The 144,179-nt window shown below is 46.6% G+C and overlaps 1 protein-coding gene and 1 long non-coding RNA gene across 6 annotated transcripts; both read left to right on the top strand.

The window, feature by feature from the left end:
- Positions 1-51,841: 51,841 nt before the first annotated feature.
- LOC144144710 (monocarboxylate transporter 14-like) lies at positions 51,842-78,708 on the top strand. Of its 4 annotated transcripts, none has more exons than XM_077676241.1 (5): positions 51,842-52,100; positions 66,539-66,775; positions 68,123-68,266; positions 69,593-70,585; positions 78,414-78,670. In XM_077676241.1, the coding sequence occupies exons 2-5, from the start codon at positions 66,547-66,549 to the stop codon at positions 78,548-78,550; spliced, it is 1,503 nt and encodes a 500-aa protein (XP_077532367.1). In that variant the 5' UTR covers positions 51,842-52,100; positions 66,539-66,546; the 3' UTR covers positions 78,551-78,670. The 4 variants fall into 4 exon arrangements, with proteins under 4 accessions (XP_077532367.1, XP_077532368.1, XP_077532365.1 ...); XM_077676239.1 differs by lacking the exon at positions 51,842-52,100 and adding an exon at positions 62,135-62,433 and having other exon boundaries at positions 78,414-78,671; XM_077676240.1 differs by lacking the exon at positions 51,842-52,100 and adding an exon at positions 62,137-62,462.
- A 5,418-nt stretch (positions 78,709-84,126) lies between these two features.
- Positions 84,127-120,830, top strand: LOC144144711 (uncharacterized). Of its 2 annotated transcripts, none has more exons than XR_013317317.1 (5): positions 84,127-84,245; positions 103,440-103,676; positions 109,408-109,551; positions 112,100-113,098; positions 118,125-120,830. It is a non-coding gene; the product is annotated as an uncharacterized LOC144144711 (long non-coding RNA). The 2 variants fall into 2 exon arrangements; XR_013317316.1 differs by lacking the exon at positions 84,127-84,245 and adding an exon at positions 101,334-101,437.
- The last annotated feature ends 23,349 nt before the right edge of the window (positions 120,831-144,179 follow it).

Consider the following 144,179-nt stretch of genomic DNA (forward strand, 5'->3'; position numbering starts at 1 on the left):
TAACTCAGCGTTTTCTACAGTTGCAATCACTCAAGGGGTCGCGAAAATAACTTTTAACGTGTCCTTACTAAGCTACTGATTAATCATTTTCAGAATGATATTAGTATTAGCGCGAACGTTTAAAACATTCAAATGTTAGGGAAAAATGATGAATTGGTGCCGCAGTAGCGGCCTTTTCGCCATATGAATTGGACCGAACGTCTGGCTGTGTGATACCAGTTCGGCCATTCGGACCGTAGTAATTTATTGCTTATTTGCAGTCACAACAGTCATCGTTCCACTTGTGACTACTGTCTAGCTTTATGTTGTGTCGCAGGAATTTGAAATGTTTTATTATTTTTTTACATTGGGTGATTTAAAAATCTTTTTGATACTTTATTAGAAAGTAATTTTATTTAATACAACATGGTGGGGTTTTGTATTCATAGCCGTTTTAATTCGACCGAGCGGAGCAATCATAAAAGATCTCTGAATAACTGTTTGTTTTAACTGAAAGATTCTAGGTTTCGTGCCTCTGATGACTTTATTTTGAAAGTAAACAGACCCTTCTTCCTTCAGAAATAACTCAATAAATTTGACATTTCTCTTTTTTTCTGTGTTTTAAATTTGCATGACAAAATTTGCAATGAAAAGCTAGTGGCAAATTTCTGAATCCGTTTTGGCGCTCCTAGCTGAGGGCTTTTGTTCTTGGATTTCACTTTCGTCTCTAAGACTGGTAGCCTATCCAAAAACTGCATTTGCACTATCTTCGTGCATAGCCACGGTGAAAAGTTTGGTAATCATGCCCCACCCTTCTACCGAATCTCCTGCGAAGCTTTCATGAAAAGTACGTATAGCAGTAATAACCCCTGATTAGATAGAACTGTTGCATACCTATGCACTATGGGTAAGTAGGGACGCTAGGCTCTCACTAGGGCCCAATTCTCTAAAGCGACGAGCCTTGCTTTGATGTAACGCGGTGTTGACCAGAAAATGTATGTATCCTTCGAGCGGGGCGTCCTTAGGTCAGGCGGTAAATCGTACGAAACACATGCCCCCCTGGTGCATGCCTTGCCCCTCGTCCAAAACGACGCATAAGACAGGAAGCTTTGCTTTGCGCGTCGTTATGGACGGGGACACGGCGTCCGTCATGGGGCCACACCCTGTATATTCTGCAGTTTCTACCCCACAAAATGCCCCCCCCCCCCCACACCCACAAGAATACATGCATCTCAATGCGAACACCGCGTCGCTTCAAAACAACGCGTGTCGCATTTGGGAATGGAGCTCCCGTGTTTCGTTTATGTGTGTGCTTGAACCTAGGTTGAAACCTTTCAACAAGCTTGGGAACAAAACAACGGCTACACCTGTGTGAAAGCATAATATCACGTATTCTTTGCTGGAGAAATTCCGCGTCTTTTAAAAACATATGATTTTGCAAATGTTCCGGCACGCAACCATTTTGCATGTAAAAGCCTCCGCCTGAGTATTCGCTTTGAAAAAACGAGAAGGTCAGCGCCACCTTTTGCGCGCTCTCCCGGCTTTGACGTTTTTTTTTTCTTTAATGAGCAACTCCTGGTGACATGGGTGCTTTACTTGTAGTCACGACACTTTAATGTACCGATATTGGCCACCTTGCTTATTGGTATTATAAACAGAGATTGGAAAAAAAACTACGACACAAATAAGGCAGACGCCTAAAAACTCGAATAAAGACAATGCACATCCGTTGCGTCATGAATTAAACGCAGCCATTTGGGATGTGTATTCCTCGTCTTGTAATTATATGGCTTTCTTCTAAGCGTCTCAGCCAAACAGTTCAGCACGTCTTTCCTTTTCTCAAATAGTACACTTGAAATACCGCAACTGTATCCGCGTCAAATGCATGTCGCCAGATGCTAAGTTTGAATGATATGCAAAACGACCGATTTTCCTCTTTCTTTCCAGGATTTTCGCTGGGTATACTTCAGATAGAAACGTCTGTCTACATGGTGTCTTACTTCAATGAGTATAGGAGCATAGCAATGGGCATCAAATACGTCGGAATCGGTATGGCCGGCGTCGTGGGTCCTTCTCTTTTGATGCATTTTAAATCGGTGTACAGTTTCGAAGGCACGCTTCTCTTGACTGGTGGCCTCACACTAAACCTAATACCTCTGATCTTGATGCTCCGAAAGCCACAGCCTACTAATTGGATTGTATGCGGCCGTACTAGTATATTAAAGCCAGACGCAAAGCAAAACACTGCTGTTTCCTACGGGGCAACAGCACAGCCGGCTGCCCACATTATGTTGAATGCTGCATGCCGGGATAACGAAGGTGGAAAACTGAACGGAGCAGTGCACATGGACGAACAAAACAAAGTAACTAAAGGCCAAAATATCAGAACATTTGTTTCGGCGGTTGGTTCACGACTGTGTGATTCTTCACACGAGCCGAAGATTTCGTCACAAGACATAAATAATTCAAGCATGCTTCAGCAAACCACTCAGCTACTTCGGAAGCCCTGCTTCTACGTCCTCCTAGTTTCTATGGTGTCTGCAGACTTTACTCTTCCAGTGCTGAGCTCTACTATTGTGGACTACGCCAGAGACAAGGGTGTGCCAGCCTACGATGCCGCAGAAGTTTTTACTGTGTTGTGTTTAGGAAGAATTTGCGGACACGTGCTGATTCCTTTCATTTCCGATAAAGTTGTACGCACTCGCTGCTCTGTGGCAGCGGTGACCTTCATGCTCCTCGCCCTGTGCTTCATTGTGATGCCACATGCTTCCGGCTTCGCTAGTGTCAGTGCAGTAGCATTTGTCAGTGGGGTGCAGCTTGGGTATCTGCTGACTATCAAGCCTGTGCTGGTCGCCGATTACCTGGGCGCAGACAACGTCGCATTGTGTTGGGGACTGATAGGTGTCGTCGACCTGCCGTTTCTCTTCGGTGAGCCAACAATCGTCGGTGAGTTTTAATGATACTACCTCCTGTTTTCTGAGGTGTTCTCAGGGTGGCCAACTGTGTTGAATTACTCCATTGCCCTGCTTCTCATTTCGTTAAGGATCACTAGTATATTGCCCAGAAATGTTTCCCCTGCTCATTTAGGTGTACAATGGTTGTAAACGGCTCTTAGAAAAAATTAAGCAAGTAAATTTCGATTACTTTAGCGTGCTTTCATTGCAGTATCCTTCAGGAAAGTATTCATCCCTCTCAGTTTCTTCCAGAACTATTTCTGGTCGTATAGATGACTATGTATGCAATATAATAAATTATGAAAAGAGTTCTTAGTAGCTACAGCAAAGGCAATTACTAGAATTTGTCAAAGCCACCTACAGCAAAACCACAATAGCGAAAAAACCTACGCTTGTGCGCACACTGCCGAAGCTCAATATTCTCTCAGTATCAGTAACATTTATATTGGCTTATTTGCCTAAAACGTAGTGTTAAAAACCGTGGTGTGTTGATTATTTTATGCTAGACTGGTTATATTGCAATTAAAAATCCTTTTCTCAGTAAGACATCTCAATGCAGTGACAAGACTGACCTTAGAGGGGAGTGGGTTTTAGCACTCAGCAAATTTGCATGAGGCCCTATGTTATTTTCAAAACGTGCTATCGTATTCCTGCATTGCTACCAGGCCATTTACAACGTCTACATAAAACTTTGTCCCCCACCACGGCGGCTCAGTGGCTAAGGCGTTGAAGTGCTAAGCACGAGGACACGGCTCGGTTCTCGGCCGCGGCGGCCACTTTTCTGATCCCAAATTAATTTGCCTTGCTTCAACGCAGGTGCCTTTCGCGACAGAGGTGGGAGTTACGACAACTTCTACCGCACGTGTGCGGCAATAGACATCCTCGCTGCACTTCTACTCGCTGCACAAGCTGGATTCGATACGAAGAAAAAAACTTGAAGTTGTGTTCGTCTGTTCGTCTTGAAACATAGACTTCATTTTGGGCATGTATCTTCATAAGGGGTGCGGCCGCCACCTGCGCCCTTTATGAGATACGCTTACGTCGGCCATCTTGTTGCCCTTCAGTGCCGAGCCGAAGCCATCATCACTCTCTAGCCTTTTGTGGAAACGCCAGCAGAGAGAAACGGCTCAGAAATATTCTTGCAGATACAACAGGCACCACTTACGTAAACCCTAAACCGTCTTGCCTAACGTCTAGGTAGCTCGCCTTGTAGTTACAGCTGTGGTTTTTATCTTAAAACTATCTTGAACATTTTGAACATTTTAGCAGCAAAACACGTGCTTTTGACGTTTGGAAACAATAGATTTATCAATTAAATTACAGTGTACAACTACTTTATATTTGAACGTGTTATAGGTAATAACCGCGGTGAACAATTCCTTTCCAAGTGGAATTATCTAAGCTTGAAAGTGATCCCAAACACGCGAAAGGTAGAAATATAAAATGTTGGTATAGTTGGTACGCGTTCATGCTTGAAAAAAAAACAGCAAACGAAGAACTGAGTTTGGAAAGAAGGCACACACGGCGCTTCATGCGCAGCTGTCGTATTTGTTGAAAAAACAAACATATACAGGAATACTGGGCAGGAAAACTGACTTCTGCTCCGGAAAAGGGCAGGGCTCAATCTTGTGAAGTGCGACGCTCTGCAAGATACGCAACTTCTTTTTGCTGTCCTAAACTTTCGTGCGCTGTGTGTTAAATAGATGGAAGACCTGTGCTCAAAGTCAATTGCGGTATCGTCATTGAGGCTATGTTTCTACCTAACAGCAAATACTGCAATTTCTGAAAGTAGCCTAGGTATACGAAGAACGCAAAGATCCTTGAGAGCAAATAACTTCATGTGGTGCTCTTAAACTTCTGTCCTGAGCAGTCAAAAAGCGACTTCGAATACCCATCAGTTTGCTTCCAAAAATTGGGTACTATTTTGATTCCCTTCTCGATTTTCCCGTATACCATACCATCGCGAATCATCAGAGTGTTAAAACAAACACTTCAACACTCCATTTTTTGTTACCGGTACTTGCTGATAGCTTGTAAAAAGATCAATCGCTTTCACCCTATCATCAGAAGCAAATAATGCCCCCCAATTCATCATCGCGTTACCCAATTTTTATTAAAAGGCAAACCTGAAAATTTGGGCTAAAACATACGGTATGTTGCACTGGCTACGAGACACATTAAATCAGTGGGCGACAGTTGCCTCTTCTCGGCGGCAATTGATAGCGCGTTTTGGGAAAGGGCTATTCGGACAAGGGTTTTAAATGCAGCAGTTTTACTTCATTCTTCACTTACCTTTATCGTTAGTTTGCACAGGTATAAATATCTGCTTGTTGCCAGGGGTACTGACACAAACTTTTCAAAGCGAGACAACTTCGGAGATTGATTGGTGTGAACACAAATGCATCCACTGAAAAATATCAGCGGTAAACAGAGCCTAGAACGTATTTAAAACCAATTCAAAAGTGTGCGAAACGCAACTGAGCAGCCAGCGGAGGACCTCGCCCAATCGATGTTCCCTGGATATTTTGTAAATAAACAACATCCAACGCTGCATGAGTTTTTGTTGCCCGCTTCCACACTGCCGGCTTTTTCGCCGGCTCGTCGCTCCAATCGGTTGTCGGAGCTTCTGCTTTTGCGGCGAAAACGCCGGGATTTCGTTTGTTCATCGCGCAGCTTCCCGTGACCTATCTTTTACAGCGATTCCAGACGCTCTATTTTTATTGCTTTTTATAAGACTGGCCGCGAAAACGCACCGGTGACAAGAAAATCGCACTGAGTGAGCCACACGGTCGCTGCACATGTGGCGGCCATGGCCACGAAGTGGCGCAGCCCGGCGCAGGTAGCTCGAGCGATAGCTTGTTACTGCGGCACGAAACGGGGTTCAAATCCCAAATAAGGCTACGCATATGAGAAAGGAGTTAAGGATGCGATGGCGGTTTACATTAAAAATTGCCATCTGCACCGCTTACTAGAGCCGCAATTGAATATCCGCCGCAGTGTGATCCGGAACACATCTGTAGGCGGACGAACACATCTGTAGGCGGACCTGTAGGCAGACCGGCCGGCTGCTCCCACCCACTGTCTCGAGCGTCGCGCGTCGCTCTCTAGCCGCGGCACCAATTTGCACACACAGTGTCTGCGTCATGTCCATGGTCGCTTTTTAATTAAGCGGCTGACGAGGTCAGTACGTACGGGCACTCACAAAACTGCCGGCGACGCGGATTGGAGAGTGCTACAGCAGCTCGGCTCTGTTATATCCCTTCGACGGTCACGTGGACAGCTTTGTTTATACAAAACTCGCACTTCGCGGCACCCGCTGAAACCGAAACTGTGACTGGCGCAATTAAAACGTCTGTAATTATTCCACCCTCACACACTGAAGGTTTTTCCGCGTGATGAGCAGGTCATTAGCTACTTAGCGCAACAGAAAAAACCAAGATGCAAAATTTTTGTGTCACTGCCCCTTTATCTGAGCGATATTCTCTATTCAAAAAGTAGGCCTTAGGTGGTGACGGTAAGAGCATTGCACTTGGCAGAAATCTAGAAAAAGGAAAACTCCCAAAGATCGCGTATAAATAGTATGAGTAAAAGGACGGACACAAGGCACAAGCCAAAAGAAGGGTCTGTAATTACGTAGAGGCAAACGAATTTGCCTTCATCACAGTGAGGTTTATCAATGCCCTCGTCACGCTATGGTATTCTCAATGACATTGCGAACTATGAAGCAGGGTACGTATCCTTCCACCGAGTGTTTCGCAATTTGGCGTTGCTGGAAAGACGTTATCCCCTTACAGACCGTAAGCGCTGTACTGTTGAAGTATATTACGAAGGCGAAAAAAGTTCTTTAAAGGAATATTTTGTAATTCTATCCTCTCGATTGAGTTGCACATGACCTTGCCACTGTTCTCGTGACGTCGTGGTCTGTAGTTGGGAATCCCTAGAATTTACAGTACCTAACCGCTGCGTGCTCTTCCCATCTACCCCGCTGTTGTTTCATTGTCTGGCAAGTGCTGAAGTGCACAGCACACAATTCATCTCAGTCCTGTAAGCGCTAGAAAGTGTCCATTAAATTGGTGTGGAATGTTCTTACTTTCCCTTTAAGTAAGAGAATTACTGGTAAAATGAAGTAAGCCAGACGGTAGAAATCCTGCATTGGACCCATAGCGTATGCTACGGTAGCGGCGCTTGTGACATTTTATTGGAAGAAATCGCGTTAAAATATGAGGGATGCTCACACTTTGAGTGTGTACGTGGTGCTTTGTGTTGGCTAGGCTCGAATTGATTTGGTCCCTCTGTTCAGCCATCCATGTATAAAACAATGCCCCTTGCGGTCCCGATTACCTGGCTTAGTTACAGGAACAAGTATCCTCCAGACGGTGTATATGCCAGGAGTTATGAAAAGTTCACATCTACGCTGATGCTGAAGGAGGTCACCTAACCATTTCAGACAAGACCCCCATCTGCACGTTATTACACCATAAAGAGGCAATATTGCCCCAAAAGTAACACGTTTATTCCTCCTTGTACATACATCGTTTCACGATAGTTTTGCCAACATCTGTGTCACGTACTGCTGAACGCAAGGTGTCACTCGCTTGCCGTATGTTAGGCTAAGCACCAGAGAGAAAAACTTAACGCTGAACGATAGGTGGCATGCAAGTTCTGGTGTTCACATATTGGAATAATATATGTATAGGTATTTTAAAGATGATAGTCTTTCTTGGGATACCTAAACCCAGAAATTTTGGTCTGTCTGTCTGTGTGTTTTTGACTCAATTCAGCCACCCGGCAAAAATAAAATAGATATTGCTCGATAGTCTTATATACTCACAACCAAAGGTAAACGTCTAAGCCCGGTTATATGTTCACACTTGTCAACTTTGTTGAACAAGAACAAAACATTACGCAAACATAAGACAGGAAATTAGTGCACAAGGGATATTTACAGATTAACTTTTTTTAAAAATTTATGGATGCTTGGTTTTGCGATAGCAAATGATATTCTACATCTACTGCAGAAAACCGCTGCCTGCTGTTGCCCGCGCCACCTCCTGGCGGCATATGAAATATCATGCGGCAACAGCAACGAAAGGTTCCACTAGCTATAGGTTCCACGTTCTGCTTGGAACACACGTGGAGAACGGCCACGTTGTTCAATAAACATTGTAGTCGGCCGCCTCGATTCACGCGCGTCTCCGCGGTACTGCAGCGCTGGCATCGAGGAACCCGCTCTGTAGCAGTGGAACGCGGTAAATTCAAATCGCCTTGAGCAAACTTTAGTGTGTTTACCTTGGAATGAGAGCGACGGTACAGGAACTGCATGAGAGGTGAGCGGGAAAGCAAAGAGGGGAATTTCCTTGGCAAATGTTTACAAAGACTTACGTCTTTTGACGACATTTGCAACGAAAGGAGCGGATACGCGGCAGTGAAAGTGGGTTGAAGACTACATTAAAAAGACGTTTCAACAAGAGCTGATACCCCTCCACCACGTGTGTACTGTCGTGTTACGAACAAGTGCGAATAGGCTGACGGTGTGTACACTTTTTAAAAAAACCCTTCATTATACCACGTTTCCGTAAGTATAATTACGGAAAATTGAAAACTGAGTGTTGGAAAACGTCAGAATAATTCATCGTTTTTCGTAGGTAATGTTTGTCTCACTTAATACAGCATGTGCGGTCAGTGTGCTAGGTTCTTGATTCTATAAAGCAAATTTGTATGTGACTTCGTATCCTCAGACAACACACCAGCGGCGAGGTGGTTTTTGTCGCCACCGCGGTGTTTGTACGCAGTACCTGCAACATCTGAAACTTTTGTAAGCAGTTGCTAGTTTAGCGTTGCTGTTTTGTTGGCCACAGATAGAGCTCATGATTCTTTCGGCATCACGATAAATGTGGGTTCCGTGATAAGGGAACCGCACCCTCTTTGTGAGAGACGAGGGGTGTATCTGTATTTCCGAACGACGCTACACTTTGGACTAGATGAATAAACGATGGGCTTCGAGAAGACTGGTACTCAGAAACCCGAGGTTGAGGCATTTAGAAGTTACCTACATCCTGTCACAAGCTATGTTTGTTGTTGACCTGAGACAACTAAAAAAGTCACGTACAATAATGTCCATACCAAAACTGACAAAGTGCACGCTTCATCTATGTCTACCAAAAAGTCTTGGAGTAAGGATTCTGAACACGTGGAAGAAAACAAAGTGGTGACTACAAATCGTAAATTCAAATGCTAAAAATAAAACTCTCGGCATGAGACGCTCTTCGTGGAATTAAGTACGGTATCTCACCCCGACAGACAAACAAGATATTTTCCATTCAACGACTCCTTGCAACGCAAACACAGAGCCGGGTCTATCCACGAGACCAATCATCACATCTGGCCAGTTGGCCTTACCGGGGCTTCCACCTAAAGGGGTCAACACGCACATGCAGAAACTGCGGTAAACATGCAAGCGCGGAGATCGCCCAGATTACTGCTCACACCGACGATATTACCACGCCAAAGAAAAAGCTGTAGCCCTATCCGTAAGGGGCGGAAGAGAACCAATCCCCGTCATTACCGGCACTCGCACGCTTTTCGGCGAAATTGCTTTAAGGGCAGTGTATCTCAAGTAATCTTGCGTATACTCCGACATATCAAAACTTACACATGTTGAGGCATCCATTCTGCAAGTATTCTAATTGAATGGAGTGGCTTCTGCCACTACTAGCGCTAATTTTTAGCGGGCTGTTACTAAAAGGACCATTTCCCAACTGATGGTGGCTTTCTTTAAATCTACACATCTGCAAAAGCACAGAGAAACAATTGCTCAGTAAAGATACAAACACTGTAGTTTCTCACCACCAAACCGACATATCGTGCAACGTGTCGTACCCATGTTTAGCTGCTAACAGACGTCCTTATGTCTTTATTACTTTCATCTGAATGAATGTGTCCCCTGGTATTTCTCTTTGTGAAAGCTATTTTCCTCTATTGAAACCTTATACCATTCATTATACGAATGGCAACAAAACACACTTTTGCCGAATCGCTAACCTCCCACACGAACAGCGGGTTGCACACCTCCTGACCAGCTCCACCATCGTCAACCATGGAAACCTCAAGGAGGCAGCCAAAGCAACTAACCAAGGCATGCCTGGTGGAGCACGTAGGGCCTACTTCCAACGCCGCGCTCACGGTTCAGTAAATTATTTACCATTAAATCAAGCTTAGTGTCAAGCATAGGATAGCAGAAAAACCGGATTGGATATTCTGTAACGTCTCCTCAAGACACGCGGCATGTTTCGGTAGCACAAACAAATGAGTGCCTCTTTTTACACGGGACACAAAGCATGCAACTACCGATACGAGAGTGTACTAAGGTGTAGAATCAACATCTGCCGCCGAACGAAGAACGCACAGAGTGAAAAGGATTGCACATGCCGGGTGGTAGACTTGGGCAGATAGATTTTATATAGCGATGATCAAATAGAACCCCTTCAGGTGTACACACTCCAGCTCGATTGGGTTGGGTAGACTGGGTTTATGCGATGTGTTAACGAAAACGGTACAGGTTTTATGGCAAGTATGTACATTGAAGTATGTCATAATCACGTGGCAGCAGCTGCTGCAGGAAATTTTAAGCACGTGCGGTGGAAGGAAATGCTTGCAGGTGTTCTGCCGCACCCAACGAAATAAAGCTGGCGACGGCAGAGAAAAATTGCAAGTAAGCGAGCGCCAATTTTTTTAGGGGCGAATCACCTTAGGACTTCGCTTTGTCCGGGGCTTGGCGTCCATGTACACAGTGTTATGAATGCGCGAGGAGCACTGGATTGAATTGAATTGCATTGGATTGGATTGAAATGCATTGGATTGGATTGGACTAAATTGAATTGTATTGGATTGGACTGAATTGAGATTGCATACACAGTACACAAGCGTTGTCACTCATTTACATGCGCGAGTGGGCAATGCCACGGGTGATTTACGGTAAGAACAATCCCCAGTGCTTCGCCGACTCAGCATGATCAACTTCGTAGAGATGCGTGAATTTTTTCGGCCGCTGCTGAACATGCTTCTCTACCAATCAGACATAAAGGGAATCTTCATTACTCGTACTTCGTCGCACTTTGATTTGAAGATAACGCCGAATGTTTTATTATAAAACACGTGATTTATTGTGCTGACATTCGTGAATTTTTATAAATCCATCTCCTGAATTGTCAGTCTTTTTTGTTGATTAGTGCTATGGTATTTGATTATTTGGAAGCTAAATGGGCCAAACTCATAGATTGTAGGCTGACTACTCGATTGTTAGGCTGTGTGGCAAGCTAACATAACGCCATTTTGCCATTTCAAGGTATTGCATACCCGCGGACTCTTAATCCACTGGTGATCCCCGAACTCTCTCGCTCACTTTACATTACTTCATGATATCATGCTCCAAAACAGTTCTTGGGCCTTTCATTTGATGCTCTTCTAGAGCGTCAGCTCCACCGCGGTCGAACATGCTGTAGTGCTACCATTGTCACGTCTCGTAGGCTTGCACCACAGCAAAACAGGTTACTTAGTAAAACTCTCGGTAGGACCTTCTGGCAACAAAAAGGCTACTGACCAAACGCCATCGCAAAAGCCATGCGACAGGACCAAAAAAAGTCTGGGGATTTGTCCTATCACAACTTTTAATAGCGAAAAAAGCAAATGCCCCATCGTCTAACGACCAACTGTTCATCGTGACTTTTTACTCATGGAAACCTGTTCAAAGCCAAGTCTAGAAACTCCACAATCAAAGTACAAGCCTCAAAGGTCGCAGTGCAAACAAGCAAAAACCAAACTCACTCGCAGAGAAAGCGGAGCGCGTGTCCCCGTTTCATTTCATTGATTATAATCAGCAAAGAACGCTTCCATGCGAATGTGGCTTCAATCGCTCTACTTAAACACAAATATCCATTATAAACATCAAGTAGTTTAAATCCAAAATCCAACATTATTCCACCGTGTCGGAATGACGGTATTGGTTAGACGTCGGCTTCATAATACGAGGACCACAGGTTCGATTGTGGCCACGAAAACGGTTTTGATGTGCCCTGGCGTGCTTTTGTGAAAACATACCATCATCCTGTTCCATTAATGTTTCTAAAGTTGACTTTCCCGCAGTGCGTTTTAAGGTACGCTTGCCAGTATATTAGTAGCAAAGATCTCTTTCTCTCTAATGCATGAATTCTAAAATGGAAGTTCCTCTTCGGGCCACATTGATTGCTTTAGTTCCATACGCAAGACATGACGTAATCGAAAAAAAATATCTGTACCGCATGCATCTGCAGCGCTTTATACGAAAACGCCGCAGGAGAGTCATTTAAAGACTCTGGCCGTATTTTCGCGATATTCTCAGCAGCCTTTGTTGGTGCCCGTGGCTGTATACGCGTTTGAGGGTCTATAGAGGCGTCAAAAAGCTCTGCGAATGCGTGACAGTTACACTCATCTAACACTGTTCTGCCAAAAAGTTTATTTGGAACGAACGCTCCATCGTTTTCTTCGTTGGCGGTCCTGTTGCCTATTTTTGCACTTATCTATGTGCTTATTTCAACCAGTACAAGAAATTGATTCATAAATTATTTTGCTGTTAGGATATGTGCAGTTGCTAAAACACTATTACGCATTCCCACTATCGCAGTGGTTTAAGCGTGATGGGCGCTCCAAAAATGGTTTCATGAACACTCCAGGATCGCTTCTACTCTCCACATCTTTAATTATCCTCTTCATAGTACTTTCCAGCAGATCACATTAAAATTTATGTGCACCAACTACCCCTACTAGAGTGTTACAAAGTTTTCTGAAGCCTTGCAAGAGGCTTTTAAGAGGCCCCTTGTAGGCCTTGTTCGAGGCCTTGCCAGAGGCTCAAAAGCCTTGCTACATTCTTGTGAAATCTCGTTGCATTGCTTTCACAAAACGGTGCCACACAGCACCACCAGAACATATGGGTTCGTGAAAAGAACCAGCGCTGATGTCAAAGCTCCGCATCTGCGCTGAAACTCGGGTCGGATTGTGCAAGCTTCCCTCACTGCTACAGCGCAGCTGTTAATGTCTCATTACCCTGCAGCCTGCCGCCGAGCGAGAATATTTCTCAACGTATCTCAGTAGAGCTCGACTACTCACATAAATTTCGAAATATTCGCCCATCATGCACTGCGGGACGCGCCGAGTCATCATCACGCTGACACTGAGGACAGCTATGACTATCTGATCTCACTATCGGATAAGCCTTCGAGGCACAAGGTGCAGAAACCAGCTGAGTTAAAACGAGAAGCGGTTGCATGCCGCTAATTTGGGGAAACGCGGCATTTTCGGATTTTTAGGAGCAGTATCCTAGACGTTTCATAATTTTTCCGGGAGAAGTTATCAAAAAAATACCAAAGTGTGCGTGACCGTTTCTGGTCCTGTGACGATACAAAGCCGTTGCTCGTGCGTTTGCACATATGTTTCAGGCAGCTTTTTGTGATGCGATGTGAACACAGTTCACGTACGTAGAGTACAGTTTACTTCATTTGCTGATCACTCGACTGCCCTTCCGGTCGACGCCTTACAATACCCATACGCACCACAACGTCCGGGACGACGCCGTTGAAGTTGGTGAGTGAGCGCTGATAGGCCCATCATTTGGGTGACCGAAATGAGTATCGTGTATAAGGTACGTGGGGTAAAGCGGATGGAAATGGACGAAAGAGTAGATATAAGATTGTTGCGTCCTTTGCTCGCTGTCCTTATGATATTCACGCCATCATGGTATGGCTAAGCCACATTCTTAACGGTGCAAAAAATCCCCGCCGGGCAGACATTCGTTTGAAGCAAACTTACTTCATAGCGTCTTAACCTGTTCTAAACCGCGCGCTTTACCTCATCTACCACATTACTGTGAATTAGTGCAAGCTCGGTGCGCCTGAAGACGATAAAAACTTAGGTGCCAACTAAAAAAATCCAGTAAGGCGCTATGCCTTTTAAGACATGTTACCCCAGTTGCAACGCTGATCCGGTCATAAAATCCCAAATCCATTGATAGTTTTGAAAGCAAACATCAAGCATTGGCTTTGTTAGGAGTAACACATCTGTGCAACAGGAGTGCAACTGTTGCAACTGTGCAACTGAATAGCCACATGCATATGCGAGTTCAAGCGTCCCCGCGCTTGTCGCCCCTCTCTTTCAGGGGTCAGCTTTCGCAGTTCACTCCGCAAACCAGGTGTGTCTCTAGGAAAACCGGGCCGATGCATGGGGAAACACTCGGGAAATGTGGTTCTGCTGTACGTGCAGGGACATGGGGTACTCCCTATCACTTGATGACAGGGGCTTGAAACCACTTGAGTCCAGTACGCCTATTTCGCAACATGATGTTTGTGTGATATCCATTTCTAGAAGGGTGTTTTCAGCTAGGAGTAGTCTGTTCTTTCTACTTTTGGGTGACAAACTTCATAGTACCTAAACGCCAAGACAAAAGTGACCAGGGTAATAGTGGTACAAGCCCTAGTGACGTTCTGCTCCCTAGCGGCGTCACACATAAAGAATCAATTTTAGCGTACAATCTTTCTGCATTGCTGCCAAATTCCTGTGCTCTTGAACTATCTCCTATGTAAACACATGCTCACAGCGGCTGGTAGGAACGCAAATGTTGCGCGTGATTGAACTGATATACCGTTATTTTTGTTGTTGCCTCCGTGGAAGTTTTCTATCAATAATTATTTAAACATCTGCTATATTTATGAGTATCCATTTGTAGGAGAAAGATATTTTATAAGACATATTCGCTTGAACTCCAGACCTATGGGCTGTTTCTGGCAGCTGTGCAGCACTCAAACGACGACGATAAACTTCACCGTTTCCCTGTACATTTAGGAAAGGGTTTTTTGGTACTTTGTAGACGGGAACAAAAAAGGGTAATAGCTGTAGGGGCATTTTCACAATAACGACCTTAAAGTTCATCAATAAAAAGTTCACACACATTAGGCTGGCATCAAGGGAAAAGCAGATTAGTATCCTTGAAGGGTCTCAGGCTTTCCTTACTAGCGCAGATACAACGAAGATCTGTTGCATTTTATGTGTCATGACCTTCAAAAAGAATAGAATATTTTATTCCTTGTTGTTTATGAGTTATACGCCAATTTTTAAAACAATGCTCCCATCTACAGCACTAGTAATGTTTCAGAACCGGTGTTCCTTCACCGGCACTTGTGGCTGACCATACTGAAAACGAAAACAAAAACTACTGCTTCCCTTTATCACCACGTTTGAATAATTTTATCAGTACCAAAGCCATCTTCATGTATTGAAAAACCAACCGTATGGGTGGATTTAGACACTTTTACTTAGTTTGAAAAAAAAAAAATTGAAAGGCTGCACTTTAGCTAAACGCGGGAACTGTGTGCTGCTCCTTCTTTTTCCTCAATTACTATTTACAAAGCTTTATTCTGTTGAATGCAGGTATGCATAAACAATTCAGCAAATACGTTTACCTAGGACACAGTTTTAAGGAGATTCCATAGACATACTGTGCTATTGCGACACTATATATGTCCCACTGATTGCTACCACTTTACATGGTGGAATAACGTTTTTTGCAGTGTTAAGCGAGATTGTAGGGGGATCCTCAAGGCGATGCAAGGCCCCGACTCTGTTATACTGCCACCGCGTTTCTACAATAGAAGATTCAGCACTGTCCAGTTGTTTCTGTCATCGTTTTGCCTGCGGCTGTCATGATGTGGCTAATTTCTCCGCAAAAATAGGCTGAAAACACACACCACCAGGAGCTGGGGTGCTTGCGATGCCGTTGGTCAAATTGGTTTCCGCTGCATGAGACATGTCACCCAAGAAGGATCGTCTATTAGGCGTCGGCCTACTGCATGAAACTATTCCCAGTGTCCAACATGTACCATGTGGAGAGAGAGAGAGAGAGAGAGAGAGAGAGAGAGAGAGAGAGAGAGAGAGAGAAACAACTTTATATATCAACGAGCACGGACCTCAGCTTTCGTACCCCCTTTCTTGCTTCCCCCGCCTGCACAACATGCGCCCCGATGTGTACTCCTAACCCCCCTGCACCGCTCGTGGGGCGCTTCAAACCATGGATCACCTCCTGTGGCAATGCCCCCCCCCAACATATTCCCCGGTGAGCCCTGGGTGAGAGCGTTGGGCAGCTCAGATTCAGTGCTAAAGAGAGAAGCCATCGTCACTCACAATGCAAAGTCACCGGGGACCTTCCTCCCTCGGTCACCACCCATCCCTTCAAATAGCCCTTTGTGAAATAAAATTTTTCGCTCTCTCTTTCTTTCTCCCCGTATCTCAAGGAGCCACGATGCTAGAGGAGGAAGACGATGCGTGCGGATAAAATGAAGAGTAATTGGAGCAAAGGAAAAATACATGCACACGATTTAAAAACAAAAAGCAAGATTTCCTGCTTGCAGACGCTAATGAACCAAATGGGGCATGCCTGTGCCCGTAGAACTATTCTTCGCCAAATCCCCACATCATTTTGTAAAGCCAAGTACATAAGGCAATGTGACATGTGTAACGTTAATACAATGGTTATTGTGTCGCATATCCCTTTACGGCCCAGCCCACACAAACGTGTGGGTCAACAAATTCGTTTACTAAGTGGCACTTGTTTCGGTTTCGGTTTCAGGGCCCTGGGTAGTCACTGCGAACGCTTCAGAGGCTTTATTGGTTTCGGTAGTTCACTCATTTCGCCACCAGGGGGCGAGAAATCGCATATTAAAAACGGCGCCCAAGCCGTCGCAATCACGCTAGCCGCCTTCACGATGGAAGCTGGTATTTCTTCTTGCTATTCTCGTATTTTCCAAATAACAAGCGTAAGACGCGATTTTCAGGACTTGGGAAAACACGATCGGCTAAAAAACACTCCCGTTCCCTTCGTGTGCGCACCGTCATCACGCTTGAAAAATGCACCCACACAATGTGTGGGCTGGGCTTTCGTCGTCACGAAAATTTTGCTGGGCGGCACACGGTAGCGGGCTCGTGCACTGCAGCGCTAGCGATAAATAATTTGTTCTTGCTTTCTTGGTGTCTCATTTATTCGCGGATTTGTTCTCGTTCATTGGTAATGATTTCTTGCGCCTTAACCTTCAACTCGTTGCGTAATTACTTGTGATAATAGTATTAATTACAATTATTAATTATGTTAATTAAAACTTCATTATTATTTATTTTCACAAAACCCTATTTATAATTTAAATACTCTTGAAAACAATATAAAACTTATAAATGATACGTAAAAATGTAGTTTTTCTGCGCCTGATGCCGTTTTTAAGGTATTCTTACGACCCGCAGATCATACAAATAGAAGCCAAGCCCACACATATGTGTGGGTTTGTTTTCTGTGTGAAATACTCTGGGCTTTCCATTCTAACTTGTCGAAGCATCAATGGGAAGGGGTAAATACACAAAATTTAATTACTTGTGGCCATTTTTTCTAAAATCTTTATGTTGTGCAGGAAAGGGCTATATGTTGCTGTGAGTATTTTAATTAACCCGTTTGAGTAGACGTGACACCCAGAAGACTGGGCATTCAAAAGGGAAAGTGCAATTCAAAAGTAAAAAAAAAACTTTTATGTTGCGCGACTGTGACAAGAAAGAAAAAGCAGACGCTTTCCTTTTTCTGTTGTAAGAAAGGTAGTTGAACGAAGGCTAGAAATGCCGTTGAAATAAAAGATTGCAGCATGGGCTGCTGATTCCAACTTCGGAAATTTTTATCTATGTAACGAGCGTGGTGACCGGTGGCGAGTATACGTACCCGTAATTTTCTGCAGCTAAAACTCCTAATGATATGAAAAGGTTCATGCTGACCTGTCTAAACGGTTTATTGTTGGCTTTAACAAGGTGCTGTGGGGCTGCTGGTTGTATTGGTGGTGCGTTGCTCAGTGAATATCGTGGGGCGATGTAATGTAATTTTCTTTTGCCGGACACAGCTTGTGCCAGAGTTGGGATTGCAGTGTAGTAGTAAGAGCGTGTAGCCGGTGCGGCCTACTGATGGCCGATCCTGACAAGCTTTCCCAACTTTGTCTCAGATGTTCTGAGAAGAGCAAACAAGTGGCTTCAACCACAGCGGAAAATATAGAGAGAACATCACGAAGACCGATTGAAATGAGTCCTGGAATTGGGAGCCACCTGATTTACGAAATGCATGAGCACACATAATTCCGGGTCTGGTTGCTATTACTCGGGCATGGCGGATGCGTTCGGATTTCGAGTAACTGAGGCGCCATCCCCTCAGGTCTTCCAGACACTGAAATAGGCAGTGCTCACGACAGGCTGTATACTTCATCGTGTAGCTGGCTGGACCTAACCAGGATGGTAGCGTCAACTTTTTGAGGACAAAGGCTTCAATGTGCTCTCAATTTAGACAAACGTCTCTCTCATCAGCTAGCGAAGTTACTGCCGGTCGTAGACCACTCTAGATGGACGCCCGTATGCGTACAGTCGAAAATTCAGTCGCTCCACGTGGCGGAAGAGTATTTGGCTTGTTAAAGAACAAGGTGATGTGAGCGTGCAGTAGTAGTAGTAGTAGTAAGTATTGTTGAATAAGGCGGACTTAGCCTTGCATAGCTGCCGGCAATTGCTCCGCCTAATCATCCCCAATACCATATCAAATCTCTCAGTCATAACACATCACTTAGTCCTAAAATAACAGACACGCAATGTCACCACACCTCACTAAGTCCTGTGGACTGCAAGAATCCGATGAGGAGATGAGACACATCTCTTCGCACAATCCAGTGGTCCCTAGGAAAAATAATGTCCTCCGATGTAGCATTAGATCACTTACAGCATTGTGCCGCCATTGCCGAAGAAACAGTCTGACTGCAACGAGACTGCTGTCGGTATTTTGTAGTGGAGAATTTATCATCGGCCCGGGCCAAGAATGGTCGTGTTACAGCTCCTGTCAAGCACTCGGCGTTGTTGCCTAGTCCAGAGAAACAAGACCTTCTTCTATTTGAGGTTTGCCAGCGGGACTGCGATGGGGATGTAGTTCTCAATAAATCAGCGGTAATAGGGGTGCAACCCAGCAAGGCGTAACATATTGTTGAAAACGTGGAACTATAGTGGCCACTGAAAATAAGGAAAGCTTCCTGCGCTGTTAACGTCATGGCCAAGTCAGAAAGTTTTCTCATACGCACAATAACCGGCTCACGTTCGCCTTTTCGCCTCGGAATATTTTTGTTATATTTCGGCATTTTCCTGGTGGCACCTTATGAACATCTCGCTTATACAAATACCTGCCTTCGTACTGTCACACTAAGTGAGCTCCATGAGCTTTTGTGGCGGCAAATTGGCGTGGACGTTCATTGTCCGTCAAGTGCTTGGAAATGTGGTGCAGTTTACAGCGGGACATCGCTTTTTAAAGGGCGGATACCTTCGAAGAAGGCTAATTAGCGATGTGTCGGTGATCATTGGTAAAATTCTTGACCACAAGATTGCAGCGGCAGCCACAGTCCTGCATTAGAAAAGGAATGATCGGTTTTAACTGGTATGTGCAGCTATGCAGCCTCTTCGATGGTGAAATAATCTGCTCATGATACCAGGACAGAGCGCAGTATCGTCGTGGTACGCTTACGGCGCGCGAATCACGGTACGCACAGGCACTCATTACTGCTCGGTAGGGTTTTCGAAAGGCTGCTTCCTTGATATGAGATAGTTTACAACAGCGTCATATTTTTGCAAGAAGTTCATCCACAAGATTGCCTTTATACAAGGTAAAAAACAATTTATAATGCCAACTAAGTCAGCGTACGGAGCATGAATTATGCCCCTGTATTGTGCAAATGATGTACTGAAATTGCTTTCGCCTGATCGAAATTGCAGCCAATCACAGCGAGACATTTCTGACTGCAAAGGTGTGGTGCCTGGTTGAACGGAAAAAAATTCTGTGCCAAGTCTACTTGAGCAGGTATCGCCGGCCAGTCGAAATTACCAGAGAGGCCAGCACTAGGGTCTTCGTCAGTGATAATTGTTGCCGCAGTTTTATGTTTTGACTCCATCGTACTCCACTGGTGTTGTGCAGGCACTTTGCATACTTGTGGGTTGGTGTCGTCAGCACAAGAATATGTTTAGAAGCTCCACCTTATGCCTTCTTGCTTTGGCATATGACCGGGGTTGGGGAACACCCTGTAAGGGTCGTTTGGATTGTTGTGCCGGGCCGGCGGGAAGTCGCTTATGGGTTATGACGAGCTTCAACATCATTGGGGCAAGTAGCGTTGCAAGCGGTATTGCAGTATGTTTCACGTAAGGACGAAGAGAAAGGGAGGCAACGCCTTAGGGACAGAATTGGAGCGAATACCACCTGCCTATATGACAAGGCACCGCCATGGTAGCACAGTGGCGTCAATAAGCCGTGTGCTCAAGCCTTTCTTTGCCATCATGTAATGCAGTACAGGTTCTGCGAAGGATCACGTGTGCACATTATGGCGTAGCTTTCAAGGAGATGGAGTGGACAGAGTTAAGGTTTACTGAGAGCCTGCTGGAAAGGAATATGTTGCGGGGCTGCGTTGCGTCGGTAGATTTGGCAGTAAAAATAGGAAATGAGACTTTTTAAACACAATTCAGGCGCCCGATGGCGCTGAATGCTGGGGCTAAATTACGATATTCACGAATTCCCGTACTGTTCTGACCATTCCGGAAGAAGATGCTACCACCATCAAAATGGCGGTATTGCTGAGAGCCCTGCTTTGAGGTTATTTTCTCTGACGGTTGAACCCCTACAGAGCCCATGTGACATTATTAGCTGCTGTGATAAAATCTTGCAGGTTAATTTTCATATTTCGAACACGAATGTCAAATATCTCATATGTTAAGTCATATATGGGACATAAAAGTTTCTTTAGCTCAGATGCCACGTCAGAACAGAGAAAGATATCGAGTTCCATGTTTAATTTATAAACTCCAATTGACTTTCTGTATGCACAATCCAGCAAATATGGCACCAAGCCTCCCAGGTCTGATTTCTAAGCTGCTGATGGAAGTCGTTGTAGCTTTCTAATGAAGATTGCTTGCGGCTTCTTGTTGAGCACAGAGGCTGTATCTTCCAAAGACGAAGTGAACTAGCGTAGGTTCAAGCACCATCCTATTAGTCGCCATTGCTGACGCAGTCAACAAGCTGGCTCTAGTATTCTATGCTTTGAAGATATCCCTGAAAAAAAGTACTTGTGGCGCGAGTCTGAACAATTGGTTGCTGTGAATTATCGTTTACTTGTGGTTGATAAGTGGAACGTCTGAGTAGTTATCTGTGAAAGAGCGGAAATTCGGTCTCCCACCAAGCCCGATTCTTGTGCACGTGTGTGTGCCTTCTAAAACAGACAGGTAAAGTAAAATTAAACAGAGCACGGGCTATAAATTTTCGTTTGATTTGTCCGGCATATGCCTAGCCAGCAACCTGGATATGACTTTTCAGAAAGTCATTCTGAAATAAAATCCGACCGCACATACTCTCTTTATGCTGGAAGCCACTAACTCGGCTTCCTTTGTATTTCACGGAGGCGTGCTCCGTTTAATTTATGTAGCATCTACGTGTCCACGACACCAGGGCGCATGGGGCTGGTGCCAGGCGACGACGCAGACGTTAGAAAACTGTAGCACTTTTGTTTGTATTATGTACCCATATACGCCGACGTGAATTCCTAGCCAATAAGAAGCACCTGAAGCTAATTTACTGAGAGGCGCCTAGTACTGAAGACAGAGCATCTCCTTTAACGGCGGCCTCAAAAATGACTGACATTTGCAAGCCTCGAAGCACATGATACGCACTAAACGCCCTCCTGTAGGCGGGCTGCGGAGTTTGCAGATATATTACGCGCACGCTTTATGGTATGATTGCGTAATGTGGCTATTCTAGACACGTGGAACGTACCTCAATTGAATGGTAGTATAAACCCGGTATAAAGGCGACACTATCGATGTTGAACAGCCAGATGGCTTCATTCTACCGCTACATACTGTGCGGCCATGCAAAGACTACACGTTTCCGTGAGATTTTTATGAACGCTCCACCGACAAACAGGTGGTTTTGTTCGCGAGAAAGTTTTAATGGTGTCCGACATAATGACAGCAAAACCGTTTAACTGTAAATATCATGGGCACTCCGCCTGTAAATTATACCATAAGTGATTCCCCGCTGTGTACACGCACGGTGTTAGAAATAGTTTAGGTTTTGACACTGCGCCCAGTCAGGGGACCCGACCATGTTCGACAACCCGGCGCTTTCGGTTCGCGCCGATAGATAGCGCTAGTGTTTAACGCCCAAACCAACCATGCACCCAACCAACCAGTCACTCAACCACACAACTGTATTGACTTTAGCTTATTATCTTGCCTCTACGTTGAAAATATACGCGTCGCTCTAAGCGCAGTTACCCCAAATGATGGGCCGGGCTACCATAGATGTGTGGCTTTAAGATCAAGTTCCCTGTCACTAAGTTCGGCTACCCTTGTAATTGTTTATTTGCTGGTCGTAAGCGTCTCGGAGACATTCTCATCGCAAGACCTGCGAGCGCACGGCCGGTTCCAAAGCGGTTAGGACTAATGGGCGCTGCGGGGTCGACATCATAATAGCGGTACCCCCCCCCACAAATGTATCTCTTTAAAGAGGCCTTTTTAATTCTGCTTAACGTAGGCCTTTATTTGGTGCGAAGTGAGCACTTTTTATTGTAGAGGTTTTCAACGAATTGCATACTGAAACGATTCGGAAAAGCCCACAGTGATAATTTGTGAGCAGGGAAGAGAACTACCATTCGGAAAAACAATTTTTTCTCGTGTTGATTGATATTATATATATATATATATATATATATATATATATATATATATATATATATATATATATATATATATATATATATATATATATAATATCAAGCAACACGAAACAAATTTGTTTGCCACACAATACATTTTCGTATATTCACGGAGACTGTAATATTAACGGTCTTATTGGGCGTACTAAGGGGCGCACGCTAGGGACGTAAATTTGAAGCTACATTTTGTTACACGAAATCTACAGGGGAGTTTATTTGTGATCCGGGCTGTGCCCTTCACTGCAACCGCACTCATTTTTTAATTGCAGAAGACCGCAGCGAATTGTGGGCAGTCTAGGAATAAACAAACGCAGCACTAGCATGCTCTCCCAAGCGGTGAGGCTCTTCCAGTCGCTGCTGGCAGAGAGAACACCTCCCTCTTTGTACTTCAACTGCGCAAGAAGCTTGCTGGTGCAATATGCTTAGTTCAGAATGTCACCGCTCTTTCGCCTTTTTGGGCTTTCGGCTACTGCGAGGCAAATGTGTAAGGTTGATGCGGTCACTACGTTTGCAAAGTAAAGGATGCCTACGATATCCTACATTTTTGCAAGCGATTTGCGTGTTTCAGTTCTGCTTTTTGCATGATTGGAACCATCTATGTGGTTTTATTTTTCTCACCAGGCCTATTGATGCCTCCATCGGACACTTCGTTGTCGACCATGGGCACCCTTCACGCTGTTGGCCTCGTGGATAACTGCTGGAGAGTGCCGATCGTAACTGCACTGGCAGCCTTTTTGTTTTTATTTCCACAAGTCAACCACGGCGTTTTCTACATTCTTTTTATAGAAGAAATGGGCGCGAGGCGCGAAATGGCGTTATGGCCCAAGAGCATCAATCTGGCCATGACACATCTAACAGGTAGGAGTACGCAATACGAATTTCATTGTCTGCGTTCTTCTCTCCGTCAGCACTACTACAGGCAAACTGCACCGGTCAGAGGCGGCTATGAACCCAGCACTTTTCCTGACAATGCTGCCTGTAGCTCACAATATAGAACCCATAAAGGAGTGCCGTGGCAACAGCGTACGGGGCTGACACGGAGACATCGATTAAAGAAAGACACCCGTGATGAATGCATCTGTTCGTCCGTCCCTATACAGCTCGAATATGTATTTTTATAGTCCCTGAGGTCCTCGCGGTGGTGTTGACGCTAACTGAGCAACGTGTGTTTAGTGTTTAGAACAGCTGACAGAAACAAAGAAAGCGGTCTCAGGTGATGGCGTGATAGACCTAGTAATCACAAGCGAAAGCAAAAGCTTATACACACAGTGTTACATGAAATTGTGCCTTTACTTGAGATTTGTAATCCTACCGAATGATTGAATTTCTGTTTTGGATTTCGTGGAACGGTCCGCAGACACCGCAAAACCAGCGCGCCGTGAATTCTGACACCTAGGAACACTGCGCCACAAAGCAGTACTTCCGTGGGCGAGCATCGTGTTTATCCAGTCCTCGTTCCGGTAGCTTCATTCATTGCAGTGTTTTCATACATCCCTCGTCCAGCCCTCGCCTAGTCACGTCATTCGCTGGCGCTGCACCGAACGCACAGACTGCTGTTACGACTGAGCCCGTCGCTGGGCTTCGTCTCATCATCCCTCGGCTGTGCGGCGAAGCCACTACGTGCGCCTTTCAAACAAGCCCCACCGTGTCGGTGACTCATGTTTTCACGTCTCTACAAAGCCCGGGTCAGACACTTCGCTTTCGGGCGTTTCAAACTTCGACAGTTGACGGCCTGGCGAAGCACGTCTCAACGCGCTTCAAGGACACAGAGGCCCCGCGGTCGCACCGGAGTCCTCCGCTCTCCCCTCTCTCACACTCAGCGTGCGCCGCTACTACCTACTGCTCACGAACTCTGGATAGAGTGGCGTGTGTGTGTTTGTGACGTTCGTGCACAATCTAGAGGGAACGCTGTTTCGACTGTTAGCGCTTTGGGTATAAATAGACCCCGCTCAAGCGCTATAACCCCTTCCTGTTTGAGCAGTGAATCCATGCTGTCACTCTGCTCGAGTCCTGTACTGTTACTTCGCCTGCTGGGGCATTGTTCTTTGGCTTCGGCTCACCTTTCGCTATGAAGTAAACAGTTACCTTAGCCTACGGCTTCCAAACTTCTTCACGGCTGCAACAGCCGCTAGCCACTGGCTTTACACCACGCCACCACACGTATGTCGGAGGCGACGGAGCTCGGCTCGGGTGCGCCTTCACGGTCGCAACACGGCCCAGCCATCGTTGGGCGAAAACGAGCAGGCGAACCAGCCGTATTGCCCTTGCCTAGTCTTATAGTACAGGGAAATCTCGTTGCTTAACAAATTTTCCAAATTTTGGAATATTTTAATAATCCCCGCAAGATTGCCTATATTGTTAAGGTAAAAATATTTCAGAACTACGAATTTTAATATAGCGCATATTTCAGTATACCGCACGTAATTTATTTCCCTCATTAAAATCGAGGAACATTAGTATTTTGAATTCAGCTAAAAGTAACAGCGTTGCAACTCTGGCGTGAAACAGCAACCACCATTTCTCTGTGCATTCCCTCAGTGCCGTAAGAACCATCATCCCCATGTCGAGTGCCAATATCTAGCGCCACCACAAAGCTGTGGTTTAATGTGCAGTATCCTAGCAGGCCTAGCCGTGTTTGCCTCTTTTCTCTCTCTTTGTATTGAGTGACGGTGGCCGGTCGGTCGTTCTTCACGCCAACCATGTGTGCCATGACGTATTTTTTGTTGTAGGTGATTTTGCTGCGAAGTTCGTGCGAGATATAAAGAGGAACGCAGCTAGCTACAAAGAAATGAACAAGCGAGAATAGTTATATGTACTGATGACGACGACGCGAAGAAAGCAGACTGTGGTTCACCGAACGCAGAAAAAGAGGGAATCGTGTCCAAAAGTGATGTTTTCGTGCACATGAACAATTTCCGCCCTTTCAATTGTTTGGGGCAATGGCGTAACGGATGAGATGTTGTGCAAGATCAAATGTGTAGAGGCATCCCTAATCGGTCACGCGTGCTGCACAGGCGAGAGGAGATAACTGATTTATTCAAATAAAGTAGCTTTGAAGTGAGTGCAACATTTTATTGTGACAGTACCTGTCTGCTCACGCCTCTATTGCGAACGCACGTCATTTTCACTCTCAGGTTTGAGCACTGGCTTATAACCGCTGGTTTTTCATTGCAACAATATTTCGAAATAACCAACAATTTTTGGTGGTCCCGCGTGTTTCGTTATATGGAGATTTGAATGTACCACAGGGAGAAGCTCCGAGCAAGCAAAGCGATACGAAAGGCGCAGAGTGTGCGCTAGCAGCTGAACGTCATTGCGAGGCGGTGAATGATCTTGAAAGGTGCAGGGTAGTAGAGCTTTTACTTAGTACTGAAAAATGGTCCTGAGAAATATCTTCACATCAATGTGAAAGCGTTGGGAGGAGAAGCCTGCTTTAAACAGGTGGGTGCAAGCGTCGTCTTTGTAAGCTGGTGGTCCACATTGTGTGTCGTGCAGTAAACGTGGCCATATACGGAGGAAGTATGGTTACAGCACCACAATGTAATCCTCTTCACTGTTGCCGGCTCTTTTCGGTGTCATGTGTACTGGTAGCCATGCGAGATGTCTATCTCTCCGTGCTATTTTGCAATGCCGCGCGTTTAGCGGCGGCCGCCTGTGTGACGCACTAGAACCAGCGCTGTGACTGAAGTATCATCTGGCTGATAAAACGTAATGGTGTCTACCCGAAAATTATGTTCTTCCTTAGTTTGTGACGTAGAGAGGGGGCCGCTGTTTTTATAATTCAGTATAGCAAATCCGCAATACAGTACATCCTAGCAGGCCCTTAGCTCTGCTGGACTTCCCTTTCCACGGGATGGAATGACTCTGATAATTTTATTATCGGCACACGCGTTCGTAGGCTACAGTATCAGCAACTGATTCGTGTATTGTTTTGTTATTGTGACGTCACTCTTTTGGTTTCTCGAATAGGGCGCGCAGACACACGGAGCTCAAAAGTTACGAACAGAGGCTGACAGGGGCATGCCATCTTTCACAGTAGAAATGCCGCGCCAATCCACCAGCACATATATAACGGCGCTACTACGTCGGTAACAAACATAAACGCAAATTATATTTTGTCATAAAATGGCTTGGAGGTAAAGTCCGGCGGTTATTAGATGACAGAGAACTTTCTCCTTGCCTTCCTAGGTGAGGATGCTGTATACCGCCTCACCGAAACTTCATATATTGTTGCAGGCGGCCACTTAAACAAAGTATGCTGTGCATTATAGATTCCGAGCAGGAATTTGTAGCTTAGAGGTCTACACGATAACTATATGTCAAGGTTGTTTCTTTAACGCAATATACTCTACCGTAAAGCCCGCTTATACCGAACAGCGCCAGGATTGTAAAATAGTTTGATATAGCAAAAATTTAAGCAAAAAGTGAAGCACAAAAAACTTATATGAGAGCAATCTTGCCGACGGAGTCACGAGCTAACGCTGAGCTCTCACCACCCTGCAGTTCACTATTCATACGACACTTTCTCGGAAAGAAAACATTAATTTATTGGGGTGGAAGAACTGCGTGAGTGTAGCCTGCTTCTTGGAGCACAACGCGTTGCTGGTGACTGCTTGCTCCACGGTATCCAAACAGTCGGCGAGCACAAGACCGCTGCCCTTAATGGCACTGCAGCATTGCCGTAGCAGGGCCACTGCAGCGACGGCCTCGCTCGTGCTCGGAAGCGCTACGGAGTCCTCCGCGTCTTCGACAGAGCGGAGACAAGCATGGATACAAGCAAACAATGGCGAAACCAGCGAACCGAGCAAGTGCGGGTAGCGCGTGGCGCGGACTTGAAGTTCGGTGACACCACCGCCCGCAGCGCCCAATGTGGCGCTTTCGGCGCCAACGGCATGTATGCATGGAGCTGGTGCACTTTGCCACGGCCGGTTTGGACGCACCCGAGCCCGCACGGGAGTCCCAAGCGACACCCGCGCCACCACTGCGCGCCAATATATTGCGGGAAAGCCCACCGCATACCTAAGGAGAGCGAAAAATTCCGCGCGGGGAGTTGATATATCCATTGTGAGCAAAATCGCGTTCGATATAAAAAGTTTTATTGCATGTATTTTTACCACAATTATACAAGTGCTCGATATAGGCAATAATTCGATATAACCGTGTTCGATATAAGCGGGCTTTACTGTATGTGCTTGCCCTTTCTCTCGTAGGTTCAAAAAAGTAACTTCGAGTCGCTTGTGGTTTTCTGTAATCTGAAAACCAAACATGCACGCGTGCTTGCATCATTCGTAGGAATTCCCTCACACTGGTATGCCTCTAGTATTGCGCTGGCGGATCTGGGGCACCTTTTGGTTTCTTTACACGACCTTGAGACCCGACTCTTCAGTTCAATGAAATTTCTCATTCAATTTACGACTGCGTCCCATCAATGTGCCCTATGTATGTCCACGTACGTAGGGCATTTGTGAAAGTTCCGTCCCGCTATTTGACTTTCCATTTATTGTAGTAAAAAATGTCGGTTTCGTTCACACTGCTCTTAACTTTTTTTTGAAGTCAAGTGAAACGAAGTTTATTTTCTTTTAATAGAAAAGAGGGGACCGAGGCAAAAGGCGGTTAAGCGTGACGAGGCCTCGGTGCCCTAAGCCTGTAAGCAGTACAGATATAAACGAAGCCCACACGTCATATTGAATTGTTCTCCGCCAACTCGACTTCATAGTTCCCCCCTAAAAACGTGTTGCCTAAATTCCGAAATGAAAATATTAGCACACCTATATTGTTTGGACTAGTCATTCTCATTCAAGGGAGGAGTACGTAGAGGATGAGTGTTGTCTGGTTTATTTCAAGAGCAGGTAACGGCCTGTATCGAACTTCACAATAGCACTGTCGTGGTTACACACAAATGACAGCGAACTTTAAGTTTGACTGATGTAGGGGGCTCTTTAAAATATTGGCTCTGATATTGCCGAAACAACTATGTGTAGTTAATCATGATGCACCAGTCTAAACTAGTCTGTTCCCTAACTTATCAACCTCGGTTTCTGCCTGTAAAATCGGTAATCTCCCTCCCTACAACTGTCATTAGCACAGAACCCAACTTTCTTTCGAGGTGCAGAACGCGTTAGGCTATGTTCGTACTTTCAACGCAGTAGGCATATCGTGACCAATGGAACCAAAAACTGGCGTGTGACGCAGTTAAGTTGGCTGAGACATGAAATCGAGTTATTTTTTGAAGTTATTACGACAGTTGAGGCAGCAGTATAAACCCGACCTTAGGCTGCTGAACCTTTACGCAGCACCGGAGGCATACATGAGTGGCATATCAGTTTCTCAAGTGACGGAGTAACGCCGTGTTATTTACGATACACACCTTACCGAACATACCGGCCGATATTATTTACACGTTTTATTTATCTGTGCCTAATATCAAGAGCAGCTTTGGAGAAGCGAATATCTGTGCTCTCGCCAATCCTATGGCATTTTATCACGGGAGCGTGCGGCACGCTCATCACTTTAATATTTGTCACGGGTTGATTGCTGTGGTTTGCTCCACCAGAATCGGTAGTCTATAGTCATCCGTAGTCATCTATAGTCTACCAAAAGAAATGCTTTTATTTGATTATACCTCGTCCTCCCACGTATGCCTCATTATTATTATCCAACTGATATTGTAAAACTTCTTGAGACACAATTCTCCTCCACTAAAGCCCTACCTCATACGGAACCTTTCACCCTTTGTACGGATGATTATCGCGCCGGCTAACCGCCGCATTACAACAAGACGTATCCCAAACCTTATGCGGTCGCAACGTTTTTATATATTAGCTGAGTTTTGTGATCACCTCAAATTCGAGACTAGCATGAAAATGCAAAAATAAAATGATTGGGCAACAAATAACCGCGCAATTGTTCAGCCGGCTCTTTGGTTAATACAAATTCTGTGCTTAATGTTAAATTAAATGTAGCTAATGCCTAAAGTAGTTGAAAATTGAGTTGACAGGCCCTGACACATTCCCAAACGCCTTTGTACCTTTTGTCTAAATTTGCACTGAGAACAAAACCACTTGCCTGGTGAATTCGAACCAGCAGTGTTGTGAGAGTAATAGTGCAGGCCTTTTTTGTGACCCTTCAATCTATATCAGAATTATATATTTTTTGCCGCGTACTACCGCTTCAGTTATTTCAAAGCCTTTTCTTGCACTGTTTATAGTCGTTGTTTAAAGCTCCTCTATAATATTTATTCCTTCCAGGATAGTTATCTGGTTTACCCTGCTATCCTCAAATTCACATACATTGTATCCACTTGTTTGACTATACTACTGCCGTTGCCTGTAAGTCTCCCGATTAATCGTAGAGGGCTTAATGGTCTCTTAAAATAAAATACTGGGCCGATGATTGTGCTGCTTTGTAATTAGCTTGAACTGTCCTAATTGCTACCATTGTTTGACTTATTCTAATTGACTTACTTAAACCACCAATCTCTCAAGTACTCACTTTGTATCCACTCTGCCCTCCTGTTACATTGAGTCTATACGCTGAAGTTACCTGAGTAATGACGCTATACAAGAACCTTATCGTGGTATGTCGCGCACTTACTGAACGTGAAATGCGAAATCTCATTGCACATAATCGACATTATAAATTGATTTGCAAAGAACAGGGTTGCTAGTGTATTTCCGCGGATTACATTTTGTAAACGGCAGGCTGAGTAGTAAGGGAATACGCATTAGAAATCTAGAGTGTTCCCGTAAAGAAAAACCTTTTGTCATTACTAATAAGACGAGGAATAGTTGAGAATACTCCTAACATTTAACCTGCGTTGTTTCTGATAGTAACACATTACCCACCTGCAGTAGTATGTTGCGCTATTCTGCATCTGGAATATACAATCCCTTCAAGCTCCTATTTCCGGAACGGAATACACGCAGGAAGAGCAGGCTGAATTGTTTATATCACTCGTATTGCATATAGAAAACTCAGTATTATTAAGTTTTTTTTTTCGATTTGAGCCCCGCATGATACACCGGTTTAGGCCGACTCAAATCTGCCCGGAGTAGATACAAAACCACGAACGAGCGTGAGCACGTGCCTCGCGGCGACCCACCTGGGGTCGTCCAAGGTTGCGCATGGGCTTACGCCACATGAAGAGCTTCCGCCTTCGTTGTCGTCGTCGTAGTGTAGCAATCTGTGCGCCACAGTTCCACCACGCCGAAGATGATGACGACGGATCGGTCAAACCACCCCTTGAGAATCCAAACGTGGAGACGGCCACCATACCAGTTGACAAAGAAATCGATGTCTACCGAGGCTACGGCGCTCTACAAGAGCGCCGTAGCCTCGGTGGCGTAGCCTCGTAGCCTCGTAGCGGCTGAACCATCAGAAAACGATGTCGATAGGGATGGCAAAGATTGCTACTGAATAAAACAATGTACTATATACTTCTATGGTATTTGCTTTAGGGTGCCGTCCAAAGTGGCTTTGCTGTGCTGGGGTCCGGCTGCTCCCTCTATCCCGGGATCCGCTGTCGGTGTGCGGAGAGGCTAGTTCGAACCCCAGCTCCGCTGTTTCTCCAGCCTTGTACCACTCGTGCAAGCTGCGCCAATTTTTTGTCCGCAAATTTTAGAGCGGTAAATGTCAAAGCGGTAAACACCTAAAAACCATTTCACTGCGCAAGAGGTGACGACACCTTTTTTGATTGATTGTAGGGTTCAACGCGCCGACGCAACGCAGGCGATGAGGCGCGCCGTAGTGGAGGGCTCCGGATTAATTTTGACCACCTGGGGATCTTTAACGTGCGCCGAAATCTCGTACACACGGGCGTTTTTGCTTTTCGCCTCCATCAGAAAAGCGGCCGCCGCGGCCGGGAATCGAACTCGCGACCTCGCGCTCAGCAGCGCAACGCCTTAGCCACTGAGCCACCGCGGCGGGTTCGTACCGTTTTTTGCCCGACGGAGTACTTGGCCATTCACAAATACTGCATTGTTAAACTTTCGGTCTCTGAATAGTCAATGCAGCATATACTTTCTAATGGCTCAGCTGAACACAGCAAGCGTTTTAGCGAATTTAAAGGGTGCTAAGTTTACAGCAGAGCAATAGCTTCAGCCCGCTGCTTTGACGAACAGACGGTCGCCGGAATGAGAATTTCTTACTGAAAAAGAAAGCACAAATCATAGCCGCCCTATTTAACCAGTGACACTGCAGAATATTGCCTACGTATTTGTTGTCGCGACTGTCAGTCAGTTTTCATGGAGGAGCTGTGCTAATGTATACTCACGTGTTTCTCCCAATTCCCCGGGGAAGAGGGGGGGTGGGTGGTCTTTACTGTTACCCCATTTTTTGGTACGAATCTACTAAAATCTTCCGATGAAATATTATTTTCAACTGATGTTTATAAGGTACCGAACGTTACATCAGCATGACCTCCTTTGCAAAATAATATGTTTTGGTGCTTTTTTTATGATTGTTTAATCCTGTGCGCGTTCTCCTATTTTTAAGGTCTCTTCGTCGGAGCGATTCAACAGAAGGTGTCAATCCAAACTCTGCTTCTCGTTAGTGCTTGCCTGTGCCCACTGTCAGTCATCGCCTCTGCGTTCGTTCCAAACATGGTTTGGATGGCTGTTACGCTGGGATTTTTCTACGGTAAGTACTCAGCCCACAGTAGTGGACGTGTGTAAAATCGCTACGTAGACGTTGGTTTATACCGCACAAGAAATGGTACCCAATTTAAAAAAACACAGTTCCTACTATCTTACTCTACGATAGCTGCGGTGCTATTTACACTTCGGTAATTATCATTGTCGGAATATTGAACAAACAGCTACAAGATCAAAGTTCACATTCGCACCACTTATCGCTATACTTTTGCGACAGGGTGTTGCGGGTCGTGCTATAAGCGCATTAAGGAAGGCTGGTGAAAGCTGTGACTTGATTAAATCAGAAAAGTCACGAGTGGGCAAGCGAAGACATTCTTGGAGAGTAGCAGGACATCTGAAACAATGTATGATTAAATGTAACGCAAGCGATTTGCAGTTCGGCCACCACCTAAGAAGCAAATTGATATGTGCCACCCGATGTCTCGCGATCGTCTGAGAGGGATAGGGCTCGCGCCACGCAAGCACGTCTCACTTATCAATCTTTCTCCTCAGGAGGTTAACCTCGAATCCCCCCGTCGTAAAAACAAATGAAGAAAAAGTCAATTGAACCAAGAAAAGGCATAAATTAACCTAATCACGCCAGTCGTCTCGAGAAGATTAATAAGGATTACCAATCTAATAACACTTGCCTAGTGTTTCCTAGTGTTTGCCTAGCCAGGTGGAAATTAGGAATGGTGTATTGGTGATTGATAGGATTGGTTCATACGGTGAGATTAACGTGCATTCCGATGAAACCAAGGTTTGCATACATTCAAACAGACTACCGTTACTTGCATGTGAATTAGGTTTTATTTATGTGGGAATTAGTGTGGAGGAATGCATTCAGCTAACCTAAGGTAATAATAGCACTTTACCCCACCGAAGAGAATTTGAAGTAACGTGCACTAACATGGGATAGTACCTAATAAAGTGAACGAATAATAAGGTGAATCAGTATAGATTAAGGTGAATATACTGAAATAAAGCGAATAAAAGGGCCTAAGGGCAGTGTAATTGCATGGCTGCTATGGGTACGAGCAAACGTGTATATAAACGGTACTTGTCACAGTACTACCCGAGACTTTTGCCTGTAAAGCACTTAAGACCAAAGTTCACCAAGAATATTTTGCCTTTCTTGTCTTATATTACACTTTCCTTATCATCTGCTGTTTTGCCGGTAGAGGTCGCAAAGAACGTACTGCTGCGTTTGCGGGTACGATGAGTCAGAGGACAGTAAGAATGGCAAAGTCCTTCCTGCCGCTCATCGTAGTAATCCCGTCCGTAAACACCTACTCGAAAACAGTAGTGCGTGCGGACGCAAGGTTACACGTCCAAGACTCTTGCAGGCGCGCCGCAGAGTGGCATCGTCGTTATATTAGGGCAAGACTGCTCATATTACATTGACCTAGGATGGTACCTTGGGTGTCGAAGAATCTGCGCGTGGCATTTGCAAGGGACACATGGCTTTGGAATGGTCCTGTTCATGGCTCACAATGGCTGGCGCGAGAAAACGCGATGCTCCAGACTCGATGTGACTGTCGTAAGAGCCGAGACGATAGCTACGATGTCATGGTACACACCAAAGCCTCTATGAAATATGTTACATGGAATATAGACGAGTGAAGTGAGCTATGACTAAATGTGATGCGACAATTTCACTGTTCGGCCTTGACCGTCGGTGAGATAGTACCGCACTCTGCTTCGTTGTCGTCGGAGCAGAATGTTCCTGGCGCTATGCAACATTGTCCAATTTGTTTGCACCTCGCTTCAATGGAATCACCATGGCGGTATACATAGTTTTGTCAATAGATCTTTGAACTTGTTCAAAGTTTTATATTTTCGTTGGAACTTCTTTTACAATGTTTGACTGAGCCCTATAAAGGATCACACGGTTTAAAAGCGTAAGAAAAACACGGACATTAGAAGAAAAAACGAGCAAGACTAAGGGAGCGTTTTTTCTTCTAGTGTCCGCGTTTTTCTTGCGTCTTTATACGCTGCGATCATGTCGAACCAACTCGCCCACATCAAGCTGTTGCTATCCCTAAATAGACCCGCCGCGGTGGCTCAGTGGCTAAGGCGTTACGCTGCTGAGCACGAGGTCGCGGGTTCGATTCCCGGCCGCGGCGGCCGCTTTTCTGATGGAGGCGAAAAGCAAAAACGCCCGTGTGTTCGCTATTTCGACGCACGTTAAAGATCCCCAGGTGGCCAAAATTAATCCGCAGCCCTCCACTACGGCGCGCCTCATCGTCTGCGTTGCGTCGGCGCGTTAAACCCCACAATCAATCAATCGATGCCTAAAAAGGAGTACAATACTATCGATACAAGTTTATCCCGTGAATGTCAATTTATTATGATACTTATTTACGCACGGAAAAAAATTTAAAAATGCGCACCCGAAATAATGCCTGCAAACTTAGGTTCCATTTTCGAAACATGAAATAAGTCGCTTCCCTTTCAACTACGCTTTACTTTTGTCCTGTCTCGATTTAAACTTTTGTTTCGGCCTTTCCTCAAAATTCCTTAATTTTCACCGACCAGTCACTGGAGTCATCTCAATGGAATGACTGGTTGCTGCTTCACCTTCGATGAAGTCACGAAAATGTTACATCGTGCAGCGTATTCCTTGGTTAGGGTCACAAGTTTGTAGAAGGGAACCTTGAAAATGAAAACAAGCCCTAAGAAACCGCACATCAGCGCAATCTTTACTGCGCCGGATTGAAACTCCCCTAAAATTTCTCTTTGTGCGACGTTTCATTGGTAGCATTGAAGCCTGATGACATAAAGCATTGAAAGCGCCATTTAGTTGACGAATTACGCCCAAGTGATGCGCAAGGGTATGATTAATGATGGCGACGTACCAAACTTTTTTTTTGTGGCTTTGACATTCCAGCTGCACCGAGGCTTTGCGGCGCGCTTTAGTGAAGGTGTACGAAATAACTCAGGCTACCCAGGAATCCCTAACAGGTTAGAAATATTGACATACAAGTGTTTTCTTTTTTCACATCATCAGAAAACGACCGCGGTTTCCTGGATCGCACCCCTAGTTTTCGACGCACCAGCACAACGCCTCAACCATTGAACTACCGCCGCGGGTGACCGGCTTATGCAAAATAACGCGAAAGAACGCTCCAAACTATTAAAAGTACTTACATGGTTGACCTACCACCAAATTATTCAGCCGAAAAAAACTAGCGCTACTTGAGGCAGAATAATATCTACGACTCAGAGAGAGAAAAAAGACAGACAGACAGACAGACAGACAGACAGACAGACAGACAGACAGACAGACAGACAGACAGACAGATAGATAGATAGATAGATAGATAGATAGATAGATAGATAGATAGATAGATAGATAGATAGATAGATAGATAGATAGATAGACAGACAGACAGACAGACAGACAGACAAGTAGATAGATAGATAGATAGATAGATAGATAGATAGATAGATAGATAGATAGATAGATAGATAGATAGATAGATAGATAGATAGATAGATAGATAGATAGATAGATAGATAGATAGATAGATAGATAGATAGATAGATAGATAGATAGACAGACAGACAGACAGACAGACAAGTAGATAGATAGATAGATAGATAGATAGATAGATAGATAGATAGATAGATAGATAGATAGATAGATAGATAGATAGATAGATAGATAGATAGATAGATAGATAGATAGATAGATAGATAGAAAGAGGAAGTGAGGGAATGAGGGACGGAGAGAGGGAGCTTTTAGAGACATCGCACGATCAGTCTGACTACCCGTCTGACTTGATACCGTACCAGCATTGTTTTAGAAAGTACTTTGGAAAGTACTTTGAAAAGTTCAAGAGTTTCGAAAGTATGGAAAGTTTGGAAAGTACAAGTAAGTACTTTGGAAAAATACCCACTGATTTCTACGTGCTATTAAGGAGGGGCAAGGGCGTGAAGGCGGCATTGGAAACAAGGCTTGAAGTTGCGTTGCAGCGCGGCTGAAGATTGTCGCTTAAGGTTACATTTGCAGCCAATAAAGCCGATACGCGGAAATTTCTTCCCAAGCCTCTCGTAAAGCGATGATGGTATATGAGGAGTTCCGCGATCACTCACCATTTCTGCCCTTTTTTTGGGGGGGAATGGTACTTCAGGTGCATCGACAGCCTACGGAGGTGCCTCCTGTAGAACTCCTGACGATGACAACAAAATACCGAGAAAAAAACGAGATAAATTGAGAGCTAAAGTAAATGAGATGAAAAACGAAAGCAAATGGGCTTTATCGGCTCTGCTCCCAGGACTTCAACTTTTTTTTATTCGAAAGTGTGCCCTGCGGTATAATGGCAAATGATTCACAGGTACACGAACAAGTTTGCTTCGTATTTAAATTCCTGAAGTTGCCGATGAAATGGTCCATGAATACGGACTGTGCGAGCCTCAAAGAACTAGATGTGGTGCCAGCTTTACCTTCAAACGCATTCCACCCTCACCTTCTTCATACCCCAGCGACACATGGCCATAAGTTTTAAATTTTCATCTTATATGGGGAGCATGTGCTCCAGAAGTGGCAAAAAACGTGTAATAATGGCTGTGGTCGTAATATAGAAGTTATGGTTCGTGGGCTATTAAAAAGTCATTCTTGCAATGTCTCCGTCTACAACTCAGCTGACCAAAAAAGTTATAATAAACATGGTCCAGAAACCTTTGATTAGGCAGAAGTGGGAATCGGACCTATGTTACTGCCTTCGAAACGAAAGCAGTAGAGATTAAGCTACACAGCAAGCGAGACTAAGTTGCTTAAGGGAATAACAGGTGCTAACTTTCATCTTGATTGTCCCGTATGCGGCGGTTTTACTGGCGCATTATTGGGCCGTTGTACCAGTCATTATTATCCGCGCTGAAGGAGACGAGTAGGAACAACTCAAACATAGGTAGAACGATCCGGCGGATCCAGATTCGAAAGTACTGTGCACAGTTGGTCTCCCTTGGAAATTTAAAGAGGTTTTGATGTCAACTAAGGAAGGATGTTGCGGAACGATCAGCTCTCTTTTACTATAAATATGACATGGGAGGTTACTATACAGCGACAAAAATGTGTGTTGTCTAAGGAATTTGCAAACAGTAAGCACACAAACTGTAAAGTTTTCTTGATATCATTGGAGTATTCTCCTGACGTATTCTCCTGTCAGCAACAGCCGTTGTTTGGGACGTCGTGAGGAGGAGCGCGCGGCTGCGTACATTTAGATAGTGAGCGCATGTTATTGACGGCTGGTAAAAGCGTAAAAGCGCATTTGAATTGTGATTTCATGTCCAACTATTTGCCCTGAGGAGCTAAAACTAGGTATTCAAGTGTGCCAGTGCAATAAATAGTAAATAGGTCCCCAGCTTTTTTGGTTTGGCTTGCCCCTGAAATCTGTAAATACTGCACATTGTCCTAAAGTTTTCTTTGACGTTCATTGTTTCTACGTACGTTTTGAACAGGTAGTGAGAGAATATTGATAGTTAATGCAATTTTAACGCATGTTGCCACGTACGAGTTGTGAATCCTCACTCAAAGAAATCTCGTCGTTCGACCTCTTGTGCTTTCAGGGGCGTGCCGAGGTGTTCTTCAGATATCCATATCCGTCTACTTGCTCTCCTACTTTTACCGGTACAGAAGCGTCGCATTAGGAATCACAGTCGCCGCAGGATGTTTGGCGGGCGTCGCAGGACCTTCGCTTCTTATATGGTCATCGTCTGCGTACGGGCTCAAAGGAACGCTCTTCATCACCGGTGGCGTCATGCTTAACCTGATACCATTGATCCTCATGCTTCGGAATCCTCGTCCTGTCGTCTGGTCTGCATTCAGACGCTGCAAGAGCAAAAAGCACCAGGAAAAGGCTACAAACGTATTTGCTCAAAGTGTGAGAGTTGAACCCGCTGACCGGAGTCTTCGGGACAACTCTACTCAGAGTTGTGAATGTCAAGAAAGAGACGTTGCCGCTGAACACGGCGGGCAAAAAGAAGGTGGGAACGGAAGAAAACCGTCGTGTGCGCTTGGTCTCCAAAAGCAGCCTTCGTCACCCCGCTCAGAAAGCATTTGCTCAAATGTGGGCACCCGTAACGAGGACGTACGACTGCAAGCGGTTTCTTTGTTCCGCAACCCTTGTTTTTACGTTCTTCTGGTTGTTGCGCTGGCTACAGACTTCACGTTTCCAATACTCAGTTCTACGATTGCGGACTATGGCGAAGATAAGGGAGTGACACCCGAAGAAGCGGCACAATTGATAACCCTGTTATGTTTGGGGGCAGTCTGCGGAAGCGTGGTAATTCCATTTGTTGCGGACAAACTACAATGTGCACGTTCTGCACTGGCTGCTTTGGCATGCGGGGTTCTCGCCCAGTGTTTTGTTATCATACCTCACGTCGACGCCTTGTCCAGCATGTGCGTAATAACTTTTGTGGGTGGTCTTCAATTTGGCTTCTTGATCACGATACAGCCAGTCCTGGTGGGTGACTATATGGGTGTTCGCAGTCTGGCGCTTTCTTTAGGACTCATGGGTGTCGTGTCGCTGCCACTCGTCTTCTCAGAGCCTTCAATTTTAGGTGAGTTGCTTACACAAACGCGCCTCATTTATATGCCATGCCGTAAAAACGTTCAGGTCGCTTTACAATCTTAGTGTCACCTTACATGCTTATCAATTTTAGTGGGGTCCACAACTGTCGTTGACGAACCGCATTGATAATTATTATCCACGTTGAACTCGTAAATTTATAAACAGTTTTCGAGATCACATATTACTCAGCGCAATTTAAAAATGCCGGGATACTATACTAAACAAAAGCCGTCGAACTACACAGGTTCTTGATTAAATAACGTGGGAAACGCTCTTTATTTCTGCACGCGTGGCATAGGAATATCTAAACATAAGTCTCGAAAACACAATATGATGCAGAATTTAAAATTCAGAACAAAGAAAAAGATACGAGCACAACGTCATAGTGCCGTTCAGTCTAATTCGTGCGAAAAGGGAAACAAACGAAAGCGAACAAAAATACGCAAAAAATCCGGCCGCTTTCGCAGTTGAGATGCAAAAACTGAGGAAACAGCAGAGCTGGTGGTCTTCACTGGCTTTACCTTGGCTTTTCTTATGTCTGCCCCCTTTATTAAAGGAGATGCATAAAAATTGAAGCTTTTTTCATGCTTACTGAGTTATATCAAAGTCAAAAATACACCCTCCTATAGTGCAAAAAAACAATCTCCCAATATCCAACGTCAAAGTCTACTGCAACTCTGCAGAAGTGCAAAGCCAGCTCTCGCGCTACGAACCCGAAGCAAACGCTGCGTGCTCGAACAAGAAACACGATAGCCCAATCGACTAGACGACGGATTCATAACGTGAGAGACCCGCGTTCGATTCCTACCACGAGAATCGTTTTGAGCGTAGAGCTATTTAGGGGTTCGCCTTGTCGTCGTAGCTTGCTGTAGCGCTCGGTGTCATGTGACTACCGAAATCAGGTGGCGCAGCGAGATAACAGACCTAAGTAGAGCCTGCCGTACCGTCGTAGGGCTTCACGCAGGGGCTTCGAAAACCAAGTGGTTTATACAGTAAGAATCGTTCGAAACTCCTGAACCACTGACGCTTGTCATACATCTCACCTTGTTTAGCTAAAACTGCAAGTACATATGAGGTATATGTAATTACCCGCAGCACCCTCAGTCATTTAGTTCAAAACGCTAGTTGGGTTGGTTTTTACCATTGTAAGAGAAAAAAAAGGGGTAGTGCAATGGCGGCCCTTGCGGGCGGAAAAGTGGCGCCACTCTTTCAGCACCCGGGAAAATTACCTTAGTGCTCATCGAGGAAGAGAGCACCTTTTTGGATTGAAAAGTAGAGCGAAACAAAATTATGCGTTCTTATGTCTTCTCAGAGATTTTCCATGCATGTGTCAATATTTTTGCGCTATGGCGCCACAGAATCATGATGCTTCTAAAATTACATTAACGTCTGGAATTGCATAAATCCCACACCGGCGCTTTCAATTGGCATAAAGTTACGCGGTTATCTTTATACATATTGTGCCATCCCACCTGCATTGAGTTTAATTATAACTTATGTTTTGTGAGTCGTGCGTAACATGTTATATAATGCAAATTGTAATCAAGGCCCCGTGGTTTGTTTTACAGAGCGTTGTACAAGGTTTAGCCCTACTACGTTACGTTGCGGATGATTTGATGAAAAACCTGCAAATTGCCTCACAGTACTGTAGCCACAATTATAACGAACTCTCAGCCTTCATTTTGTGAATAATCTTTCCGCTGTCATTGGTTGCAGTGACACTACTTTTTTTGAACGCAGGTATTTTTCGGGACTATGGAGGCTCGTATGAAAACCTGTACCGCACGTGTGGAGGAATCAATCTCCTCGCGGCACTCCTGCTTTCGGCCCAAGCTTGTTTCGACGCGAGAAAGACAAGAAGCTTGAAGATATCGCCCAAAGTTTTGGTGCAGGCTTAGGTGGGATGTTTTAGACACGGGTATGTGTGTGGGTGCACACGACGAAGTCAAAGTATCAAAGGCTCTAGTCTCGCTTCACTAATAAAGTGCACGTTAAAATTCTGTTCAATTATGCGAATTTCGCGGCAGTTTTTGTGACTACCAAAATATGCATGCACGACGGAACAAATGTCTTCAACAACTAGGAAACTAGGATACAAAACTCTACAGCATATGCGTGGACAACCACCACAGTGTGGGCCATGATGACGCAACAGACCTAAACTTTGTTTCAAAAAGCCCTCTCATTGGAAGAATCTGACAAGAAAGAATGGCTTGGTGAAGGAAAGAACTCAGTGAAGGAAAGAAATAAGGAAATTCGGAGGCACAGAAGGGACTGTAGCAGTGCTGAACAGGGGCGATTGGAGTTCCATAGGAGAGGCCTTCATCCTGCGGTTGACCTAGTAGGCAGTTGGTGATGCCTTTTACATATCACGCGTTTTTTCTTCAGTAATAAGTGAGCCAGATCCCGAAACCAAAACTGAGTGGGATAAAACTGCAGTGACAAGAAAAACTCGGCAACTTTACACCATGTTCCCACAACAATATCAAGACACATGCCCCTTCTGTCGCCAAGAAAAAGGCACCTTGCGACACGTCATCGCAGAGTGTACGTCACTCAAAGCCCCCATCCCACAAATCCCATTCCCAACCACCACCCCCCTACCCCCTTCCCCCAAAGAGCGATGGGAGATGCTACGGTCTAGCCCCACCGCAACGACCCACGCGGCCCTAGTGGCCCGGGGCCTGGAGGTGTTGGCCGTTTATGGGCCCTGTGAATAAGGGACCACCCCGTCGGAGGCCGCCTCAACGGTGACCTCAAGGGCTCAAATAAAGTTCTATCTATCTATCTATCTCCTAAAAAGAGGTGGCTAGAGAATAGTTGAGATCACGCCCTGAAAACGTGTACACAGATCATATATCGTATCGAAAATGAGGTGGATCCTGCTGTTTCACGGATCAAAATGAGCCAAATGCAATTGACCAATGGGAGTTTGCTATTGGCTTGTGTGTTCAGACAATTTCGTGGGTGTTCTGGGAAGGTTTTTTGGTTTTCAGAGCTGGCTTATTATGAATTCAGACGGCAATTAGCAGATGGGCGAAAGATCTGTCCCCACATATCAACGACAAAGTGAACGGAAGAAAAAGTGAGCGAAAAGAAACACAGATGTGAAACAATCATTGCGTTTCGTCTCAACCGTCTCTACGAAAGAACTCCGGTTATATTCAATTTCTCTCTCATATTTACTACTTTAATACTTACCTAAATGGTAAAAATTTAGTACTTAACAAACAGGGCGCCGCTTAAAAGCTCTGGTAAATCCCCCCCCCCCCCTCCCTTGCTGTGGGAGTACGAACCACTTCAATAATGTGAATAAAATATGAGCAGCCTTCTTGTGAAGCGTTTTGGAAATTCCTGGCAAAGAGAAGAGCTTGATTACTTCATGAGTGCCTCGAGTGGTGCCCAAGACAACTATACTAGGAAAAAATTCGAAAAGGTCAGCTAATGGTGCCAAGAGGACTCACCGGTCCTTTATGTATACTTCTACTGTTCTTGAGGCCCCGTTGCATATTTGTAATGCCTTTTACACCAAAAGTCAATCGCACATTTCTTGAAAGTCAATTTAGATAAAGTTTTCATAAGAATGCAACAAGAACTTGAGTGTTCCAATTCACTATGAGCCAAATCTAAAATTATCTCCAAAATATTGCACAAATTCACGGCATAATTTTTACTTACTTGTGGCCATACACTTCACCTGGCTGACAACATATGTATAATAGCTTTGACGGCGCTGGATTTAAGTCCGGAAACAAACTTCGCTTATTTCACAAATTCAGGTAAGGTGGATCTGGCTCATTTCCAAAACCAAACGCCTCATATACAAGTTTATCTTGTGGTCTGATAAAAAGCTTTGAATTTTTACTACACCTCATGACAGGACAGTCAGGCACTTGCGGACACAAACAACGAAGCAACAGAGTGGTGGGTGAAAAGTATTAGGGCCCCACTTTCTGTCTCAGCACCTTGCTGTCAAGATAGCTAAATGCGCATGCGCATCTTTTGCTAGTCAGTGAATGCATGTCAATTTTCTTACCGGCTCCCAAATTTGAAAAAAAAGTAGCTCCAGCCAAAATCGAGAAAATTGGCATCCACTTACTGGCCAGCAAAGGGTGACCACATCTTGCCCCAGTTTGTCGCACTACGTTGCGGCTCCCGCACGTACTCCTCTCTACACTTCGTCCTCTGTAACCAATTGGCTCGGTTCCGGGTCGACACCTATCTGTCCGACTCCCACCCCGTCGCCCGAAGGAGTCCCCCGTGGTGCTGTTCTTTTTTTGTACCACCCTTTTAAACATTCCTATGACCCGTCTCGCTTCCCAGCGAACTAAAATTCCTTATCTTCATTACATCTTTTACGCCAACAACATTGCACTCTGGTGTCAGCCTGGCTCTCCGGGTCACGTGTTGGATGGGCTGCAGCGTGGATTGGACATCAATGACTCGTTTCTCACCGCTGTTGGTCCCTCTTCTGATCCGGAAAAGTACCAGCTTCTCCTTCCCACCCATTCATCGTAATCAGCGAACCCACAACCCCTCATTTCCTTCAATATTTCTGCCTCTATCGTTTCTGTCGTCACCAAATGTAAGTTATTGTCTTTTTTTTCGTACATCCAGGAACGTACAAACGATACACAGCACCGTCGCGACCTGTCACTCGGTAACCTACCGCCTGCTTCGTCTGGTCACTCATCAAGTGCGTCTCGATGAAGATAATACTTTCCGGTTAGCCCACGCTCTCGCCCTCAAAACGTTGTTGTACTTTGTCTTCCTTCTCCCTCCCGAACACGAAACTTGATACCCTTGAAACCGACCCGGTGAAACTCTTCAAGGAAACACTCAAGCTTCCCACCACCAACGGTGCTTATAAGCACTTTCCCACAGGCCTCTTTCATTCTCTCGTGGTGTCTTCAACCTCCACCGTGATTTCCAGCTATCTAAGATCTCCCTTTCCCGTAAGGTTCAGTGGCTACTGACTTAGGTGGGTATGTCTCCGAGTTTCGTCTCCCTGTTACCCCTCGCGATGAAATTTCGGCGCCCATCCTTTGTTCCTTTGTATCATCCCTCCCCGTGGAATGTGTCTCCTGTCCTTCATGCAGGGCATCGTCATGCGGTGGCCCAGCATCATTTTCCTCTCTTCGCAACCCAGGCCGTTGCTCATAAATGCCTCCTATCTGGCACCTCCCGGCTCTTGCGGCCGTGACCTGTACCACTCTAACCCTGCTGAAGCCGAAACACAGAGCCAAAACCAGCGGGCCGCACCTTCCTCCTTCGAAAGCAATATTCCTTGAGGTTCTCCCCATTTCCCAAACTCTCCTGCCCTTTCCTTTCCTTCCCCCTTTCCCTTAGTACACAGTCCTTTTTGACACTCCCGCCTCCCTTATACGCATAGACAACCACTCCCTACCTTGTATACATCAACATGAGATCTAACGAGCGGTCACCGCTCTAGCCATCCATCGTTTCCTTCCAATTGTTCCCTGGACATTCCGGGATTGACTGCAATGACTTGGCCCATAAGCAACCTGTGATACTCTTTCTCGGGCACCCTTGATACCCTGGCCGGAGCTCTCAAAAGACAGTGGGAGACTCTCTGTGCCCCACAGCTTCAAAATGTCTACCTCCCGCTCCATGTGGATTAACGCCTCTACACTCGTCCTCATCTATCCCTAACCCTGACGGAGGCTCGACTTCTCCGGCCCATTCATATGAACGCTCCGATTACTCCCTCTCGCCTATTTTACTATCGTTAGCGATCTGACCTCTATTTTCCCGATTGTCCCACAGCCTATGCTGACTTATCTCATTGCCTACTTTACTGCCCGGCGGCTGAGCTATACATGACGTAACCACCTGACCAACATGCTTAGCTCTGAAGAGAAGAACAGCGCAGATTGGTCGCCCAGGCGGACGCCATGCTCGTGCTGTACTTTGTGCCGAATATAAATTCTTTACTACTAATATTACACGTATCCGTTCGTCGGTATCTCGACAGCAAGGCTTTTGGCCAGGAAGTTCTTCCAACATACTTTTAGCGCGCCTCTCGCTTGCTTTGTTTTAGTTTGTAGCCACCTGGGGGTTATTCCACAGTGAATGCTAAACAACTCGCAGCTTTGTTGGCCCTTTGCCCACTTTTATCGCACGCGTGACTCGAAAATGTTAAGTTAGGCCATATATCGGCAAAAAATCGATAAATGAGGGCCGTCAGAATATTTCCTGTGCAAATCCCATCATCGTTGATGCTCAAACGTTGCGAAAAGGTCGCATTCGGGGCTGTATTGTGTTTCACGCGCAGGGAAAGAGGCAGTACTCACATTCCTATTATCTCAACCGAAAAACAATTACAGACCTTCCACTCTGTGAAAACGGATGACCTGCGAATCCCCGCCCTCCACGGAGTGCATGAAACAAAACACATTTGTTTGTAATTCACGACCGACCATACTTCCTAGCCAATTACCAGAATAAAATTTAAGAAGACCCGAGCCTTTACCTCGCGGACAAGCAAGGAGTTGTCTCTTGCCCTCCCGCATTGTAGGCACCTTATTGTTTGTGTTGCACGCCAATACAATCCACTCTGCCACTGAGGACCCCGGACCGGTAACACTGGGCTGATTGACGTCAACGCTTAAGGCTCACAGCAACACAACGGACATGTTATCAGTAAGGACATAATATCTGTAGGTGCGCGTGCCTCCCTCCTCATTTTTCAACCTGTGCAAGCATAAAACGGAAACCGCTCATGAGCGGGTGATAAAAGAGCAAGAAACTGTCGAATATGTTGCTCTTAATGCCCTTTAACCTGAACAAATGGTATTGGCCCACACCGGCATTCGAAGCGGGCCAGTTGCGGTCCATCCGGGAGGGATTCGCAATTACTCGGCCAACTGAAACTTGAGGCGGCAACGGTGGCGGCAGCAAGTTTCAATTCTTTTCGCGCCCATTCGCGCTTCTGTTCGGGCTGCCGCTTCTTTAGTTTCCGCTCTTTTTTCTTGAAGCGAATGACATGCGTCCGTCCCATAGCGAAATAACACCTCGAAGGCCTTGACCTTTAATCTAGAGGACCCACATGTCCCTTTCGCTGCCGAGGCGTAAGCATGTTATTGTCTGTCCAACACAGCAAACCGGACCCAAACCGCTCGATGGCGGAGGGCAGTTCACAGGATGCATTCAGCCATGAGACACCCACGATTAAATCCCCCACCGCCACTATGGGTATGTGACAAGTAGCGGCATTAAGCCCTGTTGTTCGTGCATGCTCCCTCCTTCTACACCCACACCATGTACGCCTAAACCAGCAAACGGGGATGGGCGCATAATAGGGCGTCAAATACACCGGCGAAAAGAGAAAGACTTTATATGCGGCCAGACTAAGATTTATTATTAATATTTCGACAGAAAACTTTGGCCAGCTGGTCAGCACGGGCTGTCGACGCGACCATGTTGCTCGGAATGGCTTTCAAGCTAATGAACAATTATGTGCTTACGCTGGCGTCCCAACGGGGCAAGTCGCTTTCAACCGGCAGAGAACTGCAGCTATAGTGGGCGAGGTGGAATTTATGGTGGCAACGACCGGGGCAACATTCTCAGCGGCGGCGGTTTTGGCGGATTTCGGGTGTTTTTACACCCATTCGCGCTGCTGTTCATTCTTCGCAATCATCTGATAACGGCGCTACGGCCGCTGTCCGCCGACTGCCCAACTTGTGAAAGAGGCAGCGGTGGTAGCGAGGGGAATGACCGTAGTGATAACCGTCGTGAAATAGTGGTTGGCGGCGACGAGAAGGAGCCTCGGATCGGCGGTGGGTAAATCGGTGTCACCACAACGAAAAGGGGCGGGGAGGGGGGGGGGAGTTTAGGTGGGACATATACACCATTACCAGCTTTTAATAATATCACTCCCAGTTTGAGTTGCATCATCAGCTTTCCTGAGCATCGATACGTTAGGTCAAAAAACTATTTTATTCTCTCTAATCCGCTTTGCATTTCTTAACTCAAATTTTAAACCGCCATTGCAAAACAAACTTGCTCGCCATCCCACCCTGGCAAGTGGACGTGCAGTTTCTAGCCACTACTAATGTTGATGGAGGAGAGTATGAAGTGTTTCTCGTCTTTTCAGCGGGCTTGTCTGTTGCGCTCGGCTAGTGTCTTAAAAATAAAATAGGGTGCAAAACTTCGGCAGTCTATTCTCCTATTGTTCCGTTCTGCCGGAATGATCATTGGTCAGTTTACATTACGTGGCATTTGGTTACTGTGAGACTGTTAATGGGCACCTCCATGTTGTTGTTTATGCGCTTTTGTCGGCCAATTGTGGTAGCTTCCCGTCCCTGCAGTTGCACTTGACTTAGGTCGTTCCGAATGCGCATCAAAGATAACGCGTGTTACAGCACTTCAGCAGGAGAAGTGGCTCGGCTTCTCTTGCGGCAAATTCTGGGTCCTGACTATCGTGGAGCATGTGTTCGGTGTCTTGTGCAAGAACTGCCAATTTTAGTGACACTAGTCCTGCCTAGCTTTCAAAGCTAATCTCCAAATATCATTTTTACCAGGAACATATGGTGGGGGGGAGGCGGGGTTGTATTGTTCACAGGCCCCTCATCACCCATATTGTGGTGTCGATGCTTGCTTTGTGGTTTTCTTAAACGAATTATGAGCTCCAGGCTGTATGCCTGATTAGACTGATTCATGCGTTCAGTCTCTTAGGCCTTGGCGTTTCTGCCCACGGAGATCGTTTTTTTCCCACCACGATGGAACCATTCGGGGAACAAGTATACAGCTTTGCCGTAAAGAGACGACCCGTTTTATGGCACTGAGTCTGGGAATCTAGGTTCTTCCAATGTAGTTACACTATGTTAGCTTAATAAATTTCTGGGAGCAGCTGCACAAAGTTCGCATCAATACTCACTTCCTCTGCAATGCATTACAGCCATTCAGGTATGTCGTGAGCTCCATTTGTGTCTTGACATGTTATCTGATTGGATTGTCCTCGGTTACCAAAATTCCATTTCATTGAGTTTCAACAAACAAATTCTGTTTTTTCCGGCCCCACCTCTCCGGAATTTTCCCATAACTTTTCTCTGCTCAGTCCTGTCCACCTAACGGGCATTATGGTCTCCATAGCAAGTTTTTAAGGCACTGACGCCTGGGTAACCAGCTGGCGTGGCGTCGTTGTGTTCTTCTGTCCCTTGCCTTTTATTTAAACTCGCCTAGCTTTATCGCGATTGGGTTCGGGTTAACTTAAAATTTATTGTTTGTTCGATTGTGATAGAGAAGTGCGGCAGCCCGCTTGGATCAACTGGTTGATATCCTACATAGGAATTCTGTGTGGTCCCGTTGCCGAGTTTTTAGGAGACTCTGTTCCCACTTTTGACAGCCAGGAAATTTATCTCTGTACTTTACATCTATGGGGACAGAAACGACGGCTGCGGCACCGTTCCAAAGAACATTGCTAGAAATAAAAACTATGCAGCATCGATTATCATCATTTATAGGAATTTATCCTACGAAGTAGGGAGTAAAATTTCAAGGATTTTGGTAGATAACAGCGAAAACAGGGCCGAAATGTTTAATGCGACCTTTCAAGTTGTTTCTCGAGGATTTTGCGAGATGCAGTAGGCGGGAACGGAACTGTATATGTTTTTTGCCCAGGGTTACAGTTACACAACAACAAAGTAACTTTTATGACGGTGGCAATACTTTCTTCTTTTAGGCAGCGCCCCTTCATCAAAATATCGAAGTAACCTAAATAATGGGGGGTTCTGTTGTTAATTTGAAAATAATTACCAAGGGCTAGATATGTGTCCCCGTGCTCTAACTCCAAAACGGAGACTACCGACCGCGCAACAAAACGCACATCTTCTTCACAGCAGTCATCCAGTTGCGGAAGTGCACAAGACAGGCAGTTATTGTAGCATGTTTCATGCCTGTTGGAATAATTGAAGTGGAATTCGTGGGGTGAACTTTTCGAAGTCGAGGTCTCCTTCGCATTGAAGCTTCGATTTAACGCGAGGGCATCCGTGCGCACCACAAAACGCACTGTAGAGAATTCAACATTTCTTACACTCGCGTTTTGAAGAGGACGTATGTACGGTTGTGCAATTTTGACCCATTCGAAGCACTTTGAACTTTCAGAGAGGTACACGGACACCCAAAATTAGACACAAAAATGAAGGAAGCTGACACTAACGCGTAAGACTTGAAGGTATCGAAGTAGCACGCAACTTTGACTACCTTTACAGTGGTTTAACTCCACAATTGCCGCCAATTTGTTTCTTCTTCGCGGCCGGAACGACCTTTACTCGACCATTGTTTCTCTTCCTCCATTTTGGTTTTGAAGTGATAATCAATGGAAATCACCTCGGAGGGGCGTGCGCTATGACCTTTATTTCTCATTCCGAGCAAGTTTTGCCATGATTACGGCGAACGCTAGAAATCTTTGCTTTGGTCAGCCTTGGCCAATCTCCCTAAGTGGGTATGCCTTGCTTAATAAACGTGCGCCAGGGTCGTTGGGCGGTTGCCCCGGGGCAAGCCACACGAGGGCCCGGCACTTTCTTGTCTGTTACTGCCGGACGGTCACCGCGAGGCACGTTCGCTCAGATATTCCTTGATATCTTTAACTGAGGACACCGACATTTACAAAATTGCCTAAAAGGTTTCGCTTTTAAAAGACCCCATCGTTTAATGACGGCCGACGATGGTTGAACGCAAAGCTTTCTGAGTGCAAAATCAAATGACGAAGAGGCAAAGTCAAAACCGCCGCTATCAGAAGTCGAAACTGCGCTTGAGTCAAAGTCAAAGCTAAACGGCTCAAAGTCCTAACCGTTTGCGAGTCAAAATCCGAACGCAGACTTTAACCTGGGGTCTCTCACGAGAAAAGTTCATACTCAACCATCGTCGTCGTTAGACGGAGGGCTGCATAATTTTCTATTAATCTTTCAGAGGAGTCTTTACGTATCTCCAGCGTTCAAAGTGATGGTATATCTAACAACTGAAGATGGATGAAGTTACATGAACCGATCTTTATATAGTGCAGGCCGGAATTTTATGTATGTCTGCCATATAAACATAGACAAAGCGACACCAGACACTCCCTTTCGCTTTTTCTGTATTTAAGTACAGAAAGGGTCAAAGTTGGGCCGGGGCACTCTATATACGTTTCCCCGCAGTTTCGCTTTACCACAAGAAGTGCTGCACGGCGCACGTGCCTTAAGTTACAAAGTCTGGTGGCTGCGTTTTAGAAGAAAGCTTCAGAGACTCAGACGTGTTTTGAGCTGTTGCTGCTACGCGAAGAATGCCCTGTTGTGCTCATGTGCGCTAAGAGCACAAGCGCATCTCTTACAAGGTATGATTAGGGGACTACACCGCAGCTTGCACACGGACAAAAGGGAGGAGAACTGGAGTTCTGGGACCAAAGGTTTATTGAAAGAAATACACACAAATATATTTCCACAGTACCCACACTATACTGCTTGTTTATCAGCGGTGCATGCGTAGGAAGTTTAATTCCTTCTTTGACAGTGCCACGGACGGTGAGCTGACACACGCCAGTCCCAACCGGTTAATGAGTTCAGCTTCTATGACCTCTCTTGCGATATAATCAGAGCATTTTTTTACCACAGCTGTTTTGTCGAAGCAAGGCACACATCGACACGTGGAGCAGTGCTGGGCTAGAAACCCATCGCTCGTATTCCTTTTTAGTGTGTTATTACTTTGTTCCCATGTTCCCTGAACCTATCATTTAAACATCTTCCGGTCTGGCCAACGTAAACTTTATTGCAACGAAGTGGAATTTTATAGACAACCAATTCTACGGATTCAACATAGGCCGTCCTGTGCTTCGTGCCTCAGCTTTTTTCCCAAATGACCTCTGGGTCACTCATTCTGCACTGCTCCAAAAGCTTGTTTGGGACAGAAAACACGACTCTCACGTCTGAGAGTTGGGCCACTTCCTTCAACTTGCGGGATAGCCGGTGCATGTAAGGGATTACCGCTACCTTTTGCCTGCTCGTCATAGACTCTGCGCAAGGCTGAGCCTTCGCACGCAGTCTTCCAAGTACGCCCTCCGCAACAGAGGTGAGCAGAGAAGCAGGGCATACAGCGCTCTGCAGGCGTTCCACCGGGCCGTAAAAGCCTGTGGCGGTAAGGTGCAGGCAGGATTTCTGCACGCCTGCAGAGCGCTGGCTACCCTGCTTCTCCGCTCACCTCCGTTGAGGAGGGAGTACTTGGAAGACTGCGTGCGAAGGCTCAGCCTTGCGCACAGTCTATGACGAGCAGGCAAAAGGTAGCGGTAATCCCTACATGCACCGGCTATCCCGCAACTTGAAAAAAAGTGGCCGAACGCGCAGACGTGAGAGTCATGTTCTCTGCCGCAAACAAGCTTTTGAAGCTGTGCAGAATGAGTGACCCAGAGGTCATTTGGGAAAAGAGCTGCGGCACGAAGCACAGGACGGCCTATGTTGAATCCGTAGAATTGGTTGTCTATAAAATTCCACTTCGTTGCAATAAAGTTTACGTTGGCCAGACCGGAAGATGTTTAAATGATAGGTTCAGGGAACATGGGAACAAAGTTAATAACACACTAAAAAGGAATACGAGCGATGGGTTTCTAGCCCAGCACTGCTCCACGTGCGGATGTGTGTCTGTATTCGACAAAACAGTTGTGGCAAAAAATTCTCTTACCGTATCGTACGAGGGATCATAGAAGCAAAACTGATTGACACGTTGGGACTGGCATGTGTCAGCTCACCATCCGTAGCACTGTCAAAGAAGGAATTAAACTTCCCACGCATGCGCTGCTGATAATCAAGCAGTATAGTTTGGCGGTTGCGCATATATATGTGTGTGTATTTCTTTCAATCAACTGTTGGTCCCACCGCTAGTGTCTGTCTAGTTCTCTTCCCTTCTGTCCGTGTGAAGCTACTCGGTAGTCTCCTAATTATGTCCAATCAACAAGTCCAAACAGCCACTTTAGTCTTAGAAAGCAAGTCAGCCCAAATGAAATGAGGCCAAACTTGTAAAAAAGTTGCCAGTAATGTGGACATTATAGGACATTACTCGATGTCCCACAAATAAGTGGACGTTTCGCCAAACGTGGGGTCCAACGTTTCTGTTGAGAACCCGAAGAATTCAACTTGTAGGGTAAGTTCCCTTTCCGGCAAAGCTGATATCATGGCAAGGAATCAGCACTTCTTCATTTCCGAAAAGACACTTTGGTGTATTTGTTTACGTCTGGCAGTGTGTACTGCCGAGAAGACAGCCGTTAGCCGTTCGAGATGTTCGCAAAATTTGCAAAAAATGCCGTCACGTCAATTTGATGTGTCGTCGAACGGGTGAGGCGTGTTTGGTACTTCAACCCTTCAGCATGGTGTGGACGAATCTTTCAAATGTTACAGACGCTCGCCACAAGTAGAAAATAATAACTTTCATGCTGAAAAGTTGATAGCATTCACAAAATGATTGACTCGTAGCCCTTCTCTGTCCCATCTATCCGCCACAATCCCTTTTTAACGTTTATGAACAAAACGTAGTGGCGTGGCCTAGTATATTGTGATGGTTGTTCGTGGAGACAATAAACATCATTTTCGGTTATTTGGTGTAGCCGTTGTGGTGAACCCTAAGCTATATATACGAACTTTTTTGTTGAACCAAAACCATCAGATAACTCTATCAGGCTCTTTTTAGTGCGTTCACTCGGTCTAATTGATGTGCAATTTTTGCCGCCGCATTCCAGAGAGTTTTTTATGGGCACAGCGGTACGAGTTCTGATTGCTTGGCCTTCATTATGCTTTTTCGGTAATTATTCGGTAAATTGTTGGCTATATGTCTGAAGAATAATTGACGTGTACAAAAGGCGACCTCCGCATTTTGGTCGAAGATTATTTAGCGCTCTTGGGACGACATGTTTGATTTGGCAGTTATCCTAAGTGTTTAAAGCTAGTAGGTGGTGGGGTGCCTGCTGGAAGCAAGGAAATTTCTTGTGTGCTTTATAACGTCGAAGAAACTGACTGTGCTATTTTCACGTTTTAAAGATAGTTTCTTCAGGTCTTAAAAAGCTAGTCTTTTCACATCTTCAAGCTAGTAAACCTTAAAGCTGGTCGTTGTTGGGGTACCAGTTGAAACCAAGGGAAACTCTTTTTGTGTAAATTATACCATTGAAGAAAGCAACTGTGGCATTTTTTGGGATTTAGCGGTGTTCATTCATGAAACTGCTAGGCAAGAGATGGCGTAGCCTCCCTCCCACTACTGCAACCTTGAACTCAAATATTTGGTGCATGCAGCTAAATAACCACATCGGCTGTGAAATAGGAATTGTGTTAGATCTGTAAATATCGCGCGGGATTGTCGCGCTAATATAATGACATATTCGGCAATAGGAAAAGCACATGTCGCTGGTCTGTACGTGCACGTTATTGCACAGGGTCTGCAGTGTAATGAATGGGCCCAGGATTGCCTTGAATGTCACTAATCAGTGACCGACGTGTTAACGGGTAAATATTGTTTTATGGATGACGGGTGAGAAGAAAAGGCAGATCGGCAACAAATACCGCCGAGAAACAGAATAAGCGTGTCAGCGTTAAATATTTCAAAAGGCTAACCGGAAAGCGTCTGCAATGAGGAAACAAAAACGTCCTACGGAGTTCCGTTCGTAGTCTGACGGGGTGTCGTCTCGACGACTCCCGTTGTTGCGTTTGGTAGCGTTCGCAGTCTACAGTAGTGAGGCCGGTCGTCATCGATCCATCCGGGACCGGACTAGGGGAGTTCTTAGAGTGAACCTTCAACGGGTTTATAAACATTTTTGCAGTGATGCAGACGGAATAAATGAGCGAGTCTTGCATTGATAGATTGCAGGGTTTAACGCGCCAGCGAATAGGTACGGCATAGTGGATGTCTCCGGATTAATTTTGTCCACCTGGGGATCTTTAGCGCGTACCGAAATCTCGTACACGCGGGCGTTGTTTATTTTCGCCTCCATCAGAAGAGCTGCCGCCGAGGCGGGGAATCTAACCCGCGTCGTCGTGCTCAGCAGCACAACAACTTAGACACTGAGCCACCGCGGCGGGTAATCAGCGAGTCACGGCGCGCCGTGCTTATAGATGCTCGCTCCCTAGGTCCCTGCGTTTGGGATCCCTCGGTTGGGGATCCGAAGCAATACTGTCCAATGTTGATGCGCAGTTTCTCGTCCAGTCGAAACAGTCACGTTAGCGCTCGAACACACACACACACACACACACACACACACACACACACACACACACACACACACACACACACACACACACACACACACACACACACACACACACACACACACACACACACACACACACACACACCCACGCACGCACGCACGCACGCACGCACGCGCACGCGCACACACACACACACACACACCCTTGCCACTTGACGGAGAAGAACGGAAAGTTGCGCTAGTTGGTAGGTGTTCATCCTGGTGGAAAACAAAAGCGCGCGAAAAACAGGGACGAAGCAAGACGTAGATAGCACGGTGCTTTACAAGGCTTACAGTCACGGCGCAATACAAGGTTGTCTACGTCTTTCTTCGTCCCTGTTTTTTGAGCGCTTTTGTTTTCCACCAAGATGAACACCTGACATAGACCAGAATAAAGAAGGGTGAGGGGGGGGGGGGGTCATTCGGGCCACTAACGCCGGTCTCTAAAGTGCGTGAGACCTTCAATTCCCTGCACTCTGCTAAAGGCTGATCGGTCGTCTTTAACCAAGAAGTCGTCGTGCCACCGCCGCCACCTCCGAGGTTCAAATCCCCTGGCCGTCGGTCTGCAGCGGGGAGCCCGCGGGAGTGTTACCGAGTAATTAAGGTCGGTGGCTCTTTACTTGCAGTGCGTAGTAGTACTCCCCTGCGCCAATCCGTAGAAGGCTTTTCGTCTGCTGTCCGATCGGTGGTGGCTCATCCTAACATATGCTCAACGGGTAGCCACCTCGCCGTCGCCGAGTGTGCAGCGATGAGTGATAACAGCTGTAGTCGCCGCGTGTGCATCGATGAGTCACAACACCGGGTCGACTGCGATGTCAAAGCGCGGCTGGCTCGATGAATGGCTCCACGGCCTATCGGTGCAGTCACGGAGGATCGGGCAAGCATCGGACACCCGGCACACGGTGAACGGCTTGATGGTGCAGCAGCGAGTGCGAGCCGGGGGTTCCACTTCCAGGCGAACAAAAAACCGCGCTCTCTCACCCAGCGTGTCACCCGCTCCACGGATGAACGAATTGTCGCGATCGGCTCTCGATATGCTCCTAAGCACACCAATGATTGCGCGCCGCGTTTCTACAGCAAATCTATCACACGGCCGCGCTCTCCAGCCCAGTGCGCCACAGGCGCTCACTGATTGACATCCCTATTCGATTTTGATGATGATGACGATGTCCTCAAAGATTGTGGCGCGTACCCACAAGGGGGGATCGGCCAGGCCTAATCCGGTTGTTAAATACGTGGTGACTTCAAAATAATAAATTGTTTCCGGAAAGAGGCTGTAAAAGGTAACTAAGATGTGAATAAACACGAATTACCCATTAATTTGCACCCTTCAGCAATTCAAACGACCAGAAGCAGAAAGGAAATTCTGTATGAAATTATATATATATCCCTTTTCGTAAACCCCAAATTTCATACTCCAATATATAATATAGGTGGAATCGAAAAAGCAAGCCTCATACGCTCAATTGGGCCCTTCAAAAGCAGTTGTCTAGCTGTGGAGAAATGGCGGCAGGGGAGAAAAAATGTTAGATTGTTTCAGGGACCTGGCACCGCACACGTAGTTCCGTAGGTGAAAGTCCTGATCTGAACAGATAGAAACTAATCCTTGGAATCCTGCAGCGCAGATCGTTGAAGGTCACCTAGCATTGCCGAGAACCACAAAAATGAACATTCCACCCGAACTTGAAATGTTGGTACTCTTCAAATGAAAAAAGTGAGTCTGAGCGAGTAGCGTCTAAGTGCCAATATCGTCTTAACCTTGAAGATGCTAATAGAGCCAGATTAGTAATTCCAAATTGAATGGGAGCTCTGACAGCGAGATTATCTAAATGGTCCGCTAGCTCGTTGCCCTGATGTCCGTTGCCCCTGATGACCCAAGACACGCGTACCTCCTTCACGTGCATAGGAACAAAATATTATAGTGCGCGGTACAAACGACAGTCGGAAAATGAAGTTATGCAAGCTCTAGCTGCAGCTGGCATTCCGGTGTCTTTTTTTCATCGTCCACTAGCACCTGATCACAGTGACCTCGGGTTTAAAAAACTTGCTAGGGAGAAAAAATTATACTAAGGATGGAAGAGGTATGGGCAACTGAGGGGAAGTTCTGCGTGCTCACGGAAGAGATCTCGCGCACAGCGAACATCAGCACAATCAGTTACTCTTGCACCATTAACGCAAAGCATACACGTGAAGTTAAATAAGAAATAATACACTATAATAAGACAAAGAACAAATGACCTTAAAACGATAAAAATGCACTATATGCTGATTGATTGATTTATTGTGGGGTTTAACGCGCCGACGCAAGGCAGGCGATGCGGCGCGCCGTAGTGGAGGGCTCCGGATTAATTTAAATGCACTATATGCAAACGTGAGGGTGACTCGAAAATTAAGCTGTACTCATGTAGTCAGCTCCTACATTGTCAGTTGCCTTGATGTATTCCACAGTAAGAGTATTCCTCGAGCATGAGGGTCCAGTGCAATACACGGGTGCAGGCGTGTTTGGCTGACTGCAAGTATTTCTAGGGCTGGTGATCACGCTGTATGACAAAATCCTTTCCATACAGATAAATAAGGAATTTGGTTGCCGCTCAAAGCAGACCCAAACACTCGCGCTCAATGGTTGAGTAGTGTGTCTCTCTCGGTAACAGGTTGCGACGTGCGTAAGCGATAGCATGCAAGACAACCTCGCTGCCCATTTTCAAGAGAGGTGTGCCTAGGTTCAAGCTTTAGGCGTCCGCGCAACGTATGAAGGCATTGGTGGGATGATGACCTTATAAAATAGGTCCGGATGCAAGTAAAGTTTAAATGCAGAGCATTTCAGTAACTCACGATGTCACCCGCGTTGACGTCCGTCGTAGTCCGCACCGTCGTTGTCCGCACCCCTCCCTACACTATATAAAAAAAAAATTCCCCGCATTACCCCGAAGGGAAGAATGTGAAAGTGCGAATGCACGAGTTGAATTTGCGTGGTTCGGTAATGTTCGCGAAAGAGAGATCACACACACACACACAACTACAAAGAAAGAAAGATGCATTTATTCATAGACACCTATTTGTGTTGTCGTTGTACTTGATTGCTAGAGCGGATCTCAGCTTTGAAATTTCGTGTCAGTACTCCTTTAAGCGGGTGCATTAGCCCTTCTCACGCCCCATTCCTGGCCAATCCCCCACGTGGGTATGTGCCATGTCAGCGGCCAGGCAGCGCGCGCCCATCTCCCCCCGTTGCTAAGGAAGACGAGGAGCACGCGCACCCGCAGCTGTTGCTATGCGGACTACGGCGGCGGACGATTCAGGCTCGCTTAAGAAGTGCATTCGCACTTAAAATACTATCCGGCGTCTGGTTTCGATCCCTCGACCCTGCGGGCGGAACACAATGTACATGGTGCTGTACCCACTGCTCCACAAAGCCGACACAGAATGGGAGGCTACGAACGCGCCTTATATCCTTGACTAATTCAAACTACGTCAAGAAGCTGCTGATACAACGCATTCACTACCACCAACTCCCCAAACACGGAACGTTAACGCAATACACCCACCCCCTATGCGACACATTTACTCGAGTCCCCCTCGCGGGGAGATGGGCCGCCAAAAACAACGCGTTGTGGACTGCGCAGTAAGGTGCCGGCACGTGCGAGAACCGCTCGCGCTGTTCGTTCAAGGCAGGTGGCGCGCGAGCACGGCGAAGGCGGGAAATTTGAACTGCTTTGGACAAACCTCCGTTCAATTCATCAAGAGAGAAGTGAGACAGGGAGGCGAAGAGCGTGATGGGTAGTAGCAGTAAGCGGATAACGGTGCCACAGGCCGTTATGGCGAATCACTGCTCTGCATTTACGACAGCTTTCACGTTGAGTGGAACGGCTTTAATTTTTTTTAAGCCATGAAAGCATGCTGTTGTTCTTCGCCAAAGCACGCAGTGTTGTTTTTCTAATTCTTACTAACGTCTGTAAGTGGTTTTGTGAGAGCAAGGTAGCTGGGGAAGACTTTCCGCTAGTTCCCGGTTAAAGGGACACTGAAGTGAATTTGTCAAGCTCCCGTTTTTGCTTGCACTGCGTAGACTGGCTCAAATTAGCACACTTTTCATCGTTTATCCGGTTGACAAATCGGTAATTATTTTACAAAGCGCGAAAGAAGAAAAACTACCATGCGCGGTTTGCGGCGGCCGCACCAACTAAGGCTGTGACGTTGAGAGGAGGGGCGCCGTGATTGGACGATGCCCAAGGTTAGCAATCACACAAGTTTCGGTTTCTGTTTCGGTTCTGTAAAACATAACCAATGGCGTTGTTGGATGGGCATTTTCAATATCTCAGTAATCATCGTACCGCGCTTCTGCCATGTTGTCGGCTGTAAAATGCACAAGATAAGCCTCCCAGGACGGCTTGTAGTCGTAGCATTCACTAGCCGAGACCTACTCAGTGCATGAACGCCCTCCGCGTACCCGCAGACGCCCAAATGTCATGCGCTTTTCCCCCATATTTGGAGCTTGCCTCCCTCATGCCTGTATCGTAAAAAGCGTGCTCGCACCAGGCCAAGGGTCTGTTCATTCTGGCCTGTGCCCACTGCCTGCAAGCAGTCGGTGCTTATGGCAACAGCACGCCAACGAGAACTCGCTAGCGCGCCAGTGCCAGCCTGCGCGCGTTTTGTGAACTAGTTCGTGTAGCCATGAACGTTGCGGCCCCAAAAAAGGTGAACTCAATATAGAAAACATCGGCGGAAAACAAAAAAGTTAACTTACAAAAAAAAAAAGCACGTACCCGCGGGGATTCGAACTCGTTACTCGCAAAACATTTACGGTGAAGTCCTAGCGCCCCAGACTGCTAGGCTACGGAGCGGGACGCGAAAGCCTTGCTAATATAGGGTATATATTGTACAACCGGTTTACACTTTTATTTAGTTTTGGCATTTCAAGCCGCTTAGGTGACTGTTTGTTGTACTGCGATTGTGCACTAAGCGTCGCCCGAGTTTCCACAGTAGCTCACGTCTAGCAATTGCATTTCGTAGACGGAAAAGCGTTCGCAGATGCGTGGTCGTGCTGCTGACCGCTGTGCTTGTTCGCCCTGCGCAAAAAAGTGCTTCCCGCGCCCTAGTTTTACGCTGTACGGTAAAAATATCAGTTGATTTTATTTGCTTAGTACCTATATTGACTTTGCTGACTCTTCTCATGCCTTCAAGAGGCCTTATATTTTCCTACTGGCGTACCAGTCAGCGAAGCGTCGCATGTGCAGCGCTTGTGTGAAGCGACCTTGACTTGGAGCTAGATACAGTGTACAAACAAACCAAGTAAAGAAAGGCACATTCTTCCATTCACAAACGTGTCCTGGCTTCGTTTCAACTAAGCGAACGAATTGCGACCAAGCAATTTTTTTTTAACCTCCTTGATTGCGACGACCCGCCGGCGGCCGGCGGACGAAACGCTGGGCCGACTGACTCTGTCGGCCGGGGAGCCGTGCAGTAGCGCAGCCGTGGCGCAGCCAATTGCCAGCTCATCCCCTCCTGACGTCACACGAAAACGCCACAGAAAATGGGCGAGCGTAAAGAGAGGAGGACAGCGTTTTCGAATTAGTTTTTCTACTAAATAAAATCGCGTAAACGCGCCTAGAGTGGTCGAAACGTGGCCTGGGGACTCCGGACTACAATTTGCGCTAGTAATCCCGCAATGTTTAGATATCACTTCAGTGTCCCTTTAATCCCTTGTTCGCTTAGAGCCCAGGGTCTTATGCAAGGTCTTGAAAAAGGTCGGAGGGGATCCTAGGTGGTTGTCTGTGTTTAAGGCCTCGTAATATTTGTTCAAGAATTTCAGCTGCCAAAAAACATCCTTGCAGCATTTAGGAAGTAGGAGAAGAGCACTATCAGTCTTACTGCTTCACAAACAAGTACTAGCCGTGCACTTCTCTACTGCGGTTACAGGGTCACCTCCGGTGGATCTAAACTGCACACTGTCAGACAAAATCTTTACCTACGGCAGATGGTCCACAAACGTTTTGTGATCTGTACTAGGTTTATCAATCTTAGTGCTTCCTGAATAAGTAGAAGTCCTCTATTTCCCTACTGGTATTGCAGCGTGGCATGCCGCGGAGCCGAACTGCCGCCTGTCACAGTCTTTAACTTCCGCACTTTGTCCACAAAATGTTTATCAGCTGCCTTAGGTTCTCAGTAAGCGCTTACCTCATGACCACCTATAGTTACCGGGGGGTCAACACTGGTGACGTTGCCAGTACTAACTATTGCGTATTTGCGTGTTTGTGTTGAGGTGGTACTCTACAGGCCTCTTCGATTATTCGTCATTGTTTTGTGGGACGGTGTCCGCGGCGCCCACAGGTCTGCAGAACGTTTGCCTTCAGCAGCCTAGTCAGTTGTCTTCCCTAATACCCCTGTCACACGGGCACTTTCAATAGCGATTGAGTCGATCCGGATCGAGCTCAATCCGGATCGGGTACCTGCTACACGGCAGTTTCAATCGCGATCGAGTTCGATCCCGCTCGAACTCAATCCTGGTTTCTCAAGCGCGATCGAGGCTTCCGAGCGCGATCGAACGAAAGCGGTGATACTCTCGTCCCCGCTGAGTAATGGCACAGAATGTGATAACTTCAACTAACGCCACAAATTGTGTCAAATAACTTGACCCAAATAAGCGTGAGGTAATATTTACATAGTTAGTATAGCTACGACCGCGCGAAGTTACCAGACGCCGGCCGCAAGTACATTGTTAGCGCCATCTGGCGTACACAAGTGCAACCCGTGCAACTTCTCGATCGCGATTGAAACGTGCCGTGTAGCAGCGGCAGTACGTCGAGCGCGCTCGAAAACTCGATCGCGATTCACTTCAATCGCGATTGAAAGTGCCCGTGTGACAGGGGTATAACAAGGACGGATTCTGTCCCGCAGGGAGTTGTACTGGCGTGATGAAGTAGAGCATTTCTACGACTTTTAGCCGTCTTTCGAACAAAGTGCAAGCTGCACTCGTGCAGAGCCCGCTCAAAATCCGTAGCTTACTTGGTAGAATGTTGCACAGCACATACCAGAGTTCATACGTAATAGGCAAACGCTTGCTTTTCGACGCCATGCGTAAGGCAGTGAAGATAATTTTGACGGGGATATTGTTGTCTAAAGGGAAAAAAGGCGTGCAATGTACTCAGAAAGCATACCCGTACAGTTGTTCGACTTCTGTCACCATGACTCCAACAAAAGCAGCGCTTTTTTTCAAAGAATGCTCTTTAAAAACGTTTTCCCTCACATCCTGAGTGTAGCATTTCTACGCAGTCAAGCTTGCCTCGTGATTTTGGTACCACGTAGAGGCGCCATTTTCTGACGGCCGGTAGGGGTGCGTAGCGTCAGAAAGTGATCTGATGTATTTATACCACGCGCACGCTCGACCTGTGTGGTCGATTGTTTCACGTTTTCCAAGACATCATCTCTAAAAGCACTTGGAGCGCGAGGTTCATTATACACTTTATTGGGTGTTGCGTGGACGTAGAGCTGGTGCCCCGGATTGTTCGAAATACCTTAGGGAAAATCATGAATTTGGGGAGCTGGCGGAGGCTGCACCGACTGGCCCGATCAAGAAGGGAACTTACAAGGCGAAGCCTTATTTTGTATGGAGGCCTGAAACATCCCGAATAGGATGCTTTAGTGCGTTGGCTGGTGTTACGTCTTGATATTCGCTTACTTAAACTACTTAGAGACAAATTGTGGGCTGAATCTGACTGTTGAGTGGGTAGCGCAATTGGAGAGCCCAGGCTGCACGAGTAGTTGGAGGGTGGCTCTGAAACACTACATTCATACACAAGCAACCTTGTGCGGATATTTCATTTTGACGCCGTCATCAAGGGTGTAAGGAGCTCTCCATGATGATGATGGCACGTACTCCCTAGAATTCTACAATAGAAATTTCGCGACATTCGGGACACGGAGAATATAGCTCAAAACAAGATTTTATGGTGTAGCCGGTCCTCGCGGGCAAATATCATTGTAAAAAAGCCAGTTGTTTTCATTCAACCTCTACATTCAACCTCTACAGTTGTTTTCATTCAACCTCTACGGCGACCCAGCCAAGCACGCACATGTGTCTGTGAGCATCCGTTTGCTATCGTGTGCTCATCCGCTGCGGGCCTGACATAAGAAAAAAATGTTGGATCGGTTCGCAAGCTTTCCTGGATGGTGGCCGACAGAGTGAAAGCAGACATGCTATTTTTCTTTTTGGACCCAACCTGCAAATTCATATGCCAGTGACGAACCGGTGCGGTAAGCAACACAAAAGATCAATTCTGCCTGTAAGTTTTAAGAATATCGTCGCCCCTAATAATCTGATTCTTCTCAGTATCACATCGTTTATGTTCAGGTACACCCTTTACTAGGTATCTTAACATTATGTGCATCCTGCCATGATCTTGCTTACAGAACTTTCTTGCCCACATTTTTAGCCTTGCACTGTCATGTCACATTGTTGTAGACCTATTTTGTGAAAAAATATTTTGTGTTATGTTTGCGTGGTTTCAGCTTGGCTATCGGTAGCAAGCGAACATTCGTTCTTTAGGCTGTGGAAGCTTTATTCTCTATTTTTCGCTTCCGAAGCCAAATGACATAGAAAATACTACCGCAAGATTATGTGCGCAACAATAACAGACAGAAACCACGCCGAACAAACGCTGCTAAGCTACACGTATGTTCACTTTTGTTTCACTAGTAACCATTAAGGTTGACTTCATTATGACGCCGGCACAGAAAGTCACTTTGGAGGTCTTGGCTCTAAACGATTGCTTTTCTAGTAATATTAAGGTTATACTAATAAAAGCAACATTTTTCACTGTAACAAGCGGGCTGTCTTCGCGTGCAGGAAAGCTTTGCCTGCAATGGGGCCTATATAAGATAACGCATAACTTGTTACGAGCAATCAGAACGGAAGAAATTATTACAGGCGATAGACTTTCTTGGGCTACTCTAACGTAAAAATTTCGGTCTGTCTTTATGTCTGTCTGTCTCTCCGTGACTGGATTCAGCCACCCGGCTGAAGTTACAGAGGAGCTGCGCAATAGTCATATACCCACAGCCAAATCTGAACGTCTAAGTATGGTATCAATGTTCATACTTTTAAACCTTGTTGAAGAACAGGACATTACTCAAATATAAGGCAGAGAATCAATACATAAGAAATATTTGCAGGGAATTTTTATTATAAATATTCATGGATGATTGTTTTTTGCGACAGTGAATAAAATACAACATCAACTGCAGAAAATCCCCGCCTGCTGATGCCCGCGCTCCTGGCGCATTTAAGAAATTACACGGCAACAGCAAAGAAAGGTTCCACTAGATAGGTTCCCCTCTCCGCTCAGAACGCTCGTAGAGTACAGCTATGTGGTTCTGTAGACGTTGTAGTACGGTGCCTCGATTCACGCTCGTCTCCGCCGTACGGCAGCACTGGAATCGTGGCACCCGACATGGAGCGGTGGAATGCGGTAAATTTAAATTGACTTGAGCAAACGTCTAGCGTGTTATCTTAGAAGGGATGAGACGGGAGAGGAACAGAATGAGAGGTGAGCGGGAAAGAGAAGGTAGCAATTTACTTGGCAGGGGCGCCAGTCGACTATCGTCTTTCGCCCGCAGTTCCAACGAAAGGAGGAGATACGCGGCCATTTTTGTTCCGTGGATGTTTCAAAGTAGAATTAGTCTTTTATATTGTCATTTTTTTTCTCATTATTGCAGAATTGTTTTCTGACCGCCGATATCCTAGCGCGGTACTTTGCAGAGGTTAGGAAACACGTCTGTCTTTTGTTACACCAAACGTGATCGACGAGTTTCTCATTCATACAAAGATTCATACTCATTCATACTCTGTTATGTGCAGCTTAGCTCCCAGACACTGGCGGTTATCAATATATTGGGGCAGAAGTAAAGCAGGTACACATCGTAATGATCTTCACGGACACGTCGCAGTTGAGTTTTCTCACGAACACATAGTGCAGCGGGGATTCATTAACACAAAATACAGAGTAAAAAAAACTTTACGGGGTAAACAGCAATTCAACAAATTTTATAATTGGGAGATTTTATGTCCTCGTCTAGCTGCGAATAGACACACTTTATACACGGAATATCGGAAATCCACAAAGCATGAAGCAATCAAAAGCACCAAGGAAATTAGGATGGATGACTTTACACGTAAGTTGAAAGCCATCCTAGGATGGCGGAATTTTTGGGCAGTGTATGTTGATATATAAATGTTAACAGCATGACTTGACGACAAGTTTTGTCAGGACGGCTTTATGTAGCACAGATTTCGCAAAGGCACGGAATGAGGTCTACAGGGAACAAAATTGCCCGCTTAACAAAACTTAAGCGGCTGCTAAAAATTTTCAGTAACGTGCAGACGCAAGGCACTTGAGGTGACGTGGAACGTACTGTTGAACTTTCCGGCCCTGTACATTGCCACTTGGCCAGCGCCTAGAAAAGCAACCTCCACATTTCGTTCCTCTCATTTTCCACAGCCAGAAGCCTCCATTTCGCCTCAGTCGGTGCCTTCCACTCCGCCTAGGCGGCTCGTACCACGAGCGCGCAGCGACTCCGCTGTTTTAAATGCGAATGCATTTATTAGTCGGGGGTTGTCGTGCTCCGTCGGCGTGCGCCCGCAGGTGTTATCTCTCCGCGCTCAATGCCGAACGCATACGCTTGAAGCGAGCTGTACTAGTTTGCTCGAAGCGGCAAGGACGGCGAGTACTGCGGTGTTAGTCTCGTGTCTAACGTGTATGAGAACTTGATATCGCACGCCGTTGCCACGTCTCCCGTTCTAGACACGTCTCGTACAAGGACTTGTACACCCTTGCCTACACCGGAGACGGAGTCTGTGTGGTGACCGTGTACCTCGCGCCCAACCTCACTCGAGACGCCGTTGCCGCGCAGCTGGACGCGGCTATGGAAAGTGTGCGCGTGCACTCCAAACCCTCTGACCCCATAGTCTTGGTTGGCGACTTCAACGTTGACGTGCGCAAGAAGAGTGGCGAGTGGCTGGTCGAGTAAATGCAGACCAGGCACTCTATGCATTGTCTCTCTGCCGGCTTCGACACGTGCCCCACTACCGTTCACGGGAGGTGCATTGATCTGGTCTTTAGGCGAAACTGTGACGCGCGTATGCTTCTCAAAGACCCTTTGACCGTGCACTTTAGCGATCACAAGGCAGTGATTGTGGCCGTCAGGTACAACGATAACACAAACAGGTGCTGATGAATAAATGATTACGTTCACACTCTCGTCATTAATTACGCCATTACTCGCAACACACTCATCGGTGCACCCAATGCATTCGCATTTCTGCACGATTCCCTTCGGGGAGGTGCGGGGGAATTTTTCAAGCAGCGAGGGGTCAAAGCAACGGTCTCTCCTGAGGCGGGAGAGATTCCTTTCTCTCGCGCGAGGCGATCAACAAAAGGGGGGGAGTGCTCCGTGCGCCCCCGCATTGTTCTCAAGGTCGTGCCTTCTCCGGGAGGACCGGCTGTGAAAGCCTTCGGGTCACTCACTTCGGCAAACGACCCGCATCCAAAAATACAACAAAATAAAACGGACCAAACGAAAGAAAGCCGGAACGTGCCCGTACGTGCAGCCTTGAGGAGACATCTGCATTTTTCGCATCTGTTTCCCTTTCCTAGCGCGTGCGGTGTCGTGCTTTCTCGGCACCCTCCTGTGACCTTCCTTCCTCGTTACTGTTTCAATTTCTGGGCACGCCACCTCTTTGTCGTGCACCTTGGCTTCGCATTCAGTCCGACCCCAATTTTAACTTGTTTCGCACTACCTATTATGTGTACTTGACAAGGCGTGTGCTTGAACCATGTAGACATAAACCTTAACTATGTAGAAAACCACACGTTTGTTTCACGTATTTTAGCGCAGGCTGTGAAGGAAATTGATTTTTAGAATGTAATGTGGCACCCCACGCTCACAACCATCTTGTCCAGTTCTCTTTCACAAAACCCGTGGGCTGTGTTTTTTTCAGTCGGCGCGGCGCTCTTTACCGCAACTCCGCCCAATACAAATCACGGTAAAACTAGGGACAGTACGGACAATATGCATCCAAATGCGCGATGCACAGAAATGCTCCACTACAAGCACTGACGGACGCGTTTCTCTTTCGCGCTGATGCAAGCAACATGCTTGGAGGAGGCTGCAAGCAATTTAATCCACATAATCGATGTAGCCTAGCGTATGATTAGCAGCGACTACCTCCTAGGCGGGAAACGGCTGATTTTATTGCAACCGCTTGTTGATGCAAAACAAAATCCCTAGACATGAACTTTATTGTGAGATTTCTATATATTCAGACTTCAACCTGCTTTCTTTTTTGTCTTTTTCCCACCAGGTTTAATCATGGCTCCAGCAGTCAACTTGTTAGCGGCAATGGGCCCTCTGCAGAACGCGGTCCATGTCGATGCCTGCTGGGGGCTTCCAGTCGTGACAGCGTTGTCGAGCTTCTTGTTGTCTATTCCCCAACTCAACAGTGGCATTTTCTTCGTTCTCTACATCGACGAAATGGGCGCCACTCGTGAAGCAGCTTCCTGGCCCAAGAGCATCATTCTCGGCGTGACACAGCTAACAGGTACGAATAGATAACTCAGGGCATTACGGCTCTTTACCTGTGCCTTAGTTGCCACGTATATTTGTAGCTATAAATTACGGTAGCTAAACACTGGTAGCCGTTACGTGCTGCAAGTTATTTTTACGAGGGTGCTATTCGTGTCTGCTGGAAAACTGCGTAGTATAATTTAGGTTATGGGACTGCTTGACGGGAATATTCAGCATCATCTTCACCATGAACAGCCCACTAGGTCTACTGCAGGACCAAGGTTTTCCCATTGATCTCCATCCACTCCTTCGCTCCGCTGTTTGAGTCACTTTTTGCCTCTGAAATTCCTTATTTCGTCTCTCCATCGAGTTATTGGCCTTAGTTTCTTCTAGACCTAGCTCTCGGTATTTAGTCTGTAGCGCTGGTGATCCACAGGTCGTCGTTTCGCCTAACTACGGGCCCAGCCCAACTCCATTGCCTTTTCTTTATTGGAACCATGATATCCTCTACTCTAGTTTTTTTCTCTGATACAGGGAGCTCGTTTCCTGTCTCCTAACGTAACTCCAAGCATTCTTCTTTCCCTGGCCCTCTGAGCCGACCTCAGTTTGCTTTAAAGTTCCTCACTAACTTGCCAAGTTTTTGCTCCGTATGTCATCACCGGCAGGACACATTGATTGTATATTCTTCTTTTAAGTGACAAAGGCCAGTCACTTTTCATTAACTGTGAGTGTTTGCCGGGTGCACCCTATCCCGTACCTATTCTTAAACACATTTCTTTCTCATGGTTGGGATCAGCACCGGTAACCTGACTAAGGTAGTTATATTCTCTGTTACTTGTTCTTCTACTAGTTACAATCTTGCTCTTGTGTAGTTATTATTCAACTTATTAATGCCCGTATCTCGGTATGACAAAGCAACACACCAAACGGATAATGAGCCAAGCTACGTTTTGTTGGTGCTTGGTTATTTTCAAGAGCTCCTTTCTACAAACCGATACGGGGTATTTTTTTGCATTTCGAAGAAATAACGCCTGTCGCACCACTCAACACCTAGTGATATTCATTGCAGCATACACCTGCATATTTGTGAGTTGCAGCATTTCCTCACATACATGTAAGCTCAATTCCCATTGCTGACTTATGTATATATTCGTTAAACTCTTTCACAAAAGAGAAGCCGTGAGGAATCTTTGATGCCACAAAGTATGCCGCTTATCTCTAGCAGGTTTTAGAGAAATAACCTGATTTCCTCAACGGTCGTCCTTTCGGTTGGCAACAGCGACACCTGAGAATATTGCCCTTGTTTTCTAGAAGTGTCGTTTTTGATGCTGCTCTTAAATCTTTGTACTTTAGTACGTGTGCATGTTGCTTTATTTTGAAGGACTCTTGGTCGGAGCAATTCAACACAAGGTACCGATCCTCACTCTTCAACTCGTTGGTGCTTCCTTGGCCCCGCTATCTATCATCGTTTCTGCATTCTCTCCCAACATGTTATGGATGTCAGTGACGTTTGGATTTTTCTATGGTAAGTACGCAATCGGTGGTACTAAATAGCTGTAGGGTAATTTTACTAACGTTGTTTGCACCACTCTATAATTGTTGAATCATATATATGTATAACCTGACAATACTGTCGTTTTCACAAACGAGTGGTATTTTTGAGCCTTAATTACTGCAACCAGCTCTTTCTTGAACGTTGTACAAAAAACTGTATAAAACCATGTCAGCGAAGCTCGCCTTGGATTGTCTCCTATTACTATCGGCACGCCTGAACGACGTGCGGCGAATCGTTTGCGTGTTTACATAACAGGGTTTAAGAAGAGAAGTGAATGAACAACTTTTGTATCAAACGCGCCAGCAAGTGTAGAAATACCTCGGCTCCAGCTTCTAGAAAAAGCAACGGCGATTTCGTCACTATTTTTCAGTTCCTTCGATTAGCATTTGTAACGTTTAATGAGTGTAAACTCATACCAAGTGCAATCAAATTGACCTTAGGCCTCAGAGTTCTTTTAATTAGAAAATTTTCACGACCCTCATGAGAAAAAAGTGAATGTGAGGACTTGTACAAACCTGCAGTGTAATATTTCTCGTTCACAGCGGTAAATCTAGCTTTGAGAAATCGGAAAAGTGCGTTTCGCTTTTTTGTGTGTGTTTAAATGGTACGCTCAATTTAGTCTGAAAGGCCTTGCTCATCTCCACTAGGTGCCCTGAATCCTCCTGTGCACATCAATTTTTTCGGCATGTCCTATGACACCGCCAAGGACATTCGACATTTCCTTTATTTTTTTTGCGGTCACAGCCATACGATGGGTAGAAGAAAACCTACGATTAACCAATCATTAGACATAGCGGAGCCATAATTCCAAGCATATTCATAATTCCAGTTTTGCGAGAAACCGTACACAAAATCTTTTTTTCTTCGTTTACTGGTGTTTCTAAAGCAAAGACGGCAAGTGCAGTTGGCTAATTATGCAGTTGGCAAGTGCAGTTGGCAAGTGCAGTTGTCTAGGTACCGTAATCGCCAGTCAAATGTGCTACTCTATGCCTACCGCCTTTGGGAAAGCAGTAATTGATTTGCATTTTATGATGAAACGAGTTGCTGTAGTGATTGAAACATGCGTGAAGAAGCCTAGTCATTTTAGCTGCGTAGATATTTTGTACCCTCTTTATTGGCTAGCCTCTTTCGTATTTGAAATCTGAAACTTTGTTGAAATGGTGTACTTGAAGTTCAATTTGTCGTCTTCGTTTTTAAAAAAGAGAGTAAATCAACACTCTGGGCCACCTAACGGGTCACGCTAAATAGTAGGCGTGAATATTTAAGTTTGTCTTTCTTCTTCTTTTACTTATGCAGGAATGTTCCGGGGGCTTCTACAGATAGCGACGTCCGTTTACTTAGTGTTGTACTTCAACCGGTATAGAAGCGTCGCACTAGGTTTTACATCTGCCGTAGGTACATTGGCAGGCGTTGCGGGTCCTGCGCTCCTTATGAGTTTGGATTCGGCATACGGCCTAAAAGGAACGCTTCTTGTCACGGGTGGCGTCATGCTTAACCTTATACCATTGACAGTGATGCTGCGAAGTCCTCGTCCAATTAACTGGCCGTCTTGCAGGTGGTGCAGCAACGTAAAAGAGCGGCAAAAGATAACAACCGCATTGCCTGAAGTGCGGGCCGAAGAGCCCGCAAGCCGCAGTCTTAGTAACACCTTTCCTCAAAGTAGTAAATACGAAGAAAGAGGTGCTGCCGCGCGGCTGGGTGCTCTAGAAGACGTTAGAACAGGAAAAGTTGCTTCAGAGCTTTCTACACGGCCAGAACCTCAGTCGTCACGCTCGGACGATATATCCCAAGAGATGTTGGGAAATAACAAAGCCGTACTGTTGCAAACAGTATCGTTGCTCGGCGAACCAAGTTTCTACGTTCTCCTGGTTGCAGCACTGGCGGCAGACTTCACGTTTCCAGTTCTCGGTAGTACGATTGCCGACTATGGTAGGGATAAGGGAATGAAATCTGAAGAAGCGGAGCACATAATAACCCTTCTATCTGCAGGCGGTGTTTGCGGGCACGTGATAATTCCTTTTATTGGCGATAAACTACAATGTGAACGCTCAGTCTTAGCTGCTTTGGCGTGTGCTCTTATCGGCCTGTGCTTCCTTATCACACCTCACGTTGGAAGCTTCGCGAGTATGGGCGCGGTTACATTTGTTGGTGGGGTCCAATTTGGCTACCTGGTCACCATCAAGTTAGTCCTGATCGCTGACTACCTGGGAGTGCGCCGCATGGCCCTCTCTTCGGGCCTGATGGGTGCTGCATCGCTACCACTAATCTTCGCCGAGCCTTCAATTTTGGGTGAGCTGCCTTGACCAATGTTATTCTGCTATAACCTACGGTGGGAATATTCTGTGCCGGAGTACAATCTCTAACGGTCCCCTAGATATTTTCCCCTGTTATCGGCGCTTGCTAGCTCCGTTTTCTAAGCCCCTTGATCATCGTTCTCATTTGCTGTTGAGCAGCAAAGAATGTTGAGCACTGAATGTGAAGTTTCCAAAGATCACATATTTTTCTCAACTATAACAAAGACACCCCGAAAATCATTGTCGACAGATAATGTCGAATTATTTTGGGTAAAGATTAAAATATGCATGCCGTTCCATGGTGTCTTCTTTGACCGATTAACATTCGCTATTTATAATACGAGCTTTCAAAGGAGTCGTTTTCCTTGAACAAAGCGCGCGCATTTGGTAGCCTCACGAGTAAAAATACACACGCAGCTTAAAAATGGATGATTGAACGAACTGTGCCCCGTTAATTTTCGGACAGGTTTCACTTGCAAAGGCAGCAGTGTGCGGTTACAAATAAACACATCAATAATGTTTTCTTAAGTTGTAGGAGTAAGACACTGCATTACTGGCCAGTGTGACGCCTTTTTCGTAGTTGGTATTGCCACTGTAAATGGAATATACTAGATGATTTTCTTCCGATACTTTCCAAATACACCTCAAGCCTGTACTTGCCATTATTTGGGAAGTAATGTCCTACCTGACTAAAAGAACAGCTTTTACCAGCAAATACTAGTGCGGAATGGTTAAGAGCCAAATTAGTTTAATGATTTGTACTTACTTGGAGTTTAGTTATTCCGCATTTTCAGTACAATACTGTGCACACCAGGTCTTAAATGATCAGCATGTTAAACCATCGATAGGTAAAGTACAACGATGGGGAAAGGTATGCAGGAAAGCCAAACACACCATCTTTTAAAAAGCACTAAAACTACTTTGGTCTAAAGGGACACATAAGTAGGGTGGGATAAAAACTTTGGTTACGGTACAAAATTAATTCTGAAGAGCGTGCCCAGCAATTGAGTTTTTTTTTTGTCGATCAGCATTATCTTAGTGACCAAATACTGTACGGCTAAAACGTTTTTACACACAACCTCTCCGCCGATCTAGTTTCGCCGGCATTACGGGCAAAGTGTCATCAAAAATGCTCAATTTTGCGGACTGCATCCCTCTCCTGTCAGTGCAACCACTGTGGGTAAACAAAACAGTTCTATTAGCAGTGGCTTAGCTCGGCTATGCCAGGATATACGTGGCGTGAATTAAGATTCAGCTGGTTATTCTTAGCTTTCCGTGTTGTCTAGGATTAGCTTCATTATCATTCTTACTGCTGCTTCAATAACACACACACGGTATACGCATTATGTGACACGTACATTTATCAAGCAGCTCCGGCGCAGCGTCACCAATCGCCCCAGAGCTAAGCTGGTCCCACAGGCGCACGCCGCTGTTGCTGCGACGCACGAGCCATCGGTTCCACGCCCGGCCACCCCTCGTATGATCATCAAGTGGACCGGGCCACCACTTGCGGAACCGAGGTCGTCGAAGACGCTAGACGCGTGGGGTGTGGTTCCACAGGCGCACGCCGGTGTTGCTGCGACGCACTAGCCATCAGTTCCACACCCGGCCGCCCCTCGCATGATGATCAAATGGACCGGGCCGCCACGTGCCGCGCTTGTGCAGCACGGCTCCCCAGGATCCACGAGAAACTGCTCAACCTCGGACAGTGTAGCTCACGCTACATAAAATTGCATACCTCCACTAGTTGATTGGTCACCTCAAAGGGCGCGCGGCGTTCTCTCATCCCCAACAAACTGAAGTTGAGCAAACGCCCTAGATTTCTGCTCGATTCCCGGTTCGATTCCCGGCAGCAGCGGCCGCTGTTCTGATGGAGGCGAAAACCAAAAACTCCCGTGTGTATGAGATTTCGGCACACGTTAAAGATCCCTAGGTGGTCAAAATTAATCCGGAGGCCTCCACTACGGCGCGCCTCATCGCCTGCATTGCGTCGGCGCGTTAAACCCTACAACCAATCATGGACAAGACGATGTTGGTCAGATTTTGCCCTCTGGTATGAAAAAAACGAGGCGAAAAGGGGCCTACATATGATGGAATGTGCAAAACAATTTAAGCCGTTCCACTCAATGAAGAAACTGTCGGAAGTGCACAGCAGGGATTCGCCATAATGGGCTGTAGCGCCGTTATCCGCTCACTGGTAACACCCAATGCAATTCAAATTTCGCGCCTTCGCGGTGCTCGTGCGCCCCCTGCCTGAAACTGCGCCAGCGGGACTTCAGTTCTTTTTGTGCTTGCTTTTCCTCCCGCACGTGCCGGCGTTTCACTGCCACTCTTTTCGCTTACTTTCGCAAAACGAACCCAACGAGTGTTCCTACTAAAATGAACGCGGGCGCTGCCAGTCAGTTACGTAGATTTTACGTCAAATGTCCCTACAGTTTTCTTCGCACTAATCAACGGGGAGATATATGACAAGAGCCACCGGTTCACGAGTTTGGAATGCTTATGAAGCGTCTGTGTTAAAGGAGCACTGACACGAAAATTTTATGTTACACTTTTATTGCTTTTATCGATGCTTAATGGTCTGGCGAACCTGAAACAGCACTTCAAATACTTCAGTTCGCGATAGTTAATTACATTGAACGGCTTGAAAATCGTTTGTTTCAAATTCCCGCGCTTTCCTCCCGAACGGCGCATATGACAGCCTCCCGGTTTGACGCCACCGCTTTGTGCGGACGTCACCGGCGCCCGCTTGAGAGGGTGTTGCGCCCGCTCGCCGCTCGTGGGGCCGCGCGCGTGAAGGGACGTCACGAGTTTTTGGCGAGCGCTGTCGCGTCACTTCTTTTTCCTCTCCTGGACTGATGTCACGCTGATGTCCATTTGCTGAGTGCCGCTCCGCGCGCTGCTCCGTCGGCGTGATAAATGCGATCCAATTGAACTATGTTCTTCGCGTCGCAGGCCGCTCATATTTCAGCCAGGGTATTCTGTTGAGTGAAGGAAGCGAACTGTGCAATAATATTAACGCTGAAAATTTGTGTCAGTGCTCCTTTAAGCCGCTACGACTGAACGCCATGTGGCTGTACTTGGGTCCAGCGAGATAGGTACGACGACAAAGGGACCCCTAAAGTGCTCTGCACTTGAAAGGGTGGCACCGTTGAGTCTCCGGTGGGGTCGAAATTTCACGACGCCAGCGAAGACACTGCAGAGATTTCTTCCCTCTATAGATTTTGCGCATGCGAGTATCATGACTCATTTAGACTCTGCTAACAGGAGCACAACTGCCGGTGCAAAGAAAACTATGAATCAAATTCAGGTTTCGAACTTTAATAAAACGCGCCGACACCGAATTCGTGCCTGCTAGCCTGCATGCCTCGGCATTTTCCTCCCAGGGTAGTTGGTACTACAGGGCAATATGTATACCCTGCAGGACCAACCATTTAGCGCTCAACACTGCTGTTTACGTACCTATTTTCTAGCCTAGGTGCGCCTCAGATGCCCGCAGTCACGCATTAATTTGTGCACTGACTTCCCAACCCCTTTTCCCGCCTGTTTTTGAGTTTTTCAGGAAACGAGCTACCAGAAACCCCTCGAATGCGCGCCTTCTCCCAGGCGGCGGCGGACTAATCTCAGTTCCTGACCCACTCAATTTTTGTCTCTACAGTCACCTGCGTATGGCCATAACGGCTGCCATTTTTACAGTTTTGGTTTAACAAAGAGCAATTATCAATCTTAGTTTTCCCTGGAGTGACGCATATTTCCGCCTTCACATTTTACAGAGAGAGAGAGAGAGAGAGACTTACCACCTTTTAAATCAATACTACCAGGAAACAGTGTATTTAAGGGCCCCAAGAGTATTTGCAGTTGGCCTTTTATCTACCCAAGAGCTGAATGGCGTTAATAGCATACCCCATAAACAGTGCTAGTATGCAACATCAAGCATCAACAGCTGTACGCGCTTGCAGAAGCATTTGAAGAATGTTTTACGGCACGCTTGTTCTGGGGTGCCTGTGGAACGCAAAAAACAGTCAGGAAGGAAGCAACGCGGTTCATCGCAACTGTGCTAGAACCGTATTCCTCAAGCTTAAACCAAAGTGATGACGAAGCGCGTCCGCTGCTTTTTCTAGGGATCAAACTCCCGCGCCTGTAGTCACTACGGCTGTGACACCAGCGTCTCGAAAACGCGATGCTCATTGTTGCGAAGAAATCCAGTACTATTTCTTCAGTACACATTACTGCGCAACCATAAAAAGGGCCGCCGTCCTACACTTCGAAAACATGATTTCTTACGAAGCTTGACTCGTGTGAGTATTTTAGGTCGATTTCCCGTAGCATGGTTCGGAAGATACAGCTTACCTTTACTTGTACACATGCCAACGTGCGAAAAGGTGCAGAAAACGAATATACTTGCCGCATGAGGAGTAGCAATGACGAAAAGCCGTAAATACCAGGAGTTACTGGTTTTTTTCTCAGCGCGCGTTCCTAACAGACTGCTCATTTATTATAGGAGTAGTTTTTCACTCTACCAGGGAATAATAATTGTTGGGGGCACTAAACGGGGAAAGTAGAATCAAAAGACTTTTTGCGCGGGAGCAGTGGGAGCAACATTCAAAACACAGCAAAGCAACGGAGAACTTCATGGCTTTGCACAGCAACAAGAAATTTCGAACAGTTTGCAAATAATGATAGTGCAAGAACCAATTGCGGCGCTGTCTATACCTGACAACGTACAGCCGGTAAAACGCTTGTCTATAACAGCGATTTCAACTTCAACCAGCTACATCCGAAAACTGGCCAAACATACTCGTTCCAAACATGTCGGAGGCAAAAGCGAAGGGCTAAGACTTCAGAATTCCGCAGTAGTTTTATTCAAATCCCGCTCCGGCGGGGCAGGATAGGGCTGAGAGTACGAACGCTGTGTTATAGACAAGCCTTTTACCGGCTGTACATTTTTTTACAGCACAGATGCTAGTGTGACATCCGTAATTTTTTAAAGGCGATATAATAATATACTGGGCCAGTGGAGTAAAACGAAATGCAGGAACGACTCCGCGTAAGCTGCGCACAAACTGAAAAAAATATATCCTAGTAGTACTAGACGAACGACAGGACCCGTGACTTCGTACGTGCATGGCGTGCTCCTTCACCTTGGCCGCCATCGCACGACGTGTGAGGGCGATCGAGCATCCCGTTTATTTGATCCAGGGATCTCCCCATGCCGAACGCGGGTTGCAACATGGTGAAAGTTACCGGAGGTATAGAGGCCAAGTGCCCAGTACGCACCATTACGATCGCCATGTAGGACATTTTTATTGGTTGCATCAACAAAAGCCACATAGTTGCTCATGTTTACATTATAGCATTCCCATCAGGAGTCGGCAAACTCGGTTGTTTGAGCCCTGTGACTCGAGCAACAAAATCAGATTTTTTCCTCGAGCCAGGAACATTAAATATATTCGCCTCCACCCATACGGGTAACATCGTGCAAGTATGTGGGGTTCTGAGGGTGCAACGTCAACTTGAGATTGATAATTAAAAAGGAACATCAAACATTCAGCTTCTTGTCCATTAACGATAACAGGCATTCACGATAAAGAGGAGTGATGCTGCAGAACCTTCGTCCATCATCCGCAAACATTGTTTTCGCGGCATTAGCATTACCTACCGTATGCCGCTATTTGTAAGTACCTATTTGCCACAAGAGAGGAGCAAGTTAGCCGTAAACGTCCTTGGATTGTTTGCAATGTATGTGCGTAACGCGCAATTGAGAGTTCTCTGAACAAGCTAACCAACGTGAGGGAGTGGATGGTGTTGCGGTAAGCATCAGACAAACTTAAGGCGACTGAAGTGTAGATGGCTCAGGCACGCTATAAAGGAACGAGTCGTCAGCAGTAAAAACGTTAGAAGATATTTTGGGGAATATTGCGAACGGTAATGCAGCAATTCTTTTCCGCGAAATGACATGACTGTCACCTGACCAGTACGCACATTTAAAGGGAGAGCGAGCTCCCTCTGGTAACCAAAGCCATTATATGCATACAAGACGTGAAACAGGTTTGGTTTCAAAAGCTGAATCTCTCCATTTCTGGCACTAAATGAATAATAGCACGTAATCAAAAAAGAACAAAACCGAAAACCTGGACACCACTTTCGGTTGAACAGTAGAATAATAAGTTCTCACCCAGTAAATCACGTATTTGACGCCTATTTATTTCTCCAGATAGCTCCGCTAGCCTTGGCCGTCAGTTTTATTCTGCCCAAGATCAAAGAGGGATATTTTGGCTGTTGTGTTTACTGGCACTAACGACAGCTTTGGTGTCGCTTTCTTGATGAGCAAGCGCCTTGTCGAAAATGAAATCATTCGCAGTCGTTGGTTTCCCCCGGTGGTATGAATATTTTAAGCACCACCAGTCCGAGTCAAGCTGCAAGCAAAAGGTTGGAAGCAATTGTTGAACTGGAATTGCAAGACAACAGGTATTTGGAAACCTGCTAGTCGCGCAAAAAAAAGCAAATTAAAAAACCTTGGTACTCTAAAGTCTGCCTATGGGATTTGAATGTGAAAGCCTGCGGTATAACTGTTGCGGCCACTTTTTGTATACTTCCGTGCCGACACACACAGCAGCCGCGCCATATAGTAACTTCTTTTATACATTCTATCTCATCTTAATCCACCCGAATCAAGATAATGCCCTGTGATAAAAGTAATCGACACTAATCTCTAATAAATCGCCATAATTATTCTGAATCCATCTTATTCCAATTTGAATTCCATATTTATCTTAATCCACCCACATTTAAAATAATTCACCTCAATTTATTCTAATTCACCTTGATACAAGCTTACTAATCATAAGTATAAATCACTAATTGAGAACTCAAGTTATTTTATCGTGACTCACCGTTATTAGTGCACCTTAATCTCACCTTACTACCATTTCCTAACAATCATTCTTTTATTTGGTAATAAATTCATCTCTCATACGCGGCTGCAATGCTGTTCTTGCTTATCCCATTGCATGAAGTTCCCGTCGTTGAAGAAAAATGAGTTTGGTAGACTTCGTGTTGACGGCGCCAACAGCGGTAGTCACTTTTAGCGTATAAGGATTTTAGCCTTTATGGCTCACGCATGAAATGTATAACTGCCAAAATACATTGGAGGTTGGGCGTCTTTTTAAAAAACAAATAAAAATAAACTGTAGAAAATGTGTACTGAAGAAATTTGGGTTAAGTATATAGGACTTTGACCTTCTGTTCTCTGGGAGTCAAACGACCTCGCTGTGCGGCTGGTTTACAACGTTTGCCTACGAGGCCCCGCTTGATACCGAGCGAAGGTTATTAACCATGAAAAGGCGGTCCTCGCCTTCCCTATTCCGTTTGCGCGAAGTAGGGTTCATGAGCGGCAGAGCAAGGAAAATGGCAAGTGTCCGTGAGTTAGCATGTCTGTGTGTCACCGATATGACGCGATGATACGAAATGAACTTCACCTTTTTACACTCACTATATTATTGCCTAACTATCACCAAATTTGCACTGCCAATTCACATCGCGCTACTTGCTCGTCTTATTCCTTTCGATAGCATCTCGCATTTAGTGAAGTAAAATATTATAGCTCTTTTCTTGGACGTGTGTAACTTTTTTTTAATATATTACAGATCAGTCAACAATGGTTTAACATAATGGGATTTATTGATTCTTGAGCACTACCAATCTGCATCAAAAATAGTTATTGAAGCACAAAATGGCTTAGTTCAAGCAAACCTAATTAGACTATTGCGTGCAAGAGCCTTTTCACTGGCTTTGTTTTCAATATCTGTGTTTGTTTGGCGCAGGTATTTTTCGAGACGCAGGAGGCTCGTACGACAACTTGTACCGCATTTGTGGAGGAATAAATCTCTTCGCCACGATTCTACTGTCGGCACAAGCTTGTTTCGACGTGAGAAAGGCAAGAACCTTGAAGATGACGTGAAACGTGGCGCTGAAAATATAGGTTGCAGGCTTTGGACTTGGGTGTATATGCTTCGAATGCGTTTGTAACCCTGCTTTGTAAGGCAAATTATTAAAATTTCTAAACTCATTTTGCAAGCGAAGTGTGTGTAGTAACGTTTGAAAGCATGCAAAATGTGCAGCACTTCGGATGATATAATAAGAGATGTGTGAGCAACAGCACAAATTCGAGCGCAAGTAACTAACAAGACAGACATAGCTATTCAGATATTTGATATAGCATCGCAGCAGTGCTGCTAAAGGAGACGCAATAAATAGATGCATAAAAAATAAATAGAAATCGACAAATTATTAAAAACAAATTGGTCGCGTATTAGCGCCTTTCGTTGCAAATGTCCATAAAATACGAAAGTCTTTGTCGACATTTGCCAAGCAAATGCCTCTTTTCGCTTCCCCGCTTACCCCTGACGTTGTTCCTCTTGTGTTGCGCTCCTCCCAAGGTAAACATGCTAAAGGTTTGCTCAAGTCAATTTAAATTTACCGCGTTCCACTGCTCCAGGCCGAGTCCCTCTATGCCAGCGCTGCCGTACGGCGGAGACGATCGTGAATCGAGGCGCCCTACTTCAAAGTTTATAGACCCGCGTGGCCCTAGTCCACGTGCGTTCCAAGCCGATCGTGGAACCTATCTAGTGGAACCTTTAGTAACTGTAGCCGCTTGATTTCGTATTATGCCGCCAGAAGCTATCGTGGCTCGGGCGACAGCAGGCGACAGTGTGATTCTTTTTCTGTAGTGGATGTAATATTTGATTTCGCAAGTATCAAGCATCTATGAATTTTTTTTTATAAATGAGCACTGTAAATATTCCTTGTGTATTAATTTTCTCTCTTATATTTGCGTAATGTCTTGTTCTTGTTCAGTAATATTCACAAGTATGAATGTAACAACCGGACATAGACGTTTAGATTTGGCTGTATGTAAAACTAATATCGCAGACTTCGTTTCACTCTGTCCGGCTGGCTGAATCGAGTCACAGACAGACAGACAGACAGACAGACAGACAGACAGACAGACAGACAGACAGACAGACAGACAGACATACAGACAGACAGACCAAAATTTATGGATTTAAGTAGCCCAAGAAAGACTATCGTGTTTAACAAATAAACCTTGGATGCAGTGGACGTATTGCGGCGTCGGCAGGGCTGAGGTGTGAACTTGCCAGATTAGCGGAGATGCAGCGCGATAAAATGAGGAGAATCAAGTTGTGTGAGTGCAGCACATGTCTCACAAAGCACGCATCTGAACCTTCTGACAGGTGTGCTTTGCACCTCGGTCAACACGAGCGTTGCATTTGCCTGGCCATAAGCAGGCGGCTGTTCTCCCACGGAGCAGTGGGCGGAGCATGCAGCTGAGTTCTGACCGGACATGCAAGTCCATTTTTCCCGGATGGCTGAAGCCCTGCCATCTTCTAAGGACTCAATTATGCTGCGTAGAAGAAAAACCAGGGCTCCTCCCAGGCTCTTCTCTTCATCCATTGACCTCATCATTATCATCACCATGATTATCTTCAGCCTACTCCGGTGCAGCGCAGGATGAAGGCCTCTTCCATTGACCTCATCCTGGGCAAAATAAGGCTTTTCGCTTCTACAACTCTAAATATGCTTCACTGGTGTTGGTGATTGTTTATTGCATAATGTACTGTTTCTCGTACTTTTGTCCTACATAGCGCAAGCAGGATGCCGTACAATAATATGCGGTCATCGCAGCCCCGTGGACCTTATGCTAGTCACCTTGGCAACTTTTATCGCTGGGACTCGTACACTCGCGTATAGCGAGTATTTCAGGGTAGGGCATGTACACTAACACGTTAAATTGAAATCGTTTGGCCACTGTGAATGTGACTGGTTGGCCCAGGGAGGGCGAAGCTCCCCTTAAGTATGCACCGTAGCAGTTTACGCGCTTCTCTCACACCGAATGTCGTCGGCAATTTCGTGTGCCATGGGCGCTGAATTTTCGCCGAAGGAGTTCTCTTTTCTTTTCGCATAAAAAAGCAGCCGTTTTTACCTCGTCAAACAATTACGAATGCATGGTAGCTGGCAGAACAAAAGAAACAGCTGGCACAATCTTCCTACTTCTGTATATTATACACGATCAAGCGAATGGTTTGCGGTAGATCTGGTACGATTAAGTCTCAAAATACACATAGTTCCGTCCTCGATTGCACCACTTGGGACACTGCCGAAGATACAGCGAACACTTTGGCATCAAATTTTGAATGCGTATCTAGCTCCTCCAGCCACACAGACACATTCACGCACTGTAAACTGTCAGCCGAACGAAACTATCTTGGGTATAGCAAGCTCTCTAAGAACTCATGCAACTCCCAAGTCTTCCAGACGTTGATGGTTACTATGAGCGTATAAATGACTTAAGCCACGGCGACGCGCCAATCAGTTACCCTATGTTAACGAACTCTATACGCATACTTCTTCAAAGATAATTTTCACTGGTTTTTTTTTTTATAAAAAATGGGCATCACCGGAGACATAGTCAAGCCCAAAAAAGATGCCCGTTTTCCTCAATGGTATTTGTCCATAGGTGCAATCACTGGCCAGGGTAAGCTGATTAAAAAAATTACAAACAGAAGACTCGTATCCTACCTACAATAGGCTCACCCTATACGGCTGTGCAGCCGGTTTTCCGTCACGACGATCACAAACCGAGGGACTTAGAATGTAGATGTTAGGGCGTATGCATTTGTGGCTGAACGGCCACGTTTTTTACATGTGCACACTTTTGCACATAAGCTGTCTACACTGACCATCCACCCGTTTACAGCCATTTGTTTACGGCCACGGTTTCGTCGTTTGTTTTAAATTTAACGTCGATTTGCACTACCTTAACATGATTTTATGCGTTTAACAACAATGTAGGCCGGTGCTTGGAATTAGCACTGTTTATTTTATAGTGTCCGCTCAACACACAACCTTAATAATTAAAATCAAGTTGATTCCACACTCGAAACTAACCCATGTATTTTACTCATTATTCTCTCCTCTATAGCACAAGACTGGCAACATATATAGCACAACCTCCTCCCGAATATTCTACAACATTCTGTCACCTGGTGATATACCAGCCGTAGCTATTCCATCTCAGTCTCTTCGTTTTACCTGTGCTCTTTTCCGCGTTTTTCAATCACCAAATACACAGCCCAACACAAAAACCACCCTGTACTATCCCTTCCCCCTTTAATCAATGAAACAAAACACACACCTTCCACATACGCCTCTAGTAAACGGCACCGTACCCATACCATTCGTATCCCAATACGACGCCGCTGTCTTGAAGAAAATTAGCAGCATCTACACTCCGTGCATGATGGCGAGGGTGCGGAGTACGGGGACTCGAAATGACATTCATGTTGCGCCCCGAGTGACATACGATTTGCGCCCAGACCATCGTTCGATTTCAGCCATGGATTGCACCTTTCCAAGCGAAATCACATTTCGCTTGGTTTTTGCTTGATGGTGGTGTGCGCACGGATGAACGCGGATGAATAGAGGACATGTTCACGCTATCGTCCTTCGAAGTGAAAATTTTAGCATATGCCGATGATGTCGCTTTATTTTGTACTGACAAGGCCAGCGTGGAGAACGCTCTTGCCATTACACAAGAATTTTGCGAGGTTTCAGGTGCGGCCCTGAATTTCGAGAAAAGCTGCGGATTTTGGTTAGGAGAATGGGGAACCACTCCCGATTGTTTCGCCGGAATCAATTGGAATAGAGACCTAACTTATTTAGGAGTACCCCTCTCGCAGTTTCGCAATACTGACTCGCATTGGTCGGAGCAGGCGGTTAAGCTACAGCGCCAAGTGAATGACTGGCGGGGACGGCAGCTGTCCATCTTTTCTCGTCCTCGGGCGTGTAACACGTTCCTTGTGACCCGACTTCTTTATGTCCTGCAGGTGTTACATTGCTCACGACTGAGGATACAGGCTTTTCACCGGATTTTTGCAACCTTCATTTGGTGTTCGCGTAGTGAGCCAATGCGTCGAGATAACCTTTTTCTTCCGGTTGTGCGAGGGGGACTTGGGCTTGTTCATCTGTTTCTTTGGCAGCTTCTTTCTCGTTTATTCTACTTTCGAGATGTTCAACATCCTTTTTTGAAAGCTGTACTGCAAATACGTCTTGCACATTTTCTCCCTGATATTGTGGTGTCTTCGCTGTCTGTGGACGCAGCCCGAAGCCCGCGAGGTTTCCTCAAAGAAGTGGTTGACACAATTCGCTTCTTACAGGCTCGGTTTAGCCTTGAGTACATATTTACTGCTACGCGCGATTCTATTTCTGATGCCCTGGTTTCTGGGCTTTTTCCCACACCTTTATATCGTGTTCTGTACCTACAGTGTCCGTACCAGGATGTCCTCAATAGAGTGTGTAAAATGTGTGTTCCGCCAGGTGTTAAAACATTTTTCTTTAAATTACCCACTGGCACGCTCCCTGTTAAAACTTGGATGAAAGATCGGGGTCTGTTTATAGATTGGTCGACAGACTGTCGGCTCTGTACTCGACCAGAGACAATTGATCACTGCTTTGTAGACTGCAGAGATGCTGTCTTTTTCTGGGACATTCTACAGCGAACGCTCAAAAAAGACATGGATATTACGCCTTACTGTATCCGATTTTCGCCATTCGACTATCCTGTTGAGCCACCTTATGACATGTTCGTGTTGATTGGTTTGTACAGACTGTGGCGATGCCGCTTATGTGATAGACATGCTGAGCCACCAAGATCAATTAAGTCTTATTTCAGAGAAACTGTGGCATTTGTACATAGTGTGTATAGTTCGCTTGACCAACCACCTGACTGGTTCCCTCTTTTGAACGCTTGTGTGTGTTTGCCTGAACTTTGATGTATATTTGCTTGTCATAACTTCAGGGTATTCTTTTGTTTGCTTGTATTCCTCGTACTGCAACGTCTGAGCGTATTTTCCCATGTAATATAGAAAAAAAATGTCGTAGCCCAATGGGTAAGACGACTGACACTAACACTGTCTGGTCTACCAGACACAGGCTCGAATCCTGCTGGTGCCTGTTTAATTTTTTGTGAATATAAATGCTATGCGCACGGACGCCGACGGACATTGTGCGGTCCTAAGGTACACCGGACCTAAAGGCAGTTTATTGGAGCGAACTCGTGCTGGCCTAACAACTCAATGAATGCACACGCGAAGAAACATCCAACAAAATGACGCGCGTAGGCGAGTGTCGGCGAATCGAATGCCCTGGCGTTCGCTCTGCGGAAATGTATTTTGTCGGTGGGAGTGTTTTTCGAACCGTTGAATTACATCGAGAACACTGTAGACCAAAGAAGATTATTCTAGGCTGGTGATGTTAGGGCGAAACACTCTTCCCATCAAACGAGATGACCCGTGCGGCATAAAAATAAAGAACGGGACGCGTGCTTCACTTGGCACAAAGATAAAGCCCGGCGCGGCAGAGCGATAAAAGTAAAGCCAATGCTAGGTTCGCACCATCACACCACCCCCACCCTCTAAGTGTGCATCGTCCCGATGCTACAAAAAGGACAGTCCGAACAAACAGAAAAAGGTTTCCGTCATCTTGCGTAATAAACGTTTAGGTGAACCACGTGGACTACTTAGTGTCGGGTGCGTTGTCATGATGATCTGGAATCACCTTCTTGGATCACCTTGTAGGTAAGTTAGACAACACATCGTGCAACCCGGTAGACTACGAAATATTGTCGCAGAAGCTTCTCACTGAGTCCGCGTCATCGGATGGGAGTGCAAACCGACACACGATCACCTGGGTGGTACTCGGTGTCTCGGCGTCGGAGGTTGTAGCGGCCGGCATCCACCAGCTGCTGGTCCGTTGTACGAACTCGAGCGAGCTGGGAGGCCTCCTCCGCACGCTAAAGGTATCCTTGGACGTCGGTGTTGAGGTTTGTCGTCTTCTACGTGCGGAAGCATGGCGTCTTGCATCGTAGTCGGCCGCCTTCCGTAGACAAGCTCGAACGGTGTCATCTGCGTAGTTTCTTGGATAGCCGTGTTGTACGCAAACGTGACATATGGGAGCACTTCGTCCCAGGTCTTATGATCAACATCGACGTATATGGACAGCATATCCGCAATCGTCTTCTTCAAACGTTCCGTTAGTCTGTTCGTTTGGGGGTGGTAGGCCGTCGTTCTTCGGTGATTCGTGTTGCTGCGTAAGATTTCCTGCATCAGCTCGGCAGTAAAGGCCGTACCACGATCCGTAATTAGAACTTCAGGGGCTCTATGTCACAGCACAACTTGACTTATGAAGAACTTTGCGACTTCTTGGGCAGTCCCCCTCGGAAGAGCGGCGGTCTCTGCGTAGCGCATAATGTAGTCTGTCGCTACGACAATCCACTTGTTCTCAGATCGTGACGTAGGGAACTGGCCCAAAAGGTCCATTCCAATCTGCTGGAAAGGCCTCGATGGGACGGCGATCGGCTGCAGAAGTCCGACGGGTCTCGTCGGCGGCGTTTTTGTCGCTGACAGTCACAGCAGCTCCGGACATAGTGGGTGACGTCGGAAGTAAGGCGGGGCCAGTAGTACCTCGCCTTGATTTTTCTAGTTGTGCGAGCTGTGCCGAGATGTCCGGAAGACGGGTCGTCGTGGCTTGCTTCCAAAATTTCGTCACAAACATCTGCCGGGATGACAGGAAGATAATTCATTCTCGTTGCGGGGCTGAACTTTTTCTTCACGTGGACAGAGTTTTTGAGGCTGAATGCTGGTAAGTTTCGTTTGAACGCCCTAGGCACGGCGACGTTGCGTCCTTCGAGATAGTCGATCATGACACGCACGTCGTGGTCGGCACACTGCGGGGCGGCTAGGTCGGTCTCCGTAACGGCCCCGATGAACGCGCTATCTTTATTCGATTCTTGTAGTGGTGGGTCGACGGGGGCACGGGACAGGCAGTCGGCTTCGGAGCATTTCCTGCCGGATTTGTAGACGATTGTAACGCCGAATTCCTGCAGGCGCAAGCTCCTTCGCCAAAGGCGGCCAGAGGGGTCCTTTAAATTGGCGAGCCAACACAGGGCATGGTGGTCTGTCACACCCTTAAACGGTCTACCATACACGTATGGGCGAAATTATGAAATGGTCCATATGATAGGCAGGCACTCTTTCTCGGAGGCAGAGTAGTTTTTCCCCTCCGACAGACCACGGCTGGCATAGGCGATTACCTTTTCGCAACCGCTATGCTTTTAGACGAGGACGGCACCCAAACCTATATCACTAGCATCCATGTGCATTTCCGTTTCGGCGTTTTCGTCGAAATGAGCAAGCACGGGCGGGCTTTTCAGGCGTTTTTGCTGCTGGCAGAATGCTTTTTCTTGATCGTTTTCCCAGATAAAAGGCGCGCTATCTTTTGTCAAGCGTGTGAGTGGCTCGGCAATGCGTGCGAAGTTTTGACGAAGCGCCGGTAGTATGCGCACAGTCGTTCTTGTCTGTCGGCCTTCGGAAGTTCGCAATGGCCGAAGTTTTTGCCGGGTCAGGTAGGACCCCAGCGGCGTTGACGCCGTGGCCCAAAAACTTGAGCTCCTCGTACGCGAAACGGCACTTTTCAGGCTTCAGCGTTAACCCCAACGTACGAATGGCCTCAAGTACACACTCCAACCTTGCAAGGTGTTCGTCGAAAGTCCGGGCGAATACCACAACGTCGTCGAGGTATACGAGGCAAGTGTGCCACTTCAGGCCAACTAGCACAGTGTCCGTGACTTGTTGAAACGTTGGTGGCGCCGTGCACAGCCCAAAAGGCATCACCTTGAACTCGTATAGGCGTCCGGTGTTATAAATGCAGTTTTCTCTCGGTCTCTCCCGTCCACTTCAATTTCCCAGTAGCAGGTCTTCAGATCCATCGATGAGAAGTACTTCGCATGGCAGAGGTAGTCGAGGGCGTCGACGATTCGGGGCAAGGGGTACACATCATTTTGGTGATTTTGTTCAGTCGCCGGTAGTCAACGCGAAACCTTAATGTGCCGTCTTTTTTCTTCACCATTACGACCGACGCAGCCCAGGGGCTTTTTGATGGCAGTATAATGCCGTCGCTGAGCATGTCGTCGACGTGGGTCCGGATGGCTTGCAGCTTATGTGAAGGGGCGCGGTACGGTGACTGTCGGGTAGGTCGGGCTCCATTTTCGGTAATAATTCGGTGCTTCGCGACGGGTGTCTGGCGTAATTCTGAGTTTGACGGAGAAAATTAGCCCCATCTTCCCGAAGGTAACGCTGAGTAGATGCGGAGCATCTCGGGGTTCCGTTGGGTTTCTGTTGTGTTCGTAGAACTTCATCGGAAGAACGGAGTGAAGTGGAGTCAACCGCAGCAAGCTCTGAACTGAACGCGCGCAGCGCGCTACCAGATTTACATTCAAGGTTGACGAAGAGGAGACGAGAGGAGGAGAGATGCGCAAGCGCCGAGCATTCGCGCCGACGAAGCTCAGGGTCCAACGCTCGCTTCAAGCGTTTGCGCTCCGCGTCGCGTGCCCTTCGCTGCGCACCTTTGTCTTCAGTGGACGTAGGGTTTCTGTTAGTTTGTGGGGTGGTGCGGACGGTTGCTTGCGAAAACTCACTAACTAACGGGACAGTTACTTCCATCACACTTTATCGGAAAAATGGAGTGAAGTGGAGTCAGCCGCAGGAAGCGCTGAACTAAACGCGCGCAGAGCGCTACCCGATTTACATCGAGGTTGAAGGAGAGGAGACGAAAGGAGGAGAGATGCGCAAGCGCCGAGCATGCGCCGCGGAAGCAGAATCGAGAACGCGGGAGAAGCGAAAGCGAAATGCACGCAGCTGGTACGAGAGAAGAAGTGGCGGGAGTATCGCGCAGCTGTGGGAGAGAGGGAAGGAGGAGAGTTGCGCATGCGCAGTGTGAGTGCGGACGCCGACGCGGGACATGCCCAGGCTATAAGATACTCCGCATCTAAAACACTCGCTGTAGCGAAGCAGCAAATCCAGTAATCTGCCCCGATTTTCTTGCGGCAGCGCCGGGTTCATGTCAAAAGGTTGCAGCAGCCTGGAAGCATCTACGCGTGCGCGTTCAAAGTTAAACGACCGCGATCACTTGATTTTCTTCTTGCGTTTCTTCAAGGAACGCAATTGCAGGGCCCTTGTTCAGATGCTGGTACTCCTCGGTGAAATTGGTAACCAAAACGGGGGACTGGCATTGCTTAAAGCACGCAATGTCTCTTGCGACAGAGACACCGCGGTTGAGAAACAATTTTTGGTCACTCTCTCCGATAGCATCGATGTCAGGAGCAGAATCCTCGCAGAAGACGGCGATCATCAAGCTTCCGCGGGGTAGCAGGGTGACGTGATCGTCGGCGATCCTTACAGCAGCACGGTGATCAAGCTTCGGTTACGGCGTCGTGGTGCGATCTGAGGAAAATGTTACCGACTTTGCAGATCAATTATTGCGCCGTTGTCTGTCAAAAAGTGTAGTACGAGAATTATGTCACGGGAGCTGTTAGGCAAAATGACGAGCTCAGCAGGATACCTGGTGCCGTCTATGGTGACGCGTGATGTGCACGTTCCACTTGGCGTTACGAGATGGCCTCCTGCTGTGCGTATGTGCGGACCATCCCATCTAGTCGTACATTTTTTCAGCTTGGACGCGAATGACCCGCTCATTACCCAGTAGTCGGCTCCCGTGTCGATGAAGGCGACTACGTCAAAGCCGTCGATGGACAAGTGAACGTCGGATGCCGCCTTCCTCGAGTTCCGGGTTGGTCGGGGCATCGCATCTCGGCTTGTGCATGTTGACGGTCGGGCACTGTGCATCGTCGTTGTCGTCATGTACTCGGCGGCCGTCTCTGTCATGTTGGGTACGCGTCGCACCGTTTAGCTGTGGTCGTCTTTGGGAGTCTCGTCAGGGTTCCGTCGGGTGGTAGGGATGAGGGCATGTCGCGAATTACGGTCTTCGGTGCGCCCTTGCGTCTTTGGAAGGTTTCCGGTTTTTCGCCGTAGAGCATCTTCACCTCCAGAAGTTGCTGCCTTTATTTTCCCCTGCGTGGGCCGGGGGACCTTCGACGTGCGAAGTCAGCATTGGTAAGGCGGTTCGGCGACTTGTATGGGTACGGCGACGGCGAACGGTTGAAACGGGCTTCGTCACGGCTTGTTGGAGATAGGTAGTCGTCGATCTCACGTGGTTGTTGGCGAGGGAGAGGGCGAGGTGCGCCGACGGAGAAACCACACAGTCCGAGTCTACTGTACGGGCAGCAACGCTAGCGATGCAGCGATGTGGTCGGCCTCTCCGCAGTGGTAGCACAGAGGACGATTATCGGGAGTTCGCCATACTTCTGTCTTCCTCTGTCTTTGGTTTCGGTCTACAGGGGGTCGGGCGGGCGACAGTGGGCGGCGGTATGGAGCCTGGGACAATAGGGGGCAGGCGAGCAAGGTCGACGGACAGCATCCGCGTAGGCCATGGCTTGCGGCTCGCGGGGTGCTTCTGGCGTCGTTGAAGTTCCAAGCGCTAGCTGCAATTCTCCCCTGATCACGTCGGTAAGGAAAGCGAGTTGGGTTGCGGTGGCGTTGGGAGCAGTTTCCGCACCTCCTCTCTCACTATTGCGCGGATAGTCTCGCGTAGGCTGTCGGCCGGAATCCGCGTGCTGTCGAAATAGTTCGCATTGGCCGCGCTAACAAAGTTGCGATCATACTGCTTAGCCCGCATTTCGAGGACCTCCTCATTGTGCTGGCTTCGGTCACAAATTCGGCGACGTGTTTGGGTGGATTGCGGACAAGTCCAGCAAACAGTTCCTCCTTCACACCGTGCATCAAGAAGCGTAACTTCTTGTCTTCCGCCGTGGAAGGTCAGCACACCTGAAAAGCCTCTTCATCTCCTCGACGAACACAACAATGCTTTTGTTAGGTTGTTGTATCCGCGTCTGCAGCAATACTTCGGCCCGCTCTTCCCTCACAACCGTGGTTAACGTCGTTAAAAATTGCGTTCTGCAATTGTCTCTAGAGAGCTTTCGTGGTTTTCAAACCAGATCCGTGCTGAATCCTCAACGTAGAAGAACACTTGCCTCAGTGTCTCTGCGTCGTCCAATCGGTTAAACAGCCTGACCCGTTCGACTTGCTCCATCCAGTCTTCGGGGTCCTCCAAAGGTGACCCATGGAATGATGGGGGCTCCCTGGGTTGCTGAAGAACGAGGACAGGATTGGTAGCGCTAGTCATGGTGCCTGCGTTGATCATGGTGGTAGTCACGACGTCTTCTTTCTTCACTTTATCCGGAAGCAGTCCAAACTCCGGCTGAAGACCTTGCTGTCATAGGCTGACACGAGTGGGGCTTCCTTGTCGGCTTGACGATGGCTTAGGGTTCACGTACCCCTCACCTTACCAGATGTCACGAAGTCAAAGATGAGGCAGTTGTCTTGAAGGAAAAGCACGTTCATTGGAGTGAACTTGTGCCCCCCTAACAACCCAAAAAGTACACAGGCGGCGAAGCAGCAGTCAACAATTTGACGTGCGTCGGCGAGCGTCGGAGAGTGTAATGGAATGCCGCGGCGTCTGCCCTGCAGGCTTTTAAATGCGAATGCATTTCTTAGTCGGGGGTTGTCGTGCTCCCTCGGCGTGCACCCGAAGGTGTTATCTCTCCGCGCTCCTCCTCGCCCCTAGCAACAGCTGTGGCGCGCCTAGCAACCGGAGCATGTGGTAGCTTCGGGTGCTACCACATGCTCCGGTTGCTAGGCGCGCCACTTAACAACTCGTAACACAGACTAGAGTTAAAAAAACGTTTTTCAACATTGAATCGCATTCATTCCACCAATTCCACCAAAAACGTTTTTTTAACTCCATCCTGTGTTACGAGTTGTTAAAAATGTAGGCGGTTCCTTATGCCAATAACTATAACCTTTGTAATTAGTATGTATAAACCGACAGTTGGTTGATTGGTGAGAATATCATCGCTCTTCATATTAAAAACTGTGATTGCGCACTTCTAGCTTCAAATCCATGAACTTTTTGAAAATACTCTTGTAAGCTTCTCTATAGAATACCTCCTCATTTGTTGAAAATTTACGGCTATGTCATCATACCTGCCCTTTTTAGATGCGAACGCATCTCATTCACTCGCCTTGTCCCTGCATCCATCGGGCGTTGTCGGCGTTGTCGGCGTCCACCTGCCCCCCATTCTCCTCGCCGCGCCAGCTGTGCTCTCCGCCGCTCACCCCCTCTCCTCTCCGATAGCGAACACTCTCTCGCGAGGGGCATTGGATTGGATTCTATTGGATTGGCTTGGCTTGGCTTGGCTTAGATTGAATTAGATTTGGATTGAATTGGATTAAAGTTGGTTGTGTTGGATGGTGTTGCGTCATAGCCGCGGCAGGCGCACTGGCGCCGGTGCGTCCCCTCACCGTTATGCACGCTATAAAACGCGGTGCCTGCGCCGCTCCGCTCCATCGTTCCAGCGCCGTTCCTCCGCTGTCCAACGCTGCAACATGAACCCCCTATGCGTCGCATCTACGCAGGGACTACCGCGAAGGGAGGTGGGAGTTTTTTTATTTTGGATTCACTTGAGTGTCTTTTATATTTCCGTTTTCTTATTAGTTTTTTCCCCATACTTAGCTTCCATACTCAGCAATGTTGCCTGGCCTAGCATTTCTATCGTACCCGCTGGTACAGTCTCGGCTACTGAAGTTGCCTCATCTGTGCAGTGGAGAATATTTCGGGGCACGTCTCTGGCGTCGATATTCTAGCATTGTCATTACCAAGGCCCACTTTAGTTGCTTTTTGGCTTCCTCCTCTCTTAACCTTAAAAGAGTGCAGTGTTATACATACGAACATTATTAGCTTTGCTTGTGATGATAACTTTCTAATGCTCCCCTATTTTACTTGATCCACCATCCCCTGGTGTTTTATGTTCCCAAGCTACCCGATCAATGCTTCATGTTCTGGCTTCGTATACCAGTTTCTTCCCTGCATTATGTTTATCCTACGGCTACTGCTCCCTCTCCGACTACCGGAGTCAGGTTGTAATTAGCTGCTCAAAACAGTTACTCTGTAAACGTACTTGAAACTTAAGTACGCTGTATAGTGTAGCTAGGGACTGGTCGGTGTGAGAATCTAAGGCTTTGCCTAAGGCTTAAAGTAGACAAAAATGGGAGAAGCGAATGAGCAGAACTGCTTGTGCTCGTTCAAATCTCTTCTGTTAATCTAATGTTTGCGCCAGACGTGGCTATGAGTCATTAACGCTTAGTGCCTACAAGCGATGTGTCCAATAAATCTTTGTGAAGTTACGGTGGTGAGAACGACCGCAGGGGGCGAAAACCTCATGTCTTAAATGTGATCAGGTGTCAGAAAAGCGGATGCCTCGAAATGAAGTTTATTGTGGTCTTTCAACCATTTTCCAATTTTGATTGTTATGGTCAAAAAGTACCGGTTGCGCCGTTGCCAATTATTTCAATCGCCCATAGACAAACACATTTTAATATTGTTACGGGACTAAGGTGGAAAATGCCTGACAGCTCCTTGAAACAACGACGATGACGACGACGACGACGACGAAGTGCCTGTGCGAACCTTGTGCGAGCTCTGTCATGGCCGCACTGTACATAATGTGAATAGATCGCTTCACTCCATCGCATCGTTCGTCTCATCTGTGTCCTGCCGCCACGTAACATTTTGGTGGAGTGTGCGATATCATCCCCATCCTGGCCTCCACATCGCATCGTCTCGGCCCGGGCGGAATCGTCGAGGAAACATCGGCCGTGTCGGGCAGCCCCAGCCCACTGCGACGAGCATTCGACCACGTCCCCTGCCCCGTGACCCCAGCCCGTGACCAGCCGATGAAGACGAGCCGCTACATGCCGAAACCAAAAGAACAGAAGCCGCGTCCCCAGCCCTCTCGTCCGACGTGGTTCGAGTTCCTCCGACGGTCCGCGCTGTCTTCAAGACATCGCTTTTGCGGGGCCAGGCATCATCACGAGCATCGTCATCAATGGCGGCAGGCACATCTTCACTGTACCTTGTCATCGCATCGCTCATCCTCACCGCAATCCTCGCGTTGCCTCGGCCACGACCGGGTCGGTCGTCCTCGAACCGGGGGGTGGTGTTACGGGACTAAGGTGGAAAATGCCTGACAGCTCCTTGAAACAACGACGATGACGACGACGACGACGACGAAGTGCCTGTGCGAACCTTGCGCGAGCTCTGTCATGGCCGCACTGTACATAATGTGAATAGATCGCTTCACTCCATCGCATCGTTCGTCTCATCTGTGTCCTGCCGCCACGTAACAATATTATCATTAGGTTGGATTTTATAGGCGCAGGAGTAAGCTCTGGCTATAAAGCGCCAAACTGGAGGTTAAATCTAATTGCTCTAGGCTAGAATGCTCACGTAAAAACGGGGTACAATAATAACAGCAAATTTTCTGTAAAAGTTTCATCGGAGTTAAAAAATTAAAAACATCATCAAAGGAAACCAGGGGTTCACTTAGCAGTAAACATACCCAGCTTTCTCGCTCAAAATTCCAACCTCTCAGGAACCTAGCAAGACAACTATAGGAAAGGGGTAATTGGCATAAAGCCAGAAGTCAACGTGAAGACGAAAACACCAAAAGAATTTTCCAGGTTTCTGAATATTGTATGTGTAATTCGCTGTCAAATCTTACTCCCCATGCATTTCTATGGAATAGTTTCCATGGCTCAGAAACCTAGTCACGCAACGTGCGCGACTTGAAACTGAGCACAAAGCAAGTATTCACCCCAAATATTAGCTGTGCAAAAGAAGATTTCATTTCGCTAAAATTTGCAGAGTAATCACTGTTGAAAGGACTGCCATGAGCAGGAAAGCTGCACATGCAAGGGTGGAATGGGTTGTAAAATTTATAAAAGAGAAACGAATTCACGAGGCTTGCTTTCATAACTAGGACACTCAACAAGTACGTCTATCACTGTTAGGCGCTTCTGGCATTGCTCACATTCTAGAGCGTCTTCTCGTAGCAGAAGGGAGTTGTGGGTCAAGTGCGTGGGCCCACTGCTGGGCCGACATAACACCACCTCCTCTAATCTTTATGCTGCAGATCTACCACTCTCTCAGGTAGGGCTTTACAAGGTGGTGCTTGTTTTAATTCAGTTTGGTCCATTCGGATCGCCACATTTTTGTTAGTGATAATTTTGCCATTTTTTCTGTAATCCTGGTAAGTTAAACAGATTTCCGTCACCTTGAGCCTCTTGTCCAAGCTGCAAGAGCATCCTCCCTTTCATTTCCGTCTGTTCCTACATAATTCGGTACCCTACACAACATAGTTTAAGTGATTTTTGCAAAGTCCATCAGTTCGTTAAGCACTTGTTGAAGAAGCGGAGTGCTGGTTTTGTTTCCGGAACACAAGGCAGCTAGTACGCTTAGAGAGTCAGAGATCATTGACAGCGGTGGACTTCCAGTGCGTACTTTGCTTAAAACAAGCCGCAGGACTAAGCCGTCTGCCTTCTTCCCCATACGACCACTGGACATCAGCTGCTCCCCCACGTTTTTTTCCTTTAGAATCATCTGTGAAGTAGGTAGCACGTCCGGCCTACCTAAACTGGAGATCTCAAAACTGTCGCGGCAGTAGTTCATTTAGAGCGTTGTTTAGAGCAAGGAAAAAGTTGCGCTGTGGGTTACTGTATTGTCATAGAGCTAACCAGGTTTCTGGGTTACCAGAGGGGTGTCGTCAACGTTAGAGTCAAGAGATTTGTTACGAGTTCGGTACCTAAAAAAATATGTTCGGAATAGTACGGGTCTTGTGGGTATAGAGAGTTTCATATACAAGTTCAGAAAACAGCAGTCGACAAGAGTGAGTGGCGCAGGAAAGGATTTTCATTATGTATATGTTTGGATAGAGTATTCTCTGGTTTATATAGTTAAGCTTGGGTAGAGAACACAAACCCTTGCGTCACATAGCTTTGTCACCAAACCAATGGGAAAAGACCAGGGGCTCTACAAATATCGAGTACGCGGTATTCCTGTATCTGCTATAGTTGCTGCCGTATTGCAGAGCGCTTCGTACGGCGCACGGTAGGAATTGTGAGAGATAGACCTCGTGCTTCTAAGGTATTTATTCTCTGTTGTGTTAGTTGCGCCTCATAAACACCTGAAGTGGACGAAAAGCACTTTTGGTACTCACACAAAGGTCAGGGAACATTAAACATGTTCGGACGACATCTCGTAGTAGACGTCTATTGCAAGTTTCAAGATCAGCGTTAAAAGAGTGCCAGCTTGCAGAAAATACCAGAATAAAAGAAATAGAACTTACTTACTTGTTTGAAATATTGCCAGTCTTTCTGAGTCCAGAACAGGTGGGCATACATGAATAAACATGGACAATACAGTAACATGTCGGCGTTAACATGATGGCAGACCTCTCTGCTCTCCTCTAATAAAGAGCTTTATAAGTCTCTCTCTCTAATTTTGTAGAAACATAACGGTGGTGAATGATAAAAAGATGAATAACCAAAACCTCGCGAATGCGAAAAATTTGATAAAAAGGATATAGGGGGTTTTGTCCGAACAACCGTGGGTTCTGTGTCGACAAACAAAATTAAAGTGTGCGACTCATATTTAAACAATACTTTAGCGGCACAGGACTAGGATGGTTACTTGTGTGAATGTGGCGTTTCAGTTCCATTCAAGTAACAAAGATCGACCTTGCGTGTAGAACAAGGTTTACAAAATCAAAAAGGCAATAGTAAAAATATAATTTTACAGTAATCAGGAATAACTTAAAAATAAACAGTGAACAGCCACAGCAGAACCATAATTTGCAACACGCGATAAAGGCATACAAAAGTGCGAGGTCCTGGAGACTGTGAAGCGTACCCCAGCGTAACTTTAATGCCGAGTGGTTGAAAAACGTTCCAACTCTGTGTTAGTTTCCTATTGGGGGCTAATAATCGCGATTCTTGACAAAATATCAAGCAATGCATCTGTGTTAGGAATGGACGGGAATAAGCGGTTTCACTTGCGAATGGCTAGTGGAAATAAATGAATACTTAAAGGCATCGCTATGACATTAATATTCCATTTAATTCGGCGGGTGCTTTTTCCTTGCTTACAGGGTTTGAGAAAGGAGGATGCACTTAAGTGTGTTCAGTTTTATTGATTTAGCAAGAGTTGGTACAGGTACTTTAGTGGACCTTGTTGAGCTTTAAATAAAAGTGCGGAAAAGCCACAATCAGATAACGCAATAGTTGGTGAGCCCGTAAGTATATACTTATGGCGGATAAACTGACGTCTCTCCCGTTAATCCTTTCCAGAGTTTTAATGTTAGTGGCCGTATATGGGAATCATACGAACTTTTGCGCATTCGAGTACTTTCCTTATGTATGTGTGCATGCCAGAAGTTTAGTTGACTTGAGCGCAAGCCGTAAACATCATCTTCGAATATAAAACAACTCGCGAAAGGGAGCGAATGTGATGTTTTCGATGTGCAAGTCTCACTTGAGATGAGATATAAGGATTACCCTTCAATACTTGTGTTCATTTAGTTTGACCAGTTGCGCGCAATTGATGTGGTAGGAGAAATTAATGGATTCTTTTTGCCTAGTTATTGTCATACACACTTTTTGTTTAGATCAATACTCATCTGCCGTTTGTTGTACCAGATGGCACGCTGGTTTCAACAATGTGTTTGTGCGAGATTGCCTCTACGACATCTGATTTTCTGGTGGACAATACAATCGTTAGCGAAAAGTTTCATGCTACTTAAAAATTTTGACATTATGTCAATAACAGTTATAAGGAAAAAAGTGGAAAAAGAAAAGAACACTCGGGAACCCGGGATGTGACTCGTTTTCTCTTTATGGCACGTATTCATATGTCGCAAACTGCGAACGGTAATAGCGGAACTCTTCAATCCAATGCGTTATATTTCCGTATTCGATTATACTTTTTTTACTTTTGCTAATAATGTGATATGACATACCAAACCCTCTAGAAAAGTCGAGCAGCATTAGGACTATTTGTGCGGCTGTTAGGAAAAACTGGATAATGTAAAACTTCTCTGAGCTGCGTAGTTGTTGGCAGTCCACTTCTCAAGGCGTCGTGGCTAGGTGATAAGGTGCCTATAGCCTAAAGAAACAGTTATATGCTTTATGCTTCATTCTAGTATTTTACATGATGTACCAGGGTCCGAGATGGGGTTGTCATATCAAGGGTCTGTACTGACGCCTGGTTTAGGTAATTGTGTTATCTTTGATTTTTCTCCAGTCACCGGGCAACTTTGATGAAGAAATGTATCTGCAGTAAACGTGCCCGAAATACCTGCTCCGCCATTCGGCGCACTGTCTGGGAAAAAAGTTTGAAATTTCGTCTGGCACGCAAGCTTCTTTAGAGTAAACGTTCAACTAAAGGTTAAGAACTCTCTAATTTAGGAATAATTTAATTCGCCCATTGTAAGGCTGTCAATAAATAGGATGTTGGGACTTTTGTTACGGTTATGTTCTGTTCTAGTGAAAATTCATAGGTGTCAGTTTTTATGGGGCAGATGTTTTGCTAGAATATACATGGGTTACTTTTATGAAGGTAGGAAGAGTTTCTTTTAGGCTGAATTGTTTTGCTTCTTGCGATTTGGATTTGGAGCTTGCTATTACACTCGTTAGGGTATACGAGTTAGAAGTGTTTGTGCCATGTTTCTTTAATCATATACGTACCATTTTGACTACTCGTTTGGTATGTATGACTTGTGTAATCCATAGATTTCTGTCGTACCTGCCAGCCAAGTACGAGAACTGGGGGAATTCATGCTCCGGGTATGTTAATATAAAATCATTATCCGCTAGAATAAAGTCTGCTACTGGGGTTCCAATAGATCGAATACGAAAGCGATGTTAAGCGCAAAAGCGCAAACCAGAAAATTGACAGTTTGTTGTCCGAAATCCCCTTACGACGTGAATTTGGTCTTCTTCGGTTTCAAATTGACGGCGGAAGAGTGTTAGATCCAGGGTATTTGCTTTTCGTTGCACACGCGTAGATTGTTGTATGCCCTTACCAAAGTAAAGATTTAGAATTATTTCAATGAGTTCACTTCATTGAGATGATGTGTAACAAATGATACTCACATTTATATGTGGGCGGGTAAAATCACCCTAAGGATTATAATACAGCCACGGGTGGGATGTCGGAAATCCTGAATAGTTGCTACGCACTCGCTGTCAAATAGGCTCTTCGACAGGCACGACCGGCGACTAGTGTCATGCTGTTGGAAATTATCTTGCTAGTAATTGCCTATGTATTAGTAACTGCGAACAAAGAGTGTCAAAATAGGTCATCATATCTTCAATGCCACGCCTCCCCCATGGGGTCGTCTACATTTTCTAATAACCGCGTAGCTTGTGGCATTATGTCGTGATTGTGGGCAGTTGATGATAGCTAAGTTTCGGTTATAGCTATGATGTCTGGTTCGTGAAGATGCAAAGCATTATCTTGAGGTTGTACGCTGTTTAGAACACGTCATGTAGTCAGGTTCAGTAGAGTTACTTTTTGGCTGGGTGCGATGCTGCGCGTTACTGGCCGCCTTCCAGTTTCGTCGTGTTTTATTTCTAATGGTTCCCTCTCTCCCTTTTCATCACTCCAGACAAAGGAGTGGTTATTCATGTACTATTTGTCAAAGGCCAATGACATCTTTTTTTTTCCTGGTTTTCCTTTGCGCTCTCCCAAACCTTTTACATTCCTTAATTCCGTTCCAGAAATCCCCTACCATACAGTACCTGATGTCTTACGCGTATTACATTGCTTTAAATTGAACTTTTTGTCGCGTATCGAAAGGTTTGATGATGACCGGCCACGTTTTTTGGCCGCTGGCCTGCCTAGACAATATATTCGTTCCATCTCGACCGGGTCTAACTAAAGCGTGCCTTTTAAACTCTTTTGATTCACAAATTTTTAGTGTTACGCTTGTTTCATTTTAACCCCTGGTAGGCCTTAAAGGGTTAGGTTTGATTTTCTGCTTCTGTTTTCATGTTCATCGACTCTCTTTTCCAATCCTTCTATCACATTATGCATGAAGGTAGCCTTCTTTGGACTACATGCCATATCAGTTTCAAGCATTGATAGAGTGTGCAACTTATTTTCAATGTCCACAAACCACTCTTAGTTGATTGCTCTTATGTCATCAGCCATTTCATTAAGCTGAGTAAGCATTTTTGTGATTACAGTACCTAAATTGGTGTCCATGTCGCCGCCTAATAACCACAACATCCTGAGTATCTAAACCAGAGTTAAGCCCAGGGCTAGTTTCGGCATCTCTGCAAAATATAAAAATAACTCGAACATTGCATGAACCCACTACACAGCAACACAAGGCAACACTGTGGGGTCGACTGTTCAACCAAAAAGTGATTCCCCGATCTTTTAGCAAAATGGAGTCTGGCGTATGCCCCTGGCTAGCGAAGCGAACCGGTTTACGTGACTCTGCTGTGGTGACGCCACCGAGCCCACGGGGAGCCCGGAAGGTCGTCGCTCGTTTCTTGTTGTCCCGTCAGTGGCGGTTAAAAACAATGGCGCCTTCAGGGCAGTGCCGACGATCGCCTGTCCTGTTTCTAGGGACGCCGACCGGGGAATGGCGGTGCTAAAAAGGCCGGGAAGCAGCGACCAAGGAAACGGGCTGATTCCATATTACGAGGGCGCCGACGAGGCAGCAAGCGGAACAGGGGCGAACACAAACGCGCGTATGCTTGCGAGCACCTGCATAGCGAAGAGAATCGGAATAAGCTAACATGCTGTAGCGAAGTCACCGACAATGAAATACAATTTATTAGAATCGAAATAACAGAAATAGTAAGCCTCGCCCTATATTCTACAGATTCACTAAAACATAATGCAGTCTGTTTTCTTACATCCATGCCGTAATTGTAAAATGAGTGAGAAAAATATTGGCACGTGCAGCGTACATCTTCTTGCCGCCTCCGGAATGGCAAAATCACGGTTGACAAAAATTGGAGTAACCAGTTTAGCAACCACTTGGTCTTAAAAGGTCGTCGCCATAACGTTTGAATGAAATGCACCGGATCTTCTTGGCAAGCTAGCGTAATCATCAGCGCTTCTCAAAGCGCTTCTTGATGGCCGGTGTGCACATGTGGAAGCAGATTGTTTTGTAGGCTCTACAGGCGGCCACAACTGCACCCAGCGATGTTTTATCGACGCAGAATTTTGATCCCCTCAAAATTGCAGCTTCGCAATACCTAAAAAGTATGACAGTGGTGCCATGAAAATATGTGCTACCTAATTGAAATCGGGGCGAACGCTTGCCCACATGTAATATGGGGTGACACGTCTTGCCAAAAATGCGTCCCGCAAGACAGAGGGTTTAACATCCCACATGATCACCAAATGTTTCCCGATATAAATTAAAATTTTATCTCATGCCCGCCAATTGTGACAGGGGGTGAGCCGTGGTGTTATCTTCACTAATAAGAGCCGTGTGAAAGTCTTCTTTACGGTGGCAGCTTGTTGGCGTTGCGTCGGGCCTTCTTCGCTGCTTTCAGATTCGGTATAGGCGGGCATCTTCAAGGTGTGAAGCTCTGGTCTTCAGCAAGATATTCAAGAATGTAAGGCAGACCAGCCACCCTCATTTCCGCAAGAATCTTTAGTCGCCTCTAGCCCAAAGGCAGACCAGGTAAAAGAATCAGTGGTAGTCTGAACAAAATTGACGGCTCCGCTCCTGCATACGGCACTCGAATCCGGTAGCTCGAAGTTGAAAACGTCGCACCGAGTTCGCAGATTTTACGAAGGAACGGCGAACAGTTTCTTTCTTCCGCCTTTCATCAGGCAGCGAAGATTGTCTGGGTCGGTTATTGCCCTATCAACTCTTCTGAAAAGGCGCGTCACGTTACATCCGAACATGGCTATTAAACTTTTGTAGTTCTCTATTATAGTGCAGCAGAGTCCTTTTTGCTTGGTAAGGTTCATCTGCAGATATTGATGGAAGCAGTTGCGCTATAAAGCCTGCATCGTAATTTTTGCAGCACATAGCCTGAGTATTCTTAGACGCGAAGAAAACGTTGTGCAGCTTTCCCCGATGAACCCATTGCTTTATGATGTATATTTGTTAAAGTTTCGGGATAAAGACATTAACGTCATCGAAGACAACATCTATGAAAGTATTAGGGATACGAAACTTAATACTCGTTTCCTAGCAGGTTGCCGGAAACTCTGGTTAGTCAATGAGATATCGTTGCCCTTCGCAAGGAAGGCGCATAAACTGGGGAGGCACAGAGATCCTTGACCAAGAATTCTAAATAAGTAACGCCCAGGCAATACAGATACTTCTTGCTGGCTACAGAAGAAATCGAGGGGTTATAAAAGTACCGCACGTGCACCAGAGTTACTTCATTTGCGGGCCGTAGATTCCTTACTCAGGAGATATGGGCTGAATTATTTAAATAGGCGAGTCGCCCACATGGAGAAGCCGGGCTGTTTGAGCACTTAGAAGGTGGCTATGAAAAACTGTAACCCTAGCGCGCTAGTCCGCTGCTCTCACTTTGTACTTTGACCCTGTCCTCTCAGTGGTATGCGGCTGTGAATGATGTAAACCAGGTACCCCCCACCGTTGTATTGCAGAATGGCTGTGGAATTCCTGATACGCGTAACATGACCCACAAAAACGTGAGGTGTATACGGTTGTCACTCAAAAAGACCCTTGCGGAATATCCAGATGTTTTCAGTATACCTCTACATAGTCAGTGACTGTGAAAGGTACGCACATAAGTTCTGGTACGTTTTTGTTACTGCTCGGCCACCAGCTGCTGCGTCGATGGTTGGTTTTGTACGCAAGTTCATTTGAGTGGGGACCGAAAGGTCTAAAGCATACACCTGTTACTTCGCTTGCCTGCTCTATTTAAACCGTCAATTTTCTTATCAGTGGTGACCGATGAAGCAAACATAAAAAAAGGTAAGCCAAAGCGTTCACCTAAGTAAAAGTTTTCGCACCGTACGAACTTTCCTATTTGCAGAAACACTATTGTTAGTGCTTGCGTCTGTTTGTTGCTAGGCATATCAATATGCATTCGGCATCCCGATGCTTTTAAACGTAGCTTATGTTTTTGCAAACCTTTCAGAAACGGACTGCCATGTGATTGCGTTGGAGAAGTTACTTGTCAACATCTACGGGTTCTTGTTGCAAGGGTGCGAAGTTGGCTATAGATAGGGGGTGAACGTGGTTAAGTATCTTCAGCTACTCAGGCCATGTCCCCCATTTTGCTGCTTTTGAAGATCCGGAGTCATAGAAAACAGTAGTGCAGGATATTTAGCTGTAATATAGAAGACAGAGATGAAGCCAAGCAAACCTTCAAAGCTACAGGTACGTTATTGTATGTTTTTGAAACAGGCAGCACGTGTAACCTAAGAGTGCAGTACAAGAACTTATATTTACGCTCATCGCGATAAATTTGCGATCCTGCTTTTTTTAAAGTGGACGATGAGTGGAGTAATATGAGCATACTATTGGCTTCGAATTGTGAGTTGCGTATGTGTAATAAAAAGGGTTTCCTCGTACGTAAAGCTGATGCGCGAAAGCCAGCACACCTTTTGCGGGCAACTAAAGCCTAAGAAACTTTAATTTTGCCGGTAAAGAATGCGGAATACAATGACTTGTTATTGGAGTGATTTTCTTCTATTTCGACTGAATTTCTCTACGACAGTACAAACGAATAACGGAAAGATTTTACCCGACAAGAAAGACAAATTTTTGCTATTAAAATATTTTTTATGGTTTTCGTGCTGATACCACGACCGCGCACCCGTATTCGATTAAAATGTTATCTCTCAGAAGCTGTAACTGTCGAAGGTGGCGGCGCAAGATTGATCTGGCGTACACGTAGTAAAATGTAGTATACTGTAAAATGTTTTTTTTTGAGAAGCCACAGGCAGTAAGGTTCAGAAGCATAGGCAGGACAGGCATGAATTGTGTACGTTAGCTTAGCACCTCAAGCCTTCCGAAACGCATTCTAACAAACATGGTGAATGTAGTGCGGGATCATGACAGCAAACACATACGATTCAAAAGTGAAAAAATACAACTCGCGAGGATGAATAAAACATTTCGACGAGCATGTCAAACTTAGAAGAAAAAGTATTTCTTCAACCAGCAATCATCAAAGCGTTTTCAGGTTATGAACATGGAAATAAAAGCGTAAACGCATCTGAAGCCATAAGCAAACATCGACGGTCGCGATACGTTACCTTAAACCAGTTATAAGAACACCATGTCCGCAGGCATGATGTTCAAGGGTATAGTGAATTACAGCTAGATAGGAAAATCAGCGAAGAAGAAAACGTCATGAAGTGCTGATCTCACGAACGCATGAAGTGAGTCCTGCATACCATAAAGCTTCCTGGTCTAACTAAAGTTTGATAGTTCGAAGACACTACATATGAGTTCTGCAATGTTACGAACAGTGAAGGCAATTGTATGCTTTCGAATGCTAAAGGACGCACGACCCCGACAGCAACGTTTATCTCACACTTCCATTGGGACACCCCCGGGATAATTTTCGCACTACCCATTCCGTGGTCTTAAGATTTAAATCGCGGTGAACCCACGCAGAGGATCGGCCGTGCGCGACTGAATTCGCAAAGGTCCGGCATGCTCTCAGTAATGGCTAAGATTCTGTCTGTCACGGTGACGCACGCCGAGTAATAGTAGAAAACGTATGACAAATTGTTACAAACAATTGATGCAGGCTGTCCTGTGAGCGCGCCTATGCCTACACGCGCTGAGCTCGAGGTGGCGGCAAACAGCGAATATTTCTGAAAACACCCCCCTGACAAAGTCAAATTCCGAAACAACCTAAAGCCTAAGCCCAAACCATTTAGTTTAATAGAAAACTAAAACGTCTAGAAGGAGAATGGAAATTGTACAACTCGATATGACTTCATGTTCTTTTTTCATCCAGGTCTAGCGATGCCTCCACAAGACACCTCGTTGCCGACAATGGGTACCTTGCAAGCTGCGGGCCTCGTCGATACCTGCTGGCTAGTGCCCATCGTGGCCGCTGCTGTGTGCTTTTTGTCATCAATTCCCCATGTAACTAGTGGAGTTTTCTACGTTCTTTTCATAGACGAGATGGGCGCCAGTCGCGAAGCGGCTTCATGGCCCAAGAGCTTCGTCGTGGCCATGACGCAGATAACAGGTACGAAAGCGCATCTCAGACTCCTTCGGTGCTGTAGTTCTCTCCGAGTGACTCATAAGATTCTCAGGTACTAAGTGCCCAAATATTTTACACTGGCGGTGGCGAAAACGTTTTGGGAAGTACTAGGTGAGCCGACTATGTACTGAATCGTAAACACTTCAGTGTAGATGATCACGCAAAGTAATTATGCGACAGCACGTGAAAGACGGCGCGTGATTTTGTGGCTAGGGTGCCCACAAAAAGTTTTCAGAGATGTTGAATTGTTGATTTTGTTTCGCTTCTATGGGCTTCAGAAATGCCAGGGCAGTGCAGGTTTCTTGCCTGGCAGGCTGTGACGCAAGGGACCGCACTCCTTTCTTCTGTGCTTAGCCATATGCTCGAATTAGTATGCGCCCTTCGACGGTTGTGGCTATGGGCCTAATGATGCCTAAAGGGGCCCTGCAACACGCTTTGAGCAGTGCAAATAAACCCCCGCAAGGTTTAGACAACACTGCCAGGAATTCCTGAGCGAAATATTATATGTGAACGGGAAGCGCTAAGCTCTGAAGTCGCTTTGAAAGACTCGAAAAAACCAGCCGCACACTTTCAATTATCCTCATTATGCGCCGCTGTACTCACGTCATTAAAGCGGTGGCTGTCCTATTGGCTGTTACTGGTCATCTTCACGGTTTATGTCTTGCCTTTCCTGCAGCGATCTGCCGCCGCCGATGCCCTGCACCGAACTCTTCCATTCCTGAACCTGTGCGATTAAATTGTTGCCCTTCCGGTTCTGGCCATAGATAAAACCATAATGAATTCTCCCCTTTATGAACTCGGTAGTTCTCATCAAAACGTGTTCGTTGCACACCGAACTCGAAGTTTCATTCAGTAATACTGAGGGACAAGATGTTTTGATACTTACCCCCACCCTAGCAGAAACCACTTCGTCGTTGGTTGGGTAATTACGCGATCTTTTCCTGATAGGTAGCGCCTGTGCGCCATCACAGAGAAAACTACAATTCGTGCTTCCCGCACACTTTGCATGTGAGAGTAAAGTGTCGGCAACCAATTTTTACAGAGAAGCTGTATATGGCTACACCCCTTCCCTCCGTTTTCATTCCGGCGAAGCCGCGTCATTCGGCACAGCTTTCACGCTTCCCCTGGCGCCCGCCGACACCGCTTGTGCATGTTTTGTACCCCACGCCACCACGTGTGCTTCATTCGCAAATAGCGAAAACGGCTGACAACGGCTCCAGCGCCGCTATCCGCAGTTTTAATTTTATCTCTTTGTCGAACGGCGCCTGCCCTTCGCTCAGAAAAACAATAGGGCGATATGCAGTACGAATACGCATGGATATAACCGAAAGCCGCTGCCGTAGAACGTACAGCCGCTGCCGTTCCCGTTTTAAGCTCTACCTCATCGAGTGGGCGCAAAACCTTCTCGAATGAAAAGAAACTTGCCCGCTTAGAACCTTGACTTGAGGTACCAATTTCTGTTAAGCTTGGAGGGCTTTCGGAGCAACAGTTTTGCCCATGTTTTTTTGTGTCAAAGTGCCCGCAATACACCAGTTTCAGTTTATGCGTGCATGATGGGGACCAGTAGACGATAAGGGATGGGAAGGGGGGGGGGGGGGGGACTTGCACGCAGGTTTCATGCCCTAACAGATGGCCTGTCTGCTCTGCTGATAGAATATATAAAAAAAATTCTCCCACCTCCCCTCGCGGGAACACCTGTGTAGATGCGACGCATAGGGGGTTCCGTTGTTGTTTCCGTTAGGTTGATTCTCCCATCGCATGAAACGTGCCGTGAACCCCCTGCCGCGGCTATGACACAACGTGGCGCGGCTATAACGATACACAATCCAACACGATCCACTTTTATCCAATCCAATCCAAATCCAATCCAATCCAATCCAATCCAAACCAATCCAATCGAATCCAATCTAATGCCCCTCGCGAGAGAGTGTTCGCTATCGGAGAGGAGAGGGGGTGAGCGGCGGAGAGCGCAGCTCACGCGGCGAGGAGAATGGGGGAGGTGTGTGGACGGACACCAACAACGCCGTATGGAGGGACAAGGCGAGTGAATGAGATGCAGTCGCATCTAAAAAACTGCACCCCTCCGTCTAACGACAACGATGGTTGAACGCGAAGATTTCTCGTGATGGATTCTTTGGTTGGCCAGTCCCACACTGCGAGTATGTCTATACCCCGGAGGTATGTGTACCCACAACTCTCGGTTGCGCACTCGCGAACCTTTGTGTTGTGTCTGGGGTGTGCGGCTTGAATCGGTACCTGCTGCTTGGCATTCGCTTCGACCATGAAGAATTGGAGCAATCGGATCGACGCCGGCTTCATCACTCCTACGACCCAGGTTCGATTCCGACGACGGGAAGAGTTGTTTTCGTTCCCTTTACGCACAATCATTGATCAGCATTATCAGAGAAAGTTGGCTTTCCTACAGGGCGTAATGACGTAAAACGGCATCAGTGTGTGTATCACAACCTGCACGTACGACGGCCCCATGCGACCTGTCTGCTATCATCGTAGGTATCTTACGGCCTGTTACACAGGCCGTAAGATACCTACGATGCGGGAGAGAAAAGGACAGCCTTATGTTTGTCCGCTACAATAAAGCTAGAGTCCTTCCAAGTTTTATTCAGATAATTGGCTAGGAAGTATGCTCCATCCTAAATTACACAGAAACAAGTTTTGTTTCGCGCACTCCTCCGACTACAGCCAGCTTTCCTGGTCATCCTTCTACGCAGAGTGGAAGGGCACTGAATTTTTATGGCGAAGCCGCATACGCCTCGCCCCCACCCGTTCTCATTACGGTAAAGCCGATTTACTCTGCCCCGATCAGGGTCTCCTCTCACTACAGCCGACCCTTCTTACACAACTTTCATAACAACGGTTATTACCCTCGCCACCACCGATACCTCTTTCACAAGTTGTGCAGTCGGCTAACAGCGGCTGTAGCACCGTTGTCAAATGATTGCCGACAATCGACAGCAACGGGAATGGGCGTAAAAACGCCCGCAAGCCGCCGCCAACGGCGTCCGCGCGAGTACACTGCAGAATAAGGTACGCAGCGAAGTGAGCGAACAAAGTTTCCCATCGTCGTTAACCCTGTCATTGCACCGCAATGAGAAAGAGCAGCAGCGCAACGCGTAGGACACAGATTGAGTCCATTCCGAGGCGTTGAAGGGGCTAAGAGGACGACATAAAAGTTTGTTTTATCCGAAAGATTTCGTCTTTTTAAAGTCTTAAGCGCTTCTCCGGCAGCAACCGATGCTTAGTTTAATTCTAAATTAAACAATTTAAGCCATAATTTTGATTCTCCCGCTGAATCCTGCGTTGTGCGACGTTTGCGATCACGTATTCATTAATTGATTGTAGGGTTTAACGCGCCGACGCAACGCAGGCGATGAGGCGCGCCGTAGTGGAGGGCTCCGGATTAATTTTGACCACCTGGGGATCTTTAACGTGCGCCGAAATCTTGTACACACGGGAGTTTTTGCTTTTCGCCTCCATCAGAAAAGCGGCCGCCGCAGCCGGGAATCGAACCCGCGACCTCGTGCTCAGCAGCGCAACGCCTTAGCCACTGAGCCACCGCGGCGGGTGATCACGTATCCAGGGCAGGTACTTATGCAAACGTTAGCATACTGACCAGGGGTGCTGCGAACACCGAAACGCCTTGTTTACCATCCGCTTTCTAAATGGCGCCGCGATGCTTCTCAGGACTACTGTGGAGACTCGCTTAGTTCCTGCCCGGATCGATACCTGGCTCATTTTTGCTCAGGTTCATCGTAGTCATTTTTGTGAAACATTGGGTATTCTACACGAAAAGTCACAGAGGACAACGTCGCTTATGCCAGTTGGCCAGTGTACGCTCAGCGCACCGGGCAACAACGCAACAATGGAAACCGCCATGTCTGCGCCACTGTGCCTGCGCATGGGCATTGCGCCCGCATCTAGCCGAAACGAAACAGGCCCCGGCGTCCGTCATCTGCACCGTTACCACCTGATTCTCGGCCGTGGCGTCATGAGATATGAATAATCGCAGTGACATTGAGTGATGGTGCACTACTCGTCCTCCGGAGCTCTGCTTGACCACAGCAGAATGGAGGCGCAGTCGCGAAAGAAACCGCTCCCGAAGCACGAGAGGCGTAGGCTGCAGAGCTATTGCCTGTGGTCACTGATATCGATACAGGTGCACCTGAACCTTGCCTACGACAGATTCGCGCAGTACAAAAGCAAATAGTGCTTCCGAAGAAATCCACGTACACGCAGAATGAGATAAAATGGCCGTTAACTGAGAGACTCGCTAGATCGATCGGGAAGTGGTTGAAGGAGAAAGCGCTTCCCCAGGGCTGAGCAATCTGGGGCCAATACCAAAACACGGCAGCTGTGAATCACTCATCTGTGCCGACGAATTAACTTGTGTCTTGCGATAGGTAGGCTATGGACGCTGCGCTAAACAGTACTTGACGTACTGTTTCCAACAAGTAATGGTTTTGAGTTCGGTGGTAAACAATAGTGCTGATACTGCTGCCCGCGCAGATGGTGCTGCCCAACAGTGCTACTCAGGCGCCCACTTTGCAACCTTTGAGCTACGAATAACTTGTACTTGCTCCAGAGGAAGTTGGGGTTCAATTGCAGCACAGGGTTGCCGCACCGATGAACAGAACAGCCACTCTCTTCGTGTAACCAACGCTAACGCGGTGCACCCAGGAGTCGCGGCTGCCAGCGCTGCCAACTGCCCGTGCCTTCTACGTCGCCTTAGCAACGGGGCCGGGAAGGCAGAGACATGGCGGCGCACACACACGGCGGCCGGCATGCGCGCCACGCCAGTGAATACGCCCTATCACCGGCATAGTGTGCGCAGTACGCACTGGTGCTTCTGTGTAGACGTGTGCGTTCGTAACTTCCAGTGTTAGCTCGATATTCTTACTGCTATTAAAAGAAGAGTCATTAAATATAGGCTTAGATACTCGTTCCACAAGCTTAATGGCCTGCCTAACTTGCGCTTGCTTTTGCCGGCGTCATTCAATTGCACAGCTTCCTATAGTACGTCTTAGGTTCAGTGCGGGAAACAAGCCGATGAGTAGCATGGTCATTGTCTATTTTCTAATTATATATCTTATTCGAGGGAAGTTTGCTTCAAATGTGTTTTCAGTGTTATTCTAACCTGGCAATTTTTCGAATCCACCAAACATGCATTTCGTCATAATGACCCCATTCAGGCTCATCACTAAAGAACGACTCCCGAGAACCAAGATTACAAAGTCCCTCGACAACGCTACGCGGAAACACGGCGTTTCATACGCTGAACTGGGCATTTATGCGTGCGTTTTCAACAGCTACAAGAAGGGCTTAAATGTTCAGTAAATTTTTGTTTCGTCCATAAGTGCAGGCCAAAAAAACAAAAAGTCATTCGATAGTTAATCCGTCACCACAGAAGTCGGTCGCCCACGGAAATTTTTTCTGGCTCTCCTGAGCTCTGGCGTGTTCATGTTCATGACCTGCAAGCTTATTCTAAGAGTTGTCTATACGATTGTTAGTTAAAACAGAGCCATTGCGGGTTACCCACAGCGCCGAGAGGCTCCCTGTTTTCCGTATTTTATGTATTCTGCGCGAATATTGCAAAAAGTTCGTGCCATGCACTTTTTAAAAGTAGATTGTTTCTGTTCTCCATTTTTCGCAAAACAATTAAAAAAAATCTGTGTGTGTGTGTGTGTGTGTTTAATTTTAGGTCTCTTGGTTGGAGCAATTCAACACAAGGTGCCGATGCTCGCCATGCTTCTCTTTGGGGCTTTTTTGTGCCCGGTTTCAATCATTGCATCTGCCTTTGTGCCTAACATGGCATGGATGTCAGTGACGTTTGGATTTTTCTACGGTGAGTACTGCAACCGCAGTAGTACATGTCTGTAAGAACTTTCAATGGCGGGTGGTTGTGACACTCGTGGAAATAAAGTGGCTATTAGAAATGTAACTGCTTTAGTAATGATAATTTCTTACGCAAGTGCTTCTTTTTCATATTTCGTGTGGTAGTCATCATTCGAGCGAGCACCCTGCATATAATCGGTAAAAAAAAATTAACCAAAAGCTTGGCTTTGGTCGCCTTTCGCAAAAGATCGTACGAAGGAATGCTGCGTGGCGTGTGGCTAACGCATTTATGAAGTTGATGAACGCTTTAGAGAGCGGCTTGAAGAAACAACATTTGTAAAGAAAAGGCTGGAAAATGCTCACTAATTTGACGGAAGCTTTCCGTTACTAGAATAAACTTTGATTCCGCTGCTTTCTGTTCAGCTGCTCTAGTTGCGTTGGATATGAAATTTCTTTTGACTATGGTAACTTTGTCCTAATGTGTCGTCAAGTGCAAGTAACAAGGTGTATGGGCGGCGAAGTCAACACGGCTTGAAAATAGCTGGCCGCTCTAGAAAAATCAGAATAAATGCCAAACTTTGAAAAACTGTACAACATTTACTCGTCGGTAACATGAAATAGTGGAGCGTTTGAAATTTGTACAAGGGCCTCGCTGTAATGCTGCGTGAGCAATGCATGTGACACGTCTCCTGAATTTATGAGTCGATACCGTCGTTCTGTAACTTAGCCAGCGAGAAAACGCAGATGGATGGAGTGAAGAAAGAATGTGTAGAGAGCTGCTTTGAGTGGACAGATTAGCGTTCAGACGAAGATGTAAGTAGAGGGCGGCACGACACCAGCCACTGCACAGGTATTGGCAGCAGATTTTGAGACTCGCTCCAACTTCTGTACGCGTTGTACAGTTCAGCCTGCAGCCAGTGCATGTTGGAAAATGCAGAAGGGATGAAAACAATGGCAACAGAGCAAGACGGCTTTCGACAGCAAACACGGAAACTTGCAACAAATGGCCTGGCAATTACAAAGGAACCGAAATTTTTACATATCGGTAGCCCAAAAACGCAATATTGTTCAAACGGAAATAGTGTGTACCTCAAGGCACCAGGTTTGTCGAGATAATAAACTTGACCTTTCCAGGGAAACCAGCGAACGCCAGAGAGCATAGATACGTGAATACACTTGCCTCTTTTATAAGATGATAGATGCCACCTCCCTGCCATAAAGGGCTTGAAATTATAAAACAATCAGTTAGCCATGATATAAAACTGTTCACATCAAGGTTTTAAATACGAGCCATCAGGAGTTAAAACATTAAAAAAAACATTGAAAGTTTACAACCACATTCGCTGTGTAAAAAATGCAGAAGAAAAATCTGCTCTTCCAAATCAGGGACATGATATTTACGCAGAGTTCATGAGCACGAATTTATGAGTACAAGCGTTGTTGGCGGAGAGATGTCGGCGTCGGAATTTTTTGCAACAGAGGTAGGCGTAGGAACTTTCGGCTCGCCACATGTAGAGACTAGTAGCAAAACTTTACACCCGCCGCGGTGGCTCAGTGGCTAAGGCGTTGCGCTGCTGAGCACGAGGTCGCGGGTTCGATTCCCGGCCGCGGCGGCCGCTTTTCTGATGGAGGCGAAAAGCAAAAACGCCCGTGTGTACGAGATTTCGGCGCACGATAAAGATCCCCAGGTGGTCAAAATTAACCCGGAGCCCTCCACTACGGCGCGCCTCATCGCCTGCGTTGCGTCGGCGCGTTAAACCCTACAATCAATCAATCAAATCAGCAAAACTTTACAACCTGAGCGTGACGGCTGCGGCAATATAAAAACACGAATGTGTTTCAGCGAAGGGTTGTGAACAGTGCGCAATGCCATTGCGAGAATACCGGTGTGCTTAATTTTACACTCCGGGAAGAAACCCAAGAAAAATATTCAAAGCCCCCATCTACAAGCCCTAAACGCCCCTGCTACCGGTAGCCCTCAAAGGAATGCCCAAATTTCCCACCACAAACAAGAAATCACAGCCAGAACGCGCTGCCGTGGTCTCATTATACAGCAAGGAATTCTTTATTACGTACCCCTTGTACGTACGCACAGGGTGTTCGTAGGCAAGCAGTACATGTATTTCAACACGTTTGGGCCTTGGTGACGGCGTGAAAAACCATGCATCTAGCCGAGAAAGCTTTCGGCTGTTTCGGTGCCGTAAATAGGTTCAATAGTTTGTACTATACATCAGCATGTACATCTGATTTCGCCAACCCCTTTGGTCACATTAGAAACAACCGGTATCTATTTGGTGTTAAGTCCGGCGTCACTATGGTATCCGTACGAAGCGTATGTTCGACAAGTGCGGGCCTCCAAAAGTGATGGCGGCGCCTGCAGGAGCATGCGCAGATAGAGGTTGGAGATAAGGCCCTTTTGAAGCTCTCTTCTTGCATCAGAAAGTGTTGTATACCATAGAAACGTATGTCCGGTTATACTCGTAAACCCTGCTATATTGACATTTACCTAAGTATGAACCTAAATATATATCTTAAAGTTGTACTATTAATCTTTGCAGGATTGTCCCGGGGCCTTCTTCAGGTGGCCACGACCGTTTATGTAGTGTCGTACTTCGACCAGTACAGAAGCGTCGCTTTAGGAATAATGTCCGGCGTAGGCACGCTGGCAGGCGTCGCGGGACCTTCGCTAATAACGCGTTTGTTTTCTGAATACGCCGTGAAAGGAACGTTTGTTGTGACCGGTGGATTCCTTCTTAACCTGATACCATTGATCCTGATGCTTCGAAATCCGCGTCCTATTAGCTGTTTGACATGGAGAAACTGCATCAATATGAGGAAGCTGGAAAAGGAAACAACGAGGGTCGTTCAACAAAGAACAGGGGGGGAGCGCACAGGGCACAACTTTGGCGACACCTTTCTCCGAACGGGTGAAGAAAAAGACAGAAGCGTTGATACTAAAAATGGCGTACAAACAGAAGACATCAGTAAAGGAAACTTTCCCGCTACACTTGCCCCACATTCATCTCCTCTCTCCCCACAATCAACAGATAATCACACAGACGCCGCCACAAATACGAAGGCCATACTCTTGCAAGCAATTTCATTCCTTCGGAAACCCTGCTTCTACGTTATTGCTGCTGCTGTGCTTTCAGGAGACTTCGCGTTTCCAGTCGTAAACTCGACCTTGGCCGACTATGGCAGAGATAAGGGAATGCCAGCGGAAGCAGCAGCGCAGTTATTAACCCTCTTGTGTTCTGGAGGTGTTTGCGGGAACGTAATAGTTCCTTTTTTTGCCGACAAGTTACAGTGTACCCGCTCCGCACTAGGTGCTTTGGCATGCGCACTTCTCGCCGTTTGCTTTTTTCTCATGCCCCACGTTGACAGCTTCGCAAATGTGTGCGCCGTTACGTTTGTGATCGGTGTTCAATTTGGCTATATGGTCACCATCAAACCAGTTCTGGTCGCCGACTACCTAGGAGTACGCAGTCTTGCACTTTCTTGGGGCCTCATGGGTGCCGTGTCCCTTCCAGTGATCTTTACAGAGCCTTCCATTGTGGGTGAGTTCTCAAGAAAGGTACCTGTTTTGTACCTTATTCTCGGAATTGTTGATGTTCGCTTACCATCTTCAACTGCCCTTTTATTCTCCTTTCCCCTTCTGTGGGTCTCACTACTGCCATGTGTAGCGGCTGGTTTTTTAGGCGATAAAAATTCGCAATTTTGCGCCTAAAATACATACAAAATGACTATTTAGGACCCCAGTGTCGCAAATATGGGCACCATTTGTTATTACATGAACTCAAGGAATTTCAAACGAAGACGTGCGGGCCTCCATCTACGGAAAGAAAAACAAATGTGTCATTGAATATGATGGCACAATGGCGCCAACAGTTGAACTTAGCCGTTCAATTGTCCCAATGAACTGCTGAATAAATGAAGGTCGCTTGTCTTAAGTCAACAGATGCCCTGCTTATGTTATCGTTGTACAGTGACGGTGGCTTTCTGTATCGTCGCGTAGTGTAAAACAGGCATACTTTGTGGCTGCTTGACGTGGTTAATTTACGACACGACAAACAGACACAAATAATCAACGCAGAGGAGACGATGATTTATTATATGTTTCTTACGTTCCTACAAGAAGATGGGTCCAACTCAGGCAATTATCTCATAATTATTATCGAAATTCTACAAGCAAGATGTCCCAATAATGTCAAACATACATCCACACTCTTTAAGAGCATTTTAAAAAATGTGCTTAGCAGATGAACAGATTTTGGATGGAAAATTGTATTTTGTAGCCAGTCGGCACTATAATTTCGATGTGTAGGAAAGTGAAGCTGCGCACTTGTGTATCACCGTTGGCTCTTCATTATTGTAGGCATCTGCAAACGAATGCTTTTTAATGCTCACTCGTTGCGTTAAAATTGAGTTGAGTTAGAGTTTGCTTCTAGAAACAAGAATTCAATTTCACATATTTGAAGAAATCAGGTGACTACGCGGAGCGTAGTCTCAGAACCTGTGTGAAAATTGTGGAAGCACTATAAAACTGCGCCCAAGGTCGCGGTTTCGATAACATACCACGGCGGCCGCTTTTCTGATCGAGGCGAAGAGCAAGAATGCCCGTGTGTTCGGGGTTTCGACGCACGTTGAAAATCCCAAGGTGGTCAAAACTTATCTGGAGCCCTCCACTACGGCTCACATCATCACCTGTTCAGCGTCGGCGCGTCAAACCCCATAGTCAAGCAAATCAATACCATATGAAATCAAATCAAATCATCTTTATTTTTCCAAAGAACATTTGGAAGGAGGCCAGAACCATAAGTGGAGACTGGTCCACTTGACAAGGGTTCGGGCCCCCCTTAACAAGGAGGCATGTTCAAAATGTTATACATAATAAATGTTACATACATAAAAATCAACAAGAAAACATACAGCAGAATCAAGTGCCCAGAGCAAGACAGCAGGCACAACAGGGGAATCCATTTCACAGAGCAGAATGATTACTTATTCACGACAACACCGCCATACAAATGAGGAGAAAACATTTCATCAACACATCAATAAATTCATTCAAAATTTTTCTCAAGATATCATTCAGCATGTACAAAAAATGTACGCAGTTTTGCTCTACTAGTATTTTCTATTATTATTATTACCAAAATGCACGATTATCAGCTTTCTTATTCAAAACTATCCCTTTGAGAAAAAGCGTCTATTTTCACTTCTGCCAGTTATTGTTGATTGATTGATTGATTGATTGATTGATTGATTGATTGATTGATTGATTGATTGATTGATTGATTGATTGATTGATTGATTGATTGATTGATTGATTGATTGTAGAGTTTAACGCGTAGACGCTATGCAGGCGATGAGGCCTGCCGGAGTGGAGGGCTCCGCATTAATTTTTACCACCTGGCGATCTTTATTGTGCGCTGAAATCTCGCACACACGGGCGCTTTTGCTTTTCGCCTCCATTAAAAAAGCCACCACCGCTGCCGTGCAAGTTATTGTTTATGTGGGAGTTCGTTGAACTAGAGGACTAGCTTCAACAAAAGGACTAAGTTAAACCTCATAGTATTCAAACAGCCAATGTTGCTAGGTGACATATGTAACGATCATAAACTGCACTAGAAAGCGACACTTGAGGCTAAATGGTGCTCATGTAGACGCCAATTTTGTAAAATACGCCTTTAGAGGCATTTACGTGCACTTAGGGACAAACGTCACCATAGGCATTTAGAGGCGCTATAGAAACAACGCAAAATCCCTTCTTATCTCTAATTTATGCTGAAATATCAAAATGGTGGATGAGGAGCGCAAAGAGCAGTATAGAATTTTGACAAAAATTTAGTGTGCACTAGTGTGCAAACAAGTTTGATTAAGATTATGTCTTTAAACAATGTTCGATATTTATCATTGGAAATCCTTTAATACACTTTCGCCGAAAACCGCTCGCATTTTTTTGTAATATTGAATAATGCTTCGCAGGCTTCCAAAAACGTGGTTGACTCCGCCTGGGTCCCGTTTCTGTAATGTAGGCCACTCTCTGAAGTGTTTGAGGTTCCATAACCATTCTTAAAGGGAAAATTGAAGGAGCAGTTAGTGTTCTGCAATCATCTACACCTATTTCGTGACATGAGCCATGGCGGCCCGTAAATAACCTCAGCTTGGAGGTTTTAGGGATGGGAAATTAACCATTTAAAGCCTTTTTAGTAGGGTCACGCAGTTTGGTGTTTGAGAAACGAACTTTGCTGATCTTATCGCAAGGGGGGGGGGGGGTGGGGCGCGCAGGAGAATTTTAGGGTAGTCACTTAGTCGATTTTAAGCAATTTTACACGAATAAACTTCGCCTTAATAGTACATTTTTAATGAACCTTAGAATAATCGAGATTCAAAACACGGAAGAAGATTTTGTGGAAAACTATAACACAAACCTTTGTGGCGTCATTGCGATGAGTGGATCAGCAACCGTTAAAAGAGCATGCGGATTCGTCTTCTTACAACGCTCGGCAAATCAACGGCCTCTGTGCACTTTCACTTTATTGTGAAGGACACAGGCCGAAATTTCGAAGTTTCTTTTTGGTGAAATTCGGGAAGTTCTTTTTGAGTTTAGGTTTAAGCAAAATTTGACGTTCATGGCAGTTTATTTCTGTAATTCGCTCACTGTTTGGCATTCGTGATTTATGTAGTTTTTCCAAAAGAATTTAAAATCTTGTATAAAGTCCAATATTAAAAAACACGAACGCTTCACTGCATCGGAACAATTTCTTTCCTGATTGGTTTCAAAACAGAAATAAATAAGCATTGTTTGTTCCACTACGCACCTAAATAAAGAGGCCATAATCCCTATATACGTTGGAATTTCAACATCGCTGTGGCTAATTTACGTGTTGTTTTCTTTGTTTACTTCCCAATGCTCGCCGGCACTCAAGGGAGAATTCACGTAGGTTTTTGCGTGTGACGTAGTCTCTTTGACGAAGCAGGTGCTGAAAGCTATGGCGCGGCTGCTCGCGGGTCTATAAAATGCTGCAGCCACACCACGTTTCCGGCTCTGGGGAAGCCGCCAGTCGTTTCCGTTGTTTGGGCGCGTCGCTGCGAGCGACGCTTCGGCGCAGCGCATCTTTGAAAGGGCGAATGTAGATTGTCGCCATCGGTCATACAAGCAAGTTCAGTTTGTTAATTTAGCGCATCATTTTCAAGATATGAATGATACTGAAAAGCACCGTGCGTCTCGTGCTGGCGGAAATGCTGTGCGCGCGACCACTGCAAGCACGGTGGCAAAGGCGGGCGTACAAATCGGAACACACCGCGGCATCTATAACTTGCCGCTGCCCTCCAGAGGTTACAAATCAGATTAATAATACGGGAGAGAGGGAGACTGCGCTGGGGGCAGTAGTTGGCGCAGCTTCTAGGAGCGGCGACCGAATAACTGCGGCGATGCTAAGCCTTTCCAGCGCGGTCCGGTGTCGGAGGAACCTGTCTACAACGACAGCACCGCATGCTAGAAATGCACAGGAGAACTATTCGTTAGTAGAAAAGTTCAATTTTGGCCGTGAAAGAGAATGTTCAGTTGGGGGTTCCACTTTCGATACTTATAACGATCGTTTCTCTTATTCTCGAACTGCCATGCCGATGTTAGCACGACCGACGCGAAAGCAGTGCCGGGCATGTAGTAGTAGGCGGACCACGCGCGTCGGTTGCTTAGAAAGCGTGGCGCTCTTCCCAGCGGAGCCAATGGCAGCGCGTATCTCGGAGTGCAAGAGGCGTGACGAATGTCTCGAGGTTGTCTTATTCCGTACTTATCAGCTCTTAGGATATACATAATTTTGAGGCAGGACCTCATATCCTTCTGAACCCTATGTAGGGCCTCTTAAAAGCATCAAGGAAAAAGAAAAGATAAATGAGAAAATTGCCCAGCACGAGCGCTCACTATCAACTGACTTCTGCTGAAACCACAACACTACACCGTGAACTCTGCGCGTACTTATATTGCGCACACACAGAAAACCTAGAACGGCACGCGTCTTATCCAGTATTTTCTTCAATGTACGTGATGTCTTCTTCCAGGAAGGTTCTACGCGAAATGGTCTAGCCAATCGTTCGAAACGGGACTGCAACAGAAGCTTCAGGCGGATATCTTAAAGGTCGGACAGAAAGCACACAAATTATCTGTTACTGCAGGCACAAAGCCATGCATTTGGCGCATGGAGATAAATAAAATTTATTTCAAAATTGTACCTTCTGCCCAAAGAACGAAAACTACAACTCCTCATATTTAAACTTTAATGCGCTGAGAATCATGCGATCTCTCACCACAGGCGGCAAAACAAATAGGCCATGACTTCAACGCGGACTATCACGAAACAGCACGTGTTTATTGCAAGTCGGCGTGACTGCGTTCACAGTAACGCAACCAATTTAACGACGATATATGAGGTAATTACCTTTGTGCAACCACGATACGTCCCGAACGACTGCTTGAAAGCAAACTGACTCGCCTAACAGCACCATATTCGGAATTCATAGAGTAGCTTGGAGGTAAAATTTGCCCCACGAACATGGCATTGTTTCTCTTCCACGCAGGTATTTTTCGGGACATGTGTGGCTCATACGACAACTTGTACCGCACGTGTGGAGCATTAGAAATCGTGGCAGCTGCTCTTCTTACGGCACAAGCATCTTTCGACGCGAGGAACTCAAGAAACTTGAAGATATCATCCCCGTGAATCAGCAGACAACTTTCCCGTGTTGAACTCCTGCCTGTTTGCGGTGCAGGCGTACAGCTGTAAAGCTGTAGTGTCCATGTGTTTGAATGGTGTGCAGTACAAATGTGAGCGATTAATGACAATTTATAGCATACAACTGTGTCAAAGTTCGCTAATCACCTGTAGTTCTCTGTGATTGGTAAAGGAATTAGGCATTGCGTTTTTGATGACGCTATATGACGGGTAGCGGTAGTATCATACCCCGCAAGTAATCTTGCTTTTTCTTTCGTAATCTATGCTGCCACAGTGCTTGCCCTGCATTTTTCTGATCGCCACCTTTTGGGTAGGAGGTTAAACGGCCTCCACACAAGGAGTCGGTGATGAACCAGCTGTTTGTCTACTGAAACTGATTGACTCCAGAAGAAAATAGAAACGTCCCCGTGCACGTTCCTGCCAGTGGTTGCAAACGGCATACGATGGATTTTAGATGGCTTTGCGAATGAGAAGCTTTCGGGATGAGAACAGGTTTTTGTAACATGCAGCTCTGTATAACAGCTACCTTCGGCTAAGGGTAAATTCGCTTCATAATGACGGAATGCTATTTCTTGTAATCAGACACGGCCCGGACGTATCCAGAAAGCAACATCGGTTCTATTTGTCTTTGCACAACTGATCTGCGACCCGTTTTCTTAGCTAGAACTACAGGCTGATTTTTGTTTAGTACCAATTGCTCCAAAATATTTTGTGGGGAATGATAGTTTTATTGCTCGCAACCAAGCTGATGCACGTAATGTTTACAAGTCGCTGCGAATGACACAGACTCGACGTGCTTGAGCGAGAGATTCGTTGATATGGTATTGATGGGTGGGCGGCGTTTATAGTTCGCAAGCTGGGGCACGAGGGACATGGCTCTATAGATTGCTCTGCAACAATTACGTCGGAAGGTTTCGCTGAACTTGAAATTTCAGTTTCCTGTGTTCAGGCTGGGTGAACACTAAACGCAGCAAACACACCTGCTCCGCAATAGGCAAACCACGACTCACACGCTAGAATACAGACGCCAAGCTGCGTAAGCTGCGTATTCCACCGGATGCCATGGGAACATCCTTAGTGCAATATGCCCGACAGCTGCTGAACATAGAGGCAGCGAGTGGAATGCCCTGGTACAGGTGCTGCAAAAGTTAAGCGGAGCACGGGAGAGGTAGCCGGAGCGGGCAAAAGTGCATGCCAGCGCCATCTCTGAATAGATGCGCCCCCGATAGCGAGAGTGCTTGGGCACATCCGGCTGGACCTCCTCGATATGCTGACGCTCGCCTTATCACCGGCTCAAGCGAAGCCGCGCTGCTGTCATCCCTACTCGCTAGGGGCGCTTCCAGTGCTTGCGAGTTAACCTGGGATACAGGACACAACTTACTGGAGTTTTTGTAATAAAGTCTACCTCTTCTGAAGCAGCTGGTCTCCGATAGCCTCACATCTTCAAATCTCTTGAGCCCCCATTAAAACCAATACGCGCATAAACTCTACGTTTTTATTCAGCCTCCATGCGTTTCGTTGAGGTAGGCATGGTTACGGCCGCAGTTGCTGAATGATTCACGAGCGTTTAAGCCTCATGGAAGAATAAACTCACTGCCCGGGGTCATCGCGAGCCATGTGAGGGATGTGGACCAAGGGGTGGCGTTCCTAACAAAATGGAACCCATACGCCGCTGAAGATCACTTTTCTTCCCGAAGCGGGCAAACAGATTCGTGCATAAAACATTGCAAACGCCCCTGGCGAGCAGTGACGGCAGCAGCGCGGCTTCTCTTGAGCCGGCGATGAGTCCAGCATCGCCGTACCGAGAGCGGCCGGCCGGATGTTCCCCCGAACTCTCGTAATGTCAGGCGCCTCCATTCATAAATCGCGCTGGCATGCAGTTTTGCCCGCTCCGGCCAACACTCCCGTGCTCCATTTACTTTTGGATCACCTGTACACTAGGATCTACTGGCAGTGGAGTTTTTCGACTGTACACGACCTGACTTAAACCCTCGAGCGGAAACATACCTATGGTCAAAGGGCGGGAATATTTTGACGCTGCATGTTTTTCACTGGAAACATATTCAGCTACAAACACTGGGCGTTTATAATTGATGCTTGCCATTTTTAGTTGAAAGCCCACAAAAGTTTTGACGCGATATGATGAATCGCAAAGGGAAATGCTTTTTGATTACGGTGTTTTGTTGATCTTGGGTATCAAATTTATACTCAGCCAGGAATCATCAGGTGAATCTCGTCGCCATTTATGATGTGCACAACCTCACTAAGTATGGTTGGAACGGCGGCTAAGAAAATAGATTCTAAGCTCTCCTTGTTTGCAAAAATCTCGTTGTTAACCCCTAAATTTCCTGCAAGTTATTCCTTACCTTTATCTTGTAAAGACTGCGGCCGCCGTTATTGATATATTTTGTTAACTGGCTACTGTCTTTGACTAAAATGGAATAAATGCGAGGAGTGCATTCAACATTCTAAGAATCTGAAAACAAAAGCCTAGTTGGGGCATTTTGCTGATCTATTGTTTAACCGTCATGCTGCCCTCGTCGGGAAAAGGCCGCAGTTTGTCCATGGCCCTTCCGATGGCGGCTATCATGCGCGATATTTCGAGCCGCTCTAGCCTTTTTCCCGTTGGCATACTTTCTACACCTCCCGCCATGCGTCATTAAAGATGCGCATTGTGACTACGAGCGATGTGGAACGATGCTCTGAGGTAATGCGGCGATGTAAACAAGGCACGCTTAGAACGTTCCATGCTATCTCCTATATCTCTTTCCCGGAAAGCGCTCCCGGCCTCGTGCTCAAATTTCATATACCACAATTTATTGGCCAGAGTTCTATAACTCAGAAAGTTGCATGAAACCCAGACATCTAAGGCTATCTCACCTTAGTTTTAATTGCAAAAACTGAAAAGTGGAAATTATCGGAATCAGAAATCAAGAGTCAAAAGATGTTATTGCAAACAGGAGTTTCAGTATACATTGTTAGGATGTACAGTAGGAGATCTTAAATCACCGACTGCAAAGGGACGTCCTATAAATAGATATACGTCACTGAGCCACTGAGAACCTTTCAAGTAAGCTTCACTGTAACATTACCATGCATCGCTGGGAAGCCGTTTGTTTAAGGGGATATGCAACACTTCTCATTAACGCTTCTACTCTTTCCTTCTCATCTGGAAGCACTATGGAAGCCCTTGGTATTCCCAGGACGGAGCGGCAGTACGTGATTTTTTCATCACAGCAGACGCCTTCCAGTACCGCTTTGCTTTTGCGGCTTTCTTCTTAATGTGGGTATCGAATCCGTTTATTGCTGTTACTGACGGAAAACCGGGCAATAGCCGCTATACCCCTTTAATGGCGTAATTCCTGCGGTCTAAAAACGCCAAGTCCGGGAAAGAGAACAAAATTGTTGAGCAAGTTTCTAAGCTATCTGTTGGACCGAGGGCCATTACTTTTGGATGAGGAACTTTGCTACACAATAATCTAGAAATGAATGCATTGGTTGAGTACGCTTTGCAAGCTTTTAAGATTTCTAAAAAAGTTGAAAGAAATGTTGCAGGATTCCTATATGGAGAAGGTGTTATTATTTGCTGTGTAATATCAAATTGTCCATCCTTCGGGAACTTTTAATATACACCTCCACCAGGCGCCGTGGACCCCTATACGGAATGTACAAAAATCCCATTTGTGTGTGCTTCACCAATAAATATTAATACATTGCTGAGTGATTGGTGTAGAAAGTAAAGATGGAATGGGTGGGTGAGACAAGCGAAGGCAGGGGTAGTAGAACGACCGGAAGAAGATCGGCCGCACTAGGGTGCTCGAGCTTGTGTGTTTCGTGACCACCACGAGAATCGGACGTCTGGGTCCTGCTCTCCTTGCTTGATCCGACACACGCTGGTGCCGAAACCCGGGAACGAACCAGAGGCAATTAGAAATGAGGCTTGTTGCTTTTGTGGGCACTAGCGTCTTAGCTGTTGCAAGTGATACACTTGCTTTTTTTAGTTCCGACAGCGTGACGCAATGTGTGGCCAGAGATGAGATGGCAACTTCAGGACTCGCAGATCCCTGGCCTTTCCGTTTTGGCGTTGTCTCTAGCAAAATTCCTACCAAGTGCTGTTCGTAGTGTGTCATCACCGCTAAACGTGGCTGTCTTGGCGTCAGGTGCATCCTGGGAGTTCGTTGCATCTCCTACCTCACTAACCGACGCAAGGTCGACTTTCTGGACGCCCACGCCGGCATGCCGTCCTGGCTTGTTTCTCGGGAGCGGAGTCTGACATCGCATGTCGTTCTTCCTGGCGTCGCGCCGTCGAGATGAGAGCGTGTCATCTGTTGCGATGTCGTCGGGTGAGGGTTCCCCATGGGCCAGGGACCAACCGCTGAATTCCGCCGAGGGGCACTCTTTACGATTCATGATTGCACCCTGAATAGTCCAGCCAAGGAGTGTTTCGATGGCTGTGAGCTGCAAAGTCAGCCGTAAGATTTGACCCGAAGCGATCTGCCAATAGTAGTCGGATCCAATTAGGATGCTAATGTGGTCGCCCATGTAAGCCAAGGCGAGAGGAGCGTTCGTGCATGAATCGTGCATGAAAGACCACGGTCGTGCATGAATCTTAGCGTTTCATCTGTGATCAGGGACTCGTAACTACGCAGATGCTTGTCACCTCCAGGGTGTTGATGGTGACTTGCTTCCCGTTGTTCTGGCTGGCCACCGTAATCGACACGTGAGGATACTTCTGGGCTGCTCCAGGGTGGCTCTTGCCGAAGGTTACCAGCTAGATGTCCTCAACGCCTTCAACTGAGCAGCCCAGAGCACGCGATACGTCCCGTCGAACGAATGTCCTGCTGGCTGCCCGTATCTAACCGATTAATTCCCAGGAGCTGACCGTTGGGGCCAGTCGCCCATGCGCGGCAAGTCGGCAGGTAAACCGGAGCGGTCCGTGTGACGCTAGTCGATGCTGTAACCACCTACGATGCCGCGTTGGAAGGATTACGCACGGTGCGCGGGCCCCCTTGACCAGCCGAGTGGGCAGACCTGGTAGCGTGCGAGGAAGCTGTCTGAGCCACGTCGCACAGGGACGTTAGATGCCGGTGCGAGCAGCAGCTGCAGGACAACGCTCAAGCAGTCTGCCAGGCACGTGCAACGTGGTTCTGCTTGCCGCACCGGAAGCAATGTCTTCCTGCTTGCAGTCGCCGTCGCTTGTCCTCTGGTGGAACATTCGCGGTGCATCGCGCGATCCCATGGCCTCGCCCGTCACAAAGGGCGCAACAGTCCCGACGAGGAGACGGCCATGACTCCGCATGTAGCCTTGCGGCTGACGGTGGAGAAAACGCCTCATGCGGTGTCATCCGGGGTGCTGGAGGACGTCGGGCCTGAGGACCGATGCTGTCCATGTAGCCTTCTTCCCGAATTTCCACCTGAATACAGAGAAAATTCAAGATCTCGTGAACTTCCGTGTCATCACCGGTCACCTCAATTGCTGCTGATTCCTCCATACGTTGCCGGTAAAGAACAGCAATGTCATGTGGCAACGCCCTTAGCGGGACCCGGTGGATTATTACAGCATACCGGTCGAGCGCGATGCCTAGTGCCTCGAATGAGTTTAGGCGAAAGGCGATCTCGTCATGAAAGCGCCGCAGCGTCGTAGCCATCCTCCGCAAGCCTGATTCCCTCAATCGCGGTCTTAGCGGGGCCGGTCATGTACGAGCGGAGGTACTTGAACTTATCGATTTTCGTCATGTTTTGGTTTGTATGGGTGGTGGCGTCAAATTGTTCCCAGAATCCCTGCCAATCGCGACGGTCCCCAGAGAGCGGTGGAATCTGCAGCTTGGGGAGGGTGACGCGGGAAACTGGCACGGCGGGAGCAGCCGTGGATTCGCTCACCCTTAAATCTTGCGTATGCTCACCAGCAGCGGAGCTCGAGGGACCGCCGGCAGCAGAAGGCGACGATCGAGCGGTGTTCACGCGGGCCCGAATTTGGCAAATGCTGTGCTTGTAGTCCCATGCTGTGGCGCAGTCCGCTTGAAAGGCCTCGTCAGAGAGTTCAGCCTGGACCTTGGCGTCCAGGGCGCGCATCTCTGCCTGCTTCTCGTAAGGAGGGTGACGTAGCCCGGAATGCTGGGCTCGGGGACAGCGGGATCCTCGAGGAGAGCGTCAAGTGCGGTGATCGCCTTCGTGATGGCGGCGCGCAGGGATACCCGAACTCGGCGTTCGTGCTCTATGAAGGAAGGAACCGGGAGCCCGGGCGGGTTTTCGGCACCAGCCTACAAGTTGCGGGTTTCGGTACCAGCGTGTGGCGGATCAAGCAAGGAAAGCAGGACCGAGACGTCCGATTCTCGTGGTGTTCACTGAACACACAAGGTCGAGCACGCGAGCGCGGCTGATCTTCTTCTTCCGATCGTTCTACGCCCCCTGCCTTCACTTGTCTCACCCGCCAATTCCATCTTTATTTTCTCTGCCGATCGGCTGCTTGGATCCTTTCTTCGTCGCTTTCTGCGACATTCTGGTGCCGAAACCCGGGAGATCGATCTACGAGCAGATTCGACTTGACGCAGCGCAGACGCCGAGGTACGCTAGGCTAGGGATTCCTTGGGATCCAGTTGATTTGAAACGCCTCGTCATCGAACGCTGCTCGCCACTCGTGCTCGTGTCGGAGCCACCCGGTCGCCCGGCTTCGCTGCCGTCTGCCATGGAGGATCTACGCCGCCGCCGTGACTTCGTGAGGCAAGCCGTCACAAGGGGAGTAGCTGCAATTTAATCGCAGAAGGGTGAACTGAAGGGCTTGTTGGTACATCATATCGTTTGAAAACAGCGCGGAAGACGGGACGGAGCAAGTAATAGACGAAACAAACGCTTGTGTCGTCTATTACTTGCTCCGTCCCGTCTTCCGCGCTGTTTTCAAACGATGCAATTTAATCGTTGCTAGAGGATCCAGACTCCCCGACCGAGCAGATCTGCTCGTACCTGCTCGCCGTCAACACCAAGTACGAGGAGATGAAGGTCCTTGACAAGCGCGTACAGGAATTCATCGATTTAGACCAGTTGGAAGCTGACTTCTTCGCCAGCTTTGAATACGACGAAAAGGTGTACTTGATACGCGCCCACGTTTCCTTCGCCCGACCCTCCGCGGTTCTTTCTCAAGTTGCTGCTTAGAGTACTGTAGCGCCGAGCCCTGATTTTTCCTTCACTCGGCACGGCAAACCTGCTGCGCTCTTGGAGACAGCAAGACAACCGTGGAGGCCAACAATGTGGCGAATGTGCACTTTGCGTATGGGACGGGCGCCTGCGGCCTGCACGTCCACACAGCTGGCGAGGACTCGCATCGCCCTGAACAACTGGCGGATCTCGCACCAGATTCCCTTGATGGACAACTTTGTGTACCTAGCATCCCGCCTAGCGACGACTGCGACGTCCTCACGGACGGCCAGAGTATCGGACTTCCCAAAGACCCGATGACTACCACGTGCAAGGATGCGGCTGTCCCGGGACCACCCAACTTGATTTTCTTCGACGGTTCGGACGCTGCGGGCGCAGGTGGACGTTTTCTGCTAAAACGCCGCGCGGGTGACCATCGTGAGCGCGCGCCGTTGCCACTTGAAAGATGGTGGGCGTGTTTTCGCCGGCGCCGGCATTTCCACTGGCACCTCCGCTGGCGTTTACGCCTTTTTGTATTTCCACCGCTTATCGGAGCACCGGCGTCCCGATCTGCATTGTGCGAACTACCAGAAGAACCTGGTTACGAAGCGCTCGTAAAAGAAAACCTGGCAGCCTCAAAGACCGGACACGAAGGCCCCCAGGAAAGGTCCTGGAAGCTTCCCTATCTACTGCAACGATCGTCGTTCCGGAAGCACGGTGGCGCAGCCCACCATCCCAATCCGGGCAAGTCACGACAACGAGTGGTCACCTGTGACCAGCGGAAAGTCATGGCGCGCTGCGCAGGCTACACGCGTGCCTGCCAGGGGCACACAGCGGAGCACGCCAATCGAAGACAGCTGCACTGAAAGGCGAATTCTCCTATGACACCGGTGGTTACGGAGGATCACGAGGCAACCAGGGCGGCTCTCAAGGAACCGGGCATAACGCTCACGCCGGCTTGGAACAGGATGAATAGCTTACGCACCATCGCGACTACGCCATCACCCACACCAACATGTTCAATGAGGATGGGGAATAGCAGCCCACAGCCGCGAAGAAAGCTTGTCGCAGCGAGTTGAACAAGATGGCGGTGTGGTCGTTCTGGATGCCCTGCATGCTGATAAACGTCGTGCCCAGCTTCTGTACCTGGACATCCTCAACTGTGTGGGCGAACTCGAGGTGCGCGACGAGATGTTCACGTGTGTTCCAGCTCCGCAAGTACTTTTCTTCCGTTTGACTGTTACACTGTCATCACCGTGTTATCTTTCCCTGCGCCGGACCACCCGTCTCGTCTAAACTACTGAACGCATGTGCTGTGGTTGTGAACTGCCTAGTAGCTGGTTCCTTCTGCTGGACCTTCGCATCTTGGCGGCGGCGGGGGTGTGTTGTTGATAATAAAGAGGCGGGTCGCCCAGGCACGGGGGCAGGGGCGTAGCTTGCTACTCTTGCTCGTGGCAGTGGCTTGTGTTCTGCCACAGGAATCGGGTGATCGGCTGCATGGCTCTTTCCTCCGTCGCAATCCGCGACAATTGTTTCAATAAGCTGTCTAAAAAGGCAGCACCATATTCCGGCGCTCTTCCGGCGAGGTTTTTCTTCACTTCAGGACAACTCGGTGCTTGCCGGCGAGATGGGAATCTGCAAGAGCATAAGCTGTACGATTAGGGCAAAATGGTCAGCAACTTCACTCTCTGGAGTTGTGCAATGTTATGGGGTAGGGAGAAGTGCCGTACGTCGGCATGAAACTATTCTGCGTAGGAGGGTGCCTTAAAGTCGGTGGTGTTGACATACTCTGGTATTATGCGTGAAACGGCGTAGATAAGAGTGCTGTGAGGGTATGCCTTGGTCTGCAGTTTTCACTGTCGAGAAATTTGGAGGTGTGGTTCTGGAAATTTTTTGATAGATAATACAAATGGGCGTATATAAAGATATTAGGAGACTAGTTCCTTTTAAGCACATTTGATTTTGTAATTTATGATGGCCTATTGTGAACTTTGAGTTACCTCAGTAGAAAGCTCCTATTTTTAACCCTCTTTCGTTTAGCAAAGGGGCAGACCTAAGGAAAGCCTAAGGAAAGCCTAAAAAAGACCACCAGATACGCTGTTTCCTCAGTCTTAACACCTCGAATACAAAGTAAGGCCATTTTTTTGTTTCTAGCTGGAGTGATACCGTCACACAATTCGAATATTTTATAAGTAATGTAGCCGTACCCTGTATTTGCGTAGCTTAGTCTACTGGTGCTATCGCTGTCGAGAAGAATCCCAAGTTTGTGGGATAACATTATTCTAAACGTATATTTGTGTAAAGCTTCAAGAAAACAAGTTCCGTCACTTGCAGTCAAAGTCAATTTTTGAATGACTTCCTATAGGCGCACTAGTCGACGGAACGCAAGGGTTGGCTGTGGAAGAGCTGAAATTTGCTAGAACCACATCGCCTCAAATTTTCCTACCAACACTTGTGTGCGGTGTTATTACTTGCTTTGTGACGACTGATGAGACCACATTAATGCCATCTTTTCCCAATTTAAAGCACTGTGAACTGATACAAGTTTCGCACAGTAATTACCTAACGCGCCATTCGATTTACAAAAAAAACTATCTCATGGTGGGATTTTCATACGTAAATGTTGATTTGCAGTCGGTGCATGAGCCGGTAAACATGCTCTTGGTTGTGATGATCATAATTATCATCTCAAAAACATGCTACGCCTTTGTATATATTCGTTTTTTCCACAGCTGTATGTTAGAGAACGGGTGCTCTTTTTTGTTTCTAGAATATGGCTAACATTTCAATGTTTCTGATGTATTTGAAGTTACCCTTGCTGTATTGTCTCAAACTTTTACTCATTATTAAGGATTGTTCAGGAGAGTGATGTTGCCGTAGTTTTCAATTTACTTACATTACTTCAACGCTGAATGTTAACAGTGGTATTAACAACAGGTTTACTTTGAAAATATTTTGCTAGCAGGTGCTATATACGGTGTGGTTATGTTCGAATTCCTGTTTAAAATTGCCATAAAATGTCATCTCATGGGTCCCACAAAAAGGGAAATAAATGTTGAACAATGACTGCATCCAAAAAAAGCGTAAAAGAATACACGGTATAATGAGGCAACCAACTTTCGCAGCTGCCAACACTGGTCGCGAAGGACGAAAGTGTCAACAATCAATACAACAAAGAACCACTCGGCCGCATTTAGAGTGGAACACACAAGGACATAGTCGAGAGCAGTATTGTTATTTTTATAAACGTTGCATGGCATATTTTATTACAAAATCACAAGAAAACTGCAGGAATCGGTAGAAAAACATAGCTGTACGGACCCGCCTTAGGCGGATGTAAGGAATAGTAAGGGCACGCTTTACTCTCTCGTACTAAGATGGGTCAGAAGCAGCAAATCTGGCTATCGACCCCATCGTAGCTCGATAGCCAGAGGGTGTTTCGGGTTGCATGAGCGCGAGATTTTATTTTGATTTTATTGGCCGTATTATTGCCATGCAACGCTGGTTACTGCTAGGCGAGCCACTGGCATAAGAAATCGGTCAAAAGCATGGAGGTGGAGAGGTAGAAACTGCGACTCGTGGAGATCCTTCCACTGCCGACCGACGCCAAGAGGCAGGCTGTGCTTTTTTTCGCATAACTTCTAGGCTCTCATAATGAGTCTATGAAGGCGATAACAGAGGCAGCTGCTACAGCTTACGGTGCAACAGAACAGGAGGCCTTCGCGCGATTTGACAATAGAAGTGGGTGATCTTTCTGTCACAACGGTAGTTCTCCGCAGTACATTTGCTGTGAAGTCAGAGGGGCTTGCGGTGGAGAATAAAAACCATAATATTATTCGTGATTAAGCTGATGACTGCGAATGCCACTAAAGCTTGACAAAATGGAAACACAATGGGGCGAGCGTTTGCACATACGTACGGATTTGCCTGACGATGCAACCAGAGGACTCTCAACAACCGCTGTTCTGAAAAGCGGTTTTAACACTTCGGGGGATGCCAGGCTGAACCTTACGGTTCTTTTCTACAGGATTTCAGTGCTTAGCCACTGAAGCTGCGTTGCAAAATTATCATCTTTCGAAAGCAACAAGTCGCAAAATTCACCCCATCCAAGTACGCTCTTCAGAAGTTGCTGAGGGATAAAATCACAGAAAATCTATGCCAGCGATAATCAGAAGTCCTCAAGCGTCTCTCCAGTTAGAAATTTACGGTGACATTGCAGAATACCCCGTCACTTATAGGTTTACCAAGATTAAAATGCTGACAACCTAGCAAGGAAAGCCTTTATACTTTCTAGGGTATTGAATGTGCCATGCGACTACCAACTGTGGCGGAAACCGATGGTATCCTGTACGTGCAAGCAGCTGTGGCGTCCACCGCATCAAACTGTTTTGACGGAGAGGCTTACAAGTGTGGAAGATGTTTGTTTCACCGAGAAAGGACATCCTCAGCGCATACGCCGGTTTCTTCCTAAAAGGTGATCCTTGCATAACCTCCTCGGTACGCCATGTGCAGTGTGGTTGCAATAATATGAAGTGTTTCAAAGTCATTCCTGAACGAATAAATTTTTTGTGCTTTCCAAGAACAAGGATTTCCACATGCTGCAGGGGCAGTCATTATGCTTCTGTGGCAACAAGTGGTTGTGTGAAGGCGATTGTCTCACCGTTTTCTGGAGTTCCGCTGGTCACCAGACTAAATGATAGAGGACTGAATTTCTGCGGCTTTCGTTTAATATGGTGTCATATGGGTGGAACAATTATGGTAGTTTAAGGCAAAGCTAAGTACGCCATGAAATCGACTGGAGTGTAGCGCTCAGTACAATTATTGTCTGATAAGTTTTACGCCACGATAAAGCGCCTAGACAAACACGACAAAGAAATTAAGTCAAATAAAAAAACGTCTAAATGCAGTCGAAAAAGCAGTTGTGGGAATGCAAAATAAACTACAAGATGCGGTGCATGACCTTCAACGGCACATCCGGCGTCTCAATTTGGCAGTACATAAAATCTCTTTAACGCCTGCTGAAAACTTGCTAGAGAAGCTAAATGAGCCCACGACCATTGTGGATGTCCCTTGCTTCCCACCAAACGACGTCACGGCGACCCACCAGCTTCCATCGAAACCAGATAAGATACGGGAATAATCATCCGCTACAGCCACCGGTCACACCAACATCTGTGGCTTGCTGCACGCCAGAAGTTGAGTGCCGCTAATCAGCTGGCTTTTTTCTTCGAAAACATGATTCCGCGCAACCGCGACCTTCTTCTAAAAACGAATGACTGGGCCACAGAAAACGGATTCCGTTTTGCTTAGCACTCAAACGGCCGCATACTGTTTAGGAAAAAGGACAGCGACTTTTAAATCGCTGTTACGTCAGAAATGCAACTCAGTTAACTTGCATGTTAGACTAATCTATACAAGCTTGCACGGCCTGGTATTCGCGCCACACAAATTTTTGGAGATTAAAGAGGCGTGTAAAAATTCTCTCTCCTCTATAAACCTGAACTGAATTACCGACCGATCAAGAAACGATAATTAAGACTTGCTTTTTCAGACACTCAGTTTTCAATTTTCAGTAATTATGCTAAGAGAAACGTGGCATGATGAAGGGTCAGAAATATACACACCGTCAGCCTATTCGCACTTTGCGTAACATAACAGTCCAAACGTGGTGGAGGGGTATCAGTTCTTCATCAAAAGTTTTCGGAGTGTAATCTTTAACGCACTTTCACCGTTATAACCGAGGACAATGAAGCGGTAGCTTTATGTGATGCAGCACGCATGTTTGTAGGGCTCTACAGACCACCAACTGGTTCTTTTGACAATTTTTGTACGTTTCTTGATAAGATTGTTAGTTCTGCCACTGAAAGCAAATTTGAACTTGTAGTTGGACGTGACTTTATTACGAACATACTGGACAATGGCTTAAAGCAAACGTCTCTGCTTGTGCTTGTGGTGTTGAGTGGCTTTGACGTAATATCTGCCGGGCCAACCAGAGTTATGGCGACCGCTTTGACGCTACTAGATTTTGTCATTACAAATTCATAGAACTTATCCATAAAAGCAGATGGTATGGCTACATATATAAGTGACCATTTAGCAGTTTTCACGCTTTTGGACAGTACTTATCAAGGCAAGAAAGGGGAAAACGCACTTTCCAGGATATCTCGGAAAGTAATCTAGAACGGTTTAGACATACTGTAAGCGAACTTACATAGCAACACGTCTGCAATGAGCGTGACCCTGACCAAGCCTACGAAACTTTCTTGAAAACATTTTGCGCCAGTTATGATGTTTGCTGTGCAACTAAAATCATAATATAATCGAGCCAGTGTTGTAAACGCTAGGTTAGCAAAGACATACTGCACAAAATCGAGCACAAAAAACGCCTGCACGAAAAGGTCGTCAATGGTAAAGATCCTAAGCTATTTAAAGAATTTAAGCGGCTCAAAAACCAAATTGTTAACGTTAATAGAAAAGCTAATAATATCTACTACAATATTTATTTATTTTCTCAGGATATCAAACGCTCTCACCAAACCTGGGAGAAAATAAATTCCGTACTTAGCCTCTCCAGAAATTGTCAGCAAACGACGACCATTATTACAAAAACGGTACAGAATCGGGCTTCGCTTAACCGATTTCTTCAACAATTTTTTTATTCATAACTTTTCAGACACACGTTCATAATGTTACAATTCCGGTAATATGCCCTTAAACTTGAACACTGCATCTGTGCTTCTATCTCGTACCGACGTGCAGAAGGTGCGAAGTACTATCCTAAATTTAAAAAATAGTGGTACTTGCGATGTCAATATCTTTCAAAGTAGGCCTGCTAAATTTGTTTTATATTTAGTTACGTTTCCCCTGATACACATATTTAAATTAGTTATTTATTTGAATATTCCTCCCTCAGGGCTTAGAAGCATTGCAGAGGGGAGGGGCTCACATAAGAGCAAAAAAGATGCTAAAAGCACGCGACAAGTGTTCAACCATTCTACAGACAAAAATATGCACGAAGTTTGAAAAACGTGGTAAAGCAAATGCAGTAAATGCAGCCATAAACGCAAAAACACTCGGAGCAAAAAAAAAGCAAATGGTAAATGCACTTCAGTCACCGTAAAAGAACAGCAGTTATCTACACAGAAACGGCGGAAGGACACAATCATACAATACACTAAAAAAGACAGTAAACGCATCAAAAAAGCACTCTGTACTACAAAATATAAGACAAAAACAAAAACAAAAAACTTACAACAAATTTGAATTTGACTATATTTCCCGGAAATGTCAAGGTTAGTAATGCAAGCGAAAGAACCACGTAGGTGGTTCCAATCACGGTACGTTTTCGTCAAAAAAGAGAGTGGCAATAAGTGACAGTGTTTTGGTGCGGGATATCAACTTTGTGACGATGGTCAAGACGTTCTGATATGAAGCGTGCTGGTTGTATCTAGCGTGATTCAAGTACGTGGTTATTAAGATACACTTACTGAAATAGGCAGAGATGGGACAGTTTTGTACTTGTAGCGAGGAGTTAGATTCCGGCTCGATTTCATAGAAGTTACACCGGCCGTACGAATATAGTTAGGAAGTATGAATCTCGCAGAATTGCTTTGTGCAGTTTCAAGTTGGTTAGTTAGAGTCGTGTATTCAGGATCCCAACTTGACGAAGCATACTCTAGTATGGAGCGCAAGTAAGTAACATATAGCTGTGTTTTGAGAAAAGAAGGTGCTAAAGAAATCTTTCGCTTTAAGTATCCAAGCATGCCTTTAGCGTTAGATGTTGTAAAATCGATATGTCGATACCAGAAGAGGTTGCACACCACATGCACACTATGGTATTTACATTCGTATACGGACTCTGATGGGGTACTGTTAAGGAAATAACCAGGACAAATTATTGATTACGGGATATCATCATCACTTGACATTTAGTTATGTTGACCTCCATATTCCAAAGTTTGCACCAAGTAGAAATATTTTTTTAATGTCAGATTGTAGGTATTCTACGTCAGAGGAATTAGTAATGTTACGATAAAGCACATAAACATCAGAAAAGCATCAAATAAAGAATAAATGTTACTAGGCAAGTCATTTAAGTGTATCAGAAAAAGGAAGGGTCCTAGAAGAGAGCCCTCAGGTACACCTTAGCGCACAGGTACCTCAGGGGATATACTTTGATTGTCAGACACAAATTGAGTTCGATGAGAATGAAATACTTCATTTCATTGTAAGGCTTGGGGATCAATTTTCAAATCACGTAATTTCAGTAGAGGCTGACGATTAACTTTATTGAACACTTTAAAAAAATCCAGAAAAACACAGTCAGTTACACAAGAGGAGTCAAGAAATACTTCCCAGTCATTGGTAAACGTAATAGGTTGAGTTTCACAACAAAATATTTTTTTCCAAAACCGTTTTGGGAATTATGAAAAAACTTATTGGACTCAAGAACCTTAACCAAATGAGTGAATATTATGTGTTGGAGGATTTTACCAGGGCTGGAGATTTTGGATATGGGACAGTAGCTTCAGGGGTTGTGTGCTTCACCTGACTCGTAGAGTGGAACCACCCTGCCTGTCTTCCATTCGCAGGGAAATTAAAAGAAGATAAGATGATGATGATGATGTCCTCAAATTTTTTGGCACGTACCCACAAGGGGGGATTGGCCAGGGCTAAATCGGTTAAAAACGCGGGGACTTCAATATGGCGGACCATAGACAATAGCTGTTATTGGGCGTGCGCCAAAAGAAGGAAGAAAAAGAAGAAGAGATTGTGACTGGTGAGGAAGCAAGAGCGGATTCGAAGGAGCCGTCGTTCGGAGGGCTGCCTGCAAGATGGAGTAGCTGTGGTCTCCCGAGGCCGTAGTCAGCACGCCCGGAGCCCCAGCAAGGCTGCAGTGACAGCCATGCCTATTACCTGTTCTACGACCGTGTATTGGTATCGCCGGCTTTTAACGTGTGGCGTGGTTTTGTTCCTACCATTCAACCAACAGCTGCAGGGAACCGGGGTAGGCCAACGTCTCAGCATTGAGTGTGCCCTTTCACGTGAGATGCTTTATCTATCATGGGCAGGTTTATAGAGAAAAAAATTACGCCCTTCTCCCCGAAGGGAAGCATGGATAGGATGCGGAGCGTCATGGGGGTTCCGTTTGCGTTTCCGTTATGTTGGTTAGCCAAATTTTGTGGAAATGTGCTGGTACCATCGCCGCTGCACCGAAGCGGCGATGGTACCAGCACAATGAATCAGGGTGTTGAGGTGGCTGGCGCGTTGTGCCTTCCTGGCGAAATACTTGCGGAGACGAGGTACGGCGAAAAGGGCAAAACCGGCGAGCTCGAGGGTTGCGAGGCGGCGGCGAGCTGTAACCAGCCGAGGCGACAAGCTCCTCCAAGTTTTGCATACGCTCTCGGAGAGCGGCGAGGTCGTCGGATAGCGGTGAGGGCAAAGGAGTAGCAGGCGCCGCCACGGTGGTATGGTCGGAAGATTGAGCGGATGCCACCGTGGACAAAGGCGGATGCAACGTGGCGACTTCCATTATCTTGTCAGCATGCGCGGCCAACGCGGATAAGGGAAGGTCAGAAGCAGTCGCGAGGATCATCTGCACAGAAGAGGGGAGCCGTCGCAGGAAAAGTTCCTTCAACAAACGGGAGTCCGTGGCAGAAGGTGCGTCGCCGAGGAGGGTTTGCAGTTCGTGAAGGAGCTGCGAAGGTCGACGGTCACCCAACTCCTCTGCAGAAAGCAGCCCCTGGAAACGCTGCCGTTCCGAAGGGCTCGTGCGGCTCAAGATGGCAGCCTTCAACGTGTCGTAAGGGTTCGTGGTAGGCGGGTTGGCAAGGATGTCACGAACCTCAACCGCGATCTCAATAGGCAATGACTGTTGTAGATGGTTGAATCGGGTCTCTTGCGACGTGATGTGACTCACTCGGAAGCTTGCCTCGGCCTGAAGGAACCACACGTCGGGGTGCTTAGCGCTGAAGGGGGGCAAACGGCAAGCGACGGCGGAGATGCCAGGTGAAGAGGCAGCGGAGGACACAGAAGAACCGCTGGCGTCGCGGGGAGGGTCCATTCTGAGTACGTGGCTCCGCTGCAACGTCCGGGTCACCAATGTCGCGACGGCGACAGAGAGACGAGAAGACACACGTCTGCACGCTACAGCGCCGTGGACCCAAACTGGAGGCCCCGCTTTATTCCACGCTCGTGCCCAGCGCGCACCGCAAGCGCGTGGTCAGCACTCGCCACTCGTGGCTCAGCCCCAGCGTCATCGTTCCTGGAGCGTGCCCGTTTGCGGCAGCAGACGACGCAAGCTGCTGGGGCGCCGCCACAGTGGAAATGTAGTGAACCCCGTAATGCTCATATATCCTACTCATGGTTCACTTCGGGGAGATGGGTGTACTTTTCCTTATTGCATGCTTATACGCGAGTGAGACGAGATTAAAGTGGTATCTAAAGGTCTTTATTTACGCTTGCACGTCTTCTTACTTTGAGTATGACAGCCTTATGGTCGCTGAAGTGCGCAGTCAGTGGATCTCGTAGCAGCGGTTGTACGTAGTCGTCGCCGTTGCAGTTGGTAATGACTAGATCGATACACGTTCCGCGGATTGTAGTTGGCTCTCTCGATACGCCCTGCAGCGAGTGGCGCGATGCCATGTACTGCACTATCCAATCACTCTTGGTGATGTCGACATTAGTCTCCCACGAGAACGAACGGATGCACCGTGTCTGTACATTTCTTCTTGTAGTCACCCATTGCCTCGTCGATGTACCTTTTCACGTTCGTACGCGAGAGGTTGGGTGTGAGGTACATTGTCATTGCGCTGATGCTGTCACTTAATTGCGTCAGCACACTCACTGATGGGGCTGTTGCTTCCATCGTACTTCATCTGAAGAATCACGGAGTCAAGCGCAAGCACAACCGGAGTTCTTGTTGTCGTTGTCGTTGTTGTTGTTCCTCTTCTACGGCACGTACCCACGTGGGGGATTGGCCAAGAAAAGGTGGTGTGCGGACGCCAGACCAGCGCCGACGCCGCGTGACATACCCCCGAGCATAAGACGTGGGGGATTGTGCAAGAAACGGCGGTGTGCAGACGCCGGACCACCGCCTACGCCGCGGGACATACCCGCGAGCATAAGACGCTCCGCATCTAAAAACGTTGGTGCATTTTCGCAGCCTCCCCTTTCCATTAGGGCGATTTCCCGTGCAAGCCGGGTGAACTTCCCAAGCGTTGTAGTCCCACAAAAGGGTGAGCGCCAGGCCGGGCAGTCGCTAGTACCTATTTTACCAGTAGGTGCCCAGCCCCACCAAGGCACACGAATGCACATGGTGCCTTCCACAGCCACGGTGGACGCTCAACTCGCAACACCTGTAGCATGACATGCCGCCAGACTCTTTCACCGCTGGCAATGGCGCAACGCGGCTAGATGGCCGGGGGCCCCGCCAGATAGACAAGGGTCAGGGGCCCCTCGCAACGGTAAAGGCAGCTTTTCAGGGGTAGATTCCCCTTTCAAGGGTCCGCACTCGACCAAAGACGCCTGTACCCATTAAAAAAAACCGGTGGGTGCCCGGTGGTACAAGGATTCGGACCCGTACCTCCCGCATATGAGGCGAGTGCTGTACGTCTGAGCCATCGCTCCGGTAAAAGTTACGACCCTTTCCACTGGGGCATTTCCTGACGAAATCGGGCAACTTCCCAAGCATCGGATCCCCTCTTCAGGGGTGCTTGTACCAATTTTTATATTGGTTGGTGCCCAACGGTACCGAAGTACCTACCACTTTCTTGTAACCAATGATACGGTCCGGCGTGGTATAGCGGTTTCCAGGAACACCGCAATTTAGGCGCCTGTTCCCACTTTCAAACTGGTGGGTTGCCAGCTGCTGAAGTCGCGAAGCAGCAGCCTGCCACGTATGCTGCAGTGGTAGAGCGGGTCCAAGCCTTTATCTCCTACCAAGGCAGTACAGGAGGCGCTTGTACCCTTTTGACTGGTGGGTGCCCCGCGGTTGCTGACCCCGCGCGAAGATGTTCGAAGCACCTCCCACGTCACCTCCCACGGCTGCTTGTGGTCAAGCTCCAAGCGTTCGTTCCCCCGTCGAGACAAGCTACGGTACGGGGACGCTTGTACTCTTTAAAGAAACCGGTGGGTATCCGGCGGCCCAGGATCCGAACCTTTATTTTCCCTTGGTTGCCTTTGCAGAATATTGTATCTTTAGAAAAGAGTTTAGTGCCTCACTCTGCTTGTCACTGTAACGTTAGTTCGTTAACTCGTCCAGACACAGTAAATGTTCGCCTCCGTCGCGTACGTCCTTCTCAAGCGCCTGTATCGTTTCTGCGACGTGAATTCGGAGGTCAAGAAAGCAATACCACCACAGTAATCTTGTAAGTTTCTATAACAAGACGAGGATGCGTAAGGTGTGCACACGCGACGGGCACTTGCGCCGCCGGGGGCAACGCGAACGTGCATCTAAAGGCTGACGTCCGTGCAGCGAAATTTCTCGGCGAACTTCGCTCGGTGGACACCGCGGTTTGACACGCCGCTCAGTTTTCGTCCGTCCCAAACTCCAAGCAACGTGATGCCAGGTGATGCGGTGAACGCCGCCAACGAGCGAGCTGCTTGCGTCAACGATGCCAGATGTACAATCGAAAACAACATGTGCGTAAATATAACCTTGTTCATAATTTGTCTTTAACAATAGCGAACTAGAAAGTAATAAAACTTGATTTAAACACCTGAAATAATGCCGACTTAGTTCTTTGTTTATCCACCAAGCTTTTTTTGGAGACGGGCTTCATAGTTCGCGCACAAACATTTCCAACTGTCAACAATGGGTGAAGCTCTACGGGGTTTTTGCTTTGCTCTTGTTTTAGACATTCTAGACATTTTTCGTGGTTCACTGGCCGCCTGTTAAGCTTTCACGAGCGTCAACATTTCGAATCGATCGCGCCGGCTCTGCAGTACTGCACGGTGTTGACTGAGAAGAAAGAAAGTGTCACTTGCCGTCAGGGTCGGGCCCGATCTCTTGTTCCACTTTGGCCCACACAAGCAGTTTTCGGCGGAAGTCTTTGTAGGAGGCGTCATTGCAGTGCCATAGAATGGGACGACAATGTACAGCTGCAATTAACTTGTCGTTGTATTCAAGTCGCAACTGTCTGCTCTTCATGTTTACTGTTCAAGAGATACAACTGTACCCAGAAAAGGCGCAAAAGGAGCGTCTGCTTTTTATCTGCCGCGTGCGCAGGCGCTCTGCGCAGACACGAAGTACAAGGCTTTGATTGGCTGCGGCTTCAAAATGCAGTTTGCCGCTTCCGGACGCGTTCGCCGCCGCGCGTTCGACATCTAGCTGGCGTAGATCGCCGGGGAACTGCCGTATTTTCGACGCCGGCGGCGGAGCGGCCGCCGCCGGGCGGCGTTCGCCCACCTTTCGCCTACATTTCGCTGCATTGAGGTCAGCCTTTAGGCTCCCATTCTGCCGTTTTAAGTGCGAAGCACTTCTTAGTCGGACCTACTCCTTCCACCGCCATCCGTCGCCCGCAGGTGTTATCGCGCCCTCCTCTCCTTAGCAACGGCGCGGTAGCGGAGGGAAGGCGTTCATAGCAACGGCGCAGTGACGTCACTACACCATGTGATGGCGCGTGCTCTCGCCGTGACGTCACGCGCTCGTGCCTCCCTCCCCTTCCGCGCGCCGTGACGTCACGCGCTCGCGCCTCCTCTCCCCTCGCTCGGCTGCCGCTGCGCCGTTGCGTGCGTTCGCTGCCCTCTCCCCTTCGCTCGCCGCGCTCGCCCCGCGCCTACTCTCTCTCAGTCGCCTGGCTCGGCGCGGCACACTCCCCTATATATGCAGCAATAAACGGCCAGACCTCCGTGGGTCGGCTCGCGCGTGCTCTCTCGCTCGGCTCCTGTAGTCGCGCGCGCGTCTTCGTCGTGCGTGTGTGTGTGCGTGATTACATTCCCTCTCGAACATCTCTCGAACATACACGTTAATTCACCAAGATTTCCGCAGAGGGACAAACGAGGCATGTTAAGCCGAACGTGATCACGAGGGGGTGTAATGTAACTAACGGGCAAAATGCCACCAAACTTCAACAAACTCCCCCTCATAGCATCACCCCGTGCTTCGCACTTCCTCATACTCCCCTTCGGGGAAATGCGGAGGAATTTTTTCTTCCTCCATAGTGTGTGAATTTGAACTATTGTAACAATTCAACGTGTTAACTTCCCCACTTATTCATTCTTGTGCATAGGCGGGGCATTTCATGGTGGGTGGATTTTTATTATTTTTGTTGTTCCTCGTTCGGTTTCTTTTTTGGGGATTTTCATTTTTGTCTCCGTGTTCTGACGCCGAAGCATAAGAGAGAAATTTATGATTTTGTGAAAACAGTTCTATAACTTTGTATTTTTATTTCATGTTCCTTTCTGTTTTCAACATTTTAACACGAAAGGGTTTTTTTCCCGGCTACACCAAGTATTCGCTGACGTCATATCCGTCACGGAAGTGACGCCAGTACAACGAAGCAAGTGGCCTGTAAAGGGTGCTCCCCTGAACACTGGGTCTTCTTGCGGGGAAGGAACCTTTAGTGCTACAGAGTACGTTATACTTGGGGTTGTTCGTTTTCGTATTTTATATTTTTAACAATAAACTTTTTTATAGAAAGAGCCTTTCTTGGCGGAATTATGGCAGGTTTTAAACATTAAGAAACCTGAATTTTTCGACCAGTGTTAGGCCCTGATATACGCACCCCCTAGATACGCACTGTTGAGATTAAAATTCAGTCTATCTATTGAGCAAGCCATTCAAATGTAGGGGCTACGTAGCGTTACAGCTTCAGCGGCACAGACGCTTGGAACTGACAGACACAAAAACGCAAGCGTAGCCCTGAAACATTGACTGATGCTATCGGCTACGGACTTCTGCGCCGCAAATAGTCCGCATATCCCCACAAATGTGTGGCGTCGTCTTAGCGTTGTATCGATATACCGGTTATAACCGGTATAAGCGGTTATACCGGTTAAAAGGAATATTTAATGCCGAAATTTGTTTCCACCCGAGAATATGACCGTAGCGTATCCAGATGTTTATATCGACATTGTTGACGCGCCTCAGCTCCCGCACAAGTCTCTGTGAGGTATTTTATAGTTGCTCGGTGCTCTGCCGGGAAGCTACTCACATCAATGCCTCGGTTCGTTTCGTACGCATGCATATTTCAGTAGGACCGACAGATTGAATCACAGATTTTTTTTACCATTTGCTGCACTGCAACTGTAAATCCTACAGTGACGTCCAGGCGTAGGGAGCGTTAAAAAAGTTAAGCTAAAATTTTTTCCCAAATATCATCATTGTGCGCATACGGAGAAACATATTTTTGGTATACCGTACTTTAGGGAAACGCCGTTGGCTTGTTGGTATTCATTGCCAAATATCTAAACATAAATTCCTCACACTGCCACACTGTTTGCCAGATTTGGTAGACATTGCCAAATTTGCCAATGAGAGCGCATCGGTCTCGTTGTTCTTCTTTCTGTCCAGAACTTGGCGCTCTTTTTCTTGAAGCAATATGCACAAACTAGCTCAACAGCATATTTTACTTTGTAGGTACTGCAGAAATGCGTCCTCGTGTCATAAGATTGGGAAAACGTTTTGTCGAAAAAAATTCCCTCGCACTTCCCCGAGGGGGAGAGTGTGTAAGTGCGAATGCACGGTTGTTGATTGCGCGATTACGGTGGATATCGTGATCTTGGAGTGGAGAGGAGGCGCCCAACACCCGCAGTCACTGAGCGGAGAGAGGAGGAGGAGAATAGCGCCTGCCGTTACGGCGAGGGCTACACGAGCGCCCTCACGCGTCGGAATGCGGAGCGCCCGCTACGCGAGCGAGAGCTCTCCCGCCCGAAGTGGAGAGGAGGCGCCCAACACCCGCAGTCACTGAGCGGAGAGAGGAGGAGGAGAGTAGCGCGCGCCCATCTCCCCCCGTTGCTAGGGAAGACGAGGAGGAAGACGAGGAGTGCGCGCACCCGCAGCTGTTGCTATGCGGACGACGGCGGCGGACGATTCAGGCTCGCTTAAGAAGTGCATTCGCACTTAAAAAATTTCTAGGTTTTAATATGCCTTAAACTAAACGCAGTGTCTAGAGTGCCGTCCAACGACATTCGAATATTTAGTACTAGGCTAGCCACCGGCAAAAGTTTCTGTCGTCGTTGTGTAGAGGATCCGTCTCATCTTCTTGATTCCAACGTCGGTGGTTCAAAACTTGCTTTTGCCTCTGTTGTTTTTTTTTCATTATGTAATTGAAGTGTAATTTTTATGCCTTAGGTTAGTTTGGTGTTTTAAAACATTTATTTGTGTGGGTTAGGTTATCTTATGTTATGTTTAGGTTAGCTTGCCTAGCTTTACGTTATCTAGAGCGATGTACTGCCAGACGCGGCAATTTTACCACAAAACGCCGGTGGACGTCGATATAGTGGGGTGCTTAAAATACCCTCGGACGGCCCTCTAGACACGGCCTAAACTAAATGGGCTGTAAGTACAAATCAAACAACAATAAATCCGTCCTATCTGATTCGTTTTTGGCAGCCGTATCACGAAACAGAGGGTGGCACAAAGAAAGCAATGCGGGTGATTGCGTGACAAGGCATATCATACCTACAGCTCACAGGTTAATAGCATTTTACCGCAAACAGATCATTTATGAAAACAGGTTTTTATCCCAAAGAGAGCAATTATCGCATTTATATAAACATAACTAATACCACATTAAAAGTAATACGACGTAGCGGTATACACAGGTTTCGTCTCCTCAGATAAAACTCATATGCCGTACACCTACAATATGCTTTTCGAGGGTAGAAAAGAAAAATTTATACAGTTCCCCAAACAACAAACTATTAAATTGGGCTGGTAACATGAATTTCAGCAACGCCAAAGGTTATTAGTTCAGAAAACTGGCAGAACCAATGTTGGTTCTGCAAAGTGGCAGTTTAATTAACTGATTTTGTGGACATATACCGTATTTTGTAATGAATCAGCGTTGTTTTCTTTTGGGGAAATCGAATGTTTATTATAAAAGTTGGCAAACCTACATTAAAACATTAGTTTTACTGACACTTTTTTATATTACGCGCGTATGTAGCCGTGTGAGCGTTCAACAAAATGTTGTAAATAACATAAAAGACCTTCTGCAGCATTTGCGTTTCTGAATATTAGCCATGATGGTGTTTCAACAAACAATCACTATTTGCTTCATTCCCATTAGAACCGGAGTAGCAGACAATTATTTGGGGTATTTTTATTTGATAGAATATGCTTGCTACGCCATAGTATGCTGGCAGATCGAGAAAGCATGATCCAAATTTTTCTAATGTGGGCCTCTTAACATATTGTAGGCGTAAAGATTATACCTTGTCGTTAAGCTGACTCTGCGTACTTTGTGGCGTTCAATACAAAAATAGCGTTTAGGATTACATTGTTGTATTTTAGGGGTAAAATAAGATAGCTTTAGTTTTATTTTGTTATTTGTGCTCAACAGGTTTACATGGTACTCCTACGCCAATACGTCGAATACCTTGATTACGGGGATGTGCAGGTGCTTAATAGAAAACCAACAAGAAGGTGTGTTCACCGCCTTAACACTATTTTGCAAGCGTTTTAATCGTTCAGATGTCATTTTTATATATGCAGTACATCAATGGTTCCTGTAAACCGCAGTATTCAAACTGAATTGTATCACAGGCACTGTGGTAAATTTTGGTGAATCGAAACATAGAGACGAAATGAGGTTTCTTAGATTTAGGCAAGTTTAGGAACACCAATATTTGATCATTATTGCAATAATGTTTTTGTGGCTAGGAACCACACATTAATATCGCTTATTTTAATGAAGAGCGTGACAATGATTCCTAAATATACGAATTTAATGACAATCAACCACCAGAAAAATTGTTCGGATTGCTTCTGAAAGAAACACAGGAGCAGCTGAGCGTCTGCGCTGGAAAACTCTGCCTCAAAGTCAAAGTCAAAGTCAAAATCAAATTTATTTTTGAGTACAGGTATACAAGCATATTAATATACAGAAGAGGGTCCCAGAGTCCGCAGACTGTAACGGGACCCTCTATACAAACGCACAAAGTAAGTTTGTCGGAGCAGTCATTAAGAAATAAACATGAGCAAACCTACAGAAGAGAGAAGAGAAGTACACATAACTGCATAGTATTATGATTAGCAAACATTGGTTTAAACTAAGTTACATATAAATGCACAATATTTGAAGCAACAAAACACAATGTAGTGCAAAGCCATAAATGTAGACGTATAGACAAGTGAATGGCAATAATAACAAAAAAAATACAGTGGAAGTCCATAGTTGAAGTTAATTACAACAAAAAATTTTTCAAGGAAGTTTTAAAGCTTGTTATAGACGATAATGACTTTACAGCAAAAGGGAGGCTATTCCAAAATGATATTGCAGCGAAGCAAGAAGTTTTCTTGCCGTAATTAGTAGGTACAGTTGGTAATAAGAAGTTGTTATTTGCGGCAAACCTGGTGAAATTTTTAGTCCTTAAACTATTGAGATCAATGGAATCGTATGAAATATAACTGTGAAGTAACTTGTAAAAAAGAGGCCTAAATTGTAGTGAAATAAATTGTTTACAGATAAAATTTTATTCTCATGAAGCAGAGCAGAAGCTGAGGAATGATGTGAACTGCGAGTGATAATGCGAATACATTGATTTTGAATGTGTTGAACTGATGAAACGTGGGAAGAGTAGAAGTTACCCCAAGAGGCAATGC

The sequence above is a fragment of the Haemaphysalis longicornis genome, unplaced genomic scaffold, assembly GCF_048455015.1.
Source record: "Haemaphysalis longicornis isolate Haplotype H1 unplaced genomic scaffold, Haemaphysalis longicornis Haplotype H1 scaffold_7, whole genome shotgun sequence".
NCBI lineage: Eukaryota > Metazoa > Arthropoda > Arachnida > Ixodida > Ixodidae > Haemaphysalis > Haemaphysalis longicornis.

Bases quoted from the DNA above. Each gene is read 5' to 3' on its own strand.
- LOC144144710 (XM_077676239.1), top strand. From the start codon at position 62,412: ATGCCAGTGACGAACCGGTGCG. The intron at 62,434-66,538 runs GTAAGCAACACA...TTTTCCCACCAG, and splicing joins GCCAGTGACGAACCGGTGCG to GTTTAATCATGGCTCCAGCA. The intron at 66,776-68,122 runs GTACGAATAGAT...TTTATTTTGAAG, and splicing joins CGGCGTGACACAGCTAACAG to GACTCTTGGTCGGAGCAATT.